The sequence below is a fragment of the Bombina bombina genome, chromosome 12 (assembly GCF_027579735.1).
Source record: "Bombina bombina isolate aBomBom1 chromosome 12, aBomBom1.pri, whole genome shotgun sequence".
In the NCBI taxonomy this organism is placed as follows: domain Eukaryota; kingdom Metazoa; phylum Chordata; class Amphibia; order Anura; family Bombinatoridae; genus Bombina; species Bombina bombina.
This window is the reverse complement of record NC_069510.1, coordinates 50,903,489-51,044,193: the sequence shown is the minus strand read 5'-3', so window position 1 is coordinate 51,044,193 and position 140,705 is coordinate 50,903,489. Positions and strand designations below refer to the sequence as shown.

Genomic DNA, 140,705 nt, shown 5'->3' with positions numbered 1-140,705 from the left:
AACTAAAAACTACTTCCAAAACTATTCAGCTTTGATATTAATGAGTTTTTTGGGTTCATTGAGAACATGGTTGTTGTTCAATAATAAAATTAATCCTCAAAAATACAACTTGCCTAATAATTCTGCACTCCCTGTACTAATAATCTTTAATGAGAAAAAAACTTGGAATAATCATTCATACAAAAGCTTAAGCTAAATTAAAAACACAAGTCCGCTTTGGAATAATATCCTCTTTATATCCACATCAGAGTTGCAGAGTTTACTTATTATTTTTGCTGAGCCTATCTCTTTTTTACTAAGTTGTATACTCTCGTACAAATAGGTTCTATTTTTTATCTATCTGAATCATGCAAGTGCAAGTTTAATTCTGACTTTCCGATCCCTTTAAGTTAAAGCCATAAAATACAAAAGGGAGAGGTTATTTTAACAAAAAGGAACTGTATCTAGAAGAGTATTTGGCACGCCAGGACGTTTTCTGTTTGTGTTAGAGATAAACAAAAGGGATTATGTTACATGTGACACAAATAGAACTCTCAAACGATTACGCCACTGTAGCCTTCAAGGCCGCAAATACAATGTTTATATAGTGCTATATAAATAATGTTATTACTTATATAGCACTTTCATTTGAGTGGTAAACAAAGCAATGTATAATGACAATTATGCACACATTATTTAATAAATTGCATTATAAAATGCGTTATGAACCACTCCTAATATCAATAAACGCTAAGAGAAATTAAAAAGTTGCAAACATGAGCTAAAGATAGATGAAAAGCAGATGGAATTGTATGAATTTTTTTTATATTACTTGCTATAGTTTTAAAAGTAGTTAACAGGGAATTAAAGAGACATTAAACACTAAATAAATGCTAGATAGAATGATGCATTTAAAGGGACACTGAACCCATATTTTTTCTTTAATGATTCCGATACAGCATGCAATTTTAAGCAACTTTCGAATTTACTCCTATTATCAATTTTTCATCATTCTCTTGCTATCTTTATTTAAAAAGCAGGAATGTGATGCATAGGAGCCGGGCCCATTTTTTGGTTGAGAACCTGGGTTATGCCTGCTTATTGGTGGGTAAATGTCAGCCTCCAATAAGAAAACGCTATCCATGGTGCTGAACCTAAAATGGGCTGGCTGCTAAGATTTACATTCATGATTTTCAAATAAAGATAACAAGAGAATGAAGAAAAATTGATAATAGGAGTGAATTATTCTTTGTTCTTTTGCTATCTTTATTTGAGAAAGCAGGAATCTAAGCTTAGTTGCTGGACAATTTTTGGTTCAGACCCTGGATAGCACCTGCTGATTGGTGGCTACATTTAGTTGCTTAAAATTGCATGCTCTATCGGAATCATGAAATAACAAATTTGGGTTTAGTATCCCTTTAAGTGGTGAACCTTGTCAAGTGCTGCCTGGGTCCTATGGAACCACTTGGTCTCATGGTTGAGCCGGCCTTGAATAGGTAGGTGGCTGGGAAGCAGGGAGAGACATAATACATAAAAAAATATGTCCATTCAAATATATATTTCTTATGTTGCTCGTGTAAATGAATATTTAGGTATCTTCATTTTGTAAATTTCAGGCAGAAAACATTTGTGGTCGACGTTGGATCCTGACATCACCAGAATGTAATTTTATTATAGAAAATATCATGTCACTGCTTGGGTCCCTAAATGACTGGTCAAGAAGCAATGGCGCGCTAGTGCTGGCTCGGATCTGCATGTGTCACGAAGGGTGTGCAAAGCTGTTGGATCACCCTAAAGCTAATGTCATACTCAGGAAGCTAATAGCATTGGTGCGTGTGGATGACGCAGGTAAATAATCACATGGTGATTCAGTTCATTCTGTAGATAGAGCTATGTAGCACTACTGACATTCTTAAAGAGAATTTCTGGTCAAAATGTAAATGAACATAAATGAATTACATTTTTTATTAGAAACATATTTGCAATATACATGTATTGGCAACAATGCTTCTAGTAAAGGTTATCACTGTTTAAGTGTTTTTATTTTTTCTCTGCATGTGCAGCATAGCTAGATATTCTCATTGTACCAGAATTTTAAATACTGCAGCTGCTCAGAGCACAAGTGGGGCCTGTATCATCTCAGCAATTCATAAATTGAGTTACCAGATGGTACAAGCACTTTACGCTCTCTGAGCAAGTTCTGTGTTTAAAATGCTGGTGCACAGTGCATACTTAAACACACTTTTGAAACCGCTATGGCTGTTATAAAAAGCATTTTTGCTAATACATGTATATTACAAAAATGCTTCTGTTCAAAAGTGAAATGTATCCATGTGGATTCCAATTCTAGCTGGAATGTCCCTTTAAGGGACACTAAATTAATTATTTTTTTTCATGATTGAGATAGAACACAAAATTCTAAAAAAAAAATCCAATTTAATTATATTATCAAATGGTGCACAATGTGTTATATGCACACTTTCTGAGGCATCAGCTACTTCGGAGCATGTGAAATAGATTACAGTGTATGTATAAGTCTGTGATTGGCTGATGGCTGTCACGTGATGCAGGGGGCCGGCAAATTGAAGAAATGTCAAATTATATACAGAAAAAAAGTCTACTGCTCATTATTTGTTATTGCATTACCTTTTACTATGTTAGTTATGCAATTCTACTGCATGGCAGTATGTGGGTAGTATGTGTGTGGTGTTTATAAGTAGTCTAACTTTGTCTATACTGTATATACATGCTATAGGAAATGGCTGCAGATATTCACAAGCCTCCAGTCTACGGCACCATACAAACCAATACTTGGGACTACATCTCCCACAAATCTCTGCTGCCAAATTGCTACTGATCATGCTTTCACTTTTTTTTAACTGGTTGCTTCTACTGAGCATTTTTTAAATATATAAAAATGAAAGAATTTAACATCTCAGGAACCACTGCTAGTTTTTCACCAAACAAAAAAGCACATACTAGACAATCTATTGGAAAGGTTGGTGCAGTGGATTTTTCTGTAGCTTTAGCTAATAGTCTTCAACATCCAAAAAGGCTTAATATACTTTTCAAATGTCAGTGATTCTAATCACTGAGGGTTCCCACTAAACTACAAGCACAAGTAAAATAGGGTTAATATTGAACATTCCAAAGTGGAGCTACAATTTTATATGTGTTTGTAAGTATAATGGTGATACAAATGAGTCTTATTACCCCTGAATGAGATCATGAGAGGTCACTTACTAGGTCTCCCTTTACCAGGCTATGGTCTGAATGCTGCTTTCACCCTGGGGCGTGTCTGTGATACAGAAGCTGGAAGACAAAGAGTACTATCTTTCCAGGAAGCTGGAGATATGGTGAGTGAAGATGACTCTCTATATAAAGCATGTGAATCAGGACTATGGCAAGATGTTCCTAAGACAGGCACATTATGATGGGGAAAAAGGATGAGAAAAGACAAATGGGGATAGAGAAGACCTTAAAATAGAAAAGCAAAAAGAAGCAAATGGGTGGGACAAATGTGCGGAAGATAAAGAGATGAAAACGTAAAAAAGATTTTAAAATAATACAGTAAAGGTGAGGCATCTAGACCATCTAATTGATTTCCAGCCATTTGAAAGTTGCCATTTTTGAAAAATGTGTATACTACTTATTATTATTATTATTATTATTTCTACTATTATCACTATAGATAAAGACAAGATAGAGAAGCTAAATTGTGACAGAATGATTTTATATATATATATATATATATATATATATATATATATATATATATATATATATATATATATATAAAATGAAATCTTCCTGTTTTTTCTAGATTCAATATTTTGCTATCGTCATACTAACATGAAATAATAATACACATATTTTATGAAATACTGAAGCCAGATTCTCAGTGGTAGATCAAGACCATAAAAGATGGGGGGTTCCAAAGATTAACCACAAAGCTAAATAGGTTTAAGGAGGTATATGTTGGAGACTAACGACTATCTATTCCTACTTTTATATTTTTTATATATTTCCTTTACCTTTCCTTGCACTGTGTAGAGCACCAGGCATGTAAAAAAAAAGACTGTACCATGCAAGTTCAGGGTAACTGGAACTTCTTAGGTTCAGGGGTGCTACAGTGATGAATGTGTGCATTGCGCCAACATTTTATTTTTATTTTTTATCAGAAATATGATAAACATTTACAGAGGCAGAAACTTAAATAATTGATGCAACAAAACACTGCAAAATTATGCATTTAGGAAAGCAAAATCCTAAGTACACTTTACTGACTCTTACACATGAGGAACTGGTATTGGGAAGTATTATTTCAGATGACTTGTAGAAAACAATGTAATATTGCAGTGAGTAAGGCCAGCAGATAGACTGGATGTATTGGTAGAGGTATTTGTAGCAGCAGTAGTGAGGTTCTTATGCCACTTTACAGATCGCTAGTTAGGCCTCATCTTGAGTATTGTGTGCAGTTCTGGAGGCCAAATCTCCAGAAGGAGATAAACAAACTGGAATCTGTGCAAAGGAGGGGAACTAAATGGCACATGGTCTTAAAAATAAAACGTACCAGGAAAGGCTCAATGACCTAAATATGTATAGCTTAGAGGAGAGAAGGGAAATAGGTGATATGATAGTTATTAACGGGTTTAGTAAAGCTGAGGAAGTGACTATTTTTTACAAAAATAACTATTCCAGAATAAGGGCTCATGGTCACAAGTTGAAGAACAGTAGGTTCAGGACTAATTTGCAGAAATGGTTCTTCACAGAAAGGGGTGGTTTATTCATGGCATAAACTTCCATTATAGGTGGTAATTACAAACACTGTGTGGGACTTCAAGAATCCCCAGGATAAGAGTAAGGCTATCTTGCAAACTAGATAAGTTTACACTCTTAGGACATTTTAGACAGACTTGTTGGGCCTATGGTTCTTATTTGCCATCAAAATCTATGTTTATATGTGGTTAAAATTGTTACTCTAATGCAGAGAAAGGCTTAACTGCAGATGGTAGAGGGTCACATTTACACTATTTTACACAATAATGATCCAGCAGTGTCCTGATCAATTAAAACATTCCTGTATTATGTAAGCTTCTGTTTTGTTCTTATTCAGCACTATCTCCATAAGGAGGTGTCTCAAAAACAGATAAAGGTCCTTGCTTGCCGGTTTTCTTAAACTTCATACTCAGTCAGCTTGCTGCTTGCTTGTCTTGTCAGTGCCATTAGGCACTCAGTATTAGATAGAGAGAAAATGTGTTGTTGGAAAGAGAGAGGATAGAGAAAGGGGTGGAAGAAAAGAGAGAATAGGGAAGAGAAGAAAGAAAAATATTTTGAAAACATTCTTTTTTTGTGCTGATGCTGGCTTGTAGTGCTATCATTTATTTAAATTGCTGTCCAGCTGCCCTGACGATGTTCACCTAAGAAAAAGCAGGTAAACAGATTTCCATGAGTGAATTCTGGATGAACATTTTGGTCCAAAACATGTTTGTCCATTCACATGTCTAATGGAGACCTCTTGTCTGTGCATATTCATAAAGTATGACATCTTCCTGTTTTCCTCCGTACTATACTTTTTAGTCATTTTAACATGAAGTAATATATGTCTTTAACAAAATCCCAATTCTTATAATAAAAACTGACTTATAAATGACATGATGTAACTAATGATCCCTTGTATAAAATAAACCCTCCACCTCCTTCCCACATTAATAGCTCAAAGAAAACATTCTTAGAAGTTGACTCTTGAGGGAGATCTGATTAAGCTATTAGCTCTAGAATGTCTGTACAGAGAGTCAAGAGGCACTTCAGATAAATTAGATTCCTGAATGGCAAAACCAGAAACAAACTGAGCTACTTGTAAATACGCCTTCAAAATATTACACCTTGGCTGTCAGAGAGGTCTGCAGTGTATTGTGTAGCTGAAGTGTTAAAAGTTATACATTTATTTTAATGTAACATAAAAATGCAATAACAAAATACTCTTATTTTCCATTTATTGCACTATTGCTTGAGCGGAACTATGGCTGTTAAAAGCAAATGGATTAAACACATAGTTAAAGTCCACTCCAGAGCAGTAATTCTCTAAAGGGAGCAAGTTGAACACATTTGGTGAGTCAATGAGGAGATTAATTTGTACATATTCACAATCTCCAGCATTCAGTTCTGAAGCAGAAGTGTGTTGCTTTAACTATGTGTTTTAATATTTGTTTGGTTAAGCACACACTCGCACATATATATATATATATGCAATAATAGACTTCCAATAAAGGTGGTAAGAAAATAGACTGTATTGGAATTCTAGAATGCCTGGAATATGTATACGGTTATTCTAAGAATTTACACTTTAGAAACATTGGTATTCCGGAGAGGGCTTTTGGGTTTGTCTGCATTTCATTTCCGGCTACATTAAGAGAAACTAAAACGGCTTTACCTAACCTTTTCATGAAAAAAAAAAACCCAACATGCAACAGATAGATAATCAGGAGATAAGATTTAATCCGCTATATAGAGATGTTCTTATGACTTGGAGAAAAATTCATAAACTTATGAGGACAAACTATAACATTTCCAAATTCTTGCCCATCCATGTTTTCCCGCAGGGGATTTAAGCCCTGTATTTATGTTTTGAATCAATAAAAGGCTTGGTGAACTCTCCCCTTTCTCAAAACAGGTCCGAAATGCTAATGATATTTTAGATGGAGTTTAATAAATCAGTTCTAATGAAGATGCGCTATAACTTACTTTTTTAAAATAGATATGAAATTCAAATACCCCCGCAGATCTGAGCTAAAGGTTTGAATTGTTCTTAAATCAGCGCTCTCGCAGTTAAGCACTCTTGTTGTAGCGAGAGCTCTAATTGGAGAACAGCTCAAACCTTTAGGTCACAAAAAATAGGCTTTTGAAATGGGCAGCCGGGGTGCAGGGTATTTGAATTTCATATCTATATTAAAAACAAAATTTATGCTTACCTGATAAATTTCTTGCTTTCCGGACATGGAGAGTCCATGACGTCATTCCAATTACTAGTGGGATATTCAAATCCTGGCCAGTAGGAGGAGACAAAGAGCACCCCAGCAAAGCTGTTAAGTGTAACTTCCCTTACCCATAACCCCTAGTCATTCTCTTTGCCTCTTTCAATGGAGGATGTTGGAAGTTGGTGTCTGAAGATATTTAATCCTTTTATGGGTACTTTTCCCTGCAAGCAAGGATTGGGGGTCTAGCTGTGTCCACGTCAATCTCTGAATTAAACTCCATCTAAAATATCACTAAAATTCTGGTTCTGTCTTCATAAATAGTTTACCATCACTTTAAGGATATTAGCAAAATAATGTTTTATTCTAATCAAAAGAAAGTATATTTCGATACGCTACAATTATTGTATGGAATCCACTTCACACATCAATGGGGATATTTCCAACTTAGACATTATGTTTATAATGTAATTAAGATATCTCCCTAGATAGGAAAAACTAAACCGCTACAAAAAATAATTAATGAACAAGTAGTTATCTACTTTGTATAACTGTATAATGGATCGGCAGACATAAACAATTTGGGTATCAAAAAGTGAAGAAAGGTCTAAAGCTCTATAACTCAAAAAGTCATTAAAAAGAGTCTGAAATACGTTAGATGGGAAACCATACCTATAGTATAGGACCACAAAAAATAGTAGTATAGCATAATCAATAAATGCATAATGTAAAGACAATGTAAGAAAAAACAGGAATATTTTACTAACTTTGAATATACTAATTTGAAATTCAAACTTCCTAGTGCATCATGTGACAGCTATTAGCCAATCATATTAATATACCTACAGTATATCCTGTGAATCTTGCACATGTTCAGTAGGAGATGCTGCCTCGGAAACTGTTCACATAAAAAGATTGAGCACATTTGGCTAATGGAAGCAAATTGGAAAGTTGTTTAAAATTATGTGCCCTATCTGAATCATGAAAATTTAATTTTGACTAGACGTTTTAATATTCTAAATTGAGTCTGCCTTTAATAAAGATTATCTTTTAAAAAGTAATATTGTGAAATGGAGAAGAGATCTTATAGACCAGTGTCATAAAATCTCTAGCCAATCAATGTGATTGTCCTAAGATCATGTGATTCTGGGGTAAAGTTTCTGATTTTGCTTTGAAAATGATAAAATTGCACATTTAACTATTTAAATGTCTTGTTTTTTGTTGATGATCAATCTTGACCAAACAAAAGCACAAAATGTAATCTTCCAGTGTTTCTTCATCTGTAAAGAATATTAAAGGAACTCAAGTCAAAATTAAACTTTCTTGATTCAGAAAGAACAGCATTTTTAAGAATCTTTCCAATTTAATTCAGTTATAAAAATTGTGCACGATTTTTGATGCACCGCGACCTACTGAGGATGTGCACAAGCTCACTGGGTATACTTATACTAGTCTGTGATTGGTTGATGTCTGTCAGATGATACAGGGGGGCTGACAAATGGGCAAAAAAAGAAATTTGCCAGAAAAAAAAAACTATTACTTTTGTGAATGACAGAGTAAGTGTTATTACATTGTCTGTTTATTTTGCACTTGTTAAATATGCAATTTGACTGTATTTAGTGGTCCTTTAAAAACTTAAATCAGCAACAAATAGTTAATGAGCAATACCATAGGTTTTTTGATACATTAAATACATTAAAAATTTGAGTAAAATAGTATATTTTTATCCTTGTTTGATTAGAAGCAATCTAATATTTGCTTATACCTTCTCTTATTTCTATAGTGGTAGTTTAATTTCAGTGGAGTCTGCCATGTGGTTAATATGTTTCACATATTGTATTAGATTTTTATTTATTAAAGGGACAGTCTACAAAAAAATTGTTATTGATTAAAAAGATAGATAATGTCTTTTACTACCCATTCTCCAGCTTTGCACAACCAACATTGTTATATTAATTTTCTTTATAACATTTAAACCACACAATTTCTGCCTGTTTCTAAACTACTACAGACAACCTTTTAATCACAAGCTTCATTATTTGCTTTTCACAACAGGAGACTGCTAGTTCATGTGGGCCATATAGACATTACATTGTGTTCTCTCCCGTGGAGTTATTTAAGATTTAGCACAACACAGTACTAAATGCAAGTCAATAGATAATAAATAAAAAGTCATGTGATCAGGGGGCTGTCAGAAGAGGCTTAGGTACAAGGTAATCACAGAGGTAAAAAGTGTATTAATATAACTGTGATGGTTATGCAAAACTGGGGGATGGGTAATAAAGGGATTATCTATCTTTTAAAACAATAACAATTCTATGGTAGACTGTCCCTTTAATAAAGATATAAGACAAAAAATATACATGATGGATTGTTAGTCAATGTCCCTTTAATGTTTAGACTTTACATCTCTTGATAAGTCTAGATTGCCGCTCTGGAGACAATGATGTCTGAAGGAGATACAGGAGAGAGCAGAAATGCCTGTTATGCACTCACGTGCCTAGCAATGGATCCAGCTGGTCATCGTCATATAGTGAGCAGCCAGTGCTTCCTGCAAGTTTTAGATACTCTCTGCAAGCTACTCCAGTCAGATGAGCAGGAGTCCTGCTGGTTTGCTGCCATGTACGTAATCCTTTGAGTTCATATATTGCTTCTGGCTTTAAGGTTTGACTTCAGTGTTGTAAAAGCTAAAAGCTTGCATTTTTTATTTATTTCTTGTTGACTAAGATTTTATGTTTACATCAACTACTATAATACAAACTCTTTACAGTTAGGACCATAGACAGATTCCACTAGGGCAGGAGTCAGCAACTACATTTCCCAAGATGCTAAGATATTCTTTAGGCAGTCTGAGCATCATGGGAAATGTAGTTCCAAAACATCAGGAGAGCCAAGGTTGCTGACCCCTGCACTAGGGAAAGACGACTAGAGGACCGATTTATCAAGTGTCAGGCAGACATGATCCGCTGTAGCAGATCATGTCCGCCCGACATCGCTTAATGCCAACAGCATATGCTGTCGGCATTTAACATTGCGCAAGCATTTCTAGTGAAATGCTTGTGCAATGCCACCCCCTGCAGATTCGCAGGGGGTGTCAATCATCTCGATCGAATCTGATTGGGATGATTGCTGTCCGCCGCCTCAGAGGTGGCGGATCAGTTAAGGAGCAGCGATCTTAAGACCGCTGCTTCTTTTACTTATGTTTCCGACGAGCCTAACGGCTTGCACGGAAACTGCTGCATTTGCAGCTTGATAATTCATCCCCAAAGTGTCCATTCCAATCTATAGGAATTGTCCTGCAAACCACCTTGTAGGTTGTTTTTTTTTTTGGGGGGGGGGGTTCAGGGTTTTTAAATTTAAAGCAATTTCAGTTCACTAGAAAACTCTCCTATAAACAATTTCTCGAAAGTAGTTTTTAAATTCATTAGAGAATAGTTTTACATATTTCTGAAAAGTTTTTGGAGTTTTCAAATTCAACAACCTTGACCTCTTGAAATCCTTCTTTTTTTTATGTTAACGGTGGCATTTTGTTGACTTTTTTTTTTTTCATTTTTAATTTACATTTTTTTTTTGTGCATGCTCTTTATCCCTCTAGAAAAATCTCAGTGGCTTTCTCAGAGTTAAATTTATAGGGCCCTATAGTTTTCATACTAGTAACTGATAACCTACACAGAGGTATAAGTCAAGGGTGACCATTATTCCCTCCTTACTGCTTGCCCTAGCCCTAGGAAGAAAAAAGCTAGATTGTGAAGGTATGCTATTTCCTTAATTGTTTTGGATGTTCAATTTGCTTTTTTTGTTAGATCAATTACTAATTTGCAAAGCTTTACTAATATAAGCAATAGCTCTTCTCAAAGTGATTTTAAAGGAAACAACATATTGTCACAATTGGCTCATTATTATAACTGTTGACTTAAAGTAGAAGATATTTTTAAAATGATGGTCTATAAAATCCATAGTGATCTATATCTCAAAAATAAGTTCCAAAAAAAATGATTAAATGTTAGGATTTAATTCTCCATTTTATTGTACAGGACGGTGAATGTGTTATCTAGTCACCCACAGGGTGTAGTGAGACTCCGTCAACATCAACTACTGGAGGCTGTCCTGAAGGTGAGGAGGGTGCCTTGTCTATGTTTAAAACTGTATTTAGGCGCGATCTGTAAGGGTCGGATCTCAGCTTGAAAAAGATATGTAACTTATAAGTAGTGATCGTACATTAATTTGGTGCATTAATGTAAACATAGTACAAATTTCTTTTGAAGAATAAAAATGTCTTATCACTCAATCTCTACAGAAATTGGCTTCTTCTCACACAGCCGAAAAGGAGTTGCTGGTAGAAGTGGAAAATACATTAAAGAGGCTTAAACGACTTCCCCAACCTTCCTCTCCTAAAACAAAAATCCTGGATTGTGGTTCTTTATGGGTCGAATGGGAGGAACATAGATCAGATAGTGGTCTTCCTATTACATATAGGTAAGTAACCAAAAATCATGTACATATAACTGGTCCATTGACAGATGGAATGTTATTTTTGTTTAGTTTATATACCTTTTAGGCAGTCCCATTTTATATATCTTGTTATAAACAGTAGAAAGAATTATCAATATCCATTTTAAATTCTGCAATATTTTTTTGATTTGTTTCATTATTTCCGTTAACTCTAGGACTACTGCATTCTCTTGTATTCTCTAACAAAAAACAATATTTTTGTTTCTATTCATAGTCTCTTTGACAGTGAGCAGTTGTTATACCAGGGTCCATCCTGCTTCCATCTGTTCCTTGAATTTAAGCCAGGTCAAGAGTACCACCTGAAAGTCGTCATGGAAACAGTGGGTGATCGTAGCCCAGACAGCCCTGTTGTGGTGGTAATTGTGGAAGAACCTTTGCCCAGCTGTCCCTTGAACTTTGAAGTTATAGGTCGTACAGCTACACAAGTGAAATTAAGCTGGTCTCCACCTGCAGACCCTGGAGTAGCTATTAAATATTACATAGTGTATCGGGAGGACATTCCTATTGAGACAACTACAGAGTTGAGTTGCATTGCAGGAGGGTTGTCATCTTCAACAAATTATACTTTTAGTGTCTGCGCCTGTTCGGCAAGAGGTCAAAGTGAGAAGGTCTCTTTGGTTGCTAAAACAATGAACAGGGGAGACCATGCTCCTGGGAAACTTTCACTCTATGTTATTGGACGATCTGAGATCTTCATCACTTGGGATGTGCCCAGAGCCCCTATTGGTAGGTTCTTTAACTATGAACTGTGTATGAATGGGAAATCTGTTTACTTGGGTACAAAGCGCTCCTATACTGCCCGTCGACTGACTCCCAACACTGATTACACATGTACTGTCTTTGCTATCACCAGTGAAGGGCGCTTTGAGAGCAAACCAGTTACCAAGCGAACTGCCAAGGATGAATATGGTAACCTAAGCAAGTAAGTAGAAACAACTGAATAACAGAAATATGTTTTATTAATTCACAGAAGAAACAGGACACTAGCTCTACAACAATGTACATTTCACTATTTATACATATCCTATAGGAGGTAAAATAATCTTTTATATAAAAGACAATACAATGTATTTATACAATACAATTTCACTGAAAGAACCTTTTTGTTTTGAATACATTTACATGTATCAAACTGGTCATAATGAAATATCCCTTAAAATGTTTGATAAAATAATTCAATGCACATTATTATTCAGTTTAGGTTGGAGTGTATATTTTAAAATTCTGTATTGCCTGACCCTACAACATGGCATATAGTAACTGCTTAGATCAGCTCAGGTACTCGGTTATACCTGGCCACAAAAACGGAAGCCATTAATACAATTCTGAGTTCTCAAGGGGTGTGTACATTAACTGCACTTGATTTTCAAAACTCTAAACATTTTGCTAACAAAATTGTTATTGTAAAATCTCTTAAAATACTTATTTTGTATGCAGATTGTTTGCAGTGCAGATATTAAAGGGCTACTAAAGTCGCCTTTTTTGTATGCATTATAAATAATTGCTGCATTACAACAAATCTCCATACAAAATAAATATTATAAAAACATTTAAAATTTCCATTTTGGTAACATAATTTGCTTTATTTTGTAGTCCATAGCCACAATTGTTGAAAAGCCTGCCCCTTAAATGTTTTTTTTCTTCTTACCTGTGACCAATTAGAGACAAACATAAAGGAGTTCATGTAGTGATCAACCAATCACTGTGCAGCATGTAGGAAGAGTAAAGATCCGAATGCCACTGGGAACACTCCAGCCTATCTGGGGGCAAGGGAAAATATTTTTTGCATAATCAAATATTTTATGGGCAATTACAGTGTGAGTTTAATGCCCCTTTAATTTCTGATTGATACTGTCCATATATTAAAATAACTGACTTTATAAACCTACTTTATGTAAATAGTAACTTGGTATATATTATGTCCACCATTATAACAAATGATGCAGTGTTGCAGCAAGTAAGGCCAGTAGAATGCTTGTCTGTATAGGTAGAGTCATTAGCAGCAGGTAGAGTTGCCACCTCAGCCACGTTTTCCTGGACACTTATGAGTTATACATGCTGCAGGGTGTGCCGAGAGGAACATGAATAGTGCTGTCCAGTGTCCCTATTTGTGTGCTGTAGAGGGTTGAAATTTATGCACACCCTGCAGCATGTATAACTTATAATTGTCCAGGACTAGTTAGGTGCTTATGCCATCTTACAGATCACTAGTTAGGCCTCATCTTGAGTATTGTTTGCAGTTCTGGAGGCCATATCTCCTAAACAAGGGGTCGTCAACCTTTTCGAACCTCAGGGACCACTAAACTCACAATTTTGAAACCCGTGGACCACTAACATGATTTTTTTTTTTTTTTTTTTAAAGGTACAAACCTCTATAATGTGTGTGTGTATATATATATATATATATATATATATATATATACACACACACATACTGTACATAACTAGTCTAACCATAACTAAGTTTATATTATGTATATATTTACACATTTTTAAGAATATTTTGGAATTAACAAACTGAATGACAGAACTGAGAGAATACTTCCAAATGACAGATGAAGGGTGAGTGCCAAACAGAGAGGCAGAAAGTGTGAAAAAAAGAATAATGTTTAAAAGGACCACAAGACTTCCAAGTTACCTCCCCAGTTAGGAATTATTAAAACTACTTATGATCATGGACAGACATTGGAGTCATAAATTAAGTTTATATCAGAAAGCTCTCAATATGGATGTGAGCTAACAACGACTGATGTTACTGGCAATTACTATAATACTGGTGGGATATGGCTGATCTGCTGGGTGGCAATTACTGGAATTCAGGTGGAATGGCTTTGTGCACAGGAAAATTATTAGAATGAAAAATAATTAATATTTAATAAAAAATAAAAAAAGAAGATGGAGGGGAGGAAGACAAACAGTGATGTAAGTCCATCTGAAGGAATTAGGAAAACTACTACAAAAAGACAGGGAAAGGGAAGAAAATAAATGAAATATAAGAGAATTTTGTTATATACTTTAATTCAACTATTTCAAGCCAAGACTACACCAACCTCTGCTGGCTTTAGAATGGAAGCATCTTTCTCTGAGCAGCGCGCTGGGCGGGAGGAGTTAAAAATACAATCTAGCTATGCAAGTTGTGCAGTACTACGCAACATGCGTAGGGAGATTGTAATTTAACTCCTCCTCTGTCGGTTTTCATTGATGTCCAGCCAGGCACTGTAGGGAGTTGTGGCATGACGGGGGTGACACCATCAGAGGAGATTACTTCCTGCTTGATGGTGTGACGGATCACCAACATCTTCTTGCGGACCACTATTTGGCGACCGCTGTCCTAAACTATATAAATAAACTGGAATCTGTTCAGTGGAGGCTACTAAGCTGGTCCATGGTCTAATGGTAAAACTTGCAAAGAAAGGAGGGTAAGAGGTGATATGATTAAAAGGTTCAAGATTTAATAAACCTCAGGCTGTAAGTATTTTTCACAAAAAGAACAATAGCAAGACAAGGAGTCATGATCTCAAGTTGAAGAGCAGTAGGTTCAGACAGTGGCGGAAATCTTGGCCCTGCAGACCCTGCAATGCTGGGGGTAAGAGGGGCCCACCACAACTTCTGGGGACCAGTGGCAGGGATCAGAGGGAGGCCATGGAGAAACCTGTGTGCACAGAACATCTTGTAAGGCCGCTCAGACCAGGCAGCGGTGGTGGTGGTGTGGGGTGGTTGGTAGGAAGGTTATGGGCTGCGATGGTGGTGGGGGGGCTAGAACAACAATTGCTGGGGGGTCTAGAAAAAAATTGTTCTGCCCCTGGGTTGAGGAGTAATTTGTAGAAGCCTGAGATTAGCCGGACAGATAGCACAGCATGCTAAGGCACTGTGGCTGAGCTCTGTAGCAACCCAAGGGTTGGAGGTTCGATCCCTGGCGAGGTCCACTCAGCCTTTCATCTTTCCAAGGTTGATAAAATGAGCAGCGCCTTGAGACCCTTGCGGGTGATTAGCCGTACTTTACAAGTACCCAATACAACAAGGCTATCCTATTTATTAAATAAGCTTATACTTTGTAGGACATATGGGCAAAATGGATGGCTGTTATCTTCCATCAAAGTTTAGAGGTTTATCATATTTTTGCTTCTTTAACACAAACAATAGCCACTATTCCAATACGTCACAATTCCCATACAAAGCGACTGTTATCTTTTGCACTTCTAATAATTATGTTCAATTTACGTTTTGTTACATTTCAGAACTTATGTTACTTCTAGTCAACAAGTCGTGGCTTCATCTACCAGTGACATTTGCGATCCAGTGGAGAAACAGAAAATTGATAGGATCTCTAAATCTCCTCCAACTAAAACTGTAAATGGCCGTCTAGTCATGCGCAGAAAAAGCAGCCTATCAAAAGAGAATAAAATTCATACCTCAAAATCCAGGTATTTACTGTTTTTTTTGTTATCAATCAGGTTATCTATAAAATACCAATACAGCATCAGTTTGGTAAATCCTTTACCATGCAATAAATTAGGGATGGAACAAATATCTGTAAAATTATATTTGAATGGAATGTTTTCTGAACGTTTTGTTTTAATGCTATGGGGCTGATTTAAGAAGCAGCGTATGCTGCTGTTCCGCGCGAGCCTTCAGGTTCGCCAGAAACTTAAGTTAAGAAGCAGCGGTCTTAAGACCGCTGCTTCTTAACTCGTCCTTCACCTCTGAGGCGGCGGACAGCAATAATTAGGGACAGTTATGAATAGGTCACTAGAGTGTGCAGCCAATGGCTGTGTGGAATATAACAGTGTTCTGTACTTCTATTTCTAACAGGAACGGAAAAGCTCACAATATCAGAATGGAATTACAGGAAAAGGGGAAATGAAAATATATTGTAAAGTTTTTATATATATATATATATACACAGTCCTACCCCCTTGCTTTCTCCCCCCTCTCTTTTGCTCTCTCTCTCCCCCTCTCTTTTTCTCTCTCTCCCCCCCTCCTCTCCTTTGCTCTTTCTCTCTCCCCTCTCTTTTGCTCTCCCCCCTCTTTTGCTCTCTCTCTCTACCCCCTCTTTTGCTCTCTCTCTCCCCCCCTCTTTTTGCTCTCTCTCTCCCCCTCTCTTTTGCTCTCTCCCCCTCTCTCTTTTGCTCTCTCTCCCCCTCTCTTTTGCGCTCTCTCTCTCTCCCCCTTTCTTTTGCGCTCTCTTTCACACCCTCTCTTTTGCGCTCTCTCTCCCCCTCTCTTTTGTGCTCTCTCTCCCCTCTCTCTTGTGCTCTCTCTCCCCCTCTCTTTTGCGCGCTCTCTCCCCCTCTCTTTTGTACGCTCTCTCCCCCCTCTCTTTTGCGCTCTCTCTCCCACCCTCTCTTTTGCACTCTCTCTCCCCTCTCTTTTGTGCTCTCTCCCACCCTCTCTTTTGCGCTCTCTCTCTCCCCCTCTCTTTTGTGCTCTCTCTCCTCCTTTCTTTTGCGCTCTCTCTCTCCCCCTCTCTCCCCCCTCTCTTTTGCTCTCTTTCCCCTCTTTTTTGCCCTCTCTCCCTCCTCTTTTTTGCACTCTCTCCCTCCTCTCTTTTGCTCTCTCTCTCCCCCTCTCTTTTACACTCTCTCTCTCCCCCTCTCTTTTGCTCTCTCTCCCCTCTTTTTTGCTCTCTCTCTTACCTCTCTATTGATCTCTCTCTCGCGTACACGACCGCAACCACTTCCACTCCCACCCGGCCAGGTGTGTTTTCCTCACGCTGTCTTTACTGCGCATGACAGCTTCGGACAAACACACTTGGCCTTTTATATTATAGGATATGAATTATCATTTTAAATTACCATCTCAAAGTGTCTATTCTCCCTTTAAGTGCCGAGAGAACAAGGTTTGCTATCATGCCCGGCATTGCGGTGAGTGGGCAGCAATACACTACCTGCATAAGCCCCAACTTGTGCACAGCCGTTCCCATGCTTACATGCAGCAATCTCGTGCGAGTTTGTCAATTATCCCTATCGGATTGGGATTATTAAAAATCCACCACACTTTAGGTGGCAGAGAGATTAAAGTGATTGTAAACTTTAATCTTTTTCTTTACAATATTAGTAATCATAAAGTAAAAGATGGGGACTTTAATTCATTAAAAGCTTTGTAAACATTTACTTTTTTTTAATAATTACACTTTCATGTCTTGATATATTCCGCTGTTTCTCCGCCCGTAAACAAATATTCTAGTTCTTAATTCAGTGACGATTTAGGCTGTAGTATTGCGCCCCCTTTGGCGTCCACCAAGGAAATAACACCACCCCTGGCTTTGGACGCCAAAGGGATGCAATACGATTGGCTACAGCCTGAATCGTCATTGCAGTTAGTACTAGAGTATCCGTTACGGGCGGAGGAACTGCGAAACATATTAAGACATGAAATAAAAGTAAAAAAGATTATTCAAAAACTGAATAGTTTACAAAGCTTTTCATGAATTAAAGTCCCCATCTTTTACTTTATGATTACTAATATAGTAAAAAAAAGGTTAAAGTTTACAATTGCTTTACGTTAAGTAGCAGCGGTCTAAAGGCTGTAGCTACTTAACTAGCTTGCAGCTTAATAAATGGAGCAGAATGACTCCCATTGACCTTATTTTTACATATTTTTCATGACTGAGCAGTCATTTTACCCCTTGACTGACAGCAACAAAAACATACAATTCCTCTTTATCTGCCAGTAACACATGTAAACAGAAGTGATTTGCCCCCCTTAACTGCCCCTCATGTTTTTGTGCTTCATTGTTGTAATGTAAATCAGACACTTTGAAAAAAAGGACATTTAAAAGGACATGGAACACAACATTTTTCTTTCATGATTCAGCCAATCTACGTCTATCTAATTTGCTTAGTTCTCCTGATATCCTTAGTTGTAAAAGATACCTAGATAGGCTAAGGAGCTAATGCACTACTGGAAGCTAGCTGCTAATTGGTGGTTGCACATATCTGCCTCTTTTAATTGGTTCCCCAGTTAGCTCTCAGCAGTGCATTGCTGCTTCTTCAACAAATGATACCAAAAGAATGAAGCAAATTTGATAATAGAAGTAAATTAAAAAGTTGTTAAACACCATATGCTCTATCTAAATAATGGAAGAAGAAAGTTGGGCTTTCAATGTCCCTTTAAGTGTCTAGCATTTCTGTAAAGACAGTATACTAAAATACTAAACTATCCAATTGAATACTAGACACTTAGGGGTCGATTTATCAAAGGCTTCGCAAGCCTTTCAACCCACTACTACGGCTTGTGAGAATCTGCACGCCGTATTTAACAAGCAGCGATCATCAGACCGCTGCTTCCCTAATCTTTCGCCACCTCTAAATTGGCGAAATTCAATCTCCGCGGTCTAGTCCGACCAGGGAAATTGACAGCTCCTGTCCACGCGTGATTGGCTTTATGCGCGGGCAGGGGGCGGGATTACACACAAGCGCAAAATAGCGCTCGTGTGCAATGCTGAATTCCACCAGGAGAATTCAGCCCGCCAGAGGTGAGCTGCGGCGGACATGGGCGCGTATGTGCGCCCCTGTCCGCCTCAGCTTGATAAATCGCCCTCTTGGTAACCCTATTTCATTTAGTGTTGCCACATTGACCATGTTTTCCTGGACACTTATGAGTTACACATGCTGTAGGGTGTGCAGGGAGGAACCTGTATTGTTATATTCATCAGCACTATACATGTGATGTCCAGAGGCACAATACGCGTTCCTCCCTGCAGCATGCGTAACTCATAAATGTCCAGGAAAACATGGCCGAGGTGGCAAACCTAATTCCACGTGAGGGTACATCTGCTGAGCAAATGAGAAGCTCCTATCACTGGGCGCAATCTTTCATAGAATGGTGTATGTCAGGAGTGCAACTTTGACTATGAGTTTAATGGCATTAAAGCACATAAATTAGTTTTGTTCTTTCTTTGCCTTTTAGGAGGGACTCCATGGCATCATGGTCTACAGAATCAAGTGAAGGAACCACAGGATGTGCACCTATATCCACTGAGGCAAGTATCTTATAAACAACAGTAAACAATCATTTATTTAGGCAGTGCAGGTGAACAATTGTAAACAGCATTCCAATTTATTTCTATCATCAAATTTGCTTCATTCTTTAGATATCCTTTGTTGAAGAAATAGCAATGCACGTGTGAGCCAATTACACGAGGCATCTGTGCAGCCACCAATCAGCAGCTACTGAGCCTATTGATATATCCTTTTCAACAAAAGATATCAAGAGAATGAAGCTAATTAGATACTAGATGTAAATTAGAAAGTTGTTTAAAATTGCATGTTCTTTCTAAATCATGAAAGAAAAAAAAATGTGGGTTTCATGTCCCTTTAATACTTACCCATTGTTGATTATAATTGGAAATGGCTCCCAGGCTTCTGCATGACAGTAGATGACGTGGAGGCACGCATTATACGTTAGCAAGGGAGGTACAGCTATGTCAGTGAAAGAAAAAAAATGTGTTTCAAGAAGGGCAGCGCCTAAATGAAAGGAGGTATTTATTAAAGGGACTTGAAATCCAAAATGATTTCTTTATGATTCAGAGTACAATTTTTAAAACACTTTCCAATTTACTTTTAGCAAATTTGCATCATTCCCTTGGTATCCTTTGTTGAAAGATTATCAGTGCACTAGTGAAACCTAGCTGAACACACCCTGAACACATAGGGTAAACCAATGTAAAGTGTTATATATATTATATCATTAACAGCTAGCATTTAGTAGTGCTCCTGAGCATACCTAGGTATGATTTTCAATAAAGGATGCAGAGAGAACAAAGGAAATTATTGGAAAGTTTTTAAAAACTACATTCGCAATCTGAATCATGAAAGTTTAATTTTGACTTTAAGGTCCTTTTAACTGCTAAAATGAATATGCCTATAGAAAGTGTTTTACAGGTTTTATTTATCAGTAAACTGCTGTTCACTGCATATATTCATATGCTGTCCCTTTAAATAGTCAGAACAAAATATCTACTGCTCAATTACAAAATGCCTATACATGAAAAAATAAATTGCCAAGGGAATTGTAGTAGCTTTAATCCATGACTTATCACCATAGCCAATCAATTAAACAATCTATTTTCTTTAGGCCAATTTAGAATCTGAGAAAGCAGCTAAGGACTTAGTGAAGACACAACTGAGAAAGACGAGGAGGAGCCTTGCTGAATCCTGCACCAATGAGGAAGTGGCCCTGCCCAGAAAGGGCAGAGCCCCTGTGAAGGTAGCGTTCTCTAGTTCTACATGAAATTGATACTAGTGAAGTCACTGTAAACTATTCTCCATTAAAGTAATACCATTAGAGATTAAAGGGACATGAAACCCGAAATTTTTCTTTCATGATTCAGATACAGAATACAATTTTACCTTTTTTTCCAATTTACTTCTATTCTCTAATTTACTTAAAGGGACACTGAACCCAAATTTTTTCTTTTGTGATTCAGATAGAGCATGAAATTTTAAGCAACTTTCTCATTTACTCCTATTATCAAATTTTCTTCATTCTCTTGGTATCTTTATTTGAAATGTAAGAATGTAAGTTTAGATGCCGGCCCATTTTTGTAGAACAACCTGGGTTGTTCTTGCTGATTGGTGAATAAATTCATCCACCAATTAAAAAGTGCTGTCCAGAGGTCTGAACAAAAAAAACCTTAGATGCCTTCTTTTTCAAATAAAGATAGCAAACGAACGAAGAAAATTTGATAATAGGAGTAAATGAGAAAGTTGCTTAAAATTGCATGCTCTATTTGAATCACAAAAGAAAAAATGTGGGTTCAGTGTCCCTTTAATTCTCTTGGTTTTCTTTGTTGAAGAAACAGCAATGCATATGGGTGAGCCAATAACATGAGGCATATATTTGCAGCCACCAATCAGCAACTCCAAAGCCTAACTAGGTATGCTTTTACACAAAAGATACAAAGAGAACTAAACAAATTGCTTAAAATTGCATGCCCTCTTTCAGTTATGGAAGAAAAAAAAATGTGTTTCATGTCCCTTTAATATATAATTAAATAATATAGAATTTTGTTACAGAAACATGCAACTAGCTCACTTTTGTGCCACCCTCTAAAACATGTGCATGTAGAACAGCCAATCCAAAACTATGGAGTACTGTAAACCAGAAAATCTGTCACCCTACACCCTCGTCAGTAGTCAACTGGACTACGGTAATGGACTCTACTCCGGGTCCACCATCAAGATCCAGAAACGGCTCCAACGCCTCAGCCAGACTCATCCTTGACATCCCTCGCCAAAGCCACATCACCGAGCACCTAAGGAACCTGCACTGGCTCCCCGTCAACAAGAGAATCACCTTCAAGCTCCTAACCCACGCATTCAAGGCCCTCCACAACATCAGTCCGGAATACATCAACCACCGCGTCAATTTCTAAACCCCCCAGACAATTCCGCTCTGCCGACCAAGCACTTGCAGTCATCCCCCGCTTCAAGAAAACAACAGATGGAGGAAGATCCTTCTCCTATATGGTAGCAAAGACATGGAACACCCTCCAGCTGAACCTCAGACAATCCACCTCCCTTACAAACTTCAGGAAGGTCCTCAAGACCTGGCTCTTCCACTGAATCGTCTTCCCTTATCCCACCCTCTTTTTGACCTCTCCTAGCGCCTTGAGACCTTCACGGGTGATTAGTTTGCTCTTTACAAGTACCCAATAGATAGATAGATAATGAAAAGAACAAGAAGGCGCTACAATGGTGCAGTATATCATGAAATTGTCTCCCACATCAAGACCCAAATGCTTGCCCTCCGTAGGGATATACTCACAAGCATAATGTACTATCAATAAATGCAATCCACACAGGCTGGCTGTATTAGAGCCCCCAGCTGGCTCCCTCCGTTGGTTTGATTAGGTTCACAGGTCCAGAGACTAGTAAAACTGGTAAAGTCCAAGCAAAGAACTCACTAACAATATATCCCCTGTATATTAAGGGGAAGTATATTCAGGTAAAAATATAAAAGCAACACAACTGCAATGCATTTTATAGTGCTGCCGGCAGCACTGTGAAACGCGTTGCAGTTGTGTTGCTTTTATATTATTTTAATCTGAATAAACCTGCAGAAGACAGGGTTTGCCACTTTCACTGTGATAGAAAAATATAAATTGTTTGGCTTCAGCAGAAATAATAACAGAATGTGAATGAAATGCAGATATGTTGCAAGGTTAGCCTTGTGGAGCCTGCCATGTGCTCTTTCAGTCAAGGAAAAATCCCCAGTTTTACAGGAAAAGGGTCAAAATAAAAAATGAAAGTATGTAGCAAAGTTTTACTGTGTATAAATAAGCAATTTATATTACAATCTCAAAATGTTCACTGTTCCATTAGGTATCTTTTAATACTAAAGTGTATACAAGACGTTGCTCATAATCTTTTGCCTTCGTTATCGTTATAGCTTGCAAAGCAGTCGTCAATAAGAGAACCAGAAACGTCACAAAATGTGTGCGCCCAATCAGTGAGGCCTATATTATCCCCCTACGACAAAAAGTCCCCAAGCATTCTGAGCCTGCGGCCAATGCCTGTCGTGTCATTTTGCAGCTTAGTACCAGAATACCTCCTGCACCAGGAATCCAAGAGTGACAGCAAATGTGTACAGTCACCGCCAGAAAACAGCTTGGGACAAACTGTCAAATATAGAATGTATGTTATAATGTGCACATATCTGCTAAGTCCTGTGCTACAGAATACAGTTTCAGAATAAAGTAAAATACACAACATTACAATTAATCGTATATATTATTTGGTTACACCAATATGTTATGAGGTATATTAAAGGGATATGAAACCCAAATTGTTTCTTTTATGATTCAGATAGAGCATGCAATTTAAAGTAACTTTTTTTTCCAAATAAAGATACCAAAAGAACAAAGAAAAATTGATAATAGGAGTAAATTAGAAAGTTGCTTCAAATTGCTGCTCTGATTAATGAAAGAAAAAAATAGGCTTCAACTCCCTTTAAAGGGACATGATAGCAGTTTTCTTTTTGCCCTTTTATGTGTTAAATAATTGTATTATTTTGCTATTGCTTGCATATAACTATGTGTTTACTCCAGAGTATCAATGCGCTGCTGGGAGCTAGCTGAACAAATCTGTTGAGCCAATGACAACTGTGTGTAGCCACCAATATCCAACTAGCTCCCTGTAGTGTATATCTACTGCTGATATATGCATATACTTTTCAACAAAAGATACTAAGAGAACAAAGTAAATTTTTATCATAGAAGTAAACTGAAATGTCTCTTAAAATTGCATGCTCTCTCTGTGTTTCCCAAACTCAGTCCTCAGGACCCTTAACAGGCCAAATATTACTTTATATCTTAACTAAAGCACATGTGAAACAATCAGCTCACCATCAGCTGATTATTTCCCCTGTACTCTAGTTAAGTCCTGAGGACTGGAATCTGCTTTATCTGAACCACCAAAGCGACATTTTGACTTTTATGTCCCTTTTTAATATGGAGAACAATACGTTGATGATATTTTGGCTCAGCATAAATATTCAGATAATTGATCAAGGGCTGTACTGAATTTATGATCTGATTTATGGCATTACCTAATTTTCAATCTTTTCTGTTTGATTTTGTATTCAGCTTTAACATTGACTGCTCAAGTGAACCTGATAAGGAAAGATATCCAGTTTGCAGAAACGTGCTACCACATGTCAGAGGTGAGAAAGGATCCAGGTACCACTGCCAATAAGTGTATATATGTATACTTAATATGTATCTAACAGAAGCTAAAGTCTGATGTTTATATATAGATTATCGCTGCGGAACCTGTTAGCGCTCTACAAATACCTGATAATAACAATAAGAAGAAGAATTATATGTCCAATCATTTCCTCTCTTATGCAACATATTTTTGTATAACAGATAAAACACATTGTTGTCAACTCTAAATAGGAATAATCAACTGGCATAAAACTGAAAGTAAACAAGGCTATCTGACCTTAGCATACTATTTAAAGGGACACTAAAGTCAAAATTTAAACTTTCATAATTCAGATAGAGCATGCAATTTTAAACAACCTCACAATTTACTTCTGTCATCAAATTGGCTTCATTCTCTTAGTATCTTTTGTTGAAGGAGCAGCAATGCATTATTGGGAGCTAGCTGAGGACAGTGGGTGAGCCAACGACAAGAGGCACAAATATGCAGCCACCAATCAGCAGCTTGCTCACAGTAGTGAATTGCTGCTCTTGAGCCTACCTTGGTATGATTTGCAGTAAAGCAAGATACCAGGAGAATGAAGCAAATTACATAACAGAAGTAGAATGGAAAGTTGTTTAAAATGTTAAAGGGACAGTATACACTCATTTTCATATAACTGCATGTAATAGACACTACTATAAAGAATAATATGCACAGATACTGATATAAAAATCCAGTATAAAACTGTTTAAAAACTTACTTAGAAGCTGTCAGTTTGGCTCTGTTGAAAAGGTAGCTGGAAAGCCCACTGCAAGTGGCAAATAAGACACTCCCCCCCCCTCCCCCTTCTTTTGCATATGAAAAGACCCTTTACACAAACAGGAGCAAGCTGAAGTAGGTAGTCGAGCGTATTCACATAAAACTTTGGGGCTTGGTTAGGAGTCTGAAAATCAGAGCAATGTTATTTAAAAATAAGCAAAACTATACATTAATTTAAAAAAAAAACTTTATTGGCTATATAAATAGATTATCTACAAAACATTTATGCAAAGAAAAAATGAGTGTATAATGTCCCTTTAAGCTCTATCTCTTTGTTTCTCAACCGCGGTCCTCAAGTACCCCCAACAGGCCAGATTGTCATTATAGCTAAACCAGTGCAAATAATCAGCTGATGGGTGAGAGCAGGTTAGTAACCATAGTGTTACTGATCAGCTGATTAATTAATCTGTGCACTGGTTCAGCTATAATGAAAACCTGTTACAAACTAATCAATATCATCACCTTAGCCAAAAATGTGTTAAGTAAAGTCAAGCGCTCATATTTACATAAATATCTATGTTTATTGAATTACTAGTCATGCAAACACACACACACACAAAAGTAGATTAAAAACACACAACCAAAGCTAGGCTATACAGCCAATAATATGTGCCAATGTGATTCTCATTGGGAGGTATAGAGTATATATCTATCACAGCGATTTGCAGAATTTAAAATGGAGAAAGTGGAGGACCTAGATAACAGAGGAAGGCGTAATAACTTATGCATATGTGGCATACCAGAATCTATACAGCCGAATGCTATAGAAGACTGCCTCCAAGACTTATTTAGAACCAATACGGGTACAAACAGCTCTCTAGATATATGCATAGAAAGAGCCCACAGAGCACTAAGGGCGAAACCACCAGCAAAAGCACCCCCCAGAGACATCATAGTGAAGCTCCTCAATCATAAAGATAGAGAAGAAATACTCCCCCATGCCAGACAAAAACAGAAAATAATGTATGGTGGAAACCACACGCATATATTTGCAGACTTAAGCCCAACAACCCTGTAGAAGCGGAGAGATCTACACTTCATTACGACTGCACTGAGGGAACAGAAGATAACATACAGATGGGGTTTCCCAGTCAGCATTATCGCCTCCGACAGGGGACACCACCGCAACACTCAAATCTATGGATTTACTTACCGAACAAAGACCAACACTACCTATTCAAAACAATTAACCAACTCTAGTAGAACACGCTAAAGGCACACTTTTCCTTGGAGGGGACTTCAACCTACCACTGGGGCCAGCTCTAGACACATCTACAGGACACACAAGTGCTTCCAAATGGATAATAAAAACAATCTCTAGCCATTTAGCCCAATTGAAACCACATGACGTTTGGAGAGCAAATAACCCACATACCAGGGACTACACATTTTATTTGCATCCACATAACACGTACACAAGAATTGATTATATTCTTTCTGATCAAATAGGATAGGATTGCACATGATCACTAACTCAAAAATATTACCAATCACTTGGTCCGATCATGCCCCAGTACAATGTAATGTGGACTGGCCAGATATTCCACATCCACTTTTTGTTTGGAGACTAGACAAATTCATGCTAGAGAATGTCCTAATCAAGCAGGCAATAGACCAGTCTTTGGGAAATTACTTTAGGGAAAACACCACAGAAGACATTAAAAAACCTACCACTATATGGGAAGCGCACAAATGTGTGGTAAGGGGCGAACTTATTGTACATAAAGCTAGGGGGAAAAAGCAAACAGACAGTTCTTAACCTCAACACTAGCCCAAATAAGTTCTTGGGAAAAAGAGCACAAAAAAAAACCCACATTCGGCTCAAATTCTAGGTTCTTTGACACAAGCCAGACTACTACTCAAAGAGCATCTTACAAAAGAATACTAAAGAAAATCTGCACTAACGAGACAAAAATATTTTTACATAAAAGATAAAATAGGTTCTTCTCTAGCAAAAGCACTCAAAAGAAGTCAACTCAATACACATATATAGTCTATATCAAATAAACAAGAAGACATCTATAAGGATAGTAATAACATAGCCGATGTATTTAGGCAATACTATGCAATACTATACAATATTACGAACACAGCTAAACTCTAAGATATAGAGACATATCTAAAAAAGAGGAAACAGCTTAGATTCACCCGTAACAATTGAAGAGATTCAAAAAGCTATAAAAAAGCATGCCTAGTGGAAAAGCCCAGGGCCAGACAGTCTAGGTATGAAATATTAAAAAAAATATCTACACCACCTCACACTACCCCTAGCAAACATATTTAACTCACTATTGAACACTGGGGAATTTACAGAAAATATGCTAGAAGCACACATGACAGCTTTGCAGAAACCCGGAAAACATCCGAACAGACCCGAAAACTTCCACCTTATCTCACTACTGAATTCGGACAAAAAGATCTTTGCCAAAATATTAGCCACCAGAATCAACTGATACCTACCCAAATTGATACACAATGACCAGGTGGGATTTGTCCTAGGGAGAGAGGCTAGGGATAACACCATGAAAATTTTACAAATCATATCCCACGTAAAAAATAACACCCCCACAGTACATCTCTACAGATGCAGAAAAAACATTTGACCGAGTCCATTGGCACTTCCTAAAAGCAGTAATGCAAAAAATGAAATTCAGCGAAAAATGTATCAACCTAATCTTCTCATTATATTCATCCCCTACAGTCAAAGTAAATGGTCTCCTATCTAACAAATTTCATATAAGTAACGGCACAAGACAGGGATGCCCCCTCTCCCCTGCTCTCTTCGTCCTATCTATAGAAACACTGGCACAAAAAATTAGAACGACAAACAGATAACAGCCATACAGATAGGCAAAATGGAGCACAAACTAGCACTTCATGCTAACGATGTCCTACTCTCACTTACCAAAGTAGAAACATCATTACCAAGGACACTAGAAACATTCACAGATTTAGGACGAGTCTCCAACTTCCTCCTAAATATTACAAAATCTGAAATATTATATATCTCATATGAGGAAAAGAGCCTAAATGCTCTAATACCATCCTGCCCACTCAAAAGACAAAAATTAAATTAAAATACCTAGGCATTTTTTTTAGCATCATACCCTACGACTATATTCCAAGCCAACTATAGAGTACTAGAAAAAACCTTAATGGCGGATCTATCTAGCTGGAAAAATAAAACAATATCCTGGATGGGAAGAGTAAATGTAGTAAAAATGAACAAACTCCCAAGCGTACTATACATGCTGCAAACCACCCCCATACATCTTCCATCACAATATCTTGACAATATTCGATCGCTTATCGAACAATACATCTGTCAAAACACCAGACCTAGAATTGCAAAACAGACAATGTACCTACCCAAAGATAAGGGAGGACTGGGAGTGCCAAACATGCATACATATAAAGCAGCTATATCACTACACAGACTTCAACAATCTCAATATGGTCTCACACTCTTTACTCGGAAACCTGGACAATCTCCCAAAGGAACATTGGCAATCTCAACCAACGTGTTCAATTTAACCATATTTATGTAACATTGTTGCCTTGTACTATTACTTACTGTATACTGTTTATGCCTATGTTATGTTGAAACATCAAATAAAAATCTTTTAAAACTAAAAAAAAAAGTGACAACGCTTTCATACTGATCCTCTGACGCGCGTTTGATGACCGAGGTTGAGAAACACTGCTCTATCTGAATCATGAATGTCTAATTTAACCCATGAACACACTGATACCAAATGAGAGTAATTTCACACACAAAAAAAAAACATGAGTATATTCTCCCTATGTTGCCTGGTTCCCATGGGCATTGCATTTTAGAGACAGCCATCATTTAGTTTACAGTATGTGTATAAATACTGTATAGGAGAATTTTTGCAGCTTCTATTATAAATATTGAATTCAAACTTGACCTCAAATTCAAATCTTATATTTCAAACATATTTATTAGTAAATCTTTTCCCAGATCCACTTCTAAAATTTAGAAACAGAAACCAGAATTGTGATGTCTCTAGACTACTGAGGAATGGGGATGAAAACTTCTACAGATTATCCATGAAATATCCCTCAGTTTATAGCGTAGAAGAAAAGACTCCAACAATACCACGGTCCAGAAACACACAACAGAAGGACTCACAGACTGGTGGTGAGTAACTGACTTAGTCGTTTTGTTTCAAAACAGTAACATTTGGGATACATTTTAAAGATAATAATGTAATATTCAAGCCAATTTTGTTATATAAATTCATGAAAATGTGTAACAATGTGGTGTTATCATGTAAATCAGGGATGGGAACCTTGGTCCTCCAGATGTTTCAAAACGACATTTTGCCTAAGCATCATGGGTAATGTAGTTCTGAAACATCTCAAGGTGTCCCTGCCAGCTACCCTCACCCATAGTCCCATACAGTAAGATCTTGCAGTAGCAGACAGACTAGTATTAGGGGTTCTTCGGTTTGCAGGCTATCTGCACTCTTCTATTATTTTTCCCTGTACTTATCCAGATGGTACAGTTCTTTTCCAGAGTACACCTTGAGAGTTCAATTATAAGTTCCTTTTCTATTTGTGGCTTTGCCATATAATGATTATTTATGTATGCCTGCATTATTCTCTCACGTACCCTTTCTATCAAATACAGGTGAAACTCGAAAAATTAGAATATCGTGCAAAAGTTCATTTATTTCACTAATGCAACATAAAAGGTGAAACCAATATATGAGATAGACTCATTACATGCAAAGCAAGATAGTTCAAGCCGTGATTTGTCCTAATTGTGATGATTATGACTTACAGCTCATGAAAACCCCAAATCCACAATCTCAGAAAATTAGAATATTGTGAAAAGGTACAATATTCTAGAATCAAAGTGTTCCACTCTAATCCGCTAATTAAGCCATAACACCTGCAAAGGGTTCCTGAGCCTTTAAATGGTCTCTCAGTCTGGTTCAGTAGGAATCACAATCATGGGAAAGACTGCTGACCTGACAGTTGTGCAGAAAACCATCATTGACACCCTCCATAAGAGGGAAAGCCTCAAACGGTAATTGCAAAAGAAGTTGGATGTTCAAAAAGTGCTGTATCAAAGCACATTAATAGAAAGTTATGTGGAAGGGAAAAGTGTGGAAGAAAAAGTTGCACAAGCAACAGGGATGACCGCAGCCTGGAGAGGATTGTCAGGAAAAGGCCATTCAAAAGTGTTGGGGACTTTCACAAGAGCCACCACACACAGATGGATTCTGGACATGGGCTTCAAATGTCGTATTCCTCTTGTCAAGCCACTTCTGAACAACAAACAATGTTAGAATCGTCTTACCTGGGCTAAAGAAAAACAGACCTGGTCTGTTGCTCAGTGGTCCAAAGTCCTTTTTTCTGATGAGAGCAAATTTTGCATCTCATTTGGAAACCAAGGACCCAGAGTATGGAGGAACGGAGAGGCACACACTGCAAGATGCTAGAAGTCCAGTGGGAAGTTTCCACAGTCTGTGTTGATTTGGGGAGCCATGTCATCTGCTGGTGTTAGTCCACTGTGCTTCATTAAGTCCAGGGTCAACGCAGCCGTCTACCAGGAGATTTTGGAGCACTTCATGCTTCCTTCCGCAGATGAGCTCTATGGGGATGCTGACTTCATTTTCCAGCAGGACTTGACACCTGCCCACACTGCCAAAGGCACCAAAACCTGGTTCAATGACCGTGGCATTACTGTGCTTGATTGGCCAGCAAATTTGCCTGACCTGAACCCCATAGAGAATCTATGGGGCATTGCCAAGAGAAAGATGAGAGACATGAGACCGCACAATGCAGAAGCATTGAAGCATCCTGGTCTTCCATAACACCTCAGCAGTGCCACAGGCTGATAGCTTCCATGCCACGCTGCACTGAGGCAGTAATTGCTGCAAAAGGGGCCCAAACCAAGTACTGAGTACATACAGTATGCATGCTTATACTTTTCATAGGTCTGATATTGTTCTATGTACAATCCTTGTTTTATTGATTGCATGTAATATTCTAATTTTCTGAGATTGTGGATTTGGGGTTTTCATGAGCTTTAAGCCATAATCATCACAATTAGGACAAATCACGGCTTGAACTATCTTGCTTTGCATGTAATGAGTCTCTCTCATATATTAGTTTCACCTTTTAAGTTGCATTAGTGAAATAAATGAACTTTTGCACAATATTCTAATTTTTCGAATTTCACCTGTAGATACAGTAGTTATTTTTCACAATTTTGTGTTTCCTTAAATGTTTGGTACATGGAATTTAGGTACAACTCTTTATAATATTTAATATATTTTTTGTTTGTTCTTGAATATCTCTCAAGAAGATACTTGAATGCCTGCATACTCCTGTCGATGATACGTTTAAAACATACTCTACTAGGGTGAGATGTTGTGCAATCTGCATGACTACATTTCTTGTGACTGATACATTAAAGGGACACTAAACCCACATTTTTTCTTTAATGATTCAGAAAGAGCATGCAGTTTTAAGCAACTTTCTAATTTACTCCTATTATCAATTTGTATTCATTCTTTTGCTATCTTTATTTTAAAAGCAGGAATGTAAAGCTTGAGAGCTGGCCCATTTTTGGTTCAGAACCTGAGTTATGCTTGTGTATTAGTTTGCTAAATGTAGCCACCAATAAGCAAGCCCTATCCAGGGTGCTGAACTTAAAATGGGCTGGCTACTAAGCTGTAAATTCCTGTTTGTTTTTTTAATAAAGATAGCAAAAGAATGAAGAAATATTGATAGTAGTCGTAAATTAGAAAGTTGCTTAAAATTGCATGTTCTGTCTGAATCATGAAAGAAAAAAATTGGGCTTAGTATCCCTTTATAATGCTTGTACTATTGTTATTTCAAATGATACCTTTTATAATGACCTTGAGATTTTACTACATGTTGCTGACCCTCAGATGTCTCTTAAGGGTAATCTGAAGTTTAAATCCATTTTTCAATTAACTTTATAGAAAATGCAACCCAAATATACTTAGAAGAGTACTAACAGATTTATCTAGTTATGTACTGAGAAAGCTAAAGTATGTATCCAGGCTGATTCACGTTGTTATCCTATGGCTTATATAAAGTGTAAATATACAGCTTCTTTTTACTTTCTCAGATTTAGAAATATTCCCAGTTAAGGGACAAAAAACATTCATCTAGATTACAAGTCTGTGCGTTCGTCTTTTAACGCTGAAAATATGGTATTTTCAGCGTTAAAACAGCTACGCAGCATTTACAAGTCTTGTCGGTATGGGTGTAGCACAAGCCTTTTTAGCCTGTAACGCAACGTCAGTACCGCACTCGTATGAGTTTTGCGTTCTGGCTAAAAAAAACGGCGTTACACTCTAAAAAGACAAGATCTGTAACGTCATTAAGGTCAGTAGTTATGCGTTTTACGCTACAAATCTGTAACATAAAACTCATAACTAAAGTGTTAAAAAGTACACTAAACACCCATAAACAACCTATTAACCCCTAAACCGAGGCCCTCCCGCTTCGCAAACACTATATTAAATGTATTAACCCCTAATCTGCCGCTCCCGATATCGTCACCACTATAATAAACGAATTAACCCCTAAACCGCCGCCCTCCCGCATCACTTTAAAAAAATATTATCCCTTATTCTACCGCTCCCTGACATTGTCACCACCATAATAAACTTATTAACCCCTAAACCTCCACCCTCCTGCATCGTAAACACTATTCAAATATAATTAACCCCTTGTCTGCTGTCCTCCCCACATCGCCCCCACTATACTAAAGTTATTAAGCCACACACCGCCGCCACTAAAATAAACCTATTAACCCCTAAACCGCAAGCCCCCCACAAAGAAATATACTAAACTAAACTATTAACCCCTAAACCGAAAGCCCCCACATCGCAATAAACTAATTTAAACTAGTAACCCCTAAACCTAACAACCCTCTAACTTTAGATTAAATTACAAATTCCCTAGTTTAAATTAAATTAAAATTTACCTGTCAAATTAAAAAAACTAAGTTTAAACTAACAATTAAACTAACTACCAATTAAATAAAACTAAACTACACAAAAATCCTAACACTAATAGAATAAGAGCTGCTTAAATCCTATTGGCTGATTTGAACAGCCAATAGGATTTTAGCAGCTCTAATTCCTATTGGCTGATTCAAATATTTTAGCCAATAGGAATGCAAGGGAGGCCATCTTGAATTGCATCCCTTTCATTAAAGATTTAGTGTACAGCGGCGACCGTATGAAGAGGATGCTCCGCGCCGGATGTCTTCAGGATGGACCCGCGCCACCGGGATCAAGATAGAAGATGCGGCCTGGATGAAGATTAAAGAGGCCGTCTGGATGAAGACTTCTAGCCGCTTGGATGAGGACTTTGCCGCCGGCATGAAGATTGAAGAGGCCTTCTGGATGAAGACTTCTCGCCACCTGGATAAAGATCGTTCAAGCAGGACTTCAAAAACTGTCAGTGGATCTTCAGGGATTAGTGATTGGTTTTCTTTAAGGGTTTTTTGGGTGGGGTTTTTTTTAGTTTAGGGTTTGGTCGATGTAAAAGACCTTAATGCCATTTTAAGGGCAATGCCCATCCAAATGCCTTTTTAGGGTAATGGGTAGCTTAGGTTTTTTTAGAGTTAGGTTTTTTATTTTGGAGGGTTGGTTGGGTGGGTCTTTGTATTTTTTACAGGTAAAAGAGCTGATATCTTTAGGGCAATGCCCCACAAAAAGCCCTTTTAAAGGCTATTGGTAGTTTATTGTAGGCTAGGGTTGTTGTTTTTTTTGGGTGGGCTTTTTTATTTTGATAGGGATATTAGATTAGGTATAATTCTTTTTTATTTTTGATAATTTCGTTTTTTAATTTTTTGTAATTTAGTGTTTTTTTATTTTTTGTAATTTTAGGTTTTAGTGTAAATTAGGTTAGGTTTTATTTCACAGGTAAGTTTGTATTTATTTTAGCTAGGTAGTTATTAAATAGTTAATAACTATTTACTAACTAGTCTACCTAGTTAAAATAAATACAAACTTACCTGTGAAATAAAAATAAAACCTAAGATGTAGCTAGCTTAGGTTTTATTTCACAGGTAAGTATGTATTTAGTTTTAAATAGGAATTATTTAGTTAATAATTGTAATTTTAATTTAGCTCTATTTAAATTATGTTAAAGTTAGGGGTGTTAGGGTTAGGGTTACGTTAGGGTTAGGGGTTAATAGTTTAATTTAGGTTGTTGCGATGTGGGGGGCTGGCGGTTTAGGGGTTAATAGGTTTATTTAGTGGTAGTGATGTGGGAGGCCAGAAGTTTAGGGGTTAATAACTTTATTTAGTTGCGGCGATGTCGGGGAGCGGCAAAATAGGGGTTAATAACTTTAATATAGTGGTAGCGATGTTGGGCTGCGTCGGAATAGGGGTTAATAACTTTAGTATAGTGGCTGCGTTATCGGGAGCGGCAGATTATGAGTTAATAACATTGTGTAGGTGGAGACAATGTTGGTGGGGGCATATTAGGGGTGTTAAGACTTAGGGTTTATGTTAGGGTTTTAGGTTTACACGTTAGTTTTCTTTCCCCCTAGACTTCAATGGGGCTGCGTTACGGAGCTTTTCTTTCCGCGATCACAGGTGTTAGGTTTCTTTCTGACCCGCTCTCCCCATTGATGTCTATGGGGGAAGCGTGCACGAGCACGTCAAAACAGCGCTTGTTTTTTGTGCGATATGGAGCTCAACGCAACCATATCGCATGCAAAAGCCGGGTGTTTTAAAACTTGTAATGGCTGTGCTATAGGGGGTTAAATAACGCAACTTTTGTTGCATTCGTTACTTTCCCTATAGCGCTCAAAACTCGTAATCTAGGTGATTATATTTTATACTGGTAAATCAATTTGGTGTCAAATTGGTGTCTTTGGTGTCTAACTCAAGAAGGCAATTGAAGAATATATGTAGGGGGTACTTAAAGTGAATGTAAATTTTGATGCTAAAGTGCCCGGTTTTTAAAAATTTGATGAAAAACAGGGGCACTTTAATTCATCAAAATTTACATTTTACTTGTGTTGTGAAAAAAATTACCTTTTAATCTTCACAGCCGCTCCAGCTTCCCCCAGACGTTGCAAAGCCATTTCTGATGTCAGAAATGATGGATCGGTCATCCTCCAATCGCGGCTTCTCCCCCCGGGGGAATCAGTGTGTGATTTGAAGCCGTGATTGGAGGAAGCCGGATTCCTCACTTTAGACCCAGGAAGAGGCTTTGCGACGGGCGGAGGAAGCTGGAGCGGCTGTCAAGATTAAAAGGTAAGTATTTTTTCACAACGAGTGAAATGTAAATTTTGATGAATTAAAGTGCCCCTGTTTTTAATCGAATTTTTAAAAACCGGGCACTTTAGCATCAAAATTTACATTCACTTTAAGTACCCCCTACATATATTCTTCAATTGCCTTCTTGAGTTAGACACCAATTTGACACTCACTCTGATTTCTGTGAGATGTTTCTGCCTACTCTACCAGTTAGAGGCAAAATACTCACCAGCACTAATATGGTTCTTCTTTAAATAGGCAGAAGTTAATTTATTGGTAAGTAAAATTCTAGTTTTAGTGATGAAATTGTGTTAACATTTTTCACTGCACGTGCATGTGAAGCATAGCTAGTTATTCTAAGTGCACTAGCATTTTAAATACTGCAGCTGCTCAGAGCACCAGTGGGGATTGTATCATGTCAGCAATTAACAAATTGAGTCATTACCAGAGGATACAAGCACCTTAGGCTCTCTGATCAAGTGCTGTGTTTAAAATGCTGGTGCACGGCGCATACTTAAATACACTTTTGAAATAGCTATAACTTTTATTAGAAGCATTTTTGCTAATACTTGTATATTACAAAACTGCTTCTTTTCAGACCTTAAATGCTTCCATGTGGATTTCAATTTTGGCTGGAATATCTCTTTAAGGTATTGAACCATACTTGATGTGTTTTGTGTTGGAACAGTTCTCACTGAGAGCTATCATCACAGCTATATAATGCCTATAAAAAAGCATTATTTAAACATGTTAATACAAAACAGAAAGTGCACAGGTGTTTTTTGAGAGAGAAGCTCGCTGGCTGATAATGAAAACTCTTAAAGCTCTACAGGCATACCCGTGACACCACACACAAGCATGAAAACACAAAGTGTCTGTCTGAATTTGCTGTTTTTGGTTATTAAAACCAGCACCTGTTGATCTCCAGGACATGCCCATAATAATAGGCTGAGCCTGCAAGTTAAGCAGACCTGCTAATGTTGTCTAGGTTAGGTGTTGAAATTCTAATTATGGCTCTTTTTCTGCAGGATCATTGGAATGCAAACTGCCAGTGTGGCCTCAACATCACCCTGAGGTAACGCGGTATCACAGCTTCAGAACCGTTCCACTAAAACTTGTCAAATCAGAGAAGAGATCCAGGTAAATGTGTTCTGCTTCACAGCTGATTGGTTTATAGCCTGGGTTGCCTGTGTGGATGGTCACATAGTAAATTCACTTTAAGTACCCCCTACATATATTCTTCAATTGCCTTCTTGAGTTAGACACAGTGTCTGTGATTGTCTGAGCAGTTAGTTCCTCACATGTCAGAGTTGGAATAATCCCACTTTTGTTATAGTGGCAGGGCGAGGAATCACATTCTAATGCCCCCATCATTCCCAACCTACCTATTACCCAATGTGTATAACATACCTCACATGCATTATTTTGTATAGATTGATAAATCTATGTTCTCCTAGTCTATCTCATTTCCTTACACTAAATTCTCTCCTTGACCCACTGCAATCTGGATTTCATCCCAATCACTCCACAGAGACAGCAATTGTTTAGGTTACCAACGACCTACTTACAGCAAAACCCAAAGGCCAATTCTCTCTGCTTATCCTCCTTGATCTGTCTGCAGCCTTTGAGACTGTTGACCACCCTCTTTTGCTCCAAAACCTCCAATCCTTTGGCATTTGCGACATAGCTCTCTTGTGGTTCTCTTCCAATCTATCTAACCGTACCTTTAGTGTAGCCTTCTCTGGAGCATCCTCTGCCCCGTTACCACTTTCTGTTGGGGTACCTCAAGGCTCTGTCCTCGGTCCCCATCTCTTTTCAATCTACACGTCATCATTAGATTCCTTAATAAAGTCCCATGGGTTTTAATATCATTTGTATGTTGATGACACCCAAATCTACCTCTCTGCACCGACCTATCTCCTTCCTTGCTAACCCGTGTCACTAACTGTCTTTCTCATATCTCATCTTGGATGTCCTCTCACTACCTTAAAGGATTACTTTCTGTTATATTTTTTAAGCTAAACAACTAACATATTAAAGTTAATAAACATTAATTAAAACCTACTGACCTATATTTTCTCCAAAACGAAGTTTCAGAACGTTGTAAAAGTTATATCTTTTATTCGCCGATGATGTCACGTTATCCTGCCCACTATTTTCAGCACTGCATGTTCAAAATACTTAAACCAATAACTTTGTGTTTAAAGCGCCATTTTGGAACCTAGGTATTGTAAACGGATTGGTACAGAGCAAAGGATACCCACGGAGTGGGTTTGGAAAACAATTAAATTTGTAGACAAGATTTCTGATATACGGTAGAGATATGTTAATGAAATGCTATTGATAAAATCGTATTTGGGGTAGTTAGTTAGTAACAGGCATAGAAAATATTTACTTATAGTGGCCCTTTAAGCTAAATCTCTCTAAAAATGAGCTCCTTTTTCCCCCCCTTCTTCTAAAATCCCCCCCCCATTTCTCTATAACTGTTGAAAACTCTATCATTACCCCTACCCCACATGCCTGATGTCTTGGGGTCACACTTGACTCAGACCTTTCTTTCACTCCTCACATTCAGTCCTTGGCTAAAGCCTGCCGCTTCCACCTTAAAAGCATCTCTAACATTAGACATTTTCTTTACACAGAACACAACTAAGATTTTAATCCACTCTCTCATCCTTTCCCGCCTCGACTACTGCAACTCTGTCCTCTCTGGTCTCCCTAGCTGCCGCCTAGCTCCTTTACAATCCATACTGAATGCGTCTGCCAGGCTCATCTTCCTTACACGTCGCTCTTCATCTGCTGCACCTCTCTGCCAATCCCTTCACTGGCTTCCTCTTGCCCCAGGATTAAACACAAAATCCTCTCTCTGACATAAAAAGCCCTCAAATGCATTGCTCCCCCCTACATTTCAGGCCTTGTCTCCAGATACTCTCCCTCCCGCCCCCTTCGCTCTGCTCACGGCCTCCTACTCTGCTCCTCTCTTGTTACTTCCTCATTTTCCCATTTTACAGGACTGCTCCAGAATGGCTCCCATCTTGTGGAACTCCCTGCCTCGCTCCACAAGACTCTCCCCTAGTTTTAACAGCTTCAAGCGCTCCCTAAAGACTCTACTATTTAGGGATGCATACAACCTACACTAACCTTTCCTAACTCCATTGCTTTCCCCTTGAACCCCTTAGAATGTAAGCCTACGAGCCCAGCTGTTTGTAGATCGCCTTCATAAGAGCCGATTACAATAGTGCAACTCTCGGCAGGGCCCTCTACCCATTTGATCCGTATAAATGTTATCTTGTATACTGCCTATGTTTATAGCGCTGCGGAATCTGTTGGCGCTCTACAAATACCTGATGATGATGATAATAATGTTAGTATTTAATATTTTGCTATATGGTGTATAATGGCTCAAATGGACAGTGCAGTGTAAAATGTGTCTCCAGTGACTTGTCATTCTAGTTGCAGAGTATAACTTGTGTGGAAAATCGATCCTTTAGGTTTATTTTTCTATATAAAATGGCTGTTTTTGCTACCATTGAAACCATAGCCTATTTAAATGGGCTAAACTTCTAGGAAGAGCAGACACCCTTATCTTATCTTTCTCTATATGCATAATGCCCCTTATCTTATCCCTGTCTATGTACACAAATGCAGCACTCAGAGAGAGCACCCCACACACACATACACTAGGGGTTTCATTTATTTAACAGCTTCTTGTTTACATAGCTTGTTTACACAGCTTTTCTATAACCAGTACTTAATTACTAAAATTTTCAGTACAGGTGGGGGATAAAATAGATAAATCAACTATTTCAATTGACAAAATAAAATTAAAAGATCTATCTGTAAACATTTTAATACACTCCATCGGGCAAAATGGGAACACATTAATGTGGAGACATTTTTACGGTACACTGTCCCTTTAAGAAATTGCAATTTTCACATCAACCATGTTACATCTAGAGTATCTACATTTAAAAGAGGAGAATACCCTCTCCCCAGTAAGGGGCCCTATGGATTTATTGATTTCTTTCTAGCCAAAAAAAGAGATTCAGAGGCCTCATAAATGTATTACTCTAAAGCAGACATCCTCAAACGTGGCCCTCCAGCGGTTTTGGAACTACATTGCCCATGTTGCTCAGCCAGCATATCAGAACATCATGGGAAATGTAGTTCCAAAACCTCTGGAGGGCCAAGTTGAAAGATGTCTGCTCTAAAGTAATTTTAAAATAGTTTAGGAAATACTTATTTCCAAATCAGCTATGTGTTAAACTGAGTCTCATGTTGGTATAAGGGCTCCAAGTTATGTTTTTTTTTTACCATCTAGGATTTTGAAATAGCATACAGCATACAGCATACAATTTAAAACAACTTTCCTATTTATTTCTATTATCAAATTTGCTTTATTCTCTTGGTATCCTTTATTGAAGGAGCAGAAATGCACTGCTGGAAAATGGCAGCACACATCTGTAAGCTAATGACAAGAGGCATATATGTGCAACCACCAATCAGCTACTGAGCCTACCTGGGTATCCTTTTCAACAAAGGATGCCAAGAGAATAAAGCTAATTTGATAATAGAAGTAAATTAGAAAGTTGTTTAAAATCGTAAGCTCTGTCTGAATCTTGAAAGCCAGAGGGACATTTGGTCACTATGACTCCCTTTTGGATACCTATGGTAGGCAATATAAAATGTAGCTATAACTGTATCTACTGTGATCACTATGACTCCCTTTTGGATACCTATGGTAGGCAATATAAAATGTAGCTATAACTGTTTGGTTAGAAGCAATTTGATCTCATTTGTACTAACAGCCATATAGTTTATTTGTATCTACTGTTGTCTTGTTTGTTACAGCATGGCCGGCTCTGTAGTTGGAAACCTTCATAAAGATGTCCTGGCCTTGCCCGGAGAAATAGGAAACCCTTTCCATTTACCACTTGCTTCAAATAATATGCGTGTTCTACAGAGACTCAAGCTGCACCAATAATATGACTTTTAATGAAGCCAAATAATCTTTAACTATCAGAGGTCAAAGTCTTTGGTGGAAGAAGCCATCTTTTTGCACAATCTATGCGGTTGATTAGGTGTCCGTACACAGTTGGCTGCCCAGTGAGGAAAAGAGGGATGAACCTCTCATTGGCTGCTATTTAACATTACCCTGAGACTCTTAGCTTTGCACTCACATTTCCATGGATATATGGAGGATAAAGGTGTAACATGATTGCAGAATAAACCAAATACTAAAGTGTGTTTTGGGGTTAAACAAATGTTAAAGGGACATTAAACACTAAATAAATGCTAGATAGAATGATGCATTCAAAGAACAGATTAGTCTGAGAATAACCTGCAGATGGATTTTTTTAGAGGTTTCATTAGCTGTTTAAATAGTGACAAAATAAGTGTAAGGTTTTAGTGTCTATAAAACAATGGGAGCTGCCATGTTGTAACTTAGGTTACCTTCTCTGCTGTGGCCAATTAGGGACAGTTATAAATAGGTCACTAGAGTGTGCAGCCAATGGCTGTGTGTTATATAACAGTGTTCTGCACTTCCATTTCTAACAAGAACTGAAAAGCTCACAATTTCAGAATGGAATTACAAGAAAAGGGGACAAAATAAATAATGAAAGTATATTGCAGAGGTTTTTTTATAGATACAATTTATCATTTTATATTACCATCTCAAAGTGTTTAATGTTACTTTAAAGGGCACAGAGAAACCACATATTGCTACAGAAGTTGAAATATATTTTAATAGGCATCTCTATTGTGATGTAGGTAATGAGCAAAGAGGAAAATGTCCCTATTTGACCCAGCTAGCAGTAGATGTGGAGCCAACACAACATGCTTTATTGTCTTATAAATACCCTGAAGTTTACCTGAGGTCAGGTCTGCTATAAATTACCTCTACAGTACTCGCTTATACGCAGACTGTACATTTTAAATGTAATCGGACACCACAACAATCTATTTTGTGTAATACAGAACAGCGCAGAGAGACATAGCTATCTTAATGTCATACATCTTCTAGAGCAACATGAGCTGGTTTACTACTCAGTGAATGCTAGAGAAACAGGAAGTCAGTTTGTTAACCATGCACTGAAGAGGCAGAATGCAACTTTAAGGGATATGAAACCCAACATTTTCCCTTCATGATTTAGGTAGAGCATACAATTTTAACCAACTTTTCAATATACTTCTATTCTCTCGTTTGCTTAGTTCTCTTGGTATCCTTTGTTGAAAATCATACCTGAGCTGAGAGCTAGCAGCTAATTGGTAGCTGCACTTGCATATGCCTCTTGTCATTGGATTACCGACGTGTTCAGATAGCTTCCAGTAGTGCATTGCTTCTACTTCAATAAAGGATATCAAAAGAATAAAGCAAAATCGTTAATAGAAATAAATTGGAATGTTGTTTAACAATGAACACTCTATCTGGATCATGAAAGAAACATTTTGGGTTTCAGGTCTCTTGTAATACGACATCAAAAATTGGAAGCGGCAATTGGATTCCAACATTGTCAATGCACCATAGTGCTTCACTTGTAATCTCGGCCTACATTTATATTTTTGGTAAAATTGTACACTTAAGTTGCACCAAAAATCTATGTATTTTTGTTTTTTTGTATATAGTATTACTTTCTAAAAAGCTATTGAATTATATGATGATTGACCGTAATGTGTTTAAATGTGTGATGTATAAATAAAAAAAAATGTATATTTCAAGTAATTAGTATTGCACCGCCTTACTAATCACCCCAAGTCCCTGTATCACTCCTTACAGATCATACACTCTCCCTTTTACCCCTCAGATATCATCATTTCTTAGATTAGATAATAGAAGTAAATTGGAAAGTTGTTTAAAATTGGATTTTGTTTCTGAATCATGAAAGAAAAAAATTGTTTTTTTATGTCCCTTTAATGTCATAAATCTTCTAGAGCAACATGAGCTAGTTTATTATTTAGTGAATGCTAGAGAAACAGTTTGTTGCCCATGCTCTGAAGAGGCAGAATGTTCACAAAAGCCAATTTTGTTCCTTCATGATTCGGGTAGAGCATACCATTTTTTAGCCAACTTTCCAATTTACTTCTTTTATCTAATTTGCTTAGTTCTCTTGGTGTCCTTTGTTGAAAAACATACCTGAGTTGACAGCTAGCTGCTGATTGGTGGCTGCACATGTATGCCTCTTGTCATTGGATTACTGAAGCGTTTAGCTAGCTCCCAGTAGTGCATTGCTGCTCCTTCAATAAAGGATATCTCAAGAATGAAGCAAAATTGATAATAGAAGTAAATTGGAAAGTTATTTAAAAATTGTATGATCTATGACTTCTATGTGAATCAAAAAAGAAAAAAAATTGTGTAAAATCAAGTTGTTTGCTGTCTTTAACACAATCTGATTATTTTTATATTTAAAGTGACATAATACTCCTATGCTAAAACACTTGAAACTGATGCAGTATAACTGTAAAAAGCTGACAGGAAAATATCACCTGAGCCTCTCTATGTAAAAAAGGAAGATATTTTACCTCATAATCTCCTCAGCTCAGCAGAGAACGTTCTGTGTAAAAAGTTATACTCAGTTACTGCCCAGCTGCAGGTAAAAAAAATGAAGAAATGAACAGCAGCCAATCAACATCAGCAGTGCTGAGGTCATGGACTCTTTTACTGTGATCTCATGAGATTTCACTTAACTCTCATGAGATTTCATAGTAAACTTCCTTTAAACTGAATAGGGAAATAACATGCGAGTGCACAAGGCTCAACCCCTTAGCTGTCCTGGGACAGACATACTGATTTGCTGCTTAGAAGTCCTTTACAATGGGATGTGGCTACTGAGAAACTTTTGAGGTAAAATATCTTTCTTTTTTACATAGAGATGTTCAGGTGATATTTTCTAGTCAGCTTTTTACAGCTATGCTGCATCACTTTCAAGTGTTTCAACATTTGGGTATTATGGCCCTTTAATTTAGCACACACACACATATATATAGTCATGCAAAAGTATACCCTCTTTTAATTCTGTGGTTTTACGTATCAGGACAGAATAACAATCATCTGATTCTTAGCAGGTCTTAAAATTAGGTAAATACAACCTCAGATGAACAACAACACATGACATATGACACTGTGTCATGATTTATTTAACAAAAATAAAGACAAAAGGGAAAAGCCATGTGTGAAAACCTAAGTACACCCTTACTGCTTCCATAGGAATTAAGGCTAAGTAGCAGCCAGGTGCTGCAATTTAAATGCCCTTGATTAATTGATCATCAGCAAATGTGACCACCTCTATAAAAGCTGAAGTTTGTTGGTCTGGAGTAATCAGGTGTTAACTCAATGCCAAGGAGGAAAAACATCAGCAATGATCTTAGAGAAGCAATTGTTGCTGCCCATTCATCTGGGAAGGGTTATAAGGCCATTTCCAAACAAGTCCATAATTCTACAGTGAGAAAGATCATTCACAAGTGGAACACATTCAAGATGCCAATCTTCCCAGGAGTGGACGTCCCAGCAAATTCACCCCAAGGTCAGACCGTGCAATGCTCAGAGAAACTGCAAAAAACCCAAGTTACATCTCAGACTCTACAGGCCTCAGTTAGCAAGTTAAATGTTACAGTTCATGACAGTACAATTAGAAAAAGACTGAACAAGTATGGTTTATATGGAAGGGTTGCCAGGAAAATGCATCTTCTCTCTAAAAAGAACACGGCAGCACAGCTTAGGTTTGCAAAGTTGCTTCTGAACAAACCACAAGACTTCTGGAACAATGTCCTTTGGACAGACGAGACCAAAGTGTAGATGTTTGGCTATGGCGCCATGTTGGGCTTGCTTCTCACCTGCAGCCTTTCAACATCCCGGTTTTAAGGGACTGCCTGAGCCACAACTATGACCTGCCCAGACATGGCTACAGCCCACCCACTACCCGCACAGGCCCCTCTGCAACCCTGCCTCTCTCAGCTCTTTAAAGAGACATGAAACCCAAATATTTTCTTTCATGATTCAGAAAAAGCATACAATTTTAAACAAATTTCAAATTTACTTCTTCTATCAAATATGCTTCATTCTCTTGGTATCCTTGATATTAAAATAACCTCTTCTATATACAACAAAAATTAATTGCCAGCCTTCTTGTAGCTGTGAGAGAGGTCTATGTAACGTTTTCCTTTAATATCCCAGTCTCATAGCCATCTCAGCCCCACGGCACCTCTCCTTTGCCACAGCCTTGTGGCAAGAAGGACCTAGTATGAGAAACTGGTGGAGCAGAACCATATGGAGAACCCATCACCTTCCTCACCACCATTTGAAGTATTGCCACTAAAGCTTAGGGAGCAAACCAAAGGAAGGGACATCTGCTACATACATTAGGTAACTGCATCCCATACCAGGAACGTGCAGTCATAGGAGACAGGTGGTGGTTTATGCTGCAGCACGGCTAAAAAGCTTCATATAGAGGCATCTCTAAGGTGGCCTCTTAGATTGCAGGGGAGCCAATAAGCACTGGTTATGTATGTTCTCCTGGTGATTGACAGCACCAGGAGAACTTGACCAGCAATGTTTGGCTCTTACTGCGCAGTGCGCATGTGCAAAACAGTGATCCCTCGACGCCGGTGCTCCACCCTATCTGAGAGGGAAGAAGCAAGAAGGAGAGTGTCAGAGCCTGTTTTTTGGAGTGGTGGACGTCCGGCAGCTGCTGACTGGCTAAACACTTCTTAGTCTGACAGCCTGGTCTAAGAAGTTTGAACACTAGTCGTCTACCGGTAATACGGTTTGTAAAATAAACTACCATGCACGGTGGCAGACCTGTTTGGTAGCTAAATGGGAATAAAACTTGCACTGTCATAGAAGAAGTCCTCCTTTGTGGTTTGTACTATCAAATTCACAATTGGTTCGTATGAAAATTGGTTAGGTTAGGTAAGTGTGTGAAGCACTATCCTGTAAAACAAATCTATCGATTCTTGTGTTATACTATGGGTTTGCTAGCACTGGAAAGTGTTTTTAATAGCAATTTCTAGCTGTTTGACCACTCTACAGTTCCCAATGATTAAAATGTGGTCAGTTTTTGCCTGTGGAGTGCAGTGCAAGATTAAAGGGACAGTCAACACCAGCATTTTTAAAAAGATAGATAATCCCTTTATTACCCATTCCCCAGTTTACATGACCAACACAGTTATAATAATACATGTTTTACCTCTGTAATTACCTTGTATCTAAGCTTCTGCTGACTGCCCCCTTATTTCAGCTCTTTTGACAGACTTGCAATTTAGCCAATCAGTGCTCACACCTAGGTCACTTCACGTGCGTATCTATATGAAACACATGAACTAATGTCCTCTAGTAGTCAAAATGCAATCAGATTAGAGGCAGTCTTCAAGGTCTAAGAACTTTGCATATGAACCTCCTAGGTTTAGCTTTCAACTAAGTATACCAAGAGAACAAAGCAACATTTTTGAAAATAGAAAATAGGGAAGTTGTTTGAAATTACAAGCCCTATTTAAATCATGAAAGTTTTTGTGGACTTGACTGTCCCTTTAAACCCTTGGTTCTTAGGGAGAGCTGTTGTGTAGTATTGAGTTGCAGCCTTTCTGGCAGCCAAAGGGTTAGTTTTTACTGGCTCCTCCCTCTACCCCTCACTGTCTCTGTCCCTCTGTCTCTCTCTCTCCCCCTCTCTGTCTCTCACTCTCTCCCCCCTCTCTGTCTCTCTCCCCCCTCTCTGTCTCTCTCTCCCCCTCTCTGTCTCTCTCTCCCCCTCTCTGTCTCTCTCTCCCCCCTCTCTGTCTCTCTCTTCCCCTCTCTGTCTCTCTCTCCCCACTCTCTCTCTGTCTCACCCCTCTCTGTATGTCTATCTCTGTATCTCTCAGTCTCTCTCCACTCTCTGTATCTCTCTCTTTTTCTCCCCTCTCTGTCTCTCTCTCCCCCCTCTGTGTGTGTGTCTCTCTCTCTGCCCCCTCTCTCTGTCTGTTTTTCTCTCTGTTCTCTGTCTCTCTCTCCCTCTCTCCCCTCTCTGTCTCTCTCTGCGTCTCCCCTCTCTGTCTCTCTCCCCTCTCTGTCTTTCTCTCTCTTTCTTCCCCTCCATCCCTCTCTCCCTCCTTCTCCCCCCCTCTCTCTCTCCTTCTCTTCCCCTCCATCCCTCTCCCTCTCTCTCCCCCCCCGTGTGTGTGTGTCTCTCTCTGCCCCCTCTCTCTGTCTGTTTTTCTCTCTGTTCTCTGTCTCTGTCTCTCTCTCTCCCTCTCTCTCTCTCTCTCTTTCTCTCCCCTTTCTGTCTCTCTCTGCGTCTCCCCTCTCTGTCTTTCTCCCCTCTCTGTCTTTCTCTCTCTTTCTTCCCCTCCATCCCTCTCTCCCTCCTTCTTCCCCCCCCTCTCTCTCTCCTTCTCTTCCCCTCCACCCCTCTCTCCCTCCTTCTCCCCCCCCTCTCTCTCCTTCTCTTCCCCTCCATCCCTCTCCCTCCCTCTCTCTCCCCTCTCTGCATTTCTCCCTCTCTCTCTTCCCCTCCATCCCTCTCCCTCTCTTTTCCTCTCCATCCCTATCCCTCTCTTCCCCTTCCCTCTCTCTCTCTTCCTCCTCACCCCTTCCCTCTCTCTCTCACCCCCTCCCTCACTCTCTCTTGTGTGTTTTAAAGAAGGATAATAGTAATTGTGAAACCTGCTAATTTAATCATAAATTTAAGCTTTCTCTATTGGGATCATATATGTGCTTATCGGGTGTATGATAGCCAGTTCCTCACCAACCTCTGACCTCACCCCACGTCACTGTCCCAGACTATTCATAGCCTCTTATTGTAAGACGAGGGGTTAGCAGCAGAGCTTTTACTATCCCCTACACTGTCCCCTGGCAAGCTCCATGCTTCTCAGTGCAACAAGCCAGATCCACCTTAAGTGCCTGTGGAGTCAAATAGAAGAAGTCAACTCTACATCTTCATGGCAGGGATTTTAAAGATCAAGCTTGCTGGACAGACTGGCACTAGCATACAGAGCTACAGTACCAGCTGGGTGAGTGTCCTGGGTGTGCAAGACTCACCACCCTGGCAGAAAAGGTTAGCCATAGACTTTCACAGTCACAAAGGGCCTCCTGTAATTAAGGGGTTTTATTGGAGAGCCTGTCATACCCCTCTGCACTCTGACAATCCAGAAATCAGTTGGACTCCTCTTACAGAAATATTTGCCCCTTAAGATCTTAACATCACCTCCAAATCTACTGTAAAGGGGTTATGGGAGACAGTGGCTAATTTACCTATATTTCCATCACATTCCCCTCTGAGCAGCACAAATCAGTAACAAGCCTGTAGGCCTGACTACTAGAAAAACACCACTCCCAATATACTAATTTTTTATCCATTTTTCTTTTTGAGTCAGCGTCTTTGTCACAGCTCCTAGGACTTCTAGAGACAAACAGCCCAGTATCCTCTGTCAGTGCTTTGCAATCTCAAGTCCTATCCACAGTAGACCTCCATGTTTTTTTAAGCTTTAATTTAACTAAACTGATCCCCCTTTGGCCCCCTTTGTGACTTCAATAATACTAGAAAAAACACAAGGCAACTTATACTGAACTTGCACATTGAAGGCCCTGAGAGACTTATGTATTAAACAATATTATCACTTTTCCCTAATGGGAAACTGTGTGTTATGCTTTGATCATTGTATACTGCAGACTATCTATCACAAACCAAACCTGTCCCCTTCATAATCATAGGTTAGTTATAATATTCACCAAGGCTGAGTTTTTGTATCACACTTGCAACTATATTCTGCCATCTTGTGGTAATAAAAGGAACTGCTGTGAAAAATGTAATATTTTTTAAAGTGATTTGAGGGCTGCTTATAAATTGTACAGGGTAAATTCTATAAATGTAGTCAGTCCCTGTTCGCTGGATTACATGACACAACAACCTACAGATAGTGGGGGTTCCAGAATCTACAACAAAACAAGAACTGCATGGAGTTCACCACTCTCACCTTGTCATGTTTGCTCTAGATGAACCTGGAGAGAGCTGACAGGATGAGTCCAGATTAGAAGGAAATTTGAACAGACCCAATACGTGACCTCCACAAGTCATCTTTACGTTATTGAACTATCAATAAAAAGTAGCCCTCTTTTAGGGAAAAGCTTTCACAATTTTACCAAGACTTGCTTGTTTTCGTCAGTCATTATGGATCTAGGCACAACAATTGACTTGTGATAACCTCCAAGACAGAACACACAGTTATCTGAAATACCATAGCAGAAAATGCAGCATATCTACAGAAAGACAAGAACCCATGCAAGTACTGTTAGTGCTTTAACTTTGCAGCTCTGCTCCACATTAGATAGTTCTCTTCAAACAGAGCTGTGCTCTGGTTGCACTGTGTAAGTTTTCCATAACACACGGCTAGATTACGAGTTTTGCGTTATGAGTGAAAAAGCAGCGTTATGGCTCTTTTTCACTACCACTGGTATTACGAGTCTTGCAGGTTTAGCTGCACCGCACACTTTTTTGGCCGTAATGCAACATAACTACTGCAGCTTTCAAAAAGTCCTTTTTCAATGGGACTTCCCCAGCACTGGTATTACGAGTTTGCCTGTCCGGACAAAAAGTGAGCGGTACACCCAATACCGTCAAGATCCGTACCGTAAACTGAAAGTCAGTAGTTATGGGTTTTACGCTACAAAGCCGTAACATAAAACTCATAACTAAAGTGCTAAAAAGTACACTAACACCAATAAACTACCTATTAACCCCTAAACCGAGGCCCTCCCGCATCACAAACACTAAAATAAAATTATTAACCCCTAATCTGCAGCTCCGGACATCGCCACCACTATAATAAACATATTAACCCTTAAACCTCCACACTCCCGCATCGTAAACACTAGATAAATATTATTAATCCCTAATCTGCTGTCCCTAACATTGCCGCAACCTACATTACTGTTATTAACCCCTAATCTGCTGCCCCCAAAATCGCTGACACTATACTAAAGTTATAAACCCCTAAACCTTACCCTAAGTCTAACCCTAACACCCACTAACTTTAATATAATTAAAATAAATCTAAATACAAATTACAATTAATACCTAAATAATTCCTATTTAAAACTAAATACTTACCTATAAAATAAACCCTAAGCTAGCTACAATATAACTAATAGTTACATTGTATCTAGCTTAAGTTTTATTTTTATTTCACAGATAAGTTTGTATTTATTTTAACTAGGTACAATAGTTACTAAATAGTTATTAACTATTTACTAACTACCTAGCTAAAATAAATACAAATGTACCTGCAAAATAAAACCTAACCTGAGTTACACTAACACCTAACCTTACACTACAATTAAATAAATTACAAAAAAAACAAAACACTAAATTACACAAAATAAAAAAGAAATTATCAAATATTTAAACTAATTACACCTTATCTAATAGACCTATCAAAATAAAAAAGCCCCCCAAAATAAAAATAAACCCTAGCCTAAACTAAACTGCCAATAGCCCTTATAAGGGCCTTTTGCGGGGCATTGTCCCAAAGAAATAAAAAAAATGCAAACAACCCCCCAACAGTAAAACCCACCACCCACGCAACCAACCCCCCAAATAAAATCCTATCTAAAAAACCTAAGCTCCCCATTGGCCTGAAAAGGGCATTTGGATGTGCATTGCCCTTAAAAGGGCATTTAGCTCTTTTTCAGCCAAAACCCGAAGCTAAAAATGAAACCCACCCAATAAACCATTAAAAGAACCTAACACTAACCCCCGAAGATCCACTTCGAATTCTATCAGCCAATCAGAATTCAAGGGACGCCATCATGGATGACATCCCTTAAAGGAACCTTCATTCTTTGTTAGCCGTCGAAAGAAGAGGATGCTCCGCGCCGGATGTCTTGAAGATGGAGCCGCTCCACGCCGGATGGATGAAGATAGAAGATGCCGTCTGGATGAAGACTTCTGTCGTCTTGGATGAAGACTTCGGCCCGCTTGGATGAAGAATTCTGCCGGCTTTGATTAGGACTTCTGCCGCTTCGTTGAGGATGGATGTCCGGTCTTCAAAAACTGTAAGTGGATCTTCGGGGGTTAGTGTTAGGTTTTTTTTAAGGGTTTATTGTGTGGGTTTTATTTTTAGCTTAGAGTTTGGGCTGACAAAGAACTAAATGCCCTTTTAAGGGCAATGCCCATCCAAATGCACTTTTCAGGGCAATGGGGAGCTTAGGTTTTTTAGATAGGATTTTATTTGGGGGGTTTGGTTGTGTGGGTGGTGGGTTTTACTGTTGGGGGGTTGTTTGTATTATTTTTTTACAGGTAAAAGAGCTGATTTCTTTGGTGCAATGCCCTGCAAAAGGCCCTTTTAAGGGCTATTGGAAGTTTAGTTTAGGCTAGGGTTTTTTTTTATTTTGGAGGGGCTTTTTTTATTTTAATAGGGCTATTAGATTAGGTGTAATTAGTTTAAATATTTGATCATTTATTTTTTATTATTTGTAATTTAGTTAATTGTATTTAATTAATGTAATTTATTTAATTGTAGTGTAAGGTTAGGTATTAGTGTAACTCATGTTAGGTTTTATTTTACAGATACATTTGTATTTATTTTTACTAGGTAGTTATTAAATAGTTAATAACTATTTACTAACTAGTCTACCTAGTTAAAATAAATACAAACTTAGCTGTGAAATAAAAATAAAACCTAAGATAGCTACAATGTAACTATTAGTTATATTGTAGCTAGCTTAGGGTTTATTTTACAGGTAAGTATTTCGTTTTAAATAGGAATTAGTTAGGTAATAATAGTAATTTGTATTTAGATTTATTTTAATTATATTAAAGTTAGGGGTGTTAGGGTTAGACTTAGACTTAGGGTTAGGTGTAGGGGTTAATAACTTTAGTATAGTGGCAGCGACATTGTGGACGGCAGATTAGGGGTTAATAAGTGTAGGTAGGTAGCGACGACATTGGGGCGGCAGATTAGGGGTTAATAAGTGTAATGTAGGTAGCGGCGACATTGGGGCAGCAGATTAGGGGTTAATAAGTGTAGGTAGGTGGCAGCATGTCGGTGGCTGCAGATTAGGGGTTAATAACTGTAATGTAGGTGTCGGCGATGTCGGGGGCAGCAGATTAAGGTTGTTTTAGACTTGGGTTTTATGTTAGGGTGTTAGGTGTAAACATAAATTTTCTTTCCCCATAGGAATCAATGGGGCTGCGTTACGGAGCTTTACGCTCCTTTATTGCAGGTGTTAGGCTTTTTTTCAGCCGGCTCTCCCCATTGATGTCTATGGGGAAATCGTGCACGAGCATGTAAAACCAGTTCACAGCAGCACTGGTATTTGAGTGTGGTATGGAGCTCAATTTTGCTCAACGCTCACATATTGCCTGCTAACGCCGGATTTTTGCAAACCTGTAATAGCAGCGCTGTAGGGAGGTGAGCGGTGACAATAACTTGCAAGTTAGCACCGAGCCGCTCATAACGCAAAACTCGTAATCTAGCCGATTGTGCATCCAGAGCAAAGTGTTGTTTTAATTTAACAGTAGTGCTATAGTGCAGTAGTGTTGTTTTAATTTTACCTGTAAAATAAACCATAAGCTAGCTACAATATAACTAATAGTTACATTGTAGCTAGCTTAGGGTTTATTTTTATTTTACAGGCAACTTTGTATTTATTTTAACTAGGTACAATAGTTGCATCAGCCAATAGGATTTTTTCAACCTTAATTCCGATTGGCTGATAGAATTCGGAATTGAAGGGATGCCATCTTGGATGACGTCATTTAAAGGAACCTTCATTCTGTGTTTAGCCGTCGGAAGAAGAGGATGCTCCGCATCGGATGTCTTGAAGATGGACCCGCTCCGTGCCGGATGGATGAAGATAGAAGATGCCGTCTGGATGAAGACTTCTGCCTGTCTGGAGGACCACTTCACCTGGCTTGGATGAAGACTTCTCCCGGCTTCGTTGAGGACTTCGGTCCGGTTGAGTGAAGATGTCTCCCGGTAAGGTGATCTTCAGGGGGTTAGTGTTAGGGTTTTTTAAGGGGGGATTTGGGTGGGTTTTAGAGTAGGGTTGGTTGTGTGGGTGGTGGGTTTTAATGTTGAGGGAGGAAATTGTAATTTTTTTTCAGGTAAAAGAGCTGATTACTTTGGGGCAATGCCCCGCAAAAGGACCTTTTAAGGGCTATTTGTAATTTAGTGTAGGGTAGGGATTTTTTTATTTTGGGGGGCTTTTTTATTTTGTTAGGGGATTAGATTAGGTGTAATTATTTTAAAAATCTTGTAATTTCTTTATTATTTTCTGTAATTTAGTGGGGTTTTTTTTGCACTTTAGATAATTTTATTTAATTGTAATTAATTGTATTTAATTTAGGTAATTCATTTAATTGTAGTGTTAGGTGTAAATTGTAATTTAGGTTAGGTTTTATTTTACAGGTAAATTTGTCTTTATTTTAACTAGGTAGTTATTAAATAGTTAATAACTATTTAATAACTATTGTACCTAGTTAAAATAAATACAAACTTGCCTGTAAAATAAAAATAAACCCTAAGATAGCTACAATGTAACTATTTGTTATATTGTAGCTAGCTTAGGGTTTATTTTATAGGTAAGTATTTAGTTTTAAATAGGAATTATTTAGTTAATTGTAGTAATTTTATTTAGATTTATTTAAATTATATTTAAGTTAGGGGGGTTAGGGTTAGGGTTAGACTTAGGTTTAGGGGTTAATAACTTTATTATAGTGGTGGCGACGTTGGGTGTGGCAGATTAGGGGTTAATAAATGTAGTTAGGTTTAGGCGACATTGGGGGCGGCAGATTAGGGGTTAATAAATATAATGTAGGTGTCGGCGATGTTGGGGGCAGCAGATTAGGGGTTCATAAGTATAATGTAGGTGGCGGCGGTGTCCGGAGCAGCAGATTAGGGGTTAATAATATAATGTAGGTGTCAGCGATGTCGGGGGTGGCAGATTAGGGGTTAATAAGTGTAAGATTAGGGGTGTTTAGACTCGGGGTTCATGTTAGGGTGTTAGGTGTTGACATAAATGTATTTTCCCCATAGGAATCAATGGGGCTGCGTTATGAGCTTTACGCTGCTTTTTTGCAGGGTTTTTTTCAGCCGGCAATCCCCCATTGATTCTTATGGGGAAATCGTGCATGATCACGTTTAGCCAGCTCACTGCTAACGTAAGCAGCGCTGGTATTGAGGTGAGATGTGGAGCAAAATTTTGCTCTACGATCACTTTTTTGCGGTTAACGCCGGGTTTGTAACAACCCGTAATACCAGCGCTGTCTGTAAGTGAGCGGTGAGCATAAACTGCTCGTTAGCACCGCACAGCTTCTAACGCAAAACTCGTAATCTAGGTGATAAACTTTTACTTGATCTGACTTACTCATATTCCTTATGAAGATAACAGAAATATAAGTATAAAGAGTCCCAAAAAGCAACACCCGAGGTGTGTCCAAAGAGACTTTTAGAATGTGAATGTCTTAGCCCACTCCGCATCTCTGAATCCGGCTGGTCACCTCGGCATCCACAGATCTTGTCTTCAGGGGCCATCTCGCTGTTCGTTGCCCAGTTGATCCTTCCACACTGCAAAAGGTCAATGCAATCCTGAAGGTTCGCCTAAAAAGCCGATCCCTCTGTGAACCACTTGGTATTAGGGAGGTGTAAGTGTCTCGCAGTGTGGGTTCCCTCATAGGATCCAGAATTGCCCAAGGGATAAAACAGTACCCAGATATCAGGCCAATCTTCTCTAGTGTGTACAACCTTTAACGCTGCAGAACAGAAGTCGGTTTCATCTCGTGTGAAGCGAATACTGTGGGGCTTTCTCCCCTGGCCACCATCTCTTCTTCTGTGACAGTGGACTGCACAACCATGGTCTGTAACTCTGCAGGGCCATCGCCCCCCCCCCCCCCAGTCACTTTGCTCCTGGATCTGCTCGACTGTGTCTCTGAGGTTCAGTGAACGTTAAGTCGCCTCTAGGTCAATGGATGTGACACCCGCATCAGCTGTGGCATCTGTCTCCGATTCTCTTGTCATCAGTTGCTTCATGGGGGGGGGGGTGTATTTTTAACATTCTTATGTCCTGGCTGCCATCTGGGTAATTAGCTGGAGGATTGTTTGTGGGAAAGCTCAAATTCTGTGCTTCCTCACCCGGAACCTGGGCTTGGGGTGGAGGGCATGGCAGGCCTGGGATGAGCTCCGGAACACTTGAGGCTTTGTCGGGTTTCCTCGTGACTCACTTGGCATCAGACGTTGGTGCCCAATTTGCTTAGTTAGCGCACTGAGATTACTCCATTCACCAGACCAGGTTTGCAATATCTTCTTGTGGTGCTCATGTAACAAACTCATCACAGCCTCAAGTAGTATGTTAACGCCAGACGCCATCTTTAATAGGTGCGTGTGTGATTAGGCTCTCAATTCTCCCTCTATCAGTAGCGCATAGCATGTATGATACTAAATAATCACGGACAGTGTTGGTTTGAAGTGGGGTCGTTTTTACAGTGTCTGTGCACTGCTTAGCCGGCCTGTAATATTTTCGGGGGGGGGGGGGGAGGTGTTGAGAGCCTCTCAGTGAAGAGCTTGCCTTAGGCCTCAACGTTCCGGATTGGTATGCAATGGTGGTGTTCACACAAAAAGTTAAACTGTCGAGTTGTCTTGATCAGTAGAGTCTGAGTTTTAGAATGACACAACTTGATGATCAATTAATTTCCTGGTAATAGGCAAATTATCAGTGATCCACACGGAGCTGCCAATATTGCTACCATTCAAGGTGCAGCCCAGAGACACACCCTCAGCATTGCACCTTTTTTATTACTACATTTCTATGTTAGACCAAGAGAAAAGGAAACAAATTTATTCAAGAGACATTTTACAGTTTCATTTTTTTGTCTGCAGCTAATTTGCAATGCAATTTTCAACTACTGCCCTATATTATAAAACGTTAAAAATTGTTTTAATCTTTAGTTAACCAACACATTGCAATTGAACTGGTGCTTTAGTGTAACTTCCTAATTTAAAATTGACCTGCAGAAACTTTCACTAAAAAAATCTCATCGCAGGAAGTGAAAAACAATTCTGCCTCTGGGGTAATAACTTGTTGCTTATCTTTAATAATAACCTTACTATAAGATTTCTATTTCCTTTGTCTGAGGGTGGGTGGGGGGGATGGGTACTGTTTACATATTGGATTGTTGTCTGTTCCAATTTAACATTTTTTATATCATTTTATTGTGAAACCAGACTACAGGAGGAACATGCAGTGGCCGCACCAGCTATTAATACGTTGGCTTTTTTAATGTCATTGGCGGCATACAATACAGTTGAATGCAAGAAATACACCTACTTAATATAACACCTTATTAAGGTTGCCTACAAATTATTGGATAACCACCTTTGTTAATTGGGACATTTGGGCTAATGTTTGTTTAACAAACTAATATTTACTCAATTAGGCCAAGATTACGAGTCGAGCACTAGCAGTTACGCACAAGTGATAAGCAGTTTATCGCAGGTGTTTGCACTCGTCGGATTTACCGCTCGTATAACAAGCTGAAAAGTAAACGAGGTTGATTGAGCACAATCACTATTTATGCTACAATGATTACCACGTCCTCAAAGCTTTCAAAATAATAAATTGGCACAAAACACATAAAAAAAATACATTTAAAGGTACAGTTACACTCATATTAACACCATCTAATAAAAATAATTTTAAAAATATTGCACTCAAAAGTTATAAGGGCTCACAGATATAAGGTCTCAAGTGTTAGGGGAAAAAAGGGCAGGCAAAGGGCGTTAACATTGAAATATATACATATACATGTCTAAAGATGGATATGTATGGATATATATATTTATCTATGTGTGCACATATGTATTTATGTGTGTATTTATGCATTTACAGACATATATAGACATATAAACACATAAATACATATGTACACATATATAAAGACATATGCATTAGAGCCATTTGCAGTTAAGTAGATGAAAACATGTAAAAGCATAGTTATGCAATATTCATATTTAATAAAGGTTTTAACTATGTATTTAGTGTAAATATTTGACATTCTAATGTTCTGCACATAGGGGAATACATTCTAAGTATTTATAAATAGATATTCCTATGTATGTCTGTATATATCTATACCTATATATACTCATGTGTATATATACAGGTATAGATATATATTGTACCAAAATAATATGGATAGACAACCTATGTTGAAACCTATGCTCCCTAAAATGAGCAAGACAGATGAGAATATTAGGTTTATAGCCACATTCAGTCAGGGCAGCAAATCTATTGAAAGGATACTCAATTCTCATTGGGACATTCTATAAGCAGATCCGATACTGGGAAAGTCACTACCTGATAGACCCATTGTAACGTATAAAAAGAACAGAGATCTGAAGAACATCCTGGCCCCTTCCAGACTTAGAGCAAGTAGGAAACAACCAACTAATCCCAACACTTCCATTAAGTGGCTAGGCAATTTCAAGAGCACCTGGAGATGCGGAATACCAGGCTGTGGAATGTGCCCTCATATCTGGATGAATTTAAAGACACTTGTGGTGTCAAAGAATACACAATTAATATTAGATACACATGCAGCTTCACCTATGTAGTGTACCTACTAAGTTGCGAGTGCAATATGATCGATATACGGCGCACTAAGAGAACCATACGTAAGAGGTTCAGCGAACATAACAACAATAAAAACAAACTAGACACACACAGCCTGTCCCAACATTTCAAAATAAAACACCAAGTCCAATTCAGACTGTTTGAAAGTGAAAATCATTGATGGTATCCCACCTAACAAACATGTAAATAGACTAAGAACCTTGCGCCAGCGGGAAACGTTTTGGATCCATGAGCTTGGGTCCCTAACCCCATATGGTCTAAACCAGTGTTTTTCAACCAGTGTGCCGTGGCACACTAGTGTGCCGTGAGAGATCCTCAGGTGTGCCACGGCAGACTGACAACAGTGAGACATATTTTTTAAACTTTGCTTGTTTTTTACTCCCAGTGCAGGGGTAGTTTGTAGGAGGCATGGCATAACAGCACAATACATACAGTATGTGTGTGTTTGTGTGTATGTGTATATATATATATATATGCTGTATTAGGCTACAATGTGTGATTTTTTTAACATTTTGGGATGGTGGTGTGCCACAGGATTTTTTAATGTAAAAAAGTGTGCCACGGCAAAAAAAAGGTTAAAAATCACTGGTCTAAACATTGACCTTGATTTGCAAGCTTTAATGTAAACCCATACATTAGCTGTCTATTTATCTTTTTTATTTATAGCAGTAATGTTTTTCACGCCGCTCCGGTTCCGGACTCTACTCCCCTCTTTGTCATGGCCGTTGCCATGGATGTGGCGGCCATTTCCGTGGATGCGACGGCTGCTTCTGGTGCTCGGCGATGACGTCATCGCTGCACGCCTGCTTTCTCTGATGCCGGTCCTGATTACAGCTGAGTGCTTCCTCTGGGCGAATCTACCCCTTTGTAAGTACCTTTTGTTGCTTGTAATCATTGCCCAAGTATAGGTGTTACTGTGTGTGCTCCTGGGTGCTTATTTTCTAAACTACTGCTGATTGCCTTATTGTTGCTGAACTCTGCCTGTCTCTAGACTACTCTACTGATTAACCCCTAAACTGCTGATTGCCTTATTGTTGCTGAACTCTGCCTGTATCTAGACTACTCTACTGATTAACACCTAAACTGCTGATTGCCTTATTGTTGCTGAACTCTGCCTGTCTCTAGACTACTCTACTGATTAACACCTAAACTGCTGATTGCCTTATTGTTGCTGAACTCTGCCTGTCTCTAGACTACTCTACTGATTAACCCCTAAACTGCTGATTGCCTTATTGTTGCTGAACTCTGCCTGTCTCTAGACTACTCTACTGCTTAACCCCTAAACTGCTGATTGCCTTATTGTTACTGAACTCTGCCTGTCTCTAGACTACTCTACTGATTAACACCTAAACTACTGATTGCCTTATTGTTACTGAACTCTGCCTGTCTCTAGACTACTCTACTGATTAACACCTAAACTGCTGATTGCCTTATTGTTACTGAACTCTGCCTGTCTGTAGACTACTCTACTGATTAACACCTAAACTGCTGATTGCCTTATTGTTACTGAACTCTGCCTGTCTCTAGACTACTCTACTGATTAACACCTAAACTGCTGATTGCCTTTTTGTTACTGATCTCTGCCTGTCTCAAGACTACTCTACTGATTAACCCCTAAACTGCTGATTGCCTTGTTTCTGAACTCTGCCTGTCTCTAGGCTACTCTGCTGATTAATCCCTAAACTGCTGATTGCCTTATTGTTGCTGAGCTGAACTCTGCCTGTTTCTAGACTACTCTACTGATTAACCCCTAAACTGCTGATTGCCTTATTGTTGCTGAAATCTGCCTGTTTCAAGACCACTCTGATTAACCCCTAAACTGCTGATTGCCTTATTGTTGCTGAACTCTGCCTGTTCCAGACCTCTCTATTGTTTAACCCCTGTACTGCTGGTATTCTGGATTGCCTTGTTGTTGCCGAACTCTGCTTGCCTGACTACTCTCCAGTTATCATCTATAAAGCTGTGAAGGATTGCCCTCTCTACTGTGACTAGTGCTTACCTCATTTACTTACCTGCTCTCTTGTTCTGGGATATTTCCTTATCCTTCCACTTGACGCCGGGATAAGAAGACTACTGGCCAAGTCTGGTCTGATAGGGAAATATCCAACGAGCATTACAATGTTTTTTATTAACAATAATGAAATATGCTGTTCTGTCTTCCTCTATGCCTTTTTTAAATGTTATTTTGTATCAAGCAGATCATTCCATTGCACGTCTTTTTAATGTCTTTTAAAGGCTTTTTAATCTACACATGCTCTTTAATGAAATGTGATTTTTATTATGTATATATATATATATATATACAGGTGGCCCTCGTTTTACAACGGTTCAATTTACACCGTTTCAGAATAACAACCTTTTTTTTCCAGTCATGTGACTGCTATTGAAAAGCATTGAGAAGCAGTGCATTTATTAAAATAGCCAGTAGGTGGAGCTGTCCGCTTGTGTTGCAGCCAAGCAAGCTGAAATTAATCAGTTTAACCAGACCTGAGCTATCGAGCAGATTTCAAAGGAACGCGATCTTCCTGTCTATAAATCAGTCCAGATTGGAATGCATAGAAAGAACTGTTTGCAGAAAAATGCAAGTGAAATCTGTGTTGTGTGATTATTTTATTAGGTTTATAATGCTGTTTAGCAAATGTTTTTGTTCATTTAAATTAGTTTAATTATATATTCTGTGTTGTGTGATTATTTTATTAGGTTTATAATGCTGTTTAGCATTTAAAGTCTTCATTTCAAAGCTTTAAAAATAATGTATTAGGTGTTACTTATGACAATTTTGAGAGGGGCCTGGAACCGATCTCCCTCACTTCCCATTGACTTACATTATAAACTGGGTTTCAATTTATAACGGTTTCGATTTACAACCATTCCTTCTGGAACCTAACCCCGACGTAAACTGAGGGCTACCTGTATATATATATATATATATATATATATACACATTTTAATTGATAAATGTATCTTTATAATTATGTGTTATGTCACTGTATATTTTGTGGTTTATATTTGGATTCTAGGGGGGTGATCACCCTTTTTAAGTGGGTCTGTAGTATAAGGGACCTGTACCTCCGATATTATTACCATTGAACGGCATGCTGTTTTTACTGATATTCTTTATCAGCTGTGATCAGTCCAATTAGATCCCTCTACGGACTATTTAATGCCCTCCCTTCTGTGATTTAAACATTCCTCTTGAAAAAGTCTGAATGCTGTCAGACATAACGCGTTGAGGTCATCACGCTCGAACCCTTGACGTTCACTGATGCATCAGGAAGGTTTGACGGCTCCCTGGTTTTGTGCACACCACGGACATTGCCGCTTCCGAATTCCATCTCGCCTGTCGCATCTACGGATCATTGGAGACTTTTATATGCTTTATTTGTTCTTACATCTTGTAAGTTCAATTTTACTTGCACTATTTTATCTGTGTTATTAAATTTACTATCCTTAGAGTGGGATGCGCTAAGTTTCTTCTTTTCACTTACACCATCAGATATATGTAGAAATATGTATTGATAAATACATAGAATATATTCTGATATGTGCAGAACATTGGAATGTGAAATATTCATATTTCATGTTGGGTTAGCGCACTTGAGAATATGCAATCGGGTTTGCGCACGAGTAGGGTGTTAGGTTTTTTCCACTTTTTTTTCTCCATTGACTTCTATGGGGGAATACATGAACGCGCAAGCGATATTCTGACTTCAGCTTTTTGCAATCGTCATGTTAGTGAGTGAGAGAAAACAGTTTACTTTCAACACATAATACAAATGCAACCCGATGAACGCAAAAAGATTACTTTTAGCGCAAGTAATGCTCGAGCGGGAGTGTTAAAAAGCGCTCTACTCATTACCTAGCCCTTCGTTTTTTTTCCCCCCTTTCTCCACGCTCATGGCTGACACTATTAAATTGGTATCCTAGAATGTGGGTGGTATAATATCTCCTGCTAAGAAAAGTATGATATTGCAGCATTTAAATTCCTTGCACACTAACATCCCATTACTGCAGGAAACTCACCTGACAGCTAATAATATGAAAAACTAAAAATTAGGTGTGTAGGCCAAATCTTCTACTCACTTACTGAGGGTAGAAACAAAGGTGTTAAGCTGTTGATTAGGAAGAGCCTACTAACCACCCTTATGGACTCCCTAGTAAATAGTTATTAATAACCCTTCATTTTTGCAGGAATGTTGTACACTATTTTGTAATGTTTATGGTCCAAATCTACCCCCTCTACATTTTAGACAAACTTAATATATGTGGATCATCTTTTACTTGTGGTGATTACATCTCAGCCTAGGCCCTGACCCTTGGTACAGAGACCCTTAATCTCAAGTATTTCAGATGTATTAAATTGAAGAGTATTAAGAGGGAAATTGCAATTGTCCAGTCCTTTAAAACTACTCTGGGGTTGGTAGACTTATGAAGGGGAATGTAGTGATCTTATGGTGAATTTCCTCTGCTTGTATTCGCAGCTTGCAAGAAATTGCCCCACACAATCCATGCAGCCACCAGGACTATGAAACTTCGTTGTAACTTTCACCAGCTGAGGCTGTCGAGGCAGTTTTATGAATGCTGCAAGGGACATAACAGTGATGTCTGCTCCTGTGCCAATCTTGAAGGCAACCTTGACTCCCATTACAGTAAGGGTAACCCGCCAATCTTCGTCTGAACCGGACAGTTCAACAACAGACCCTACAAAGGACACTTCTTGAGCCTCCTGGTCACTATCCACCTGCATCTCCTTAATGGACTTTTACACACCACTTCAAAATGGCCCATTCGGTTACACTTTCTACATCTTTTATCTTTAGCGGGGCATATGACATTCTGATCATGGATACGGTTACACCGCGTCCAGCGAACCTGCTGCACCCATTCGCGTCTGGGCCTATCTGTTGCCCTTGGTCTACCGCTCACACTGTGCCTTTCACCTGCAGCTCTCCTGATCTGCTGCAGTTCATCCACAATACTCTCAGATCTTATGTCAGCGCTTTGCTTTTTCACTAGTTCACTCTGGCGGGCCATCCTAATAGCCCCCATTTAACGTCAATTCAGCCTCCAACTGTAACTTCAGTGAGACCTCAGCACCTGCAATTCCTATAACTATTTTGTCTCTGATTTGCTCTTCTTTAGCAACAATTCAAAACAGCCAACCGAATGTGTAACACCTGCGCCAAAAAGTAAAAAACTTTAGTCAATCATAGAAAAAACTGAATCACTAGGAAACATTTAAGTGTGTTAAAAATAGTAGTTTATATAAATGAAAAATAAGCAAATCAATAAATATTACTTAATGTGATCATAAATACTTATATACACAGTAGGATCCTACTAAACTAGAATGTAGCCGTGAGACAAGCACCTTTTAAAATAAACACAACTCTATAAAAACATATAATCAATTATTAAAATCATATAATCAATGTTGAAATAAGACGTTAATAGTCTTGAACAAGCACCGTAGACAAAAATAGTTACTGTGACCAACTGATACTTTGTATCCAAATAACAAGTTTTCTCCAAGCGAAAATACTGTATCTTGAGAGCAAGCCTTGCTCAAAGCTGTAGATAATACCGATATTATTGCACAATTTTTTTATGTCAACGTTACCGTCCCTTATAAGTAGTAGCCTTATTCTAAACACTTGGAAGTTCCTTTGTTTCCTTACACCGCTTCCTGGAGTCAGCTTCAGCCGTTCAAACCAGCGTGGAAACCTGGGCGTTTTTTCTTTAAACAATCAAGGAGTTCTCTCTGGCTCTGCTTCTGGGGTATGGTGGCTTTCTTAGGATAAAAACAGGGCCAAAACAGGTTCTGCAACGCGTTTCAATGACCCGTGTTGTCTTTTTAGCAACACCAAACTCACAGAATTCAGCTAGTTCCTACAGGCTGCCCACATATGACTCAACAGATTCTCCCACACGATGAGCGCGTTTATGGAAACAGGCCCTCTCATGAATCACATTACGTTTGGGTACAAAGTGAGCACTAAATTTGTTCATGACTATTTCAAAGTCAAACTCTTCCCCTTCTTAGAATGTAAAGGCATTGAACACTGGCTCCACATCTTTCCCCATAGAGTATAAAAGAGAATTAACTTGTACTAAAGATAGTTAACACCTATACTACCCGTTCCCCAGCTTTGCACAACCAACAATGTTAAATTAATATACTTTATAACATTTAAACCTATAAAGTTCGGACTGTTTCAAACGCTCTATTGACAGCCTCTTGATCACATGCTATTGTATTTGCTTTTCACAACAGGAAACTGCTAGTTCATGTGGGCCATAAAGATAACACTGTGTTCACGCACAGGGAGTTAATTAAGAGTTAGCACAACACAGTACTAAATGCAAGACAATAGATAATAAAAAGTCACAGTCATGTGATCAAGGGGCTGTCAGAAGAGGCTTAGATACAAGGTAATCACAGAAGTAAAAAGTATATTAATATAACTGTGTTGGTTATGCAAAACTGGAGAATAGGTAATAAAGGGATTGTCTATCTTTTAAAATAATAACAATTATAATGTAGACTGTCCCTTTAAGGAAGACATTTAAGGAAGTCATCTTATAAAATATTTTATAATTAAGTGGGAACTTTACTTATTGCACCTTTCAGATCTTGCCAGATTTGCAATATTAGACCCCTTTAGGGATAGCATATGTCTTCTATCTTAAATGCTTGGTAGATTCATGGCATCACCTATCTGATGTGGTATTGGTACATAGTGTGTGTGCGCTTCATATCTGGTTCTACTGTTCCCATATGGGTAGGCTTACCATAATTTTTAGAGGTGAAACTGGGACCACCTGGTGCGGTGCCAGTGGGGGTGTGGTCAGGAGTGTGGTCAAGGGGGCGTGGCAATTACCGGTCCTTTTAAAGTGGATACTCTACCCTTCCACAGTCAAACAAGTGAATCACACAGTTTAAATAGACCATAACACCACCCCCTAGTAAAAAAGGCACCATTACGTTGTCATGGCAAATAAATCATTAATCTAAATCTCAGATTCTAAATAATGCCAAACATCAAGCATAATTATCACTTTCATAATTATCAATTTCCCAATTTAATATCTGTAGTGTAATATGTGTTTTATGTGTCTAATTAAGGAACAGAGCCAAATACTGATAAGGCATAAATACAACATTGAACGAAAGTAAAAAAGAAACACGTACCTGCTAAAGCTGTTTAAGAGGCTACTCTATACCATAATGCAGGAAGATTATAGCCAAAATGCTATCCTGCATGAAGTAAAGCAAGATCTAGGCCAAAAATCCTGCCTGTCTGTACTTCCTAGTCATACCCACATGATTCCCCTAAAGGTGTATTAACGGCAATGTCACCAGGGGTCGGGGGGGTGTTAAATTCTTAGAAAAATAAACCAAGTAGTACTACAAAATTAAAAAACCCTATGCTGCTCACTCAGCCTGTATTACTAAATGTAAACTTTGAAGGACACGAACGTTAAGCTAAGCAGGGCTGTATGTAAAAAGTACCAGCATCCAACTATGCTGGAGAGCCACAGTCCAGTCATTTTGAATAATGTGTCCGGGTTTCAGGTGGTCTGAAACCCGGACACATGATTTGAAACCTGGAGGTGGCAGCCCTACTGGGACAGAATGAACAACTGGGTGGGACACTGGGACAGCGCCTCCAAACCGGGACAATCCCAGTAAAAGTGGGACTTCTGGTAAGCCTATGTATGGGCTGTGGCTTGGTAGGTAATCTGTTTAGGTTATAGTTTTGTCTAATCGTTTTAGTTTTAATATAAAACTGATGGATCAAGTAAGGATAGGATCATCTTATTACTTGAGAGCTTCCTTCTGTATATTATAAACTTTTATACTTTCAGACATTGTGTGATTTTGCCTGCTTTATACTAGTGTTCTTCCTTGAGCTTCAATTTAAAAAAAAAAAGCATATGGCCGCCCGTGGGCAGCAAGTTGGCCACCCCTGGGGCAGATAACCAGATCTGAAGGCATATGAGTCTTCAACAGGATAAGACGTGGGAGTAAGGGAAGTTACATTAATGAAACAATTAGTTAAAAAAAAAAAAAAAAAGAATATTCCAACATTGTAGTCTCTTAAATAATTTTTCTTCATGACACATTAAAATACTTTTTTTTTTTCTTTTTGGTCAAAATAGTCCGTCTGTCGTACTTTTCTGACAGGGTTAAAGGGCCACTAAACGCAAAATCTTTCTTTCATGATTCATATAGAGAATACAAATTTAAACAACATTACAATTTACTTCTATTATTTATTTTGCTTAATTTATTAGATAACCTTAGTTGAAGAAAAAGCAATGCACATGGGTGAGCCAATCACACATAGCTTCTATGTGCAGCAACCAATCAGCAGCTACTGAGCATATCTAGATATGCTTTTCAGCAAAGAATATCAAGAGAATAAAACAAATTAGATAATAGAAGTAAATTAGAAAGATGTTTAAAATTGCATTCTCTTCCTAAATCATGAAAGAAAAAATGTGGGTTTCATGTCCCTTTAAGTTTCACATCAGAGTTTATTAATATATGATTAATAATAACCCTAAGTTTAATATTATATCAGTAAACAGGAATCAATGATCTGCAACTTAAGCAAATGGCAGAGTACAAAATAGCATTTTAAAATTATTTATGAGAAAACGAGACTCCGTTATTTGTAGCAACAAAGGAGAAACATGGAGGTAAAGTCTAAAGTAAATATGGCGCCAGTACACTTCCGGTCCTGCCATTTTGGGACTCCCATGACCGCGGAAATATTTTACTTCTATAGAAACCGGAAGTGCATGGCGGCGCCCATAGCTGGCATGAACTTGTGAGTGATAATTATGGTGGAATAATATATTTTATGATGATATATACGTCGCGTTAGTTTTGCGACTGCAAACTTTACATTGTTTGCGGGTAACTAGGAAAATATATAATTCGAAAGGTTCGTCCTCATTTCAGCTTTCTGATTTTTTACAACTGTGCCTTAAATCAGCAATGGGTTGTGTTATAAAGTTTATGTTTTTTTCAGACATTGCTTCATACCCCCAATTGGATTTGACATAAGTATTGCTAATAATGTGGATATTTAAATAGCTGAGTATAGATATATCAAACTACATCAATTGTCTGTTACATTTACTCTAAGTTGTACATTAAATGCACAGTAAAGTCAAAATTAAACTCCTGATTCAGATATAGAGCATGCAATTATTGATTCTATTTGTATTTAATTTGATTCTTTGTACCCTTTGTTGAAATGCATTTCTGCTCTGGAGATGTCAACTATGCATTTAAAGTGAAGGTCAATTTAGATGAATCGGTGGACGGTTTGTAATAAACCTATTAAAAACAAGGGCACTTTAATTCATCAAAATTGACATTTCACTTGTTTTCTTCAAATACTTGCCTTATAATCCTGACAGCCGCTGCTGCGCTTCCTCTGCCCGTCGCAAGCCCTCTTCGCGGGTCCAAAGTGACAAATCCGGCTTCCTCCAATCACGGTGTTGCCTCATGCCATTATTCCCCCGGGGGAGAATCCGTGATTGGAGGAAGCCGGATTCGTCATTTCTGAGGTATGAAGAGGCTTCCGATGGCCGGGGGGAATCGCTGGAGCGGCTGTGAAGCTTAAAAGGTAAGTATTTGAAGAAAACATGTGAAACGTCAATTTTGATGAATTAAAGTACCCTTGTTTTTAATAGGATTATTAAAAACCGGGCACCGATTGATCTAAATTGACCTTCACTTTAATCACTTTGCACATAGTTTTATGCAAGCAATAGTTTAACCCCTTAACAACAGTGATGTATTATGTACATCACCTTTTATAAGGGTTTTTTAGGGCTCTGACAGATATTAAACCCCTAGATGCAAAACAGACAGCTTATATATCTATATACAAATACCACTGTCTGGCTCCTAAAAGTGTGCCTGGCTCTTAAAGTGTAAGATTTGTCAACCCCTGGTGTAATAATCTGTTTTAAAATTAACTTCTATTATCTAATTTGCTTTGTTCCCATGGAATTCATTGTTGAAGTGATACTTAGGTAGTAGTCTGGAGCACTACATAGCAGTAAATAGTGCTGTCACATAGTGCCCTTTGAAAAATAAGCCAACACGTGCCTGAGACATCACATGACCATCTTGATAACTTGTGAACAATGTAAAAGTATCTTAAAGGGAGAGTCAAGTCCAAAAAAACTTTCATGATTCAGATAAAGCATATTATTTTAAACAACTTTCCAATTTACTTGTATCACCAATTTTGCTTTGTTCTCTTGGTATTCTTAGTTGAAAGCTAAACCAAGGAGGCTCATATGCTAATTTCTTAGACCTTGAAGGCCGACTCTAATCTGAAAGCATTTTGACAGTTTTTCACCACTAGAGGGCATTAGTTCATGGGTTTCATATAGATAACATTGAGCTCACGCTCGTGAAGCTCCTAGGAGTCGGCACTGATTGGCTAAAATGCAAGTCTGTCAAAAGAGCTGAAATAAGGGGGCAGTCTGCAGAGGCTTAGATACAAGGTAATTACAGAGGTAAAATGTGTATTATTATAAATGTGTTGGTTATGCAAAATGGGTAACAATGGGATTATCTATCTTTTTAAATTACAAAAATTCTGGTGTTGACTGTCCCTTTAACTGTTTTTATTGCTTCATTACAAACCTTGATTTCAATGTGGAAATATTTTTTGAAGACCCATGCATTTTAATACATTTGTATTTGTTATTTTCATATATTTTTTTTCTCCTTTTCAGAGTGGACTATTGACAGTTTAAAATTATAAATTAGACAAGGCAATCATGGTTCGTTATGCCCCAGCTGTATATCGGATGTTACACGGCATGTTCGCGGTGTACAAACCCCCAGGGGTTAAATGGAAAATGATACGTGACACTATAGAAACAAAGCTGTTAAAAGGTAAAGACGATTTTACAATATTTTATTTACTGTCATAATGTTAGCAACATTTACGTTATTTTACATTTTAAGGACAAAACCCATTGAAAAGCCTTTTCAGTAACTTTATCTTGCCTCTTTTGACATTGCCATTTAGTGAGCTCCAGCACATATAAAGAAATCGCTGTGCATTATTTTGCAGGGTCATTGTTCTGTATCATGCAGAAGGCACTCCAGTATCTTGGGGGGGGGGGGGGGGGAAACAACAATTTTAATTACTGGAAAACTGGGCAAAATAAATAATAAAAATGTTTTTTTTGTTTTATTATGTCCAATTGGAAAAAAATAATTTTGCTTTTTATGTCCCTTTTAAAGAGAAGTGGATGTGATAGATGTAATTTTAAAGAACTTTCCAATTTACTTCCATTAAAAAAAATGTGCAGTCTTTTATATTTACAATTTTTGAGTCACCAGATCCTACTGAGCATGTGCAAGAATTCACAGACTATACGTATATGCATTTGTGATTGGCTGATTGCTATCACATGGTACAAGGGGAGTGGAAATATACATAACTTTGCAATTTGTTATAAAAAATCTACTACTCATTTGAAGTTTAGACTAAGTGCTATTGCATTGTCTTGTTATCTTGCATTTGTTGATTATGCAAATCTAATGTGTTGACTGGTCCTTTAAGGGGGCATAATAGCTAAATGTTGAAGCATTTGAAAGTGATGCAGCATAGCTGTAAAAAGCTGACTAGAAAATATCACCTGAACATCTCTATGTAAAAAATGAAGATTTACCTCAAAATTTCCTAAGTATTCACACCCTCTGTAAAGAATGCTAGTCCCAGGACTTGCAAGGGAGTGTGCATCTGGCATGTGCAGACACAGTAATGTTATTTTCCAATTCAGTTTAAGGAAGTTTACTGTGAAATCTCATGAGATCTAAGCAAAGCATTACCTCAGCACTGCTGATGCTGATTGGCTATTTGTTGGGCAGTAGCTGAAGTATAACTGTTCACAGAGCACTTACTCTGGTGAGCTGAAGACATTTTGAGGTAAAATATCTTCCTTTTTATATAGAGATGTTCAGTTGATATTTTCATGTCAGCTTTTTACAGTTATGCGGCATCACTTACAAGTGATTTAGCATTATGGGTATTATGTCCCTTTAAATAACAATGTTGGGAGGGCTAATTAAACATATATTTTAGGTAGATAGGGGGATAGGTATACTTTATAGCTGCCATATTGATCATCTGCCATATGAATTCTCTCTCCCAGAACTCTGCACTGCTAGGCCATGTGACAAGAGCGTTAAGACATCTTGCAGATGATTGGATAGTATATGGCTTTTGCAGTTCCTACTTGCTCGTCATTAATATTCTCTTCTCCATTACAGATCTAAACTCTCTAAAGCAGCCTCCTCCCCAGCATCATGTCCGCTTCCTTCCAGCAGGCACAGAAGGCAATGATAGAGTAGAGTTAACCAGAGTGGTCACATCAGTGCCAGTTCTGGCTGATCATGTCCTTGGTAAGATTTTTTTATATATTTAAAAAAAAAAAAAAAAAAAACACAATTCAAAATAAGTTCTACTACAAATAGTAGATTTACTGTTGAATCATAAGTGGTTTGTAAATAGCTTATCCCAGGACTCGACAAACCTGGGAGCCACTGGCTCCTAGAATTGTACCCCTGGCTCCTAACTTTTTGGGTTATTCTCCATATAGCTATATACAAATACCACTGCCTGGCTCCTAAATATTCTTACTGGCATCTATATTTTAAACAGATTTGTCGACCCCCGGCTTATTCTAAGTTTTATTTATGATTTGTTTAACTGGTAGTTACCTTCCGACCTTAGTGGTAGAACTGGGTGTTGATAGTAATATTTGTTTTGTAATTTTGCATAATTACCCACTAATGCTTGTATTGTCTCACTGTGCGTCTGTTTATTAATAGTTAAAGGCCCGACTTACACTCACTTGAAGGTTGGAGCTGGTCACCGGCTGGATACTCAGTCATCAGGGGTCCTGGGTGAGTTAGTTGCTTCATAGTCTTTTCAATATCAAGTAATTTGAGTCAATGTTCCTTTTAATTGTTAGACTAAAGCTTAGTACAAATGCAGGAATCTGCATATTCATTTACTAATGAAGGTGTAGGTAAATTTCCTATTCAGTCTCTACTTGTTTAGTGTGACTACACAATAGTTCATAGACACAAATTTGTACAGTTCTTTCAATTATTAGAACAATATGCAGCACCTGTGGATATGGACTCTGGAGTAAGTAGAAATGCCTTCCAGAAATCTGAGGGGGGTAGACACCCTATATACAAAATCCAAATGGTTCACAGGTGTGCTTAAAGGATTACTTTCTGTTATAATTTTTAAGCTAAACAACTAACATATTAAAGTTAACAAACATTAATTAAAACCTACTGACCTATATTTTCTCCAAAACAAAGTTTCATAACGTTCTAAAAGTTATATCTTTTATTCGCCGATGATGTCACGTTATCCTGCCCACTATTTTCAGCACTGAGTGTTCAAAATACTTAAACCAATAACTTTGTGTTTAAAGCGCCATTTTGAAACCTAGGTATTGTAAACGGATTGGTACAGAGCAAAGGATACCCACGGAGTGGGTTTGGAAAACAATTAAATTTGCAGACAAGATTTCTGATATACGGTAGAGATATGTTAATGAAATGCTATTGATAAAAAGCGTATTTGGGGTAGTTAGTTAGTAACAGGCATAGAAAATATTTACTTACAGTGGCCCTTTAAAGGGGCATGATGTTGAAACGTTGAAGCACCCTGAAAGTGATGCAGCACAGCTGTAAAAAGCAGACTAGAAAATATCACCTGAACATCTCTGAAAAAAGGGAAGATATTTTACCCCAACATTTCCTACGTATTCACATCCCACGGGAAAGAGACTTTAAGCAGCCAATCAGGATGCTAGTCCCAGGACCTGCAAAGGGAGTGTGAAATGGCATTTGCAGGCACAGTCGTGCTATTTTCCTGTTCAGTTTAAGTTCACTAGGAAATCTCACAAGATTTCAGTGAAATTTCCTGAGATCACAGCAAAGGAAAAGCATGACCTTAGCATTCCCGATGCTGATTGGCTGTTGTTTCTTGTTTTTTTTTTTTTTTTCAACTAAGCATCAGCTGAAGTATAACTGTTTACACAGCAATTACTCTGATGAGCTGAAGACATTTTGAGGTAAAATATCTTCCTTTTTTATATAGAGATGCTCAGGTGATATTTTCATGTCAGCTTTTTACAGCTGTGCTGCATCACTTTCAGGTGCTTCAACGTTTCGACATCATGCCCCTTTAAGAACACCTGTGAACCATTTGGATTTTGTATATAGTGTGTCTACCCCCCTCAGATTTCTGGCATTTCTACCTACTCCAGAGAGAACAATGGAAAATTATCATTTTATTACTTAATTATCCTGCACCCCACTGAGAGTGTAATCTCTTCTGCTGGCTGTGTTTACTTAGGCTTGTCAATAGCTGAGACTCCAGTATAGAAACCTACAGTATAGGTTGGGATACCACAGGCTAAATCAGCTATTTCAAATGCCAAAATAGGGGTAAAGGAGCTACTTGTAAACAATTTAAAACACCCCAGCAGGTAAAATGAATTATTGGGAACAATTTAAAGGGGGGACAATTTGTGGGTGAACTGTCCCTTTAATTTAGAACTGCAAGACATTACTGTTGTGTTGCTGTAGAATAAAATATCATCCAAGCCTTAATGTTTTTAAAATAAATTAACATCCTTTTTACTGCAATTAGTTTTCAGTATCCAAACTCAACTCCCTCCTTTTGCCTTATATGGAGGAGCCCATCTGGGCTTTAATCTACAGACAACAAGGCTAGTCGCATTCATAAAGTTAGTATAAAAATGAATTGTTTTGCATTTGTTATCAGGTAAATCGAAATAGGGACAGATATGTAGCAATGCTAGCTTTGAAAGTCATCAGGGTGCAATTTAGGTTCTGAGAATGAGAGATTGCTCAATTGTCCCAAGAAAACTACATGAAAAGGGGACAAAATAAATAATGAAAGTCTATTGCAAAGTTGTTTCATTATGTATAACTAAACATTTTATATAAAAACCGTAGTGTGTTTACTGTCCCTTTCATTTGTGTCAGTGCAAGCAATGGTACTAGTAGGATGATCTTTAAGACTAAGCAGAGGTTTTCTTCCCAAGGATGTCGTCACATGACCAGCGTTGGCACTGATCGATCAGTACAGCATATGGTTATACGAGAGTCATAAAAAAAACATTTGTCACACTTGTAGTAAAACCTATATGTAGACCACTTATGTTTTGTTTCTGGGGGTCAAACTGGTTCAAAGGCCACTTATACTGTACATTGTTCCATTATGAGTAAAAAATATATTTATCTGTAAGTATAAATCTGGTTTAACATCCATTAGAAATGTTTGCCCTTAAATCTCACAATATAATGTGTAGAATCATTTGAACTACCTGTCTGAGTAGACCGTGACAAACTTTCCTGTGCAATCATAGGTCATTGCTCAACAATTAGTTTATTCTGAGACTGATGTCAATACAAAATGTCATTGTTTTTCAGTGTTGGCGATTGGACATGGGAACAAACTTCTCACGGAAATGTATAACAGCCATTTTACCAAGGTTTGCGCTGATATGAATTTGATATTTTGTTCAACTATATGTGCTGAAGATTACGTTATGTCTGTTGCAGATGCTTGTGCAATTGTTTTCTGTTCTCTTATAACTAACTAAGCAAAAACACTGAGTATGGAAAACAGCCCAGTGATTTTGGGACATTCTGATGAGTTTGAGGACAAAAGTTTGTGTCTAAAAAAACAACGGAAGCTGCCATGTTGGAACTTAGGTTACCTTCTCTGCTGTGGCCAATTAGGGACAGTTATAAATAGGTCACTAGAGTGTGCAGCCAGTGGCTGTGTGTAATGTGTTCTGCACTTCCATTTCTAACAGGAACTGAAAAGAGAACAATTTCAGAATGGAATTACAGGAAAAGGGGGCAAAATAAATAATGAAAGTATATTGCAGACTTAAATCTAATTACATGTGCTTTCACTTACACTTCACTTTTAGAAAACACAAACTGTCAGTGTATTTTGTAGGATTAATAGATACCTATATGCATCTTCTGCTGATAGATAGAGAACCCAAGAACATAAAATAAAAAGGTTATGCTGCACCTCATTTGTTTATCCTGGGCTAAACAAACCCAGGTGCCAGGGTGCTAATGACACCTAGAAAGTAGGGCCTAGTGCCCATAAAAATGAACTTGTCCTGGAAGGAAATGTTCAGGGCTGACGGACAGATTTCTACCCTGTTGATGGTATACACATCCAGAACTTGTCACTTATGCGTGGATGTTGCATCTCCCAGCGGCAACTGGTCTCCGCTCTCTCTTCCTCTTCACTGTATACCTTTTAGGATTTTTATACAACAAGTGTGTTTTGTTCTTTTTGTATCCCTTGTTGAAAATGAATACACATGTCCTACACTAGTGGGAACTAGCTGCTGATTGGTGCCTGCACTCATTTGTCTCTTGTGATTGTCTAACTAGATGTGTTCAGCTAGCTGCTAGTAGTGCAATGCTGTTCCTTCAGCAAAGGATTACAAGAGAATGAAGCAAATTTGATAATAAAAATAAATTGACAGTCTACGCCAAAATAAACTTTCATGATTCAGATAGAGCATGTAATTTTAAACAATTTTCCAATTTACTTTGATCACCAATTTTGCTTTGTTCTCTTGGTATTCTTAGTTGAAAGCTTAACCTAGGAGGTTCATATGCTAATTTCTTAGACCTTGAAGCCCACCTCTTTCAGATTGCATTTTAACAGTTTTTCACCACTAGAGGGTGTTAGTTCACGTATTTCATATAGATAACACTGTGCTCGTGCACGAGAAGTTATCTGGGAGCAGGCACTGATTGGCTAGACTGCAAGTCTGTCAAAAGAACTGAAAAAAGGGGCAGTTTGCAGAGGCTTAGATACAAGATAATCACAGAGGTTAAAAGTATATTATTATAAATGTGTTAATTATGCAAAACTGGGAAATGGGTAATAAAGGGATTATCTATCTTTTAAAACAATAAAAATTCTGGTGTAGACTGTCCCTTTAAGTGTATGTTCTATCCAAATCATGAAATTTAAATTTGGGAGTTTTCTATCCCTTTAATATCTCATTTTGTTTTCTCTCTTTCTGACTCATTTTCTTTTGTTCTTTGTCTGGTTCTCCTGTTCAGGATTACACTCTACGTGGGACATTTGGCAAAGCAACAAATGATTTCACGGATACGGGGAATGTCATTGAGAAAACAACATATGGTTTGTGATGTGTGAGAGAGTTCTGATTGTAACTGAGTTGTGAGAGAATTTGAGAGTTTATTTTTACTCTGTATTCGTTAGTATTCACGTAAATATACAACCTCTTCTTTATCCTTGTGCAGATCACATCACCAGAGACAAGCTCGAGCGAATCTTAGCGGTGATACAGGGAAGCAACCAGAAGGCTCTGCTCGTGTATGTGTGACTCTCCAACCCACAATATTTTTAAATATGTATACATTATACAAAGAGATTGTTAAAAAGGGGTGAACGCTCAAAGCACACCTGTATGTTTTGCATGACAAGGGTCCCCTATGCCACTTGCATCTGACAGCTACAGAACATTTTGCCAGCTGGGTGGGGGCATTGTAATACTTTGGGCAAGATTTATCAATTATCAAGTTGTGAACCTCTCCGCACTTGATTGCAAATTTGTGGCGGATAGGTTCCCCATATTTATCATTGCACGAGGGTACACTTGTGCAAAGTCGCCCCCCTACCCTCACGGGACCAATTGCAACAACGTAGGTCTTGTCAGTTACCCCATTTGAATGAATTCAGGGTGATTTTCATCCACCAACTCATTTTTGGTGGAGAGAGTTTATGAAGCTGCGGTTTAAACCAAATGAGCGAGCGTGCAACCGATCGGGGCATTTGCCTCATCATAAATCTTTCCCTTTGCATTATTATTTTATACACACATATGCATCTTGTTCACCTAGTTCCCAGTAGTGCGTTTCTGCTCTGGCCATTATAGTGAAAAAAAATTTACTTTGTTAGAACATGTCAATTTTATCACTAGAAACCCTGCCATGCTGTGTGTTTAAACCCTGTAAAAGAGGTTAAACACATATGTAAAGTACTGTTTGTGAGCCACAGAGAACTGCTTGTCCTGAGCGGAAACTCCAGCTGACCCAATTAGCATTCCTAGTCGCACAACCCAGCTGTGGGACTAACATTGCTGATTGGATCAGCGTCAGTTTCTGCTCTGGACCAGCCGCCATTTGCAGGGGTTATATGCAACACAAGAGCATTTTCTTTTTGCATTGCTCTCTCCCTTTAACATTCAGTATCTGGCTTGTGATTGCCTCATATTCATTGTTCTTTTGCTGGTTATTCATAAATATTATGCCAGGTTCGATATTGATTGATTAATTTGTGTGTTGTTTTCTTCTCTTAAAAATGTTCCGTACACGATATTTTAAAGACAAATGAGCTTAAGGGGACATGAAACCCAAAATTCTTCTTTCATGATTCAGATAGAGAATACAATTTTAAAAAAAAGTTTCCAATTTATTTCTATTATCAAATGAGCTTTATTCTTGTGTTATTCTTTGTTAAAGAGACATCTAGATAGGTAGCGCACACATGTCTTCAGCATACATGACAGGAAATAGTGCTGCTGCTAATGAATAACATTGTTGAAAAACTGCTGCCATAAAGTGCTGAAGACACGTGCACACTCCTGAACTTGCCTTTCTGCTTTTCAACAAAGGATAACAAGAAAATGAAGAACATTTGATAACAGAAGTAAATTAAAAAGCTGTTTAAAATTATTATTATATTCTATCTGAACCTTGAAAGAAAGATTTTGGGTTTGATTTTAGGACATTTAAAGGACCACTAAATACTCCGAATTTCAAGTAAGCATTAGATTTTTTTCTGTCAAATTTATTTTTTCTCCCATTTTCCGGCCCCTTGTATCATGTGACAGACATCAGCCAATCACGGACTAGTATATGTATGCACATGCTCAGTAGGATCTTGTTCCCCAGAAAGTGTGAATATAAAAAGACAAAATTCCAAAATTTGATAATGGATGTAAATTGGAAAGGGTCTAAAAACGGCTGCTTTATCTGAATCATAAAAGTTTACTTTAATTTGAGTGTCCCTTTAACCAACAAGTTTCAATCATGCATATCAGAGAACTATTTTGGATAATTCTATCCTATTACACACTAGGCATTCGCATGTGGATTTGAAAACCCAAGAAGCATATGAACTAGCGGTGGAAGGACAGCTCCGCCCCATTGTGAAATCTCCGCCCATTATTCTAGGGATGCGGTGCCTGGATTTTTCTCCACCGGACTTCACCTTAGGTAAAATATCTAGGTTCCCTTTTCCAAGATAAGGAATATTGATTGTGAAAAATAACAAAAATAAATAATATGTAATCTACAGAGACATTTTAAGCAGATGAGTCCTAATCAGCATGGTTTTATGAGAAATAGATTATGTCAAACTAATCTAATTAGATTCTATGAGGAAGTAAGTAAAATTATAGATAAAGGGGAATCAGTTGATGTGATATACTTAGATTTTGCAAAGGCGTTTAATACAGTGCCACATGAGAGATTAATGCACAAAATGAAGGGACTGGGAATAGCTGAAAATGTTAGTTTGTGGATAAATAACTGGATTAAAGATAGGGAGCAACGAGTAGTAGTAAATGGATCATACTCAGATTGGACAAAGGTAATCAGTGGAGTACCCCAGGGATCAGTGCTGGGCCCTATTCTTTTTAATATTTTTATAAATGACTTGGAGCTAGGATTAAATAGCGACATCTCTATTTTTGCAGATGATAGTTAAGTAAGGTCATTAGGTCAGAGCAGGATGAACTTTCGTTACAAAGGGACCTGCAAAAATTAGAAGTATGGGCAGGTAAATGGAAAATGAGATTTAATACAGGAAAATGCAAGGTTCTACATTTTGGAAGTAAAAATAAGCAGGCAAAGTATTATTTAAATGGGACAAGACTTAGCCAAACACAGGAGGAAAGGGATTTGGGAGTAGTAATAAATAACAAGCTAAAGATGGGTGCACAATGCAGGGCAGCAGCTTCAAAGGCTAATAAGATACTAGCATGTATTAAAAGAGGCATTGACTCAAGGGAGGAAAGCATAATTCTGTCACTATATAAAGCCCTGGTAAGACCTCACCTTGAGTATGGAGTGCAGTTCTGTGGACCGATTGCAAAAAAAGATATTGCAGAACTAGAAAAAGTTCAGAGAAGGGCCACAAAACTAATAAGGGGATTGGATAATTTAACCTATGAGGAGAGGCTAGCCAAACTGGGTTTGTTTTCTTTAGAAAAAAGGCGCTTAAGAGGTGACATGATTACTTTATATAAATATATTCAAGGCCCATATACAGAGATGGCAGAAACGCTGTTTATTCCAAGAATATTGTTTGTGACCAGAGGTCACAATTTAAGGTTGGAGGAAAGGAGATTTAATCTCCTGCAACGGAAACGTTTTTTAACTGTAAGAGCAATAAAATTTTGGAACTCATTACCAAAGGAGGTAGTAACATAGTAACATAGTAGATAAGGTTGAAAAAAAGACTGAAGTCCATCGAGTTCAACCTATACAAATCTAAAATACTTACAAAAAGCTCCAGTTAAGCTTAAATAACCCCATTAAAATGTGACCCATTTAATACTAGCAATCATATCCATGAATTTTGTTTATATACAGAAATTTATCCAGACTATTTTTAAATGTATCTATGGTATTGGCATTCACTACCTCCTTTGGTAATGAGTTCCACAATTTTATTGCTCTTACAGTGAAAAAACGTTTCCGTTGCAGGAGATTAAATCTCCTTTCCTCCAACCTTAAATTATGACCTCTTGTCAGAAACAATTTTCTTGGAATAAAAAGAGCTTCTGACATCTCTTTATATGGGCCTTGAATATATTTATATAAAGTAATCATGTCACCTCTCAAGCGCCTTTTTTCTAAAGAGAACAGACCCAGTTTGGCTAGCCTCTCCTCATAGGTTAATTTCTCCAATCCCCTTATTAGCTTTGTGGCCCTTCTCTGAACTTTTTCTAGTTCTGCAATATCTTTTTTAGCAATCGGTCCCCAGAACTGCACTCCAAACTCAAGGTGAGGTCTTACCAGGGCTTTATATAATGACAGAATTATGCTTTCCTCCCTTGAATCAATGCCTCTTTTAATACATGCTAGTATCTTATTAGCCTTTGAAGCCGCTGCCCTGCATTGTGCACTCATCTTTAGCTTGTTATCTATTACTACTCCCAAATCCCTTTCCTCCTGTGTTTGGCTAAGTCTTGTCCCATTTAAAAAATACGTAGCCTGCTTATTTTTACTTCCAAAATGTAGAACCTTACATTTTTCCGTATTAAATCTCATTTTCCATTCACTTGCCCATAGTTCTAATTTTAGCAAATCCCTTTGTAAAGAGAGTTCGTCCTGCTCTGACCTAATGACCTTACTTAACTTAGTATCATCTGCAAAAATAGAGATGTCGCTATTTAATCCTTGCTCCAAGTCATTTATAAAAATATTAAAAAGAACAGGGCCCAGTACTGATCCCTGGGGGACGCCACTGATTACCTTTCTCCAATCTGAGTATGATCCATTTACTACTACTCGTTGCTCCCTATCTTTTATCCAGTTATTTATCCATGAGCTAACATTTTCAGCTATTCCCAGTCCCTTAATTTTGTGCATTAATCTCTCATGTGGCACTGTATCAAATGCCTTTGCAAAATCTAAGTATATCACATCAACTGATTCCCCTTTATCTATATTTTTACTTACTTCCTCGTAGAATCTAATTAAATTAGTTTGACATGATCTATTTCTCCTAAAGCCATGCTGATTAGAACTCATAATCTTGTTTACACGAATATGCTCATCAATATAATCCCTTATAATCCCTTCAAATATCTTCCCCACTATTGATGTCAGACTAACTGGTCTAAAAATGCCAATACCCTAGATACATTTAAAAACTATTTGGATACATTTCTGTCTATAAACAAAATTCATGGATATGATTGCTAGTATTAAATGGGTCGCCTTTTAGTGGGATTATTTAAGTTTAACTGGAGCTTTTTGTATATATTTTAGATTTGTATAGGTTGAACTCGATGGACTTCGGTCTTTTTTCAACCTCATCTACTATGTTACTATGACTGTGTACCTTTAAACTGTCACTATCCCCCCATATAAATTAAATAAATATGCAATTATTACACATGTGCACAACTTAGTTGATTTGTTACTCGTTTTACAGCTAACAACATAAATGAATGAGTGTAACTTTTGTTCGTTTAATCTCTCTATTTCATAATTTAAATTAAGAAATGTATTTCATTTAGTTTGTTGACACACTGTCAGAAAAATAGAAGCTTTGTTATTTGTTCCCAAAACGAATAAGGAAATCAACAAAGAATTTGCACTTTTCTGGCAATTTTGCCTAATTTTAAATTTCTGGAACACTTTAACTGAGATAATATATTTTCTTCTATTGCTCAGAGGTCCAGTGCATGCATGAAACTCAGCAGTACCTTCGCAAATTAATACATGAGATAGGATTGGAGCTGAAGTCCTCTGCTACGTGCAGCCAAGTTCGGCGGACCCGAGATGGCCCCTTTACTCTGGACTGCGCTCGAACCCATAACCACTGGGGACTGGACAGCATCTGTCAGGCAATCCGTGAGTGCAGGGAAATAGCTGCTGAATTTAGCAGAGCGAGAGAGCTCAGGAGTGCTGAAATGCTGGAGCACGAGGAACCGAAGGTTGCACAGTTTAGCAAAGAGGAGGAAGAGTTACGGTTGTGACCAGAATGAGGCACAAATTCAGGAATAATCCTCTGTATCAGATGGACCCTTAATCATACCTATGTGTTTATATCCTATATTTGTACAGTTTCACGGTTACATGACTCACCCTAGAAACGTAACTCATTCATTCTGAACTACAACTTAAAGGATGAGTTTTATCTACTTCATTTTATATCCACTTTCATTTTGGACTAGAGGCATTTTCTGCTGTCATATGAATTTGTGGTGGGAAGAAACCAAACCTTTCCTGAGCAAAACTTGCAGGCAAAGCTGTGTGGCCTCTCCCTAGATTCCTCTTTAGAGTGCAGGTGAGACACTTGTCCAAACTAAAGATATACAAGTTCATGTTAAAGACAAGCTTGGCTTCAAAATAAAGACAAATTGTATTGATGTCAGTGTTTTGTTAAGTCTATAATAATACAATTGTTGTGACCGTGGCCTGATTCTTATAATGAAGGGTTAATACAGTGACATATTAACCATTTCTATCAATTAAATTTAAGGTAATCAGGGAAACCTTATAATGTTAAAATTATATCTGTTTATATATATATATATATATATATATATATATATAATTTTTTTTTTATTTATTTCTAAAAATATTTTACCAGGAAGGATACATTGAGATTTCTCTCGTTTTCAAGTATGTCCTGGGATCACAAAACATTGCATTGGTACAATAAAATACAAAAACAATATAAATAGACAATATATACAAAAATTAACATAGAACAGGTGCATTCTGTTTTGAGATATGCAAAGAGGGATCTCCTAAAGGATTTTAGGCTTGGGAAAGAATTGAAAGTGTGTGGGAGATCGTTCTATAATTATGGTGCTCTGTAGGAAAAGGAGGATCGAGCTGCTTTCTTTTTGTATTGAGGCAAACTAAATAAAGTGCCGGTACTGGATCGGAGGTTATAGGAGGTGGGAACAGCCGGGGAGAGCATTCTGCTCAGGTAGGGTGGGAGCTTCCCAGAAAGGCTCTTAAACACAAGGCAGGAACGATGGAGGGAGCGTCTGGATTCCAGCGACAGCCAGTTTAGTTCTTTTAGCAAGTCACAATGGTGGGTCCTGTAGTTACATTGTAGCACAAAGCGGCAGAACGAGTTATACAATGTATTACGTTTATTAAGGTGAGTTTGCGGTGCAGGTGCATATACTACGTCCCCGTAATCCATGATAGGCATCAGCATTTGCTGTACAATCTTTTCCTTTACTGTAGGGCTGAGGCAGGATTTGTTTCTGTACAAGGCACCTAGTTTTGGATAAAGTTTAGATGCAAGTTTTTCTATGTGGAGGCCAAAAGCTAGATTGGGGTCTAACAAAAACATAATTTATGCTTACCTGATAAATTCCTTTCTTCTGTAGTGTGATCAGTCCACGGGTCATCATTACTTCTGGGATATTACTCCTCCCCAACAGGAAGTGCAAGAGGATTCACCCAGCAGAGCTGCATATAGCTCCTCCCCTCTACGTCACTCCCAGTCATTCGACCAAGGACCAACGAGAAAGGAGAAACCAAGGGTGTAGTGGTGACTGGAGTATAACTTAAAAAATATTTACCTGCCTTAAAAAACAGGGCGGGCCGTGGACTGATCACACTACAGAAGAAAGGAATTTATCAGGTAAGCATAAATTATGTTTTCTTCTGTTAAGTGTGATCAGTCCACGGGTCATCATTACTTCTGGGATACCAATACCAAAGCAAAAGTACACGGATGACGGGAGGGATAGGCAGGCTCTTTATACAGAAGGAACCACTGCCTGAAGAACCTTTCTCCCAAAAATAGCCTCCGAGGAAGCAAAAGTGTCAAATTTGTAAAATTTGGAAAAAGTATGAAGCGAAGACCAAGTTGCAGCCTTGCAAATCTGCTCAACAGAGGCCTCATTCTTGAAGGCCCAAGTGGAAGCCACAGCTCTAGTAGAATGAGCTGTAATTCTTTCAGGAGGCTGCTGTCCAGCAGTCTCATAAGCTAAACGAATTATGCTACGAAGCCAAAAAGAAAGAGAGGTAGCAGAAGCCTTTTGACCTCTCCTCTGACCAGAGTAAACAACAAACAGAGAAGACGTTTGTCGAAATTCCTTAGTTGCCTGTAAGTAAAATTTTAGAGCACGGACTACATCCAGGTTGTGCAGTAGACGTTCCTTCTTCGAAGAAGGATTTGGGCACAAAGAAGGAACAACAATCTCTTGATTGATATTCCTGTTAGTGACTACCTTAGGTAAGAACCCAGGTTTAGTACGCAGAACTACCTTATCCGAATGAAAAATCAAATAAGGAGAATCACAATGGAAGGCTGATAATTCAGAAACTCTTCGAGCCGAGGAAATAGCCATTAAAAATAGAACTTTCCAAGATAACAACTTTATATCAATGGAATGAAGGGGTTCAAACGGAACGCCCTGTAAAACATTAAGAACAAGGTTTAAACTCCATGGTGGAGCAACAGTTTTAAACACAGGCTTAATCCTGGCCAAAGCCTGACAAAAAGCCTGGACGTCAGGAACTTCTGACAGACGTTTGTGTAACAGAATGGACAGAGCTGAGATCTGTCCCTTTAATGAACTAGCAGATAAACCCTTTTCTAAACCTTCTTGTAGAAAAGACAATATCCTAGGAATCCTAACCTTACTCCAAGAGTAACCTTTGGATTCACACCAATATAGGTATTTACGCCATATCTTATGGTAAATCCTTCTGGTAACAGGCTTCCTAGCCTGTATTAAGGTATCAATAACTGACTCAGAAAACCCACGTCTTGATAAAATCAAGCGTTCAATTTCCAAGCAGTCAGCTTCAGAGAAGTTAGATTTTGATGTTTGAAAGGACCCTGTATCAGAAGGTCCTGTTTCAGAGGTAGAGACCAAGGTGGACAGGATGACATGTCCACCAGGTCTGCATACCAAGTCCTGCGTGGCCATGCAGGTGCTATTAGAATCACTGATGCTCTCTCCTGTTTGATTCTGGCAATCAATCGAGGAAGCATCGGGAAGGGTGGAAACACGTAAGCCATCCTGAAGTCCCAAGGTGCTGTCAGGGCATCTATCAGGACTGCTCCTGGATCCCTGGATCTGGACCCGTAACGAGGAAGCTTGGCGTTCTGTCGAGACGCCATGAGATCTATCTCTGGTTTGCCCCAACGTCGAAGTATTTGGGCAAAGACCTCCGGATGAAGTTCCCACTCCCCCGGATGAAAAGTCTGGCGACTTAAGAAATCCGCCTCCCAGTTCTCCACTCCCGGGATGTGGATTGCTGACAGGTGGCAAGAGTGAGACTCTGCCCAGCGAATTATCTTCGATACTTCCATCATTGCTAGGGAGCTTCTTGTCCCTCCCTGATGGTTGATGTAAGCTACAGTCGTGATGTTGTCCGACTGAAACCTGATGAACCCCCGAGTTGTCAACTGGGGCCAAGCCAGGAGTGCATTGAGAACTGCTCTCAATTCCAGAATGTTTATTGGCAGGAGACTCTCCTCCTGACTCCATTGTCCCTGAGCCTTCAGAGAATTCCAGACGGCACCCCAACCTAGAAGGCTGGCGTCTGTTGTTACAATTGTCCAGTCTGGTCTGCTGAATGGCATCCCCCTGGACAGATGTGGCCGAGAAAGCCACCATAGAAGAGAATTTCTGGTCTCTTGATCCAGATTCAGAGAAGGGGACAAGTCTGAGTAATCCCCATTCCACTGACTTAGCATGCACAGTTGCAGTGGTCTGAGGTGTAAGCGTGCAAAGGGTACTATGTCCATTGCCGCTACCATTAAGCCGATTACCTCCATGCATTGAGCCACTGACGGGTGTTGAATGGAATGAAGGGTGCGGCAAGCACTTTGAAGTCTTGTTAGCCTGTCCTCTGTCAGGTAAATCTTCATTTCTACAGAATCTATAAGAGTCCCCAGGAAGGGAACTCTTGTGAGTGGAACGAGTGAACTTTTCTTTTCGTTCACCTTCCATCCATGTGACCTTAGAAATGCCAGTACTAACTCTGTATGAAACTTGGCAGTTTGAAAGCTTGAAGCTTGTATCAGAATGTCGTCTAGGTATGGAGCTACCGAGATTCCCCGCGGTCTTAGTACCGCCAGAAGAGCACCCAGAACCTTTGTGAAGATTCTTGGAGCTGTAGCCAATCCGAATGGAAGAGCCACAAACTGGTAATGCCTGTCTAGGAAGGCAAACCTTAGGTACCGGTAATGATCTTTGTGAATCGGTATGTGAAGGTAAGCATCTTTTAAATCTACTGTGGTCATGTACTGACCCTCTTGGATCATAGGTAAAATTGTCCGAATAGTCTCCATCTTGAACGATGGAACTCTTAGGAATTTGTTTAGGATCTTTAAGTCCAGGATTGGTCTGAAAGTTCCCTCTTTTTTGGGAACCACAAACAGATTTGAGTAAAACCCTTGTCCCTGTTCCGACCGTGGAACTGGATGGATTACTCCCATTAACAAGAGCTCTTGTACGCAGCGTAGAAACGCCTCTTTCTTTGTCTGGATTGTTGACAACCTTGACAGATGAAATCTCTCTCTTGGAGGAGAGTGTTTGAAGTCCAGAAGGTATCCCTGAGATATTATCTCTAGCGCCCAGGGATCCTGGACATCTCTTGCCCAAGCCTGGGCGAAGAGAGAAAGTCTGCCCCCCACTAGATCCGATCCCGGATCGGGGGCCCTCAATTCATGCTGTTTTAGGGGCAGCAGCAGGTTTCCTGGCCTGCTTGCCCTTGTTCCAAGACTGGTTAGGTCTCCAGTTTTGTCTGTAGCGAGCAACAGATCCTTCTTGCTTTGGGGCAGAGGAAGTTGATGCTGCTCCTGTTTTGAAATTCCGAAAGGAACGAAAATTAGACTGTTTGGCCTTAGGTTTGGCCCTGTCTTGAGGCAGGGCGTGGCCTTTACCTCCTGTAATGTCAGCAATAATTTCTTTCAAACCAGGCCCAAATAAGGACTGCCCTTTAAAAGCTATATTAAGTAATTTAGACTTAGAAGTAACATCAGCTGACCAGGATTTTAGCCACAGCGCCCTGCGTGCCTGAATGGCGAATCCTGAATTCTTAGCCGTAAGTTTAGTTAAATGTACTACGGCCTCCGAAATGAATGAATTAGCTAGTTTAAGGACTCTAAGCCTGTCCGTAATGTCGTCCAGAGTAGCTGAACTAATGTTCTCTTCCAGAGACTCAATCCAGAATGCCGCTGCAGCCGTGACCGGCGCAATGCATGCAAGGGGTTGCAATATAAAACCTTGTTGAACAAACATTTTCTTAAGGTAACCCTCTAATTTTTTATCCATTGGATCTGAAAAAGCACAGCTATCCTCCACCGGGATAGTGGTACGCTTAGCTAAAGTAGAAACTGCTCCCTCCACCTTAGGGACCGTTTGCCATAAGTCCCGTGTGGTGGCGTCTATTGGAAACATTTTTCTAAATATCGGAGGGGGTGAGAACGGCACACCGGGTCTATCCCACTCCTTAGTAACAATTTCAGTAAGTCTCTTAGGTATAGGAAAAACATCAGTACTCGCCGGTACCGCAAAATATTTATCCAACCTACACATTTTCTCTGGTATTGCAACTGTGTTACAATCATTCAGAGCCGCTAACACCTCCCCTAGTAATACACGGAGGTTTTCCAGCTTAAATTTAAAATTTGAAATATCTGAATCCAGTCTGTTTGGATCAGAACCGTCACCCACAGAATGAAGTTCTCCGTCCTCATGTTCTGCCACCTGTGACGCAGTGTCTGACATGGCCCTAATATTATCAGCGCACTCTGTTCTCACCCCAGAGTGATCACGCTTGCCTCTTAGTTCTGGTAATTTAGCCAAAACTTCAGTCATAACAGTGGCCATATCTTGTAAAGTTATCTGTAATGGCCGCCCAGCTGTACTGGGCGCTACCATATCGCGCACCTCCCGAGCGGGAGATGCAGGTACTGACACGTGAGGCGAGTTAGTCGGCATAACTCTCCCCTCGTTGTTTGGTGAAATGTGTTCAATTTGTACAGATTGACTTTTATTTAAAGTAGCATCAATACAGTTAGTACATAAATTTCTATTGGGCTCCACTTTGGCATTGCAACAAATGACACAGGTATCTTCCTCTGAATCAGACATGTTTAACACAAAAGCAATAAACTTGCAACTTGGAATACAATTCTATTAGAATATTATTAAAAACCTACTGTGCCTTTAAGAATCACAGAAGATTTATGACAGTTGAAAATTAATAAACTGAAACAGTTATAGCCTCAATCCTTGTAAACAATACAACTTTAGCAAAGGTTTGATCCCATTAGCAAAAGACAACTAATTCTGAAAGCAGAGAAAAAATTACAGAATAAACGTTTTTTATCTCAGTCAACTATAATCTCACAGCTCTGCTGAGAGAAATTACCTCCCTCAAAACAAGTTTTGAAGACCCCTGAGTTCTGTAGAGATGAACCGGATCATGCAGGAAATACAATGAGCTGCTGACTGAAATTTCTGATGCGTAGTAAAAGCACCAAAAAACGGCCCCTCCCCCTCACACACAGCAGTGAGGGAGAACAGAAACTGTCAGAAAAAAGATCAAGCAACTGCCAAGTGGAAAAATAGTGCCCAAACATTTATTCACTCAGTACCTCAGCAAATGAAAACGATTTTACATTCCAGCAAAAACGTTAAACATAATTTCTTAGTTATTAAAAAGTTTTATGTGCTTTTTACAGTGTAATTCCAGTGAAGTACCATTCCCCAGAATACTGAAGTGTAAAGTATACATACATGACATTATATCGGTATGGCAGGATTTTCTCATCAATTCCATTGTCAGAAAATAAAAGCTGCTACATACCTCTATGCAGATTCATCTGCCCGCTGTCCCCTGATCTGAAGTGTACCTCTCCTCAGATGGCCGAGAAACAGCAATATGATCTTAACTACTCCGGCTAAAATCATAGTAAAACTCTGGTAGATTCTTCTTCAAACTCTGCCAGAGAGGTAATAACACACTCCGGTGCTATTTTAAAATAACAAACTTTTGATTGAAGATATAAAACTAAATATAATCACCATAGTCCTCTCACACATCCTATCTAGTCGTTGGGTGCAAGAGAATGACTGGGAGTGACGTAGAGGGGAGGAGCTATATGCAGCTCTGCTGGGTGAATCCTCTTGCACTTCCTGTTGGGGAGGAGTAATATCCCAGAAGTAATGATGACCCGTGGACTGATCACACTTAACAGAAGAAATACCCAAGTATTTAAAAACGTGGACTGCGGTCAGTGTGCTATTTGATTTTGTTTTGATGTATAGATGCGAATTTTGTAATTTGTGTAATTTAGGAACTGTTCCAAAGATCATTGTGACAGTTTTGTCAGTGTTTAGGAAGAGTTTGTTTTTTGTGATCCACTTTTCTACCTCTGTGAACTGGTCTTGGAGAACAGCTTCAAGTTGCGGTAGATTGGAATTGTTTGCATAGATTACCGTGTCATCTGCGTACATATGTACAGTTGAGGATTTGCAGACATTAGGAAGATTGTTTATAAATAATGTGAATAGTAGGGGGCCGAGAATGGAACCTTGGGGAACACCACACGACTGGTATCTTGATATACAAATGAGATTTTATATATATATATATATATATATATAATTGTTCTACAATTGATTATATGGAAAGAAATACACACACTATTGTAAAATAGAATGATATAGTTTACTAAATATCTAGTGATATTAGCAATATATCAAAAAGTGTAATTACAACCATTATAGATAACAATGTTGCTCTGAGATTATACTTGGCTAAGAATGATGATGATGAGGTTTCAATACACCAGTGCATTCAGGTTACAGCAGTACAGGAACACTTCTGTCCAGGGAACTTTTTGTCTGCACAATTTATAGAACAGTTTCTAGTGTTGGTTCAGTCCAGTAACCCAAGAGCTCTTTAGTTCCAAACACAGAGCACCAAATCTGCACGACTTTCTGTGTCCTCCCCAAAATGGGGACTCCCCCTCTGGCTGTGTGTAAGTCGTCCTTCTCTCTCCCTCAGCGCAACTATTTATGTCCAAACTACACCTTCATGTAAACAAAGCAGCTTTACACATACTTCAAAGGAGGGGGGGGCTCATCCCACTACACACATTTATAAGTCACTATAAGCATGGACGTTGCTTATCCGTAATATGAATCCTATTTCATCATTCATAGCCATTACAATTAAAGTGTATGGCAAGCACCTAATTTGACCCTCTGTTGTCTGCTTTAGGGACTGGCGAATAATGTGTTTATATTCGAATTTGACTGTTAGAACGAATGTTATTGTAGAAATTCGATTTTCATATTCGAATGTTGATAAGAACGAATATTCTTAAAAATTCAATCATCGAATGCTATTTACAGTTTTCGAATGTCACTTTCAAATTCGAATATTGCATAATTGGAATATTACATTTAAAGAAAGCATTAGAAATACTATTACATTAAACGAATGTTAGAATGTTGTACAAACATTCAAGAATTCGAAACGAACGAATGTGTTAAAATTTGTTTCATTTTTCGAATGTTGCGGAACATTCGCCCATCCCTTGTCTGCTTGCTGTCTGTCGTATATCCTTCTGGGGTGGCCTATGTGCAGGCCACACTCAAGCAGAAAAGCTGTAAAATTGTATTTGTTTATTTTGACAGGGCGCGCACACATAGTATTTTTTTTGAGTATGATGCAGATTAAATTAACCTATTAATCTATTTCAAGTTTTTGGACAAAGATGTTTACAATTCATAAATTGAAATATGCAAGCACAAAACTCAGTTCTACGTCTTGTGAATACTGATAAATAGATAAAGATCGCAAGAGTTAAAGGGACATGAAACCCATTTTTTTCTTTTATGATTCAGCTAGAACATAAAATTTGAAACAACCTAATTTACTTCTGTTATCTAATTTGCTTCATTCTTTTTTGTCCTTTGTTGAAAAGCATATATATAGCTCGGCCCAGGAGCTAGCTGCTGATTGGTGACCGCACATATATGCCTCATCATTAGATTACCTATGTGTTCAGCTAGCTTCCAATAGTGCAGTGCTGCTCCTTCCATCAAGGATTTCAAGAGAATGAAGCAAAATTGATCATAGGAGTGAACTGTATGTTCTATGAAAGAAATTTTTTGAATTTCATGTTTCTTTAATGGAATATGGAAATAGACCATTAAATTTAATGTACGATTGCAAAAAATCCACTTTAGCAAAAACTAAAAGATTTTGCTTGTTTGGTATATAAGCAGCCTGACTCTGGGGGCAGGTTTATTTTGGAAAATATTTATTTATACTAAAATTAGCGATTTTGTTTAAGGAACATAAATTATACCTAAGGTGGACATAATAGTGTTGTATTAAAGGGTCATGGAACACAAATTATTTTAGAACTACATTTCCCATGATGCTTAAGTTTTTAAGCTGCCTAAGCATCATGGGAAATGTAGTTCTAAAACATCTGGAGAGCTAAGGTTGCTGACTCATACGAATTTAAAACAACTTTCCAGTTACCTCTTCTATGTTATCCTTTGTTAAAGGAGCAGCAATACACTAGTCTACTGGTTTTCAAACCTGTCCTCGGGCCACATGTTAAGGATAACTTCTTCCTGCTGTACTTACGCAGCAATGATGAAACCGGCTTCCTCCATTTACAGCAGGGCATCATGAGATGGACACTTTGGGCTAGATTTATTAAAGCTGAGGCGTACAGGGGCGCGTATGCGCGCCCCTGTACGCCTCAGCTCGCCTGTGGCGGGGCGAAAATACCTGCAGGTATTCGGCATTGCACACAAGCGCAATTTTGCGCTCGCGTGCAATCCTGCCCCCTGCCCTTGCACAGCCAATCACGCGCGGGCAGGAGCTGTCAATCTCCTCGGTCTGACTAGACCGAGGAGATTGAATTTCGCCACATTAGAGGTGGCGAAGAAGCTAAGGAAGCAGCAGTCTGGTGACTGCTGCTTGATAAATGACGGCGAGCAAGTTCTTGAGAGAACTTGCTGCCGTATGGGCTTAATAAATCTAGCCCTTTGTGGGGGGAAGCCAAGATTGGAGGAAGACGGTTTTTGTAATTTCTGACGTAAGTACAGAGGAACTGAGGCGGGGGATCGGCGATCTGGCTTTGGAGAAGTAAAAGGTTAAGTATTTCTACAAATACGGTGCAATGTAAACTTTCATCAATGAAAGGGCCCCTGTTTTTAATAGTATTTTTAAAAACCGGGCACTAATTGTTGAAGTTTACATTCACTAAAATTGCACACTGTCTAAATGATGAAAGAGAAAAAAATTGGGTTTAGTATCACTTGTGTATAATCATACTATGGGTTGGTATGTGCTAAAAAATATATTTTATTTGTTTTCAAACTATATAACAGCAGCGCTTGACAATAATTAAAATATCAATGTAATATATATTGATTTTTTTTAAATACATATACATATTTTTAAAAATATATTTAGTATTATACATTTCAGCTTTGTGTTGTATTTGCTGGTGAATTGTAAACAGGCATAGATTCTATTGCTTTGGGGTTGGCTAGACTTTTATAACGATTTATATTGTTTCTAATGTGTATCAAAGTTTTAAAAGTGCAATAGAATTTAGACCTTACTGTCTAGTTTTACCCTAAATACCAACAAACTATTAGAATAAAAATGAATAATCATAACATTTACTGTCACATATCACACATATTTAAGGCACAGTCATTATCCTATATGGCTCTTATTTAAGTGCAAAGTGAAAAATTTTCCAGGTTCTGTAGAAGAATTTATGTTTAAAAGTGCATTCCAGTACAAAATTTGTAAACGGTTTTCTTACTTTTTTAGTTTGCAATGTCTGCTTAGCCTTTTTTTTTTTACCCTTTTGTGACAGGGCTAAAGTGCCTACATCGGAACAACTGTTCCACTGTAGACAAATTGAAACCACGCGATCGTGCACATGATCGCGAAATTTCAATTATTGGATCGCGTCTGGGGGGCGTCCCTACAACCCTAGGAACGCTCTCCAGACCGCAATCAAATCCTGGAAGCACAGAAGGCTTCAGGACAGCCATTAGCTATGACGTTCTATTCCGTCATAACGGCTTTAAAGCCCAGTGTAATTATGACGGAATAGAACGGCGTTAAAAGGGAATAGTAAAGTCCAAAATAAACTTTCATGATTCAGATAGGGCATGCAATTTGAAACCACTTTCTAATTTACTTGTATCATCAAATTTACTTTGTTCTCTTGTTATTCTTAGTTGAAAGCTAAACCTAGGTAGGCTCATATGCTAATTTCTATGTCCTTGAAGGCCGCCTCTGCATTTGACAGTGTTTCACAGCTAGAGGGCGTTAGTTCATGTGTTTCATATAGATAACATTTGTGCTCACGCACGCACTAATTGCTTGAAATGCAAGTCTGTCAAAAGATCTGAGATAAGGAGGTAGTCTGCAGAAGCTTTTAGATCCAAGGTAATTACAGAGGTAAAAAGTATATTTCTATAACAGTGTTGTTTATGCAAACCTGAGGAATGGTAAATAAAGGGCTTATCTATCTTTTTAAACAATAACATTTTTGGTGTTTACTATCCCTTTAAAGGTATATGAAAGTCAAAATAAACCTTAACTTTTCAATTTGGTTCTATTATCAAATTGTGCAGTCATTTGTGTGATTGGCTGACAGCTGTCACGTGATATAGAGGATAGGGAAATGAAACATTCTACTGCTTGTTTGAAATTTAGATTGTGTTACATTGTCTTTTTAGTATTAATTTGTTGGTAATACATATCTACAGTTTTTAATGGAACTATAACAACGCTAAAATCAGTACTAAAGCACAGAAGTGCCAATCTCAGAGCATTCTAAGCAACTGGTGACTCCCAATGAGTATTTTAGAATGCTCTAATCTTTGTGTTTAAAGGAAAAGGATAAGCAGACTTTTCTTATTTAATTTGTTTAAACCAACTTTATTGCTAACTTGCTTAGCAAATTATTCTGACTCCGTATAGCTTGTGCTGGAATATCCCTTTAACACAGTGATTTCCAAACTCTTCCTGCAAAGAAACTGTTTTAGAACCTTAAAATTATCTTCAGAATCCAGAACTCCAAAAAATCCTCACTAAGACTCTGAAATGTTCTGTCTGCCAAATGAAAATAATTTATTTTCTTTCGTAAAAAGCTGATTACATTTAAATTAACACTAATACAGCATCTGTTGTACACATCCTAATTACGCTCATCAGCTGATGGGTACAATTGTTAACCGTACCTATCATCCAATAAACTATAGCAGAAGTACCTATCATCCAATTAGGATTGGTTAGAGGTGCATAACTGATACCGCCAGGTTTTTATTCAGCATTGGTTTTTTTTCTGGCCGAATAAAAAGGTCAACATATGTAAATTCTTAATTCTATTTCACTTAGATATGGCATTTTGTTAGTACAGTACATGTCGCTTATGACATCCTCAGTAATTCAAAAAAACAAACTAGAAAGTTCTTCTTTACAATGTATTCTTGGGAAGTGCATTTTTCTCCCTTGGACACATTTTTGCAGATGGCAGGTGCTGAGCTATTCAGTGGGTATAGTCCTATTATTAGAATTAAGCCTTGACATGCGGTGGAGGACTGATTCCCATTTCCTCTCTCAGTGATTCCACAGTCTGCTCCCATCTCTTCTCGTAGTAAAAGTTAAGAACGCAGCGTGCATTGCGCCCATTCTGCACTGCCCAAGGAACAAGCTCGGTCAGGATGTTCAGTCTCCTGTGAAAGCAACAATTTAAGTGTGAAGCATAGATGGAAACAAATATCCCAAAAACATGGTGCAATCTACATACTTCTTGCTTTGTCTGAAAGCATCAAACGGTCAGAACTGGAAACCTATGTCATCAGTCAATAAGAGCACACATTTGGACTCTGTGGAAAAGGCTGGGTTTGTTTTTTTAAATAGGCTTTCACACAAAGCAAGAAATATGTCTTGATAGGTGTATTTTTATGCTTAAAAAGGGACAGTCTACACCAGAATAATTGTTGTTTGAAAAGATAGATAACACCTTAACTACCCATTCCCCAGCTGTGCACAACCAACATTGTTCTATTAATATACTTTATAACATTTAAACCTCTTAATTTTCTGCCTGTTTCTAAGCCACTACAGACAGCCTCTTATCACTTGCTTTTTGATTAGCTTTTCACGATAGGAGACTCATGTGAACCATATAGATAACATTGTGCTCTCTCCCGTGGAGTTGTGCACAACACTGCACTAATTGTCTAAAATGCAAGTCAATAGATAATAAATAGCCATGAGATAAGGGGGCTAATCAGAAGAGGCTTAGATACAAGGTAATCACAGAGGTAAAAAGTATATTAATATAAGTGTTGATGCAAAACTGGGGAATGGGTAATAAAGGGATTATCTATCTTTTTAAACAATAAAAAATTTGGAGTTAACTGTCCCGTTAAACTTAAAGGGACAGTATACACCAATTTTCATATAACTGCATGTAATAGACACTACTATAAAGAATAATATGTACAGATACTGATCTAAAAATCCAGTATAAAACCATTTAAAAACCAGTTTAGCTCTGTTAAAAACGGTAGCTGCAACATCCACTGCAAGTGGGAAAATAGCAGACCTCCCCCTTCCTCTGCATATGAAAAGACTTTACACAAACAGGAGCAAGCTGGAGTAGGTATACGTCAGTATTCTCCTAAAACTTTGGGGCTTGGTTAGGAAAATCAGAGCAATGTTATTTAAAAATAAGAAAAACTATACATTTAAAAAACAAAATGTATGGGTTATATAAATAGATCATCTTCAAAACATTTATTCAAAGAAAAATCTAGTGTATAATGTCCCTTTAAAAAAGAAGCGTATGTATAAAGGAACAAGTACTGTGAAGTCTTTAGAGCTATAGGGGCCTATTTATCAAGCTCCGTGTTTCTGGCGAGCCTTCAGGCTCTCCAGAAACACAAGTTATGAAGCAGCGGTCTAAAGACCGCTGTTCCATAACCTGTCCTCCTGCTCTGAGGCGGCAAACAGAAATCAACCCGATCGGGTTGATTGACACCCCCTGCTAGGGGCCGATTGGCCGCGAATCTGCAGGGGGCGGCATTGCACAAGAACTGCTGGTGCAATGATAAATGCCGACAGTGTATGCTGTCGGCATTTATCGATGTGCGGCGGACATGATACGCTATATCGTATCATGTCCATCCGCACTATCATAAATAGAACCCTTGGTGTCCATTAAGCTTTTGCTATCAGACTATTTTCATGTTTTTCTTACTAAATAAATGTCACCAATAACAACAGATTCAGTATATAGATGCCAGACCAAAAAAATTAGTAAGGAGAAATTTTGGACTTTTAAAGGTCTGGGTCAACTAAGGTCGGTGTTCTCTCGTTTTCTGCACCACATGCAGAGAAAATAAAGAGAGCGCCAAGTGGAAGCGACACATTTTCTAGACACCTTGGAACCTAGGGTTGTTCAGCTTTGAAATAATTATTAAAGTAAATACATAAGAAGTTTTTGGAATCCGCCGCAAGAATTGCTTACCTAGAATTAAGGCGAAGAGGCCCAAACATAGCTCCCAGGATACACATGGGAAGTCCTGTCTGCACGGCCTCAAACCATTTGACGACCACTTCGCCTGGAGAGAAAAAAACAAAAACATAATGTTCAACTAAATGTTCAGTGATGATGGATTCGCCGACACCAGGTTCACACTCACCCAGCATGTTTGTTGGCATCCCAAGCAACGTGTGCAGAAGATCATGGACCTCGCGGTATCTTTGTGCTACATACGCCAGCTCTTCATCATCCACAAACTTCACTGGCATGCGAGTGTCAGGAGTAACGCGCTGCAATGGAATTGTGCAAATGAACGCAGTTTATCTGTATATATAAACATAATACAAAACATGTTTTCTGTCAACTCAAATCTGTGAACGTTTGGGATTAAAGGGACACTGAACCCAAATGTTTTCTGTCGTGAGTCAGATAGTGCAGGCAATTTTAAGCTACTTTCTAATTTACTCCTATTATCAATTTTTCTTCGTTCACTTGCTATCTTTATTTGAAAAAGAAGGAATCTAAGCTTTTTTTGGTTCAGTACTCTGGACATCACTTTTTTATTGGTGGATGAATTTATCCACCAATCAGCAAGAACAACCCAGGTTGTTCGACCAAAAATGGTCTGGCATCTAAACTTACATTTTTGCATTTCAAATAAAGATACCAAGAGAATGAAGAAAATTTGATAACAGAAGTAAAATTAGAAAGTTCCTTAAAGGGACACTGTACCCAAAAAATTTCTTTTGTGATTCAGATTGAGCATGAAATTTTAAGCAACTTTCTAATTTACTCCTATTATCAAATTTTCTTCATTCTCTTGGTATCTTTATTTGAAATGCAAGAATGTAAGTTTAGATGCCGGCCCATTTTTGGTAAACAACCTGGGTTGTCCTTGCTGATTGGTGGATAAATTCATCCATCAATAAAAATGTGCTATCCAGAGTACTGAACCCAAAAAAAGCTTAGATGCCTTCTTTTTCAAATAATGATAGCAAGAGAATGAAGAAAAATTGATAATAGGAGTAAATTAGAAAGTTGCTTAAAATTGCATGCTCTTTCTGAATTACAAAAGAAAAAAATTTGGGTTCAGTGTCCCTTTAAAATGTATTGCTCTATCTGAATCGCAAAAGAAAAAATTTGGGTTCAGTGTCCCTTTAAAATGTATTGCTCTATCTGAATCGCAAAAGAAAAAATTTGGGTTCAGTGTCCCTTTAATTGTTGGCTCAGCTCCCTTCCATTACTGATAGTACAAGAGGCTGTACTCTATAACTACAGAAATATGAGCTACGTTTGCAGGTCTTTTTGGAGCTCTAGAAAAAAAAGGCTGACCACTTTTATTTAAAGGGATACTAAACACATTTTTTTTCATGATTCAGATAGAGAATGCATTTTTAAGCAACTTTCTAATGTACTCCTATTATCAATGTTTATTTGTTCTCTTGGTATCTTTATTTGAAAAGCAGGTATGTAAACTTAGGAGCCGGGCCACTTTTGGTTCAAAACACTGGGTAGCGCTTGCTGATTGGTGGCTACATTTAGCCACCAATCAGCAAGCACTACCCAGGTGATGCTCATAAGCTTACATGTCTGCTTTTCAAATAAAGATTACAAAAAGAACAAAGAAGAATGGATTATTAGAGTAAATAAGAAAGTTGCTTAAAATTGCACGTTCTATCTGAAACATGAAAGAAAAAAAAAAATGGGTTTCATATCACATTAAAAAAAAAATCATGTTTATATCATAAAAAAAACATGTCATAGGGTGGTACAGTTGGAGCCCATACTGCCCGTGTCATTCACTTCAAAATAGCGCACTCATGTGGCCACTAAAAAGAGACAGATTGTACTGCCAACATATAGGGGACTGAGCATCACACAGTTTAATTAGACATGTGCGTTTTGTTTCGTTCCGAATCAAAATTTGGACGAATTTGTCAAATTCGGAGCTTCGGATCGATTCGAGTTTCCGAATTACCCTAGCAACAAAACTAAACTAATCCGAATGCTTTTGTAATGAATAAATCCGAATTGGTTCGGATTTGTTACATTCGGATGGCCATGGACTATCACAATTACACTAGTATTATACAGTTTATTAGGTTATATCGCTCTGCTAGCTCTGTTCAGGGCACATTATGTAGCTGGTACTTAGGTGGGATGTGCTGTGTATTACACTAGTATTATGTACTGTATATTAGGTTATATACCTCTGCTAGCTCTGTGCATATTGTGTAGCTGGTACTTATGTTGATTCAGATGGGTTACACCTAATATACAGTACATAATACTAGTCTAATACACAGCACATCCCACCTAACACATACCAAACTTCCGAATTTACGAATCGAATCCGAACCGAATACATCCGAATATATCTGCATTTATTCGAATCCGAATACATTCGAATGTATCTGAATTTGAATCGATACGAAAATTAAATTTGAAGAAATCCAAATCGGTACAAAACGAACCGAAACAAATTTTTCCGCCGCACACAAGTCTAACTTTAATAGGGAACATACTGCATTGATGTTTATGGTCTACTTCAGACCCAATGGGTCAGACAATTACTGTCCCTTTGGTCACATTTAAAGGGATATAAAACCCAATTTTCTTTCATCATTCAGATAGAGCATGCAATTTCAAGCAACTTTCTAATGTACTTCTATTATCAATTTTTCTTCTTTCTTTTGGTATCTTTATTTGAAAAGCAGGAATGTAAAGCTTTGGAGTCAGCCTATTTTTGGTTTAGCACCTGAGTAGCTAAACGTAGCCACCAATCAGCAAGCGCTACCCAGTTGCTGAACCAAAAATGGGCCGGCTCCTAAGTTTACGATCCTGCTTTTCAAATAAAGATACCAAGAGAACTAATACATTTTGATAATAGGACTAAATTAGAAAGTTGCTTAAAACTGCATGCTCTATCTGAATCATGAAAGAAAAAAAAATGGGTTTCATATCCATTTAATATTCCTAATATGCACTTTTGTGAATTGTTTTAAAAAACAAACAAAACTTTAAGGATATAGAATATGTGCCTCAAGTTTCGGTTTACTCCCCACTACTCACATTAACATCTAAAAAGCGAACATACTCTCGTCCAAATGTCCCATCTGGCATTTCTCTTAAACGCTGAACGTCTAGGGTAGATATGCGGATACGCGGTCTCTCCCTGCAAACAGAATAAACTAGATTAATACCACACAAGACAAAAGACGTAGTCTGTTTTACAAAAGATAAATAACTGTTTTCTATTGGTTATATAAGAATGAACGCCCCACATTTTTTTACTATCAGAAATGAATACTCACTGCAATATCTGGAAACCCTCTGGGTCATTTCTCATCTTGTCCCGAAGATTTTCTAAGGCATGTGCACCTGTTGTCTCGCCAAGGACAGCAACCATATCTAGAGAACCAAAAGAGAAGGAAATGAAAAGGGTGTTCAACTGCTGGGTACCACTACAGTAGGATGGTTACTACTCATTATGCTATTCACTTTCATCCTGTACCTGCAGCTGTCTGTAAAGCTGTTATCTGATTTTAACCCATTACAGAAGCCAGTTGGTAAATCTCTGCATCTTTATACTGGGTGCCGCCATATTGGTACGCACTTATTGTTGCATTCTGTGACAGAAGCTATGGACCAAGCCACTTAACAAACAAGTTTTCTTGTTTGTTAAAAGTGGCCTGGTCCACACCTTAATGGACTGCTGTTGAGACTCTATTGACATATACTACACAGATTACAGAGGGCGCACGTTTGCCTGTTACAACACGGATCTATTAGCTGGAAGCCGAGGTGAGCCCATACGTCTGCCGGATTAGCATAGAAACCATCGGAGAGGTTCGCTACATTTATCCTGAGTGGAGCTAGCCAAGCCGCTCTGATGTCCTGGCCTGCCTGTTAAAGAACACACTGTGCTTTTTACCAAGTGAGTGGTTTCTACTTATTACATATAGCCTTGTTTGATGATAACTGCACAATGAGGCGCCTATGTTTGTTCTTCTTTTTGTAGAAAACACCGATTCGATTGAGGAAATTTCAAGAGCGCAGCCCCCACGGACAGTGGAACTTGGATATCATTGGGACTTCTGAATAATTTGTATCATATTTGTATATATAGTTGTTCATGCGTCCTCCTATTATTAGAAGCAGTGAGTTACTTGTGTATCTTCACTTCTTTCCATATATTGGTTAAACACACAGTCAAAGTACTGATTGGGAGCCGCAGCGAACTGCTGCATCTGCTGGGACAAGCACTTCTCTGTGGCTCATGAGCAGTACTTAAAGGGACATTAAACCCCCAAAAAAATGTATTTCTTGATTCAGATAGAGAATACAATTTAAAAAAAAGTTTCCAATTTACTTCTATTATCAAATTTGCTTCGTTGTCATGTTATTCTTTGTTGAAGGGATACCTAGGTAGGTAGAGTGCACATGCCGGAAGCACTACATTACAGGAAGTAGAACTGCCATCTAGTGCTCCTGCTAATGTATAATATTGTTGCAAAACTGCTGCCATACGTTCTGCAGTTCATGAAAGATAAGCTTGATGTTCATTCATGATTTCGCCTAATTGTTCACAAAATCATTTATATTTTACCTTCAGATTCTCCCCCGTTGTATTTTTTTTGTCTGCCCGCCATCTTGCCAATATTGATTGACAGATTTTTCAGATTAAATCTCCAATCTCCGTTTCCCCCCCCCCCCCCCGGGCGTTCTGCCCCTTTTTCTAAACGTCACTACTCACTTCTGCGCATGCGCTTAGCAGCAACTTGCGTCATATACCTCTCACGCTCGTGCATGAGACGCACATGCGTATTCCGTTTCTTTGTTATTTGGATACCTTACGGACCACCAATTTTTTATGCATGCGCGATTCCGGTGAAGTTACGCATGCGCAGTTTCTTTGACATCTTGTGCACAAGCTTTTGACTGACGTAGAGAGCGTGTGGGACCGCTCGCTACGTCACTAGAGTTGACTAAAGAAGTGGTGGAAGGGAGGAGCAGCAAAGGAAACCGCAAGTATAATAAAATGTGATTTTTAATAAAAATAAAAAAGTTAGCGACTAGGATGCATATGCGTTGTTGTGTAAATTGCAGTAGTCCATTGGGCTAAAATTGACCTTCACTTTAAACTATGTCACACACCCGCATGGGAATGAAGTGCATTTTGCTTCTACAGACATCGGTTTTATTCATAAATGCTCCTACTTAAAGGGATATGAAATCCAATTTTTTTTAATTTCATAATTCAGATATAATATGCAATTTTAAGCAACTTTCTAATTTAATCGTATCATTGTTTTCTTCATTCTCTTGGTATCGTTATTTGAAAAGCAGGAATGTAATCTTAGGAGCAGGCCTATTTCTGGTTCAGCACCCTGAATAGCGCCTGCTGATTGGTGGCTACATTTAGCCACCACTCAAAAAGCGCTACCCAGGTGCTGAACAAGAAATAGGAAGGCTCCTAAGTTTTACATTCCTGCTTTTCAAATAAAGATACCAAGAGAATGAAGAAAATTTGATAATAGGAGTAAATAAGAAAGTTGCTCTGTCTCAATCATGAAAGAAAAAAAAATGTGGGTTTTATATCATTTTAATGGATCTAAATATTCAGCAAGCTAGTGTTGACATCGCTGTCCTAAAGTCTAATGGTGTGATAATAGATTTATATGGTAATTTTAGTTACTATAGATATCTCTAGATAAAATATTTATTTTCTCACCGTGTCTGTAGGGGTCATATAGTGACATCACAGCAGATCCAGCAGATAGAAGGACTTTCTGTAGGGGGGTGGTGGGTATGTGGGTGGGATACAAGGAATAAGGTGCTTGTTCTTCAGTGCCAGGAAATTTACCATATTCTTCTTGCTGCTCCTCTTCAGCTGCATAGTCAGTTTGGTAAAACTGCAGTCTGACACCTGCCAGAGACATTCACAAGAATTAAAGGACCAGTCAACACAGTAGATTTGCATAATCAACAAATGCAAGATAACAAGACAATGCAATATCACTTAGTCTGAACTTCAAATGAGTAGTAGATTTTTTTTCTAACAATTTTAAAAATGTATGTCTTTTTCCACTCCCCCTGTACCATGTGACAGCCATCAGCCAATCACAAATGCATACACGTACCATGTGACAGCCAATCACAAATGCATACACGTACCATGTGACAGCCATCAGCCAATCACAAATGCATACACGTACCATGTGACAGCCATCAGCCAATCACAAATGCATACACGTACCATGTGACAGCCATCAGGCATTCACAAATGCATACACACTTATTCTTGCACATGCTCAGTAGGACCTGGTGACTCCAAAAGTTTAAATATAAAAATACTGTGCACATTTTTTTAATGGAAGTAAATTGGAAAGTTGTTTAAAATGGCTGCTCTATCTGAATAATGAAAGTTTAATTTTGATTGAGTGTCCCTTTAAAACAAATGTCCAGGAATAATGTAGCCTGGAATTTTAAGTAAAAAGAAAATGCTCTAATGTGCTAGAGCGCTATATTATTGAACTGTTGCTTGCATGCAATAAGGGGTTAAACACATAGTTAAATCAGCACTAGAGGAGCAGTGCACTACTGGGAGCTAGTTGAGATCATCCGGTGAGCCAATTACCAGCTAGCTCCCAGTAATACATTGCTGCTCCTGAGGATACAAAAGGTCACCAAGAGAATGCAGTAAATTTGATTGAAGTCAATTGAAAAGTCTCTTAAAGGGACATTAAATAGTAAATAAACACTAGATATAACAATGTATTCAAAGCAAAGATTAACCTGGGAATAATATGTAGTTGTGTTTTTAAAAAAAGTATATTAGTTGTGTGAATATTTAAGAAATAAGTATTTCTAAAAAAGGATTTTAGTTTCTGAAAAGCAACATGTGCAGCATATTTAAACCTAGGTTTTCCTTATCTAGTCTGTTCTGCTGAGGACAATTAGGTACAGACTGTGTGTGCATGTGATAGCTGGGTGGGATATTAAACCCAATTTTTTTTTTCTTTGATTCAGATAGAGCAGGCAATTTTAAGCAACTTTCTCAATTTTTCTTTGTATCTTTATTTGATAAAGCACCCTGGGTAGCGCTTGCATTAAGCCATCAATCAGCAAGCTCTACCCAGGTGCTGAACCAAAAATGGGTCGGCTCCTAAGGTTACATTCCTGCTTTTCAAAATAAATATATCAAGAGAACGAAACGTGGAATAAATTATAAAGTTGCTTAAAATTGCCTGCTCTACCTGATTCATTAAAGAAAAAAAAAAAAAAGGTTTCAAATCCCTTTAAAGTAAGTTTTTTTTTTTTATCAGGTTTTTTCTTTATTCCAGGATAAAACAGGGTATTTCGTATATCGAGAGCGAGCATAGATGATGACGTATAGAGCGGGTGGGACCACTCTTACATGTAGCTTTAAAAAAAAAACAGGACGGTATGAATGATAAAAGATTAAAATTTTGAAAATAAGAACGAATTTAAAAAAAAAAATAAGTTAGCGACTACATATAATGTTAGTATGTGAATCCATGGCATTAATACAGTATATGAAAATTTACTTTCACTTTAAATTTGCTTCATTCTCTTGGTATCATTTGTTGAAGGAGCAGCATGGGTGAGCCAATGACAATCGGTGTATATATGCAGCCATCAATCAGCAGCTAGAACCTAGGTTATTTGCTGCTCTTGAACTTACCTAGATAAACCTTTCAGCAAAGGATAACAAGAGAAGGAAGCCATTTAAATAATAGAAGCAAATTGGAAAGTTGTGTAAAATTCTATGTTCTGTCTAAATCATAAAAGGAAAAAAAAAAATGGGTTTCATATCCCTTTAAATTGGCCACAGCAAAAGGAGATAAGATAAACACGCTCAAGGTGCTTTCTCAGGGGTATGTCCCTGTACTGTAAAACAATGTAAATGTTGCTAACAAAATTATTTAAAATTGTAGGTAAGCAGATCTTTAGTAACACAGTGCATATATACATTATGCAGACACACTCACTATTATATATCTATAGATGGGACCCATGGCCAGTACTTGCCTGTAGCAGATGCCAGGATCCTCCTCATTGGAGCCCGCAGCACTGCTCTCAGCATTGTCCCCATGCTGCTGCCCTTTAACTGACTGTCACCTGCAAACTGCTCATGTGCACAGAGCCTGCTTCCCTCTCACCTCCACTGCTTTATTATGGGCCACTAGGGCACCGTACAGGAAGAAATAACCTAGTATTTATTCTACGGGAGCCCGGAAGGCTCATAACTTATTATGACTCAGTGTCCCCCTGCTGGTCATGCTGGGAACCTTACTGAAAAGAAATGCTTACATTTCAGCTGATCAAATAGGGAAACACCAAATGTTATATTTATCTTGTAAAAGTTACTTATTACCCAGCAGTCTGCGTGCTCAGGGCAATAATGTTATGGAAAGAACCAATTTTACAGATACTTAGATTGTGTCAGCAATGAAACAATGCATTGCTAAGAATATGCACAGAAAATATTTTTATTTACAAAATGTGTATGTTTTAAATCCAAAACAGGCCAGGGATTACATCTCTTGAAAAGTCTGATAAGTCAGAAAATAAATATAAAAATATAAACCACTTCACTAATCTATGTGTAGCTTTTTGTAGGGACAGGAGATTACAATGTAGAAAATAGACCATAGTGTCTAGGGACATGGCACAATTAGGGTTGAGAAATATAAATGTTTTTGCTCATTGTATTTTGCATAATCTCTTTTAATAGTTAAAGGGACACTAAACAAAAAATTAAATCTTTTATGATTAAGGTAGAGAATACAATTTTAAACAACATTCCAATTTACTTCTATTATCTAATTTGCTTCATTCTTTAGATATCCTTGTTGAAGAAATAGCAATGCACATGGGTGAGCCAATCACACTAGGTTTCTATGTGCAGCCAATCAGCAGCTACTGAGTCTATCTAGATATGCCTTTCAGCAAAGGATATGAAGAGAATGAAGCAAATTAGATAATAGCAGTAAATTAGAAAGTTGTTTAAAATTGCATGCTCTTTCTAAATCCTGACATAATTTTTTTGGATTTCATGTCCCTTTAAAATGTTTTAGTTCTACACAATACTGATAGTATATATTTATTATTCACAGTAATTTCATATAAATTTATTTTACACTCTGGTGTCACAGGCATAATTATGTATCCTAAAGAAAACAAATAGTGAGTGTTAGTGTACCTGTGTATATTTACTGTATATGTATTTGTGTTTTGGGGGTAAAAAACCATAGTACTTTTGCACAATATGTTTCTGAAAACTGCAAAAACGGATTGTTACTTTGCAGTGGGGCAAATAGATTAGTTGATTTAGGAAGAAGTGATGTACCTCACCATATCCCCTGGGTTACACTTGAGTATTCCCAATGGACAGGACTAGATCCACCAAGTATTCCATAAATACATTTGAAATCCATTTTGTTTTTGGTTTGGTGTGACAAATATCCACTGAGACATATGATTATTGATTATATAAAATGATTATTGTTTATAAACATATAATTACCATAAAATCAGTCAAATAATATATATGTAGATATTTATCATGTGACTGTTATTATGGTAATTATATGTTTATAAACAATAATCATTATTTTATTGTTTTTTTCTATAAGTTTTATTATTAGTATTATTTATAATGAAGGGGTTAACTGAACTTTTTATGAGCCCATGCAGTATTAATGTTACATCAGCCAATGGGCTGCGACTTTGCTCTGTTTCTGTAGCTAATGATATACGCAGCAGAAGTAGATGGGAAGCCAATGAAAATAGATATCTTATCGTCCAATCGGTATGAGGACTTCAGGAAAAACTAGCCAATCCTCACTCACGTTAGACTCAAGCCCAGGTTTTCCAGATCTTTCCTCAAGATTCAGCCTGTAAGAATCGATCGAAGTGTTCAGCCAATTATCGCTCGCAATATAGTGATTGACAGACAGAACTACCAATCCTTGCGCGAGATTTGTGTTGCTTGGTCTCAGTTCCTTGACTCGGTGAGTCAGTGAGAGTGCAGCAATCCAAACTATTAAACATGGCCGAGAGCGACTGGGATACCGTGACCGTGCTGAGAAAGAAAGGACCTACCGCCGCGCAGTCTAAGTCAAAGCAGGTAAAAAAATGGGTCTAGGTGCTTCTGTAGGCGAGCCCAAGAGTCCCTAGGCCTCATATCGGGCTACCCAGGATAAGCTCCTCGAGCTTTCAGGAATCTGGCACACGTGCCTCCTGTAGAATGTGACTAAACAGTTATATCCTCCAGAACACGTGATCAGTCTAAAGAGACACAGACCTCAGTACAAAGTGTAACCATATTTGTTTTATTAACCCCTGGCCTATCTTTATTTGGCTGTGTTTGTACGTGAGGAAATGCTGTTAGGGCCTTACCCTGTAAATATGATACCAGAAATCATATTATTGCTTATTAGGAACTATTATTTTTTTCTGTGTATGTGTTTTGTGCAGGCTCACTTTATTAGTTTGTTACAATGTTTCACGCAATAGTTGGAGACTTTCTCAAGTTACTTTGTAATCCCACAGCCTTTGTCCCATGTAACTACCTAAAGATGATTAATTCAACATAACTAAGCAACTCTAAAAAAAACATTTCAAGACTTAGTCTTAGGCTATTATACTTCCTACATTGACTGATGATTGCACAAGCTCATTTAAATCTGGCCTCTGATTGGCTGCACTAATGGCTGTAAGCCAATGTAACTTTAAAAAAGGCTTTTCAAGGGGTGTGTCCCATAACCACATAATATCTTAAAGGGATACTAAACCCAAATGTTTTCTTTCATGATTCAGATAGAGCATGCAACTTTATAATTTACCCCTATTATCACATTTTCTTTGTTCTTTTGTTATCTTTATTTGAAAAAGCAGGAGTCTAAGCTAAGGAGCTGTCCTATTTTTGGTTCAGAACTCTGGATAGTGCTTGCTGATTGGTGGTTACATTTAGCCACCAGTGAGTGCAACCCAGGTGCTCAACCAAAAATGGGCCGGCTTCAAAGTCTACATTCTTGCTTTTCAAATAAAGATAGCAAGAGAATAAAGAAAAATTGGTAATAGGAAAATTACAAAGTTGCTTAAAATTGCATGCTTTATCTAAATCAGGAAAGAAAAAAATGTGGGTTTAGTGTCCCTTTAAGGGGCACCGTAAACTAAAGATTTTGATTTTTAAACAATCTATCAAGTTAATTCTTTTAACTAAATCAGTATTTTCTTGGTATCCTTTAAAAAGATATACGTATATAGGCTTAGGAGTAGCTATGCACTACTGGGAGCTAGTTGGTGATTATTGGCTGTAAAATAAGCCTATTGCCTCACCCAATGTGTTCAGCTAGGTCCTAGTAGTGCATTCCTGCTTCTGAGGTTTTACATTTTCAACAAAGCAAATTTGATGATGGAAGCAAAATGTAACGTTTACAGTTGCATGCTATTTCTTAAAGGCACAGTAAACACCAGAATTTGCATAACCAACACAGTTATAATAATATACTTTATACCTCTGTGATTACATTGTATCTAAGCCTCTGCAGACTACCCCTTTATTTCAGTTCTTTTGACAGGCATGCATTTTTAGCCAATCAGTGCTGGCTCCTAGGAGCTTCACGTGCCTGAGCTCAATGTTATCTATGTGAAACACATGAACTAACTTCCTCTAGTGGTGAAAAACTGTCAAAATTCTTTCAGATTAGAGGCGGCCTTCAAGGTCTAAGAAACTAGCATATGAACCTCCTAGGTTTAGCTTTCAACTAAGAATACCAAGAGAACAAAGCAAAATTGGTAATACAAGTAAATTGGAAAGTTGTTTAAAATTACATTCTCTTTTTAAATCATGAATTTTTTTTATTTTTTTTTTAACTTGACTGTCCCTTTAATCTGGCTTTACTGTCCCTTTAAATTTTGGCCATCAATATTCTAGTTTTAAATACCTTTTTTTTTTTTTTAACGTTTTTATACGCAGATCTTCTGCAATACACATTCTAACTGATATATACTATGCCAGGGCTTGACAAATGGCAGGGAGCCTTTCATTTTAGATAAGAATCTTGACTTTCATGTTCTCAATACATACCCATAACTTAGTGGCTTCTAAACATATGTACGGCTGACTTATATACTTTGATGTTCCTTTAAAGACAAGCATTTGTTTGCGTTATCTTGAAAATCCATATTAAAACAGAATGTTAACCCAATGAAAACATCAATAGATAATCCGTTAGAACAGTATTTTGCTTGAGCTTTATCTTTGTTAGAGCTATGAAATGCATTGGTGACCTAGTACCTAATGCAGTCCTTAACACTGTCACTGCACTTGGCATATCCATTTTAGGATCTTGGCTTTGAGTATAATCATTAAATATGCTGGCTATCTGCCTAGTATCCTGTCCTATTTTTTTTTTTTATTTATTTATTTTTACCAATGGTTGTATTGCTGAAGCTTCTCATATGTTTGGTAAACATTGTAGTCTCCTGGATACTTGGAACCAGACATTGATAACTCTTCCTTTTGAGTTTTGTGTATTTCAAATAGGTACGGGCTCCTAGCTGATAATTGTAGTGTTCTGATCTTTCATTTGTAGCTAATCTCTTCAAAGAGCAAGGGTTAGGTACTGTTTGAATATCGGGTGTATGGTAATGCATTTCCTTTTTTTTTTTTTTTTTTTTTTTTTTTTTTTTTTTTCCCATGCATCAAATTTAATCAATGCATTGCAAAAGCTTTGCCAATTGTTTTAAATGGCAAACATTTACAATTTGTAGTCCAGTTACACAGCCCTTTTGGTGTTTATAAACCTTGTTCATTTTTTGGATTTCTCTGGAACTTGTTAGACCCTGTTTTGGGTGGAGAATCAGAAAGGTGCCTGGTTATAACCAGCTATTATGAATGATGTATGCCATTTACTTGTTTTGTCATTAGTTCAAGATGAAAAGAATCATAAAAAGCTAAATAAAGGTTGTAAATTATATAGGGGTAATTTTCACAGTCTAGTAGTAGATATATGGAATAGCTTTCCAAAGTTTATCTTATGAATAAATACCATAATGAATGACTGGGTTACATTTAGTTCAGTACTGTCACACATTGAATTGTTGGACTTTATGACAGTTTGAATACATGCAGAAAGAGAAGCAATCTGCCAGGAATGAACAGCGGAGTGACTTAGTACAATTGGGCTAAAAGTAGCTACTGCCAGTTGCAGTAGCTACTTTTAGCCCAATTGTGCTTTTCACAGAGGAGAACTTTCCTTTAGTATAAATATCAGTCTGATCCCGCCTAACAAGGTCAGTTCAGTCTTGAAATACCAGGCAATTCCTCTCTGAAGGGAAATGGCAACCCCAGACAATCGTTTGTGCCTCCTCAGTGAGTTGCAGCCATATCCTTCTAGGCACATTGGGCAAGGAGTCCACGTCTGGTTTGCCCATCACCCTTAGGGAGAGTTTCCCCACATAAAACTTTTTTTTTTTTTTTTTATCCTGAATATTATTCAGATAGAACATTGTATGCTCAGGAGTTGCTGATAGGTGGCTGTACATATATGCCTCATGTTATTGACCCACCAATGAGCTCTATCATCCTCGTGCGGACAGGGCATACATATTCAATCTTGTCTGCCCGGCTTCTCTTGCGTGCAGCAATCCGCTGCCCTCATTTACCGTTACACACAAGCACGCTCCTGGGCAACACGCCCCCTGCCTACGCACAGCCAATCCTGTTCGGGCAGGAGCTGTCAATCTTCCCCTGTCAGAAGACCCCGGGCAAAGGATATCAAGAGAATGAAGCAAATTCGATAATAGAAGTAAATTAGAAAGTTATTTAAAATTGTATGCTCTTTCTAAATCATGAAAGGAAAAAAAATGGGTTTTGTGTCCCTTTTTTAAATTCTCCACCTAAAAGGGGAGAGACGGACTTGGTATGGAATATCTGGCCATTTGGGGAGGCCTGAGAACAGATTTGAAAACCAGTGGTCTAGGTCACTGGTTTTAAAACCTTTCCTCAGACCTCCCTACCAGGCCAGGTTTTGTGGCTATCTGAACTAGAGCACAGGTGAAATAATCAGATAATTAGTAAACATGGTTATTTTAACTGCTCTCACCCAAGGTAATTCTCACAACCTGTTAGGGAGGCCTGAGTAGAGGTTTAAGAACCAGTGGTCTAGGTTAAACTGCCCAAGTCACTGGATGTAAACCCAGCTATCTATGCGTGCCTGGTGAGTCGCATGGGATGTTTACCAAATCTGATCTGACAGTGCAGTCCGGCTGTGGGTTGGAGGTGGTAGATTTCTGTGCTATTTCATATTGGCTTTTGGCAATAAATGTTCTGCTATTTCCTCCATTAATAGTCTGACTGTTTTTTAAACATACAACTCTTAAAGAAACAGTATCCGAGTGGGCAGTGATGTTGCTGGATTCCTTTCTCCACATTGAGTAGGACAGCTCCACTTCTCCATAAAAAGGGACTTTAAGGGACACTGAACCCAAATTTTTTTCTTTCGTGATTCAGATAGAGCAGCAATTTTAAACAACTTTCTAATTTACTCCTATTATCAAATTTTCTTCATTCTCTTGGTATGTTTATTTGAAAAGCAAGAATGTAAGTTTAGATGCCTGCCCATTTTTGGTGAACAAACTGGGTTGTCCTTGCTGATTGGACAGCACCAATATACAAGTGCTGTCCATGGTTCTGAACAAACCATTTGCTGGCTCCTTAGATTAGATGCCTTTTTCAAATAAAGATAGCAAGAGAACAAAAAAAATGAATAGGAGTAAATTAGAAAATTGCTTAAAATTGCATGCTCTATCTGAATCATGCAAGAAAAAATTTGGGTTCAGTGTCTAAGTCAAAATTTAACTTGTGATTCTGATGCAGCATTCAGTTTTAAACAACTTTCCAGGTTACTTATGTTATCAAACTTGCTTAGTTCTTTTTGTATCCTTTTGCTGAAGAGCATACCCAGTTAGACTTGGGGGTAGCAATGCACTGCTGGGAGCTAGCTGATGATTGGTCTGTAAACAGGCAAATGCCTCTTGCCATTGGCTCACTAGATGTGCTCAGCTAGCTCCAAGTAGTGGTCTTTTTTATATTTGCGCTTTTTGAGCCACCAGCTCCTACTGAGCATGTGTAAGAATTCACAGAATATATGTATATTTGTGATAGGCTGATAGCTGTCACATGACATAGGGGCAGTGGAAATAGACATAGCTGAAATTTGTCAGAAAAAAATCTATTTATTTGAAGTTCAGGCTAAGTGCTATTGCATTGTCTTGTTATCCTGCAAATCTACTGTATTTACCGGTCCTTTAGTTTTGTGCGATTGCTGTCTCATGCCAAGCAAACAGGTGTCAAACCTAAACTATATGGAAACATATTAACTGTTTTTGTTTCTTTTTTCCACAATTGAGACAGTGTGTAATCCATTTTGCTGGTAGCTAAGGTGGCTGCACATAAATGCCTTTTGTCATTGGTTCACCAGATATATTCAGCTAACTAAATAGTACATAGCTGCTCCTTCAAAAAAGGATAAGAGAATGAAGCAAATGTTATACTAGAGGTAAATTGGAAATTTGTTTAAAATCACATGCTCTCTATGAATCATGAGATACAATTTGAGTTTCATGTCCCTTTTTAAATGCCTATACACTTTTTTTTTTCTTTCTAATAATTGTACACCAGGAGATATTTTACTTCCTTTTTAGTAATGATTATAATATTGTTATAGGGCCATACTGTGGTGTTGTCATATGCTTTGGAATCTTTGTGCGGTTTATGTTCATTAGCAAAAGAATGTGAGAAAACAAAGCTAGTAAAAAGCGGTCTATCAAGGCCAACTGCTGCAAAAGAGTAGATAAGGGCTAAATTGTGTAGTAGTAAAGACTTGCTCTTGTTATAGTAAATGCAATCAGACTCCTGCATTTTGTTGTGATTTTTCAGTGTCTAACAATGGGTACAACCCTTGCTAACCATTTAGCTGAAATGGTTTACCCTTCAAAATAGGGGAATTGTGAGACAGTGGTAGATGGCGGCTGAATTCGTCTACGTGCCGGATCACCCTAAATATTTGCCATGGCAAAATAGCACTTGGCATTGGTCAAGCCTTGATTAGCAGTAGTTGGCATAACGTTAAAGCAGGGGGTCTACAAATCTGTTTAAAATTGAGGAGCTAATGAGAATATGTAGGAGCCAAGCAGTGGTTTTTATATATACATATATGTAGACTAGAGTAACCCAAAAAGTTAGAAGCCATTGGCTCCCTCGGTTTGTCAAACTCTACATTAAATGGACATGAGTGAAATCTTTAAACTTTCAGGATTCAGATACAGCATTATTAAATAGTGCATAGTTTCTAAGGCACTACCTCCTACTAAGCATGTGCAGGAGTTCACTGCATATATGTAAATGAGTCTGATTGGCTGATGGCTATCACATGATAGAGGACAAGGAAATTAAAGAACTTTGAAACTCGTCAGAAAAAATCTCAACTCAGTTATTACATTCTTCTTATGATGCATTTGTTTGTGCAATTTCGCTGTATTTAAAGAACCACTAAACACAATACCCTATTAAAAAGACATTAGTAGTAGATTTTTTTTTTTTTTTTTTTTTCCTGATGTCAGTTACTTTCCTTCCTAATGCATCATGTGACAGTCATTAGCCAATCTCAAAATGCATATATGTATATTCTGTGAATCTTGCACTTGTTCAGTATGAGCTAGTTCCTCAAACTGTGCTTATAAAAAGATTGAACACATTAAGGTAATGGAAGTGAATTAGAAAGTTGCTTAAAATTGTGTACTCTGAATCAAAGAAGTTTCATTTTGACGTGACTGTCCCTTTTTTATAGTCCATTAAGTACATCGCGTAATTTTAAAAAGTACAGTGTGTTACGGACAGGAAATAATTTAGCTGGGGCTTCTTGCTTATAAAATGAACTACTTGGAGTCAATCGCAATTCCTGGGAGGCATGGCTCCTAAAATTTGAAAGCTCCTCTAACATTTTTGGTTTTGACTTTATTCACCTACATTTTTTTTTTATTTCACCCTCCTAAATTCTGAAATACATTCTTTACCCTCCAGTAATTTATACCACACATGTAAGAGAGAAACATATAAATGCTAACCTTTTTACGTGTGTGTGTATAAAGGGTGTGTAGTGTACCACATTTGTCTAAGTAGTAATGCAAGGAAATCCCCTGCACTTTCACAATAAGTAAAAATACCTAACAGGAAAAAAAGTTAACCCATTCACGCTCTTTGGACATTCCATGCCATCCTAAAAGTGCTGGGCTTTAACGCTGTTAAGATGGCATGGGGCGTCCTGCAGCCTCCCCCTTTGATGCACGCAGGAATCGGACTGGGGGGCATGCGTAGAAGCCAAAGCAATCCCCCATGATATGATCCCAGACTTGAAATCACATGATCGCATCTTTACATCAAGTGTAATTTGAGTACTTATTTTTATGTTATAATGTTGTGTAAAATATTTAAACTCTCATTCTTTTTTGTATCTTTTGTTCTGCAGGCAATTCTAACTGCACAGAGAAAGGGTGAAGATGTAGAAACGTCCAAAAAATGTAAGTTTTTAAAATGAAAACTGTTCTGCATTGCTTGCACAATAATTGGCTTTGCTACAAATTACTTAAAGGGACATTCATCACTTCCCTTAACATTATTTGTGCTAGAAATATAAGAACCGAAGATCCGCCTGCAGTATATCCCTCCTGCCATGCCACCTTCTGTAGTAATCACTTTCGGTAACTTGTGTAATACCGGGTAAATATGGCAGCCGGACTCCCCCACCGTTACGTAGCTGCCTTCTTCTTCAAATCAGAATCCAGTCCTCGGACAGAAATTGCACGCGCGTGCAATTTCTGTCCGAGGACTGGATTCTGATTTGAAGAAGAAGGCAGCTACGTAACGGTGGGGGAGTCCGGCTGCCATATTTACCCGGTATTACACAAGTTACCGAAAGTGATTACTACAGAAGGTGGCATGGCAGGAGGGATATACTGCAGGCGGATCTTCGGTTCTTATATTTCTAGCGCAAATAATAAGGGAAGTATTGAATGTCCCTTTAAAGGGACATTAAACACTAAATAAATGCTAGAATGAAGCATTCTAAGAAAAGTTTTTTTTAGTTTCATTAGCTGTTTAAATATTGACACTATAAGTGTAAAGTTTGATTGTCTATAAAACACTGGGAGCTGCCATGTTGTAACTTAGGTTACCTTCTCTGCTGTGGCCAATTAGAGACAGTTATAAATAGGTCGCTAAAGTGTGCAGCCAAAGGCTATGTGGAATATAACTGTTCTGCACTTCCATTGCTAACAGCAACTGAAAAAAAAAAAATCACAATTTCAGAATGGAATTACAAGAAAAGCGGACAAAATGATGAAAATATATTGCAGAGTTAAAAAAAAAAAAAAAAAGTGTGTGTGATAATTTTATATTATCTCAGTGTTAATAATGTCCATTTAAAGCAGGGATATGGAACCTTGACCCTCTAGATGTTTCAGAACTACATTTCCCATGATGTTCAATTAGACTTCAGAGTGCCTAAGCATCATGGGTAGTGTAGTTCTGAAACATCAGGAGTGCAAAGGTTCCCCATCCTCGCTTTAAAGTGATGGTAAACTTTGAGATGTTTCAAAATCAGGTCCGGAATCTGAGCAATATTTTTATTTATTTTTTTTTTATTAAAGGGACACTGAACCCAAATTTTTTTCTTTCGTGATTCAGATAGAGCATGACATTTTAAGCAACTTTCCAATTTACTCCAATTATCAAATGGTCTTCATTCTCTTGGTATCTTTATTTGAAAAGCAAGAATGTAAGTTTAGATGCCGGCCCATTTTTGTTGAACAACCTTTGTTGTTCTTGCTGATTGGTGGATAAATTCATCCACCAATAAAAAAAAGTGCTGTCCAGAGTTCTTAACCCAAAAAAAAGCTTAGATGCTTTCTTTTTCAAATAAAGATAGCAAGAGAACAAAGAAAAATTAATAATAGGAGTAAATTAGAAAGTTGCTTAAAATTGCATGCTCTATCTGAATCACAAAAGAGAAAATTTGGATTCAGTGCCCCTTTAACTAATTGATCACTTCTAATAAAGATCCACCACTGTAACTTACTTTTTAATCTAGCCGTGCAAGAACAATGTATCCAAAAGAGTTTTCTATTTAAGATAAATTTAAAATCCAAAGGTTATTTATCCTGAAATTGGGATTCATTTTTAGTTATGAGGCTGTATATTTATGGCTGTAATATTTATAATTTTTTGCAATTTAATTCAGCCATTTGTGTTAGGTGAAATAACATCCCACTGAACCCAAACATTTTCTTTTGTGATTCAGATAGAACATGAAATTTTAAGCAACTTTCTAATTTACTCCTATTATCAATTTTTATTTATTCTCTTTGTATCTTTATTTGAAATGCAAGAATGTAAGTTTAGATGCCGGCCCATTTTTGGTGAACAAACTGGGTTGTCCTTGCTGATTGGTGGATAAATTCATCCACCAATAAAAACGCACTGTCCAGAAGTCTGAACCAAAAAAAACCAAACCTTAGATGCCTTTTTCAAATAAAGATAGCAAGAGAACAAAGAAAATTTGATAATAGTCATTTAGAAATTTGAAATTTTGCTTAAATTTGCATGCTCTATCTGAATCGCGAAAGAAAAAATTTGGTTTCAGTGTCCCTTTAATGGATTGTTTCCTACAAGAAAGTATTGGGATATGTCTAGTAGCCATGTAATCCTCTTAGTAAGAGTTTTGGGGACAGTTAGCCTCTAGATGTTGCTCGGAAGCTTCCAATGCCTCCTTCCAGTACTTCATGCTAACCCCCGTCCAGGCATCCAGTGTTACACTGCTTTCCTTTATCCTCTGGTCCCTGTCAGATGGTGAATGGAGGCTGTCGGACCCGGAAGGCAGTGTCTGCTCCACAGCAGAAGACCTCTGAGGGTAATAAGGGCCTGCTTACCTCCTATCAGAGTGGGAGATACTTAGGGCTACTTCATTGTGTAGTGTGGCACTGACATCCCTCATAATAGGGCTCTCTATGGGGTTTATACTTGTATATCTCTTTGAGTGGGATATGTTTGCGGTTCCGAGCAGTCAGGGGCTTTCTTAACCGGCTGTACTCCGGTTTCGACCATGACTTTCAGGCATATGTTTGAGGCTGATCGGCATGATGGTAGTTTTTAGGGCTCTCTGCTTTATTTTCATTATCAGTTTCTGCGAACTTTGTATTATGGGGCGTTTTTTTTTTTGCCACTCTGCACACTTTTTTTTCCGTCTAGCATTCTGGCGGTTGTTCAAATCTTTTCCTCTGAAATCGGATCATTACGGCATAGGTCTCAGCGCCTGGGACAGAGGCGCTGATATTTTTATTTGTTTTAGTAAATTGGGTTTTTTCGGTTGGAAACTTTCCCTTACTAATGAAAGACTCTCAGATTTAAATGTTTTCAGAGGCGATTTCTCCTCCTATCCTTCAATCTGACAAGTGCATGTACTGTACTGAGACCTTTTGTATGTCCCCCTGCACAGTTTTGTTCTGTTTGTTTGACTTCTGTCCTACAATCTCGCTCAAAATATAAGGTACCAAGTCTATTTCCACTGCCTTAACCCCTCAGAGCCCTCTACTTCTCAGGACTCTTTTTATCCCTGATATGACGACACGTTTCCCTCTTTCTCCTGCCAATACAAATGCAGTACCCTGCATACTCAGGGGGTGGTATGCCTCCCTGTCAATTTTGCAGCACAGCTTTAATCAGCGGTTACAGCTGCGTTAAGTGCTTTTCCTGCGTCCGGAAAACGTAAGAGAAAAGCTAATCACATTTCCTTTGACACGAGACTGGTGAGGCCCTTGGAGACCACCTTGGTTAATCTTTCAGATATGCCTGGTGACGATAATTCTTCTGGGAGGCGACAGAGCCTTGCAGCAGTTTATATTTCTATGCCCAAGAATGTTAACCTAGTGCATGGCTTCGGAATGGAAACTCTCTTCTTCCAACTCTTCCTTTGTTAGGGTTGCAGAGCCTGAGGAAGTTCATTTTCGTTTTAGACTTCAACATCTTTGTTTTTTGCTTAAAGGGACAGTATACACTCATTTTCATATAACTGCATGTAATAGACACTACTATAAAGAATAAGATGCACAGATACTGATATAAAAATCCAGTATAAAACAGTTTAAAAACTTACTTAGAAGCTGTCAATTTGGCTCTGTTGAAAAGGTAGCTGGAAAGCCCACTGCAAGTGGCAAATAAGACACTTCCCCCCCCTTCTTTTGCATATGAAAAGACCCTTTACACAAACAGGAGCAAGCTGGAGAAAGTAGCTGACAGTATTCACATAAAACTTTGGGGCTTGGTTAGGAGTCTGAAAATCAGAGCAATGTTATTTAAAAATAAGCAAAACTATACATTTATTTAAAAAAAAAAAACTTTATGGGCTATATAAATAGATCATCTACAAAACATTTATGCAAAGAAAAAATGAGTGTATAATGTCCCTTTAAGGAGGTTTTGTCTACTCCTGGATGTTCCAGAGCCTAAACCGTCTGAAGAACAAAAGATTTCAAAATTTTGACATTTTCTATCAAACCAGAGCTAAGGCACCTGAGGTCTTTCCAGGCCCTGCTAGGTTGGCGGACATTATTTCCAAGTAGTGGGGAAAAAACGTAAATTCCTCCCTTTTTTGGTGGTCTGCGCTATCTCTACCGTGGCTAAGAGGAACTAACTATTCCTTTAGAGACCCTATGTATATAAAGATGGAGGGTTACTTAAGGTGGATGTTTCATCAAATGTGTCTTCTTTTTTAACCGGCAGCGGGTATCACGCCTGTTGCTGTGGCTGCCACCTTTTGGTGTGACTCTTTATCTATCTGATATACTTCTAGTAGAAACTCAGAGGAATTTCAGGATTGGATTAAGGCCCTTAAGACAGCCAATTCCTTTATTTGCTAGCTATGAGAGAAGTGTCTTGCTTCCTTCAATGGACAGAATCCCACAATTGTCACATCTCAGCGATTCATATTCCCGTGGTGGTCAGTTGGGAAGCGGACTTCCTGAGCAGACAATCCTTTCACCCCGGGGAATGGTCTCTCCATGAGGAAGTATCTGCCGAGATGAGATCTCTCAGCTTGGGGGGGGGGGCGGAGATGGATCTGATGGGTTCTCGTCTCAATGCCAAACTACCCAGATACAAGTCAAAATCGAGGTATCCTCAAGCTGGCTTGCTGGACACGTTGGAGGTTCCTTGGAACTTCTATCTAATTTATCTTTTTGTTCCAATTGCTCTCTTTCCTTGAGTGATCGCTCGCATCAAACAGGAGTGTGCATCAGGGATTCTCATTGCTCCGGCTTGGCCACGCAGTACTTGGTTTGCAGACCATGTGAAGATGTCATCTGCTCCCCCTTGGAGGTTACCTTAGCGAGTGGACCTTCTCCATCAGGGTCCTGTTTCTTTACGAAAATGTAGATTCTCTGAGGCTGACTGTGTGTAGATTGAACACTTATTTCTGTCTGAGAGGCTTCTCTGACAGGGTTACTGATACTTTGATTCAGGCCCGTAAGCCGGTTTCTTGACCTATTAACCACAAGGTGTGGGGCGTGCTTATCTCTCGGTGTGAGGAGTGATGTTTTCCCTGGCTTAAGGTTAGGGTCCTTTTTGTATTCTGTTTCTCCAAGAAGGTTTGGAGAAGGACTTGCCGGCCAGTTGCCTTAAGGGGCAGATCTCTGCTCCTTTCTGTTTTGCCCCAATAGAAGTTGGCTGATCTACCAGATGTTCAGGCTCTGGCTAGAATTAGGCCTGTGTTTAAACCTGTTTCTCCCCATTGGATTCTCCTTTGTTCTGCATGTTGTTCAGCAGGCTCCGTTTGGACCTATGCTTTCTATTGACATTAAAGGGACAGTATACTGAAAAATAGTTTTTCGCTTAATGTGTTTACAATTGCTTTTTTTTACCAACTGCAGAGAAAAAAATGTATGAAAAATAGCTTTTTATGTTTTTTTTTTTTTTGTGTATATTAAAGCTTTAATTTTGTGTTTTGAAGCCACAACCTAATAAAATGGGTTGAGCTTGTAGGTATAATCAGATCTCATTACTGTATCACATTGTATACATATACCTGCTTCTTTATCTTTTATCTGTCCATAAAACAATCACCAGTACTTGGAGAGAACAATGGAAAATCAACATTGTATTACCTTCTCTGCTATATCCAACTGGGAGTATAATTTCTTCTACTGGCTGTGTTTACAAAGCTTATCTATAGCTGGGACCTGCGGCCACAAACTTTCAGAATAGGTGGGGATACCATATGCTAAATCAACTATTTCAAATGCCAATATAAGGATAAAGGAGCCACTTGTAAACAATTTAATACACTCCAGCAGGTAAAGTGGATCATTGGGAACAAATTAAAGGGGAGAAAATTTTTTGAGTAAACTGTCCCTTTAAGTTTTTATCCTGGAAAGTGATGTATTTTTTTTTGTTTGTTTTTTTGTTTCTGTTGGCTGTTTATCTGCGTTAGTGTGATCCACCCCTTATCTTATTTTTCATGACAAGGCTGTTTTGTGTACCAAGTTGGGGTTTTTACCTAAGGTTGTCTTTGTGAAATATCAATCAGGAGATTGTAGTGCCTTTTTGTCCTAATCCTTCTCAGGAGTGTTACCAATGACTATCGACAATCCTCTCCTTGTTTGTTCTGTATGCTGGAAAGTGTAGAGGTCAGAAGGCCACTGCGAATACTCCTTACTTTTTGGTTGAGAAGTATCATCCATATGGCATATGTAGAGGCGGGACGACAGCCTCATTCTTTTCATGCAGTGCCTTTATGGTCGATGGATCAGATCTGTAAGGCGGCTACTTGGTCCTCATTACATTTTCAAAGTTTTACAATTTTGATGGGTTTTTGTCTCATCTGAGGCTTCTATTGGTGCCTTCAGTTTAGGTTTACCTGCCTTGATTTGTCCTTTAGCTTGGATATTTTTTTCCAACAGTAATGAATGAATTGGTAGACTCTCACTGCCATTAGACACAATTTATGCTTACCTTATAAATTCTTTTCTTTCTTGCCAGTGAGAGTCCATGAACCTGCCCCGCTGTTCATTATATATATATAATTTTTTTTTTTTTTCTTCCAGCACCTCTATCCCCTAGTGTTTCTCTTCACTTTTCCTTCTCGACTTGAATTACTGGGGAAGTAGGAGGGATACTTATAGCTTTGGCTGGGGTGTCTTTGCCTCCTCCTGGTGGCCAGGTGTTGCCAAAAGTAATGAATGAATTTGTGGACTTTCACTGTCAAGAAAGAATAATTTATCAGGTAAGCATACATTTTGTTTTTTAAACAACTTTCCAGTTTACTTCCATTATCTGTTATTCAATCCAGCTCCTACTGAGCATGTGCAAGATTCACAGGATATACGTATATGCATTTTGTGATGGGCTGATATCTGTCACATGATTGCATTAGGAAGGAAAATGTAACTAACTTTGACATTTCACGAAAAAAAATCTGCTACTCCCATTTGAAATTCAAACTAAGTGCTTTGGCATTGTCTTTTTTGTTATGTATTTGATTGTTCTGTGTTTAGTGGTCTTTTTAGAGGGACATAAACCTCACATTTTTTTATGATTCAGAGCCTACCATTTTAATCAACTTTAAGATTTACTTATATTACCAAATTTGCTTCATTCTCTTGATATCCTTTAAGCCTGGAGTAGCAATGCGCTATTGGGAGCTGGCTGGACACATTGGGTAAGCCAATGACAAGAGGAATACATTTGTAGCCAGCTCTCAATATTGCATTGCTTCTACCTAGGTAGGATACCAAGAGAACAAGTAAATTAGATAATATAAATACATTGGAAAGTTGTTTAAATTTCATGTTTTTTGTTTTTTTATCTGAATCTTGAAAATGTAACTTAAGACTTTACTGCCCCTTTAATCTTATTGTTCCTCTGCAATTCTATGTACACAGAAACAACCCTTCACTAGGTTTCAAGAAGCTCAATGAATAGAAGATTGTTTGGAATGGAATAATCTGCACAAACCTAAATGTGAGGAGGCAGGGGCAAGCAGTAAAAATGAAAGTGAAACCTATGTTATTTTAGTAAAATAAAACTTTATTAAATGTAAATTGTTGTTACTAAGGCAATGGATATTTTTCCCTTCCAATAAAGTACAGGGATAGGGATAGTTCACTTCCAAAATTTTCATATTTATCTATAATGTTATGTAACTAAATCAGTAATTTTCTGATATAATTGGAAACTAAAGTTGTCCTGAAGATGAAAACCTTTATTTGAAAATCACTAAACTAGACTTACTGGCCTTGTGCTTTAAACTGTTTTTTTTTATTTAAATTAAATCCACCCTGCTTTTTATATTGTTACTTTGAACACGTGGCCGGACTGTTATCCGACGGACATTTGTCCGACGGATAATATTCCAACAGAAAAATGGCCATCGGATAAGTCTGGCCACAAGATGGATGGATATCTAGATAAGGATAGATACAGATTGAAAGAAACAGATAAAGCTCGAAAAATAAACAGACAGTTCTCCTCAGTGAGGGTGGAAGAGAGAGCTCAGCCCTTTTCAAGGGTATTCTGCACCAGCTTTAAAGGGACATAAACCCACAATTTAATTCCAACAAAGCATACAAAGCTGTTTAAAATTGTGTGCTTAGAGTCAAGAAAAATGTTGTCCCTTTTTATTCAATTAACTTATCTGTTGCTTTAAAGGGACAGTGTTCACCAATTTTCATATAACTGCATGTAATAGACACTAATATAAAGAATAATCTGATGAGTCAGATACTGATGTAAAAATCCAGTATAAAACCTTTTTAAAAACATCCATAGAAGCTGTTGAGGTTAGACTGTGACACCCAGTGAAATGGGCTGGAAAAACAGGAACAGACCCTGCCCTGCCTATAAAAAGACTGATAACATAAACAGGAGTCTGTAAACGTGTATACATCTGACACTGTGGGGCTTGGTTAGGAGTCTGAAAAATCAGCACAATGTTATTTTTAAAAAAAAAAAATAAGCAAAACTATACATTGTTACAAAAACACATGCAGGTGGGCTATACAAATGGATTATCTACAAAACATTTATGCAAAGAAAATCTAGTGTACAATGTCCCTTTTAAGGATAGGGGCCATTCTACTCCTGTGTAAGTAGTGTCACTATTTTGTGTGCAATGTGTTGTCACGTTATATTATCATTACTTGTTTATAAACTTATTTATTTGAACAGGGTCAGCTGGACAGAACAAGCAACACACAATCACAAAGAATACAGCCAAGCTTGATCGAGAAACAGAGGAGCTTCACCATGAGAGGGTACCATTGGAAGTGGGGAAAGTCATCCAGCAGGGCAGACAATCCAAAGGCCTAACTCAGAAGGACCTGGCCACTGTAAGACACTTTCTTTCATCCAACACATTGTTTAGAAAACAACAAACCGTGTAATCCATTTGTATTTTACAGGGTCAGTAAAGTGAAAAAAATACTCACTTTGGATAGAACCTGGCATTTTAAACAACTTTCCAATTTACTTATATTGATTTTGCTTATTTCTGTTAGTAGCCTTTATTTCGGGTAATCTTGGTTGAGGTCAGGAGCATGCACGTGTCTTTAGACATCTGGCAGTAGTGTTTGTAACTATGTATAACATTGTGGCAAACACTGCTGTCGTAGACTGCTATAGACGTGCACACTATTGAAGACTAAACCTAGGTAGGATGATATGAGCTTAGCAAAGGATACCAAAAGAACAAAGCCAATTTGATAGTATAAGTAAATTTGAAAGTTTTTTTTTAAAATTGCATGCCCTATCTGAATAGTGAATGTTTTTAATGTTGACCCTTTAACTGGTGTGTGACTGCATAGAACATTTTTTACAGTTCTGAGCTTGTTTGGATATTTTAATCTTAAGAGTCAGGTCTTTATCTCTGTTTTACCCTTTATGACAGGTAACTGTTTAACGTGGCACAGTATCAAACCCTCCTGTATATTCTGCTTCTGTCTCAGTTTCTTACTTGATACAACAGAATTTCTGATCCTGTTAAACTGCTTCTAAGTGGCCCAATTTTTGGTATATTATCCCCACTACAATGAATTCAAAATGCTTTAGACCAGACTTCTCAACCTTACTTTGCATCTAGTATTACATTTATCATCCTAACCAATACTCACAAAGGGTTGTGCACAGCTACTGGTCACAGATCAATTTTTGATGAGTGATATTTTATTTTCATTTCAGAGAATTAATGAGAAGCCCCAAGTTATTGCAGATTATGAAAGTGGCAAAGCTATTCCCAGCAACCAGGTTATGGGCAAAATTGAAAGAGCCATTGGTAAGTTATTGTCTGCAAACATACCCAGCTACACAAAACATGGTTAACCCTTTCCCGCCGGGACTTATCTATCTACAGCGAATGATCTTGTGATTTCAATCATGGGATCGGGTCAGGGTGGAGTGCCTATAAAGCTAGGCACGCTCTCCAGCCCTCGATCCAATTTAGGAAACATCTATGGCTAAAGCCCAGTGCAGTTAGGACAGCATGAAACATCCTAACAGTGGGAAGAGGTTAAGACAGCTGTCTTGTTTATGCTGAAGCTAAGTCAGTATTTCTCCTGTTAAGTGTAGTCAGTCCACGGGTCATCATTACTTATGGGATATTAACTCCTCCCCAACAGGAAGTGCAAGAGGATCACCCAAGCAGAGCTGCTATATAGCTCCTCCCCTCTACGTCACACCCAGTCATTCTCTTGCACCCAACTAATAGATAGGATGTGTGAGAGGACTGTGGTGATTAAACTTAGTTTTTTTTATATCTTCAATCAAAAGTTTGTTATTTTAAACGACACCAGAGTGTGTTGTTTCCTTCTCAGGCAGAATTTGAAGAAGAATCTACCTGAGTTTTTGTATATGATCTTAGCGGACGTAACTAAGATCCGTTTGCTGTTCTCGGCCATTCTGAGGAGTAAGGTACTTCAGATCAGGGGACAGCGGGCAGGTTCACCTGCAAAGAGGTATGTTGCAGTATATTATTTCTCCAACATAGGTGTGTCCGGTCCACGGCGTCATCCTTACTTGTGGGATATTCTCTTCCCCAACAGGAAATGGCAAAGAGCCCAGCAAAGCTGGTCACATGATCCCTCCTAGGCTCCGCCTACCCCAGTCATTCTCTTTGCCGTTGTACAGGCAACATCTCCACGGAGATGGCTTAGAGTTTTTTAGTGTTTAACTGTAGTTTTTCATTATTCAATCAAGAGTTTGTTATTTTCAAATAGTGCTGGTACGTACTATTTACTCAGAAACAGAAAAGAGATGAAGAATTCTGTTTGTATGAGGAAAATGATTTTAGCAACCGTAACTAAAATCCATGGCTGTTCCACACAGGACTGTTGAGAGCAATTAACTTCAGTTGGGGGAACAGTTTGCAGTCTCTTGCTGCTTGAGGTATGACACATTCTAACAAGACGATGTAATGCTGGAAGCTGTCATTTTCCCTATGGGATCCGGTAAGCCATGTTTATTACGATTGTAAATAAGGGCTTCACAAGGGCTTATTTAAACTGTAGACTTTTTTTGGGCTAAATCGATTGATATTAACACTTATTTAGCCTTGAGGAATCATTTATTCTGGGTATTTTGATTTAATAATATCGGCAGGCACTGTTTTAGACTCCTTATTCTTTAGGGGCTTTCCCAAAGCATAGGCAGAGTCTCATTTTCGCGCCGGTGTTGCGCACTTGTTTTTGAGAGGCATGGCATGCAGTCGCATGTGAGAGGAGCTCTGATACTTATAAAAGACTTCTGAAGGCGTCATTTGGTATCGTATTCCCCTTTGGGTTTGGTTGGGTCTCAGCAAAGCAGATACCAGGGACTGTAAAGGGGTTTAAAGCTTAAAACGGCTCCGGTTCCGTTATTTTAAGGGTTAAAGCTTCCAAAATTGGTGTGCAATATTTTCAAGGCTTTAAGACGCTGTGGTGAAAATTTGGTGAATTTTGAACAATTCCTTCATGTTTTTTCGCAATTGCAGTAATAAAGTGTGTTCAGTTTAAAATTTAAAGTGACAGTAACGGTTTTATTTTAAAACTTTTTTTGTACTTTCTGATCAAGTTTATGCCTGTTTAACATGTCTGAACTACCAGATAGACTGTGTTCTGAATGTGGGGAAGCCAGAATTCCTATTCATTTAAATAAATGTGATTTATGTGATAATGACAATGATGCCCAAGATGATTCCTCAAGTGAGGGGAGTAAGCATGGTACTGCATCATTCCCTCCTTCGTCTACACGAGTCTTGCCCACTCAGGAGGCCCCTAGTACATCTAGCGCGCCAATACTCCTTACTATGCAACAATTAACGGCTGTAATGGATAATTCTGTCAAAAACATTTTAGCCAAAATGAACCCTTGTCAGCGTAAGCGTGGCTGCTCTGTTTTAGTTACTGAAGAGCATGACGACGCTGATATTAATATCTCTGAAGGGCCCCTAACCCAATCTGAGGGGGCCAGGGAGGTTTTGTCTGAGGGAGAAATTACTGATTTAGGGAACATTTCTCAGCAGGCTGAATCTGATGTGATTACATTTAAATTTAAATTGGAACATCTCCGCATTTTGCTTAAGGAGGTATTATCCACTCTGGATGATTGTGAAAATTTAGTCATCCCAGAGAAACTATGTAAAATGGACAAGTTCCTAGAGGTGCCGGGGCTCCCAGAAGCTTTTCCTATACCCAAGCGGGTGGCGGACATTGTTAATAAAGAATGGGAAAGGCCCGGTATTCCTTTCGTCCCTCCCCCCATATTTAAAAAATTGTTTCCTATGGTCGACCCCAGAAAGGACTTATGGCAGTCAGTCCCCAAGGTCGAGGGAGCGGTTTCTACTTTAAACAAACGCACCACTATTCCCATAGAGGATAGTTGTGCTTTCAAAGATCCTATGGATAAAAAATTAGAAGGTTTGCTTAAAAAGATGTTTGTTCAGCAGGGTTACCTTCTACAACCCATTTCATGCATTGTCCCTGTCACTACAGCCGCATATTTCTGGTTTGATGAACTGCTTAAGGTGCTCGATAGTGACTCTCCTCCTTATGAGGAGATTATGGACAGAATCAATGCTCTCAAATTGGCTAATTCTTTCACTCTAGACGCCTCTTTGCAATTGGCTAAGTTAGCGGCTAAGAACTCTGGGTTTGCTATTGTGGCGCGCAGAGCGCTTTGGTTGAAATCTTGGTCGGCTGATGCGTCTTCCAAGAACAAGCTACTAAACATTCCTTTCAAGGGGAAAACGCTGTTTGGTCCTGACTTGAAAGAGATTATCTCTGATATCACTGGGGGTAAGGGCCACGCCCTTCCTCAGGATCGGCCCTTCAAGGCAAAAAATAGACCTAATTTTCGTCCCTTTCGTAAAAACGGACCAGCCCAAGGTGCTACGTCCTCTAAGCAAGAGGGTAATACTTCTCAGGCCAAGCCAGCTTGGAGACCAATGCAAGGCTGGAACAAGGGAAAGCAGGCCAAGAAACCTGCCACTGCTACCAAGACAGCATGAAATATTGGCCCCCGATCCGGGACCGGATCTGGTGGGGGGCAGACTCTCTCTCTTCGCTCAGGCTTGGGCAAGAGATGTTCTGGATCCTTGGGCGCTAGAAATAGTCTCCCAGGGTTATCTTCTGGAATTCAAGGGACTTCCCCCAAGGGGGAGGTTCCACAAGTCGCAGTTGTCTTCAGACCACATAAAAAGACAGGCGTTCTTACATTGTGTAGAAGACCTGTTAAAAATGGGAGTGATTCATCCTGTTCCATTAAGAGAACAAGGGATGGGGTTCTACTCCAATCTGTTCATAGTTCCCAAAAAAGAGGGAACGTTCAGACCAATCCTAGATCTCAAGATCTTAAACAAATTTCTCAAGGTCCCATCGTTCAAGATGGAAACCATTCGAACTATCCTTCCTTCCATCCAGGAAGGTCAATTTATGACCACGGTGGATTTAAAGGATGCGTATCTACATATTCCTATCCACAAGGAACATCATCGGTTCCTAAGGTTTGCATTCCTGGACAAACATTACCAGTTCGTGGCGCTTCCTTTCGGATTAGCCACTGCTCCAAGGATTTTCACAAAGGTACTAGGGTCCCTTCTAGCGGTGCTAAGACCAAGGGGCATTGCAGTAGTACCTTACCTGGACGACATTCTGATTCAAGCGTCGTCCCTTCCTCAAGCAAAGGCTCACACGGACATTGTCCTGGCCTTTCTCAGATCTCACGGCTGGAAAGTGAACGTGGAAAAGAGTTCTCTATCCCCGTCAACAAGGGTTCCCTTCTTGGGAACAATTATAGACTCCTTAGAAATGAGGATCTTTCTAACAGAGGCCAGAAAAACAAAGCTTCTGGACTCTTGTCGGATACTTCATTCCGTTCCTCTTCCTTCCATAGCTCAGTGCATGGAAGTGATCGGGTTGATGGTGGCGGCGATGGACATAGTTCCTTTTGCGCGCATTCATCTAAGACCATTACAACTGTGCATGCTCAGTCAGTGGAATGGGGACTATACAGACTTGTCTCCGAAGATACAAGTAAATCAGAGGACCAGAGACTCACTCCGTTGGTGGCTGTCCCTGGACAATCTGTCTCAAGGGATGATGTTCCACAGACCAGAGTGGGTCATTGTCACGACCGACGCCAGTCTGATAGGCTGGGGCGCGGTCTGGGGATCCCTGAAAGCTCAGGGTCTTTGGTCTCGGGAAGAATCTCTTCTACCGATAAATATTCTGGAACTGAGAGCGATATTCAATGCGCTCCAGGCCTGGCCCCAGCTTGCGAGGACCAGGTTCATACGGTTTCAATCAGACAACATGACGACTGTTGCGTACATCAACCATCAGGGGGGAACAAGGAGTTCCCTAGCGATGGAAGAAGTAACCAAAATTATTCTTTGGGCGGAGTCTCACTCCTGCCACCTGTCTGCTATCCACATCCCAGGAGTGGAAAATTGGGAAGCGGATTTTCTGAGTCGTCAGACATTGCATCCGGGGGAGTGGGAACTCCATCCGGAAATCTTTGCCCAAGTCACTCACCTGTGGGGCATTCCAGACATGGATCTGATGGCCTCTCGTCAGAACTTCAAAGTTCCTTGTTACGGGGCCAGATCCAGGGATCCCAAGGCGGCTCTAGTGGATGCACTAGTAGCACCTTGGACCTTCAAACTAGCTTATGTGTTCCCGCCATTTCCTCTCATCCCCAGGCTGATAGCCAGGATCAAGCAGGAGAGGGCGTCGGTGATCTTGATAGCTCCTGCGTGGCCACGCAGGACTTGGTATGCAGATCTGGTGAATATGTCATCGGCTCCACCTTGGAAGCTACCTTTGAGACGAGACCTTCTTGTTCAGGGTCCGTTCGAACATCCGAATCTGGTTTCACTCCAGCTGACTGCTTGGAGATTGAACGCTTGATTTTATCGAAGCGAGGATTCTCAGATTCTGTGATCGATACTCTTGTTCAGGCCAGAAAGCCTGTGACTAGAAAGATTTACCACAAAATTTGGAAAAAATATATCTGTTGGTGTGAATCTAAAGGATTCCCTTGGGACAAGGTTAAGATTCCTAGGATTCTATCCTTCCTTCAAGAAGGATTGGAAAAAGGATTATCTGCAAGTTCCCTGAAGGGACAGATTTCTGCCTTGTCGGTATTACTTCACAAAAAGCTGGCAGCTGTGCCAGATGTTCAAGCCTTTGTTCAGGCTCTGGTTAGAATCAAGCCTGTTTACAAACCTTTGACTCCTCCTTGGAGTCTCAATTTAGTTCTTTCAGTTCTTCAGGGGGTTCCGTTTGAACCCTTACATTCCGTTGATATTAAGTTATTATCTTGGAAAGTTTTGTTTTTAGTTGCGATTTCTTCTGCTAGAAGAGTCTCAGAATTATCTGCTCTGCAGTGTTCTCCTCCTTATCTGGTGTTCCATGCAGATAAGGTGGTTTTACGTACTAAACCTGGTTTTCTTCCAAAAGTTGTTTCTAACAAAAACATTAACCAGGAGATTATCGTACCTTCTCTGTGTCCAAAACCAGTTTCAAAGAAGGAACGTTTGTTGCACAATTTGGATGTTGTTCGCGCTCTAAAATTCTATTTAGATGCTACAAAGGATTTTAGACAAACATCTTCCTTGTTTGTTGTTTATTCAGGTAAAAGGAGAGGTCAAAAAGCAACTTCTACCTCTCTCTCTTTTTGGATTAAAAGCATCATCAGATTGGCTTACGAGACTGCCGGACGGCAGCCTCCCGAAAGAATCACAGCTCATTCCACTAGGGCTGTGGCTTCCACATGGGCCTTCAAGAACGAGGCTTCTGTTGATCAGATATGTAGGGCAGCGACTTGGTCTTCACTGCACACTTTTACCAAATTTTACAAGTTTGATACTTTTGCTTCTTCTGAGGCTATTTTTGGGAGAAAGGTTTTGCAAGCCGTGGTGCCTTCCATTTAGGTGACCTGATTTGCTCCCTCCCTTCATCCGTGTCCTAAAGCTTTGGTATTGGTTCCCACAAGTAAGGATGACGCCGTGGACCGGACACACCTATGTTGGAGAAAACAGAATTTATGTTTACCTGATAAATTTCTTTCTCCAACGGTGTGTCCGGTCCACGGCCCGCCCTGGTTTTTTTAATCAGGTCTGATATTTTATTTTCTTTAACTACAGTCACCACGGTACCATATGGTTTCTCCTATGCAAATATTCCTCCTTAACGTCGGTCGAATGACTGGGGTAGGCGGAGCCTAGGAGGGATCATGTGACCAGCTTTGCTGGGCTCTTTGCCATTTCCTGTTGGGGAAGAGAATATCCCACAAGTAAGGATGACGCCGTGGACCGGACACACCGTTGGAGAAAGAAATTTATCAGGTAAACATAAATTCTGTTTTTCTAAGGAATGGAATTGACTTTGAAAATACTGCTAATACCTATATAATGTAAGTACAGCCTTAAATGCAGTAGTAGCAACTGGTATCAGGCTGACATGTATATATGTTTACACTTAAGTATTTCTGGGGAATGGCACTTCACTGGGAAAATACTATATGCATATAACTTTTAGCCTAACTTGCAGTGTGAGCGACTAGCAGCAGGCTTTTTTATGACATTTCATATATTAGATTTTAAACGTTTACTGGCATGTTAAATCGTTTAATTATCTGAGGTACTTGGTGAAAATTGTTTTGGGCTTTAGTTTCCACATGGCTGTCGTTTGTTTTAAATTAAAACAGTTTACTGAGCTTCCCTCACTGTTGTAGTGTGAGTGGGATGGGCCTATTTTGGCGCTTTTACTACGCATCAGAAATTCAGTCACAGTCTGTCTTTTTCTCCCTGCATGATCCAGGACGTCTCCACAGAGCTCAGGGGTCTTCAAAACTAGTTTTGAGGGAGGTAATCACTCACAGCAGACCTGTGAGACTGTGCTTGACTGTGATAAAAACGCTTATATTGTCAATTGTTATACGTTTTTTCTGATATTAAGGGTTAATCATCCATTGCTAATGTGTGCAATCCTTTGCTAAACTAATCCGGTTCATTTTTTATTCAACTGTGTCAGTTTTTTGGTGTGCTTCTTAAAGGCACAGTAACGTTTTTACATATTGCTTGTAAATTTAGTTGAAAAGTATTTCCAAGCTTGCTAGTCTAATTGCTAGTTTGTTTAAACATGTCTGACACAGAGGAATCTCTTTGTGCAATATGTTCAAAAGCCAAGGTGGAGCCCAATAGAAATTTATGTACTAATTGCATTGATGCTACTTTAAATAAAAGTCAATCTGTACATATTAAGCAACATTCACCAGACAACGAGGGGGAAGTTATGCCGACTAACTTGCCTCACGTGTCAGTACCTGCATCTCCCGCTCAGGAGGTGCGTGATATTGTAACGCCAAGTACATCAGGGCGGCCATTACAAATCACTTTACAAGACATGGCTAATGTTATGACTGAAGTTTTGTCTAAATTACCAGAACTTAGAGGTAAACGAGATCACTCTGGGATGAGAACAGAGTATACTGATAATGCTAGGGCCATGTCTGATACTGCGTCACAATTTGCAGAGCATGAGGACGGAGAGCTTCATTCTGCGGGTGACGGATCTGATCCAAATAAACTGGATTCAGACATTTCAAATTTTAAGTTTAAGCTGGAAAACCTCAGTGTATTGTTAGGGGAGGTGTTAGCGGCTCTGAATGATTGTAACACAGTTGCAATCCCAGAGAAAATGTGTAGGTTGGATAAATATTTTGCGGTACCAACGAGTACTGACGTTTTTCCTATACCTAAGAGACTTACTGAAATTATTACTAAGGAGTGGGACAGACCCGGTGTGCCTTTCTCACCCCCTCCTATATTCAGAAAAATGTTTCCAATAGACGCCACCACACGGGACTTATGGCAAACGGTCCCTAAGGTGGAGGGAGCAGTTTCTACTTTAGCTAAGCGTACCACTATCCCGGTGGAGGATAGCTGTGCCTTTTCAGATCCAATGGATAAAAAGTTAGAGGGTTACCTTAAGAAAATGTTTGTTCAACAAGGTTTTATATTACAACCCCTTGCATGCATTGCGCCTGTCACGGCTGCGGCAGCATTTTGGTTTGAGTCTCTGGAAGACACCCTTGACTCAGCGACATTAGATGAGATTTCACTTAAGCTTAAAACCCTTAAGCTAGCTAATTCATTTATTTCTGATGCCGTAGTACATTTAACTAAACTTACGGCTAAGAATTCCGGATTCGCCATTCAGGCACGCAGAGCGCTGTGGCTAAAATCCTGGTCAGCTGATGTAACTTCTAAATCGAAACTACTTAACATACCTTTCAAGGGGCAGACTTTATTCGGGCCCGGTTTGAAAGAAATTATCGCTGATATTACGGGAGGTAAAGGCCATGCCCTGCCTCAAGACAGAGCCAAACCCAGGGCTAGACAGTCTAATTTTCGTGCCTTTCGTAATTTCAAGGCAGGAGCAGCTTCAACTTCCTCTGCTCCAAAACAGGAAGGAGCTGTTGCTCGCTACAGACAGGGCTGGAAACCTAACCAGGCCTGGAACAAGGGCAAGCTGGCCAGAAAGCCTGCTGCTGCCCCTAAGACAGCATGAAGTGAGGGCCCCCGATCCGGTAACGGATCTGGTGGGGGGCAGACTCTCTCTCTTCGCCCAGGCTTGGGCAAGAGATGTCCAGGATCCCTGGGCGTTGGAGATCATATCTCAGGGATATCTTCTGGACTTCAAAGCTTCTCCCCCACAAGGGAGATTTCACCTTTCCAGGTTGTCAACAAACCAGATAAAGAAAGAGGCGTTTCTATGCTGTGTACAAGACCTTTTACTAATGGGAGTGATCCATCCAGTTCCGCGGTCGGAACACTGACAAGGGTTTTACTCAAATCTGTTTGTGGTTCCCAAAAAAGAGGGAACCTTCAGACCAATATTGGATTTAAAGATCCTAAACAAATTCCTCAGAGTTCCATCATTCAAGATGGAAACTATTCGGACAATCTTACCCATGATCCAAAGAGGTCAGTACATGACCACAGTGGATTTAAAGGATGCTTATCTTCACATACCGATTCACAGAGAACATTACCGGTATCTAAGGTTTGCCTTCCTAGACAAGCATTACCAGTTTGTAGCTCTTCCCTTCGGGTTGGCTATGGCTCCAAGAATCTTTACAAAGGTTCTGGGCTCTCTTCTGGCGGTACTAAGACCGCGAGGAATTTCGGTAGCTCCGTACCTAGACGACATTCTGATTCAAGCGTCAAGCTTTCAAATTGCCAAGTCTCATACAGAGTTAGTACTGGCATTTCTAAGATCACATGGGTGGAAAGTAAACGAGGAGAAGAGTTCTCTCTTACCACTCACAAGAGTTCCCTTCTTGGGGACTCTTATAGATTCTGTAGAAATGAAAATTTACCTGACAGAGGACAGGTTAACAAAGCTTCTAAATGCTTGCCGTGCCCTTCATTCCATTCAACACCCGTCAGTGGCTCAATGCATGGAGGTAATCGGCTTAATGGTAGCGGCAATGGACATAGTACCTTTTGCACGCCTGCACCTCAGACCGCTGCAATTGTGCATGCTAAGTCAGTGGAATGGGGATTACTCAGATTTGTCCCCTACGCTGAATCTGGATCAGGAGACCAGAGATTCTCTTCTATGGTGGCTTTCTCGGCCACATCTGTCCAGGGGGATGCCCTTCAGCAGGCCAGGCTGGACAATTGTAACTACAGACGCCAGCCTACTAGGTTGGGGCGCTGTCTGGAATTCCCTGAAGGCTCAGGGATCATGGACTCAAGAGGAGAGTCTCCTTCCAATAAACATTCTGGAATTGAGAGCAGTTCTCAATGCCCTTCTGGCTTGGCCTCAGTTAGCAACTCTGAGGTTTATCAGGTTTCAGTCGGACAACATCACGACTGTGGCTTACATCAACCATCAGGGAGGGACAAGAAGTTCCTTAGCGATGATGGAAGTATCAAAGATAATTCGCTGGGCAGAGTCTCACTCTTGCCACCTGTCAGCGATCCACATCCCAGGAGTGGACAACTGGGAGGCGGATTTCCTAAGTCGCCAGACTTTTCATCCGGGGGAGTGGGAACTTCATCCGGAGGTCTTTGCCGAAATACTTCGACGTTGGGGCAAACCAGATATGGATCTCATGGCGTCTCGCCGGAACGCCAAGCTTCCTCGTTACGGGTCCAGGTCCAGGGACCCGGGAGCGGTCCTGATAGATGCCTTGACAGCACCTTGGACCTTCAGGATGGCTTATGTGTTTCCACCCTTCCCGATGCTTCCTCGTTTGATTGCCAGGATCAAACAGGAGAAAGCATCAGTGATTCTAATAGCGCCTGCGTGGCCACGCAGGACCTGGTATGCAGATCTAGTGGACATGTCATCCTGTCCACCTTGGTCTCTGCCTCTGAGACAGGACCTTCTAATTCAGGGTCCTTTCAAACATCAAAATCTAATTTCTCTGAAGCTGACTGCATGGAAATTGAACGCTTAATTTTATCAAAGCGTGGATTTTCGGAGCCAGTAATTGATACATTAATACAGGCTAGGAAACCTGTTACCAGGAAAATTTACCATAAGATATGGCGTAAATACTTACACTGGTGCGAATCCAAGGGTTACTCATGGAGTAAGGTTAGGATTCCTAGGATATTGTCTTTTCTACAAGAAGGTTTAGAAAAGGGTTTATCTGCTAGTTCGTTAAAGGGACAGATCTCAGCTCTGTCCATCCTTTTACACAAGCGTCTGTCAGAAGTTCCAGACGTTCAGGCTTTGGCCAGGATTAAGCCTGTGTTTAAATCTGTTGCTCCGCCGTGGAGCTTAAACTTAGTTCTTAACGTTTTACAGGGTGTTCCGTTTGAACCCCTTCACTCCATTGATATCAAGCTGTTATCTTGGAAAGTTCTGTTTTTAATGGCTATTTCCTCGGCTCGTAGAGTCTCTGAATTATCAGCCTTACATTGTGATTCTCCGTATCTGATTTTTCATTCAGATAAGGTAGTTCTGCGCACTAAACCTGGGTTCTTACCTAAGGTAGTCGCTAACAAGAATATCAATCAAGAGATTGTTGTTCCATCATTGTGTCCTAACCCTTCTTCAAAGAAGGAACGACTTCTGCACAATCTAGATGTAGTCCGTGCCCTGAAATTTTATTTACAGGCAACTAAAGATTTGACAAACTTCTTCCCTGTTTGTCGTTTATTCTGGACAGAGGAGAGGTCAAAAAGCATCTGCTACCTCTCTATCCTTTTGGCTCCGTAGCATAATACGCTTAGCCTATGAGACTGCTGGACAGCAACCTCCTGAAAGGATTACAGCTCATTCTACTAGAGCTGTGGCTTCCACTTGGGCCTTTAAGAACGAGGCCTCTGAACAGATTTGCAAGGCTGCAACTTGGTCTTCTCTTCATACTTTTTCCAAATTTTCCAAATTTGACACTTTTGCTTCTTCGGAGGCTGTTTTTGGGAGACAGGTTCTTCAGGCAGTGGTTCCTTCCGTATAGAGATCCTGCCTGTCCCTCCCGTCATCCGTGTACTTAGCTTTGGTATTGGTATCCCATAAGTAATGATGACCCGTGGACTGACTACACTTAACAGGAGAAAACATAATTTATGCTTACCTGATAAATTCCTTTCTCCTGTAGTGTAGTCAGTCCACGGCCCGCCCTGTTTTTTAAGGCAGGTCTAAATTTTTTAATTATACTCCAGTCACCACTGCACCCTATAGTTTCTCCTTTCTCGTTTGGTTCTCGGTCGAATGACTGGGTGTGACGTAGAGGGGAGGAGCTATATAGCAGCTCTGCTTGGGTGATCCTCTTGCACTTCCTGTTGGGGAGGAGTTAATATCCCATAAGTAATGATGACCCATGGACTGACTACACTACAGGAGAAAGGAATTTATCAGGTAAGCATAAATTATGTTTTTTTTTTTCTATTGTATAAATTAGGGATGGCCAACTTTCTTAGGTTTGAGGGCTGCAAATCAATGTCTCAGAAGCTTAAAAAGGATATTGATGCCCCAATTTTTTTTTTTTCTTCTTTCATGATTTACATAACACATGCAAGTTTTAAAGGAATAGTCTACTCAAAATCTAAACTTTTATGATTCAGATAGCGCATGAAATTTTAAGCAACTTTCTAATTTACGCCTATAATCAAATTTTCTTTGTTCTCTTGGTATCTTTATTTGAAAAAGCAGGAAGGTAAGCATAGGAGCAGGCCCGTTTTTGGTTCAGCACCTGGGTAGCACTTTATGATTGGTGTCTAAATGTAGCCACCAATCAACAAGCGTTACCCAGGTGCTGAACTAAAAATAGGCCAGCTCCTAAGCTTACATTCAAATAAGGGTACCAAGAGAAAAAAACTGATAATAGGAGTAAATTAGAAAGTTGCTTAAAATTGCATGCTCTATCTGAATCATGAAAGTTCAATTCTGACTAGATCATTCCTTTAAGCAACTTTGTAATTTACTTCTATTACATTTTCTTCGTTCTCGTGGTATCTTTTATTGAAAAACAGGGCCATAAGCTCAGGAGCACTAGATGACAGCATTATTTCCTGCTTTGTAGTGCACCTAACACTTACATAGAATCTATTCAACAAAAAATACTATGGAAGTGAAGCAAATTTGATATTGGAAACCTTTTTAAAATTGTATGCTCTGTCTGAATTGCAAAACAAATGTTTAATTTCTATTTAAAGGGATGCATATAAAATTATGGGTTTTTAAACACACTACCCTAAAATATCTCAGGGCCAGTATAAATTGGTAATTTTAATGTAATGTTTATATTTTATTTGGCACTGTATTGCACTTGATGCGAAAATGCATAAGAAGGAGACATTTTTAAACCACTCAGAGGGGGTACTCATTTTAATGGTGTATGTATTCTATTACTGCTGCCCAAACTTTTATTATACCAAAGCAAAACATCTTAAAGTGTTATTGCAACACCACAGCAAAATACTATAGATGATTTTTCCATGATTACTCTATGAAGACCCTCCTCTTTCAAAAGAGAGATCACATACTATATTTGGTACTTAAAGGACCAGTCAACACATTAGATTTGCATAATCAACAAATGCAAGATAATGCAATAGCACTTAGTCTGAACTTCAAATGAGTAGTAGATTTTTTTTTTTTTATAACAAATTTTAAAGTTATGTATATTTCCACTCCCCTTGTACCATGTGATAGCAATCAGCCAATCACAAATGCATATACGTATAGTCTGTAAATTCTTGCACATGCTCAGTAGGATCTGGTGACTCAAAAAGTGTAAATATAACAGACTGTGCACATTTTTTTTAATGGAAGTAAATTGGAAAGTTGTTTAAAATTACATGCTGTATCTGAATCATGAAAATTTAATTTAACCTGAGGGTCCCTTTAAATTGGGGTGATAAGATCTCTTAGAGCCTAGAACTCCTCATGTCATCTGGTAGACGTGATTTCTATTTCCTCTATCTAAAGGAGTATAAGGCATCTCATGCTCGCATGCATGTGTTATGTTCTTTTTAAATTTCAAGTCACTTGTTCCTTATCTTAATCAAGAGAAGATATGGCTCTGTTATAGCCCCTTCTAATTAGTGTTGCTGAGGGGGGGGGGGGTTATCTGTATCTTAGTGCCATGGAATAAGACATTTGAATGCAGTCCCTTTCATTAAATTAGGGGTTGTATGTCCCATGTGGTGGTGTGTGGGATGATATTTGGATTTGCAAACGCCGCTCCCCCTTTCCCTTCACCAAAATCAGTAAGTGAGTACTTTCTGGTTTTGTGGCAATTTCTCATTATACATGACTTGCTTTCGGACCCTGTGTCAAATGTAGGGGGGATGTTTTGGATATTTTATATATTAGATATCTCCAATGGAGGACAGGAAATGGCTTTAGTGCAGAGGATGACATATCTGTTTGCCCTGCATGCTGAGGACATCAGTCATTTAGAGAATAAACACATTTTTTAAACAATTTAAATTGTTGAAAGTATCAGTCATCTTATACATTGTTTGGGTCTGTAAGCAATACTGTCTTTTGACTTTCAAAGAACTGTGTTCTATATAATTTGTGCTCATGTGCGGCGGGTTGTCTTCCAGGCCTGAAGTTGAGAGGACGGGATATTGGAAAACCCCTCGAAGCGCTTCCGAAAAAGAATTGAAAACAAAGCCTCGAAATCAGTGGTCCCCGACTGATCTCACCTGGACGATTTGCTTGCAGATCAAACAGGATCTTTCTGCGTTGCCAAGCTAAACACAAAGGGGTTATGGACTGTTCTGACAGGGATTAATTAGAACACAGATCTTGCTGTAAAGAGACTTCTTTTTTTTTTGTGGTGAAAAAGTCACGGCTAACTTGACACCCAACCGAACAGCAGGATTACCAGAGAAATTATTTATGAGCAGTCTTGTTTTGTTTTTATGTATATTTTTTTTTTGTGCCCACATGCAAGCCGGTGCTGCTTTTTATTTCAGCTAATAGAAGGGTGTGGAATAGATTTGGGGCTCAAAGCTTTTTTTTTTTTTGTTCCTTCTATTTGTATAATTCTCAAAATCCCTTCTGAAAGAAAATTGTAAAATAAAGTTTGTTATCCTTCTTCACTTTGTCTCACTGAGTACTTTACCTACAGAATTTAGGACTTGTTATCCCAGTATGTCCTTTTTATATCTAAAAATGTCTTGGATATTTTTTTTATTATTTTGTACATTTTAGCTGTTTTGAAAGGTCATCTCATCCACTGAGGAGCAAACAATCCCTATGGATCGTTCATTTAAGGGTAATTTAAAGCTCACTTTAAACTGATGTTGCTATAGATTAGTGCAAAAAAAATGTTTTCATGTATAGGTGCTTTTATATGTGGGAAACCCCATTAAAAACCTTATGTCCCTTTTTATACGATTTTATAAGGCTGTAGTCAGTCACTTTATTCTGTTACCTGAGTTTAAAAAAAAAAAAGTGTTTGCCAAATAGATATACAGCATTGTATGCAAAACAATTTGTCAAAGTGCTTAAGAGGGGAAAAAAAAACCTTTTTTTTTATTTTATATTTCATCGCGTTTTCCTCAGAATGATCATACTTGACAGCCAGCATTTACAGAAGCACAGATATTGGCACTGGGTGTTTGCAACTGTTGCTGTTCCTAGCATTAAAAATAAATGTTATTTAATAAAATGGTAAGAGTCCACCAGCTGTCACATGAGATTAACCCATTTGCTACTGCAAATTTCAGGAAAAAAATACCCAAAGTACCAGATCATTTTTAGTATTTCTCTTGTAAAGGTGTATCCAGTCCACGGGTTCATCCATTACTTGTGGGATATTCTCCTTCCCAACAGGAAGCTGCAAGAGGACACCCACAGCAGAGCTGTCTATATAGCTCCTCCCCTAACTGCCACCCCCAGTCATTCTCTTGCAGCTCTCGACAAGAAAGGAAGTATCAAGAGATATGTGGTGACTTAGTGTAGTTTTTACCTTCAATCAAAAGTTTGTTATTTTTAAACGGTACCGGCGTTGTACTGTTTTACTCTCAGGCAGAAATTAGAAGAAGACTTCTGCCTGGAGGTTTGATGATCTTAGCGGTTTGTAACTAAGGTCCATTGCTGTTCTTACACATAACTGAAGAGTATGGAAAGAAAACTTCAGTTGGGGGGACGGTCTGCAGATTGCCTGCTTTGAGGTATGTTCAGTATATTTTTTTCTAGAGAGATAAGGTCTAGAAAATGCTGACAGTGCCTGGTATATTTAAGGTAAGCCTGATACAGTGATTTAACAACAACTGGGATCATGCTTGCAAAAAGGGATAATATTCATGTTAATACCTATATTACTTAGTGTAAAAACGTTTGCATGATTTATAAATAAAAACGTTTTTTCTCTGAGGGTGATAAATCTTTATTTGGGTCTAGTTTCCACATGGCTTGTTAGATTACTCCTAGGAGTACTTTTTAAAGGCCCTCTGACTTTGAGTGCATGGTGGGAGGGGCCTATTTTCGTTTTCAGTCTGAGACATCCAGCTTCCCTGAAGGAGTCCTCTGGCTTATAGAACCTCTATAGAGGGTTTTGTTCCTGCAAAAATCGTTTTTAAGGGCAGGTAGGAGCCACAGCACAGTTGTGGCAGTGTGTTTGACTGTTTAACAGGTTTAATGTTTTTCTAATTCGTTTTTGGGCCCGAGGAGTTAATCATCCATTTGCAAGTGGGTGCAATGCTGCTTTAGTCCCTTATACACACTGTAAAAATTTTGTTGAGTTTACTACTTTTTTTCACTGTTTTGCAGTTTATGTGGTAGTTGTTTTTTTTTTTCTCTTAAAGGCACAGTACCGTTTTTATTACTGCTTTTTTCACATTTATTAAAGTGTTTTCCAAGCTTGCTGGTCTCATTACTAGTCTGTTAAACATGTCTGACATAGAGGAAACTCCTTGTTCATTATGTTTAGAAGCCATTGTGGAACCCCCTCTTAGAATGTGTACCAAATGCACTGACCTTTCTATAAGTTATAAAGATCATATTATGGCTTTTAAAGATTTATCACCTGACCAAAAGGGAGGTTATGCCATCTAGCTCTCCCCACGTGTCAGAACCTTTAACTCCCGCTCAAGGGACGCCAAGTACACCTAGCACGTCCAATGCGTTTACAAGATATGGCGGCAGTTATGAATCATACCCTCAAAGAGGTATTGTCCAACCTGCCAGGGTTACAAGGAAAGCGAGACAGCTCTGGGGCTAGAACAAATACAGAGCTGTCTGATGCTTTAGTAGCTATGTCTGATATACCCTCACAATGTGCAGAAGTTGAAGCAGGAGAGCTTCTATCTGTGGGTGACTTCTCTGTTTCAGGGAAGGCGTTACTTCAGTCTGACTCTGAAATGACAGCATTTAAATTTTAAGCTTGAACACCTCCGCGTGTTGCTCAGGGAGGTTTTAGCGACTCTGGATGACTGTGACACCATTGTAGTCCCAGAGAAATTGTGTAAAATGGACAAATACTTTGCAGTGCCTGTTTACACTGATGTTTTTCCAATCCCTAAGAGGTTTTCAGAAATTACTAAGGAATGGGATAGACCAGGGGTGCCGTTCTCTCCCCCTCCTGCTTTTAAGAAAATGTTTCCTATAGATGCCGCTACACGGGACTTGTGGCAGACGGTCCCTAAGGTGGAGGGAGCAGTCTCTACCCTAGCTAAGCGTACAACTATTCCTGTCGAGGACAGTTGTGCTTTCCTAGATCCTATGGATAAAAAATTAGAGGGTTTCCTTAAGAAAATCTTTATACAACAAGGTTTTATTCTCCAGCCTCTTGCATGCATTGCCCCAGTCACTGCTGCAGCGGCTTTCTGGTTCGAGTCTCTGGAGGAGGCTTTACAGGTAGGACCCCGTTGGATGATATCCTTGACAGGCTTAAAGCTCTTAAGTTAGCTAATTCATTGGTTTCTGATGCCGTTTTTCATTTAACCAAGCTAACGGCTAAAAATTCAGGTTTTGCCATTCAGGCACGTAGGGTGCTATGGCTTAAATCCTGGTCAGCTGATGTCACTTCAAAGTCTCAACTTCTCAATATCCCCTTCAAAGGGCAGACCCTATTTGGGCCTGGACTGAAGGAGATAATTTCTGATATTACTGGAGGAAAAGGCCACGCTCTTCCCCAGGATAGGTCCAACAAGTTAAGGACCAAACAGACTAATTTTCGTTCCTTTCGAAACTTCAAGAGTGGCGCAGCTTCATCTTCCTCTTCTACAAAACAAGAGGGAAATTTTGCCCAGTCCAAGCCAGTCTGGAGACCTAACCAGGCTTGGAACAAGGGGAAACAGGCCAAAAAGCCTGCTGCTGCCTCTAAGACAGCATGAAGGAGTAGCCCCCGATCCGGGACCGGATCTAGTGGGGGGCAGACTTTCTCTCTTCGCCCAGGCTTGGGCAAGAGACGTCCAGGATCCCTGGGTTCTGGAGATTGTTTCCCAGGGATATCTTCTGGATTTCAAAGCTTCATCTCCAAAGGGGAGATTTCATCTCTCACAATTATCTGCAAATCGGATAGAGAGAGGCATTCTTACATTGCGTTCAAGACCTACTAGTTATGGGAGTGATCCACCCAGTTCCAAAGGAGGAACAGGGGCAGGGCTTCTATTCAAATCTGTTTATAGTTCCCAAGAAAGAGGGAACTTTCAGACCAATCTTGGATCTAAAGATCCTAAACAAATTTCTCAGGGTCCCATCCTTCAAGATGGAGACTATTCGAACCATCCTACCTATGATCCAGGAGGGTTAATATATGACTACCGTGGATTTAAAGGATGCTTATCTACATATTCCGATACACAGGGATCATCATCAGTTTCTCAGGTTCGCCTTCCTAGACAGGCATTACCAGTTTGTGGCTCTTCCCTTCGGGTTAGCCACGGCACCAAGAATCTTTACGAAGGTTCTAGGTTCCCTTCTGGTGGTTCTAAGATCGCGGGGTATAGCAGTAGCCCCTTACCTAGAAGACATCCTGATATAGGTGTCAACTTTTCAAATCACCAGGTCCCATACGGACATTGTTCTGGCATTCCTAAGGTCTCACGGATGGAAGGTGAACAAAGGAAAGAGTTCTCTCTCACAAGAGTTTCCTTCCTAGGAACTCTGATAGATTCAGTAGAAATGAAGATTTATCTGACAGAGGTCAGGTTGTCAAAACTTCTAACTTCCTGCCGTGCTCTTTATTCCATTTCTCGTCTGTCAGTGGCTCAGTGTATGGAAGTAATCGGATTAATGGTAGCGGCAATGGACATAGTTCCGTTTGCCCGCCTACATCTCAGACCACTGCAACTTTGCATGCTCAATCAGTGGAATGGGGATTACACAGATTTGTC

General features: G+C 38.7%; 5 protein-coding genes across 5 annotated transcripts; 4 read left to right on the top strand and 1 right to left on the bottom strand.

The window, feature by feature from the left end:
• The first annotated feature begins 9,399 nt into the window (after positions 1-9,399).
• Positions 9,400-17,895, top strand: LOC128642660 (usherin-like). Its single transcript, XM_053695442.1, has 6 exons — positions 9,400-9,575; positions 10,988-11,066; positions 11,251-11,429; positions 11,680-12,387; positions 15,704-15,889; positions 17,664-17,895. The coding sequence occupies exons 1-6, from the start codon at positions 9,400-9,402 to the stop codon at positions 17,893-17,895; spliced, it is 1,560 nt and encodes a 519-aa protein (XP_053551417.1).
• Positions 17,896-20,550: 2,655 nt separating this feature from the next.
• LOC128642578 (uncharacterized) lies at positions 20,551-41,943 on the top strand. Its single transcript, XM_053695344.1, has 6 exons — positions 20,551-20,675; positions 22,860-23,104; positions 24,055-24,131; positions 28,917-29,096; positions 36,252-36,363; positions 40,075-41,943. The coding sequence occupies exons 2-6, from the start codon at positions 22,980-22,982 to the stop codon at positions 40,205-40,207; spliced, it is 627 nt and encodes a 208-aa protein (XP_053551319.1). The 5' UTR covers positions 20,551-20,675; positions 22,860-22,979; the 3' UTR covers positions 40,208-41,943.
• A 23,677-nt stretch (positions 41,944-65,620) lies between these two features.
• TRUB2 (TruB pseudouridine synthase family member 2) lies at positions 65,621-80,098 on the top strand. Its single transcript, XM_053696006.1, has 9 exons — positions 65,621-65,658; positions 67,592-67,754; positions 69,141-69,272; positions 69,702-69,776; positions 72,354-72,415; positions 74,028-74,109; positions 74,232-74,304; positions 76,072-76,208; positions 79,401-80,098. Exons 2-9 carry the CDS (start codon positions 67,637-67,639, stop codon positions 79,703-79,705), a joined length of 984 nt encoding a protein of 327 aa, XP_053551981.1. The 5' UTR covers positions 65,621-65,658; positions 67,592-67,636; the 3' UTR covers positions 79,706-80,098.
• A 9,934-nt stretch (positions 80,099-90,032) lies between these two features.
• On the bottom strand, positions 90,033-102,517 carry COQ4 (coenzyme Q4). The gene is made up of 7 exons (XM_053696165.1): positions 102,328-102,517; positions 100,007-100,201; positions 97,587-97,683; positions 97,345-97,447; positions 94,433-94,562; positions 94,258-94,351; positions 90,033-92,455 (listed from the first exon to the last, which is right to left on the bottom strand). The coding sequence occupies exons 1-7, from the start codon at positions 102,389-102,391 to the stop codon at positions 92,296-92,298; spliced, it is 843 nt and encodes a 280-aa protein (XP_053552140.1). The 5' UTR covers positions 102,392-102,517; the 3' UTR covers positions 90,033-92,295.
• A 1,751-nt stretch (positions 102,518-104,268) lies between these two features.
• EDF1 (endothelial differentiation related factor 1) lies at positions 104,269-136,463 on the top strand. Its single transcript, XM_053696184.1, has 5 exons — positions 104,269-104,428; positions 111,837-111,888; positions 120,584-120,744; positions 121,592-121,685; positions 135,963-136,463. Exons 1-5 carry the CDS (start codon positions 104,351-104,353, stop codon positions 136,022-136,024), a joined length of 447 nt encoding a protein of 148 aa, XP_053552159.1. The 5' UTR covers positions 104,269-104,350; the 3' UTR covers positions 136,025-136,463.
• Positions 136,464-140,705: the final 4,242 nt, after the last annotated feature.

What these genes read in the sequence shown, in the direction of transcription:
- LOC128642660 (XM_053695442.1), top strand. Translation starts at nt 9,400, where the DNA reads ATGTCTGAAGGAGATACAGGAGAGAGCAGAAATGCCTGTTATGCACTC. An exon ending in TACTGGAGGCTGTCCTGAAG is followed by an intron (nt 11,067 to 11,250) that starts GTGAGGAGGGTG and finishes CAATCTCTACAG; the next exon opens with AAATTGGCTTCTTCTCACAC. An exon ending in GGTCTTCCTATTACATATAG is followed by an intron (nt 11,430 to 11,679) that starts GTAAGTAACCAA and finishes TTCTATTCATAG; the next exon opens with TCTCTTTGACAGTGAGCAGT.
- LOC128642578 (XM_053695344.1), top strand. Translation starts at nt 22,980, where the DNA reads ATGCCTGTCGTGTCATTTTGCAGCTTAGTACCAGAATACCTCCTGCAC. An exon ending in CAAACTGTCAAATATAGAAT is followed by an intron (nt 23,105 to 24,054) that starts GTATGTTATAAT and finishes TTTTGTATTCAG; the next exon opens with CTTTAACATTGACTGCTCAA. An exon ending in GAAGGACTCACAGACTGGTG is followed by an intron (nt 29,097 to 36,251) that starts GTGAGTAACTGA and finishes CTTTTTCTGCAG; the next exon opens with GATCATTGGAATGCAAACTG.
- TRUB2 (XM_053696006.1), top strand. Translation starts at nt 67,637, where the DNA reads ATGGTTCGTTATGCCCCAGCTGTATATCGGATGTTACACGGCATGTTC. An exon ending in ATAACAGCCATTTTACCAAG is followed by an intron (nt 72,416 to 74,027) that starts GTTTGCGCTGAT and finishes TCTCCTGTTCAG; the next exon opens with GATTACACTCTACGTGGGAC. An exon ending in TCCACCGGACTTCACCTTAG is followed by an intron (nt 76,209 to 79,400) that starts GTAAAATATCTA and finishes TCTATTGCTCAG; the next exon opens with AGGTCCAGTGCATGCATGAA.
- COQ4 (XM_053696165.1), bottom strand. Translation starts at nt 102,391, where the DNA reads ATGGGGACAATGCTGAGAGCAGTGCTGCGGGCTCCAATGAGGAGGATC. An exon ending in ATATGACCCCTACAGACACG is followed by an intron (nt 97,684 to 100,006) that starts GTGAGAAAATAA and finishes TTGGTTCTCTAG; the next exon opens with ATATGGTTGCTGTCCTTGGC. An exon ending in CCTCTTCGCCTTAATTCTAG is followed by an intron (nt 92,456 to 94,257) that starts GTAAGCAATTCT and finishes TTGCTTTCACAG; the next exon opens with GAGACTGAACATCCTGACCG.
- EDF1 (XM_053696184.1), top strand. Translation starts at nt 104,351, where the DNA reads ATGGCCGAGAGCGACTGGGATACCGTGACCGTGCTGAGAAAGAAAGGA. An exon ending in CGCAGTCTAAGTCAAAGCAG is followed by an intron (nt 104,429 to 111,836) that starts GTAAAAAAATGG and finishes TTTGTTCTGCAG; the next exon opens with GCAATTCTAACTGCACAGAG. An exon ending in CTCAGAAGGACCTGGCCACT is followed by an intron (nt 120,745 to 121,591) that starts GTAAGACACTTT and finishes TTTTCATTTCAG; the next exon opens with AGAATTAATGAGAAGCCCCA.